The following is a 138,726-nucleotide window of genomic DNA, read 5'->3' as shown; positions in this document are numbered from 1 at the left end:
GCCGTCCCGGGACCGCCCCGCTCGCCGCCCAGGCTCCGCCGTGCCCCGGCCCCGGGGACAGCGCCAGGCCGGCCCGAGAGCGCAGCCTGGCGGCCCCGCGACGCCCCCGCAGCCGCCCGGGGCTGCGGCTCTCGCCTCCGAGCCGTGCCGAGCCGTGCCGAGCCGCCCGCAGAGCATCCCGCAGCCTCCCGGCTCCGCTCCGGACACCCACGGGTTTTGAGGACGCCACCTTCCCTGGGGGAGGGAACTGGGGGTGTTTGGTCTGGAGAAGGGGAGGCTCAGGGAAGACCTCATTGCTCTCTGCAACTACCTGGAAAGAAGGTGTGAGGAGCTGGGGGTTGGCTTCTTCTCGCAGGTAACTAGTGATAGGACTAGAGGGGATGGCCTCAAGTTGCACCGGGGGAGGTTCAGGTTGGAAATGAGGAGACATTTCTTCTCAGAAAGAGCAGTCAGGCACTGGAATGGGTTGCCCAGGGAGGTGGTGGAGTCACCATCCCTGTGGGTGTTCAAGGAAAGGTTGGACCTGGTGCTTAGGGACATGGTCTAGTGGGTGACATTGGTAGTAGTATTGGTGATGCTTGGAACAGATGATCTTGGAGGTGTCTTCCAACCTTAATGATTCTAAGGTCATTGGGCTTCTCCTCCCCAGGACCTATGTGGAAGAAAAGGGTGGCAGCATGCAGCTGATGATTTGTGATGGTCTGTGTAGGACCAGGCACTGCCACAACACCCAGCATGAACGCTGCTGGCTTGGTGTTTAAAGGTGTGGAGCACCCCAACTCTAGTGCTCAAGAGAGTGGGGGGGCACAAGCATCCAGGACCCCTAGAAATGGGACCAACGCATTTCCAAAGGGAATTAGACAGCTGTTGGAGTTGGAGCCAAGTATCACTGTGTAACACAAGAATCACCAAGAAGCTGTGTCATCCAGGGTCACGAGCTTAAGTAATTGCAGTCCTCGAGGCTACATGGAAAATCAGTCAATCAAAACCCAGCATCCAAGACATCAAGTGTGCACGTAGAGGGTGGGAAAGGAGGAAAGAAGCCCTTTACAAATTTATGGCAGTCATCCAGGGAAAGGATCAAGGCAAGAGAGCTTGCACAGATGAGCTCCTTGTGCATGCCCAGCTCCCTGTCCAAGTCTCACGATGTTAGTTTTGTTTTCTGAAAATAAGCATTGCGGCTAGGAAAATCCTCCAAGAATTCAGCAGCATATGACTGTTTCATTCCACTACCCCATCAAAGCATAATCCTGCAGCCTTTACATGCTGCAGGGATGCTAAGTCCACCTCGTGCAGCTTCTCTGTACTTCCTGGCCAGAGGCCCTGCAAGCAATCCCATGTCCAGCCTACCCTACTGTCCAGGTTTCTGTCTCCTCATTTGTCCCCAAAGCTGCATTGACTTTTTTTTTTTTTTTTTTTTTTTTTTTTGTGGCTGCACTCTGACCGAGAAAGTGGGAGCTGTACCTGGGAGCGAAGAAGACCAGCAAAAGCATCGAGGGGTAGTAAAGCAGAAATGACTTCAAGCAACAGGAAAAAGAGAAGTCGGGAATAAATGAGTGGAAAACTGGTTACCATCTAGCTAGTCTGGGTTAAGTTCTGCCTTGCCCAGCATCAAACTTTGGCATGCTTTCACCAGAGGACTATGTAAAAATGTCACTCTAGCAGCCCAGGTTTACTGGTTTTCTTGGTTCCAGGAGGAAAAACAGCAGTAGTTGACTGTCTGTCCTCACCAGACAGCAAAGCCCCTGCTGACTCCCATGTGTGCTGGGATTTCATGCAATGAGGGCTGGTACCATGCGTTGAGAAGGCACTGCGTGGTGACTCAGGAGATGGAGCCACTGCCTCTTTTCAGCTCTGCCAGGTGCCTGCTGTGTGTCCTCAGACATCAAACCTGACCATGTGGTCAGTCTCATAGGCTCAGCATCCTTGCAAAATGCCCACTGTGGCAGCCCTGCCATGGGCAGCAGGGCTGAGAGAGAGTTCTGCTCCATTAAGGCAGCAACGTAAAAGGCAGCTCTTGGCAAAGGTCAAGCAGCTGAGGCACAGCACTTGGGAAGAGCACCAAAGGGAGAGTTGTAGCCCAGGTGTTTCCCCTGCTCTCTGTCAATACTGGTCCTAAAGGTTCCCCAGAGTCCTTCAGACTAGTTTTCTTTCCTTAGCTGACCTATTTTTAACCTAGAAAGAGCATTTAGGAACACGTTGTTCTTATTGATCAGCAGTGGCACCAGGAGACTGCCATCCTCGTGGGTACATACAGCAACCACCTGGAGAAAGGCAAGGGGTATGTCTGTCCTCCTAACTGCAACGACAGCCCATTAGGGCTTCCTGTCAAACACAATCCTTCGACACATTCAAAAGAAAAAAGTGCACAGTGCATTGGGCACGGTGGCTTGCTGCTACTTACTCCTTCAGATAACTTCAACAGATTAAAAGATGCAAAGATAAATCAAGCAAAAAGAGGAAAAACTGCATACTCTCCCTAGGAGTGCCGCACTGCTTTCCTGATCTGCCAAGGCTTGGAAGCTTTCTTGACCTAATGGAAATAAGTGTGGTTTTGAGTATAAGGACACACTGCATTTGGCAAATGCCACCCCAGCTTGCCTTGGACTGCTCCTTGTACCCTGCTGTGCATCAGCTGGCAGGTAAACAGCCAAGATCAGTTCACCCTGCACAGTGGCTGAATTAATGTACTTCCTAAAGAGCACAGCGAACATAATGTTAATCAAGAGCCTGGTGCTCTGAGGAAGCTTTTCTGCCCAGAATGGACCCAAATGTCTCCCTTCTGATTCAAGCTGGTAGGAGCAGGGAGTATTTTCATCACCTTCAGGGGCTGGTCACTGCAACAGATACTATGTCATACCTGCAAAACACAGTGACACAGCAAGTGACTTCAGCTGCTTCTTGCTGCAACTGAGAGAACAATCTGCTGCAGAAGGATAGAGCAGCCCCAGGGAATAATACTCTTCAGATGCACCAGTCAGTCCTCTCACCCTGGGCCCCTCTCCACCTTGCCGATACTTCCAAAAATAGCCTGCAGTCTGTACAGAAAGGACGTGGGCAATGCGAAATTGTTCCTGGAACTCTGAATTTCTACTTGGGTTGCCCTTGAGTTTGCTCCAAAATATTAGTCTTACGCCAATCATTTATTTAGCGACTGCAGCATACCCCAGCTGGTTGGGCGCTAGAGCTATGAGTGGACATATTTGCTGCTCCAGCGGTCTGTTTTTCCATCAGTGAGTGTAGACCAGTCCCTTGGCATGATAGAACAGCACTTTGTGGGCAGAGGAGACAGGTTTGCAATATCCCAAGCATCAGATGCTGGCCAGTGACCACTACAAGGCTCAGTTGTTTCACATCACCCACGAGAAGAGACATGCGATCCTTACACTGAATGGCCAAGGTATTTGCCAAGGCTTTACATGCTAGGCTGGGCAAGGACACAGAGAGACAAATGAAACCACTCCCACCTGCCTTTTCTTTTGAAAGAATTATGATAAGTAATGCAATTCTCATGTCTCAAGGAAAATCATTGTCCTGACACAAATATGAAAAGAAGTTTTTTTCCAGGAAGTTTTTCTTTTTCTTTTCCCCTAACATGGCTCCACAAAATACCAGTGGAGATACAGTTAGGTTCAAGATCTGTTAGGTGCCAAGTCTTACATCACCTTTGCTGTCTCCAGGCTTGTTATTGGGTTACCTATTGTCAGATAGGAATTTATTGAAGGTGACATTGCTTATAAATTGATCAAAATCAGCTTCAGTGAAGTGTCCTTCCAAGCTATAAAGAGATGGATAAAATTTACTCAGTTGATCATTAATAACTTCAGTCTATGGAATTGGTTATCTCATTTTGACAGAGGAAATGGAGTTTGCAGATTGAACAGTTTTAATCCTATCTGAAAAGAAATATGACAGACCTTCAGAGATACACCCAATTAACTATCTCCATACTTTTCAATAAAAATAAAATAAAACAAAAACCTAGATTTATTTAGGTGAACACCTGTGTTTATACAAGACTGATGTCAGTAACCAGAAGAAAAATCAGAAACACTCTTGTCAACTCCTCTGTCCCTGCAGGTTTTGTTTCCCCTGGCCTCAGAGTTAGTTACATCGAAATACTACTGTCCCAAGTACAAAAATTGTTTCTCAGAAGCCTGTTCACTGGAATTAGCAGGAGTAGGAGGCTTGCCATTATTTGTCCTCTGCCTACAGTCAGGTACAGCCCAGTCCATTGCACCACCAACAAAGGCTTTCTGGCAAGAGCTGCCCATGTTTTCAGCCACGCAACAGTCAGGGTATCTTCATCCCTGCCTCAGTGATGACCTGATGATGTGTCAGCTGCCTAGCAAGACCCCGGTTATATCCGATTAAAACCAGCCCCAAAATAACAGACAAATTACCATGCTCCTTGACTGCCAGATGGTACAAGAAGATGTGTCCATGGAAACCTGGTGGGTTAGGCATACTTTCAAACTTCTTGGTGCTCTTCCTTAGTATCATGGCCAATAGGAGCATCTGCTTCCCCTCACCACTTAGGTTTCTAACCACCCTGCAGAATCCCAACGTGCTTTGAGTCAAGCCAGAACCTTTTCCGAACTCTGTCTTTTCTACATTTTCTGAGTTTTCCCTGGCTGCTCCCACAGCAAAAGCAAACCTCATCTGCAACATCATCTCCTCCCTCCCTGCCCAGAGACCCCCTGCATTTCAGCATACACCTACAAAGCTAAAGCTTGTCATTCAGCACACTGAAATCCTTCATTTCCCTCTCACCCCTCTGCTCCATACCTGGTCCATGCAGACATATTTGCAACAAATTGCTCCCCAAGGCTTCAATTAAATAATTTCTCTGGATGTGCTGCTTTTGCTATGGTTAACAACTGCCCGTTGTACCTTGTCAGAAACATTCTGCAACCCCTGTTAGCAAATGGTGGATTCTGCATCCTCATAAAAGCATTTCATAATACTGCCATTTACATAATAACTTTCTAAATTGTACATCGACAGACTTCCCCAAATCATTACAGTAGGTGAATTAAATCTTCCACTAAACACCAGCAAATGGTGGTAATGACAAGTCTTCTAAGTAGCACACCCCATAAAGCTCGGAAAATGAAAATCAATCACTCTTCCATTTTTATTTTTTTTCCAGAACTGCTGAAAGAATTTATTACACACAGCTGTGACGGAAAATAAATAGATGGCGAAACTGAGAAGAAATACACTAAAGTTAGGACTCATGTGGACATACTCCTGCTGTTGCGATACAAAGTGGGTCTCAGAGAATCTTGCAGAGTGGAAGTGCTGCTGTAGCTGTGATGGTCTCAAGATATGTGAGCCGCAATAACTTCTGCAGAGAAGCAATAACTTTTACTAGACTGGCTGATGTAGCTGGAAAATAGCAACACGCTTTTGGGCACATTGACCTGAAGAAGGGCTTGCATGCCTGACAACTCATCTGTTTTTCCCCTATTGCATCCACTGGTCTAATAAAAGATATTGCAGCTTCCTACAGTTCCTAACTGCTTGATGTTCGTTGGCAGCTAGTAACCATACAAAACTTATTTTCAGCCTCTTGCTTTTTCTTGCATGGGGAGTAAAAATGAATGAAGAGACCTGGGAAACAAGAGGCTGAAATGCCTGTGCCAATGAGCTTACAGCCACTTTTCTTAATCCTAGGGTTGCTAATGGGGCCTTTAGTAAACTGTAAGTTTAATAACATACTGGATTAGAAGTTACTTTTACAAGTCATCTAGAAAAGCCAGAGTTATGCAAGGAAATGGTAAAAACACAGGAATGTACAGGACTGTCTGGAGAGCACAGGGCAGACTTTCATGTCCTGCAAATGTTGATTTTGACAAGCCCGCAGAGCAATTAAGGTATCTCTGTAGCACCCTCACCACCTCTCCTGATTCAAGAGGGTTGCTTGGCTCAGGGAGTCCAATATTGCCTACACTACTCTGCAGCTGAGCAAAACATTCCTGCTGTACCGAGGTATGAGATAGCTCAGATATTTGGTATCCACGGTGCAAATTATCTGTAGATGAGAGAGGTGGTCCCTGCAGCAACAAGGGGTCAATCTGAGCAGGGTTCCCCTAGTTGGAGAGGTTTTCCATGTATAAAGCATAATGCTACTTATTAACATGATACCAAAGTCCCTGATAAATTTTGGGGAGCATGCACTTCACCCCTGTCTGTCATTGCTTCCCGGTGACAAGTGCTTAGAATCTTGATTGAGGGTCTGCCTCAATCCTTCAACACATCCTGAGGGCAACCCCTCCAAAATCCAGGGAAGCACATGGGAACAAATGAAATCTTCTGTTTAGAAGTGACATAAAAATAAAACAATGTAAGAATAAAACAGACACTTGCACTTCTGCACAACCTGTTAGCAAACATCTCTAGTTGCTTGTGCTCCACTGCAGACTAACGAAGCCTCTCCTTGTAGCAACGTTTGCTGTGGTGTGGGGAAGCTTCCCCGAAGCCATGCCAGCTAATCTTCCTTTCACCTGTTCTGGAAGGAGTCTAAGCCACCCTGTAAATCACTGCTGAGAGGAATGCAAATTTCCAAGCTATTATTGACAGCGTTGCCTGCCGTTGCTTAGTGTTAGCCACAGGCCACGTGGTATTTTCGGGAGTGCATGGTGCCTGAGGAGTAAAGAGTGTCTTAGATGCTGATGAATTTAGCTCTGTTGAACGTACTGCTTTGGCACAACAAACCTGTTATGCGGGGCAGGGTGTGCATAATTCACATTAGCCCAGGCCAGGAAGGGTTTGTTTCACAGCAAAGGGAGATCGAAAACAGAACCGTCTTTCCTTAGAGACCTTACTACACCCACAGCATAACAAGACTGCTGACAGGTGGTCCATCAGGACCAGAGTTTAGGACAGAGAAGGAAATGTCAGGGCTGACTTAAGGACAGTGGGAAGGAGTCAGCTCAGCCTTCAGCAGAACCTGGAGCCAGTCTCCTAAGGTCCCATACCAACAGCTGCTTTCAGTGAGGATAGCAATAGCTCCATCTCAAACACGACGCAGATTTTCATCTCCCAGCACAGCCACACAAAGATGAAAGGAGAATTTACAAAACCTGTTCACCAATGCTCTTTCAAATGTCAGTTTAGGGATTATAATGTCAGGGTCCACCTTGTTTAGCTACCACTGGAGAAAGCATTGCCTCCCCGTATTGCACTAGGGCTTTTAAACAAGTTGGTTTAAAGCAAGGTTTGTAAGCACCCTTTTCATGTTCAGATGGATGGCTCAGACACTTTAGTCCCAAGCAAAGAGAGTGTTAACTGCTGGGAGGTTTTGTTGCTGAATCTACTCCCAGCCAATTTTTGCTTCCCTTTATGTACATAGCGAGACGTTTTCTTCTCCCTCCATTGCACAAAACCATCATTATAGCTGGCAATTACAGCACCAACACTGAAAACTCAGCAGGCTCACAGAGTGTAGCGTCCTCTCCGTCTGAAGCACGTTTTCTCCAGGTCAGTGCAGGAATGCAGCTAAAGTCCTGCTATTATGCCTTCATCTGTGAACGTAGGACTTGGGTCTCCAGAGCGGAGGATGTCAGCCCAGCACCTTCCCTCACTGCTGCATTCATTTAGCGCTGTTTAAAAAATGTATGCTTAAAAAGCAAAGTTTGGTTGCCTAAGTGCAAGGGAAAGTCTCTTAATTAGCACTCAAGTCAAAAGAAGGGGAGAAACGAAGGAAAAGCGTAAAGTGATTTAACATTTTCAAGTGAATTTCCTGGCCCTTTCTGCCCCAGCCCCCCTCCATCTCCTTTTTTTTGCTGAAACTACCGAGACGACAGCCCCTTTGGACCAGTTTGGACTGAAGAGTGCTGTCTGTAAAGCACTACACGGGGACTGCCAGTTCATTTCATCCTGACTGCACTGATTTATACCAGTGCCCGGTCAAGGATTAAACCCTCCATCAAATTTTAACAGCCCCTTGTCCCTTTAACAGTCCGATTTTGAGCAGGAACCCTTCTTAGACCCTGGATGTCTCTATGGTAACACAACAAGATCGTTTTGTTCTATCTCACCGCATTGTGTGCATATTGAAAAGCACAGTTAAGATATTTTGAAGTGGAGAGTCCAGATCAGCCAATTCTGAAGCCTCGCAAGAAAAATGATTATGCAAATTAAACTCCTAAAGGTGAATGGAAATGAATGCTTTCAACAACAATACGGGTACAGTATGAGAAATGAGAGCAGCGGTCTCAGTGAGGTGCCTCACTCAGCAGCACAAAACCCACTACACCACTCGCCTCACTTTTTGCTTATCTTTGCAAAATGGTCTGAGACAGAATGGGTCACACTGGCAAAAGCATTTCTCGGTTTTGGCGCTGGCGTTCCAGCACAGCAGAGACTGAGCATAGCCACTGCATGCAGAAGGCAGGTCTTGGGGATCTTAACAGTGTTCCTCTCACATTAAAAAAAAAAAAAATAATAATAAATAAAAATAATAAAAAAAAAAAAATGGAAAAGGACAGATGCAGCAAGTAAAGCCCTGAGCTCAGGGCCAGAATAATAGAGACAGTAATTTAGAAGTTTGCTTGCCCCCACCTTTGGGGAAAACTGCATCCCACATACTTTCCTTGTGCCATCTGACCTGCAGTTGGCTGCTGTCTGTGGTATCTCTCACTTGCTGGTTTCCCCAGAAAAGATCCTAAAAGGATCTTGGTCTAGTGGGATACTGCACATTGGGAGGGCAGGAGAACAAGCTGCATGCTGGAAGGCACAAAGCAGAGCCAGAGGATGTTCTTACCCCTTCCAGTCATTGTTCCTTTTCCATTTTTTTCATAGTTATTATTCACCTGCTGACTGCCATTGTTGCATTCAAATTCTCATTACAGACAATATGGAAATGGGACTTATATATAAATCCAATGATTTATTGACAGTATAATTGAAATCTTAACAGTCTAATCAAATAAATATTATTTGCCCAGATCCCAATATTGGAGGAAAAAAAACAACAACAACAAAAAAATGTAAAGAAGGAATAATATTACCTGGAAAAAAGTCTAAGTGGTAATACATTTAAACTGACTTTACACAATATTCCTGGCAAACACCTTCTCTTTCTCTTTGCAGGGCAGAGTATGATGCTAGTACATTCTTTCCCCTCCATCTAAGGTCCATATGGAGATGTTTTCATACATTTTCTAGCAATGGTTTACACCTTACTCCTTCTTCCTTGGTCTGCAAGTCCACACTGCATCCAAATTTACTACACATGGAGAGTTTTACACATGTTGGGTTGTGTTCTGTTTTATTTTTGATAACCTTAAGACTGTTTTTGCCCAGCTCTGAGGTCCGCATTTCTTTGTCTCATCTCTGGTGAGTTGCCTACAGACCTGGGATGTCCAGTGTTATCCTGTACCCTCTATCTTATCACCCCTTTCTTGTTCTCCTCTGCTCTGCATTCTCTGCCCCCTCTTTCAAGGTCTGTGTTATCAAACCATGCCTGGATTTCTCTGTGCTGTATCAGGAGCAGGGCATACATGACCTCTAACAAAGCTATCCTTTTGAAAACTGGGAGCTCCCAAAAGATACGAGGTAGCAGCAGTTGGGTTCCGGTCAGGGATGGCATGTTCTTCTGGGGGAACACATAGTCCTTCATATAGGACTGGAGAACTAAGGAATTCTCCAGACTTTCTGGAAACAGATTGGAGTTTTCAGTTTGGTAGCACAGATTCAACTCTATGTAGCTAAATTAAGCCCTTAATAATAAATTCACTTTTTTCTTCATCTGTGTGTTCTTCAAAGGCATGCACTGGACCAGCCTATGGGGGAGCCTCATTACCAGTAGCCCCTTGGGGTGAAATTGGAAAATGAATATGAAATAAATCTGAGAAGTCCTAGTTACTGCTTCCAGTATCATTCGCTGTGTCCAAATATGTCTAAAACTGGAGCTTTTCATAGGACAGATGCAAGTGCTTCAGCTGAATTTTTAGCAAAAGTGTTTTTACTCATATTGCATCTTTTTGTGAGTGATTTTAGTCCTAGTGCTTCTCAAATAAAGAAGGGATTTGAAAGTGTTTTTTTTTTTTTTTTTTTTTTTTCTTAAAGATTTGAATTTTAAAAATGTTGTCTATAAGGTGACTAAGTTGAGGAAAAAAATAATAAAAAAGAGTAACTTTTCAAAAACACATCTTACTTCAAAAATAATTACCAATTTAACTATTTCAGCAAGGTCAACATTCACCTAAGACTAGATTGCTCAGGGGTTTGACCAATCAGTTCTTCAAAACCCCCAAGGACATAGACTTCACAACCTCTCTGGGAAACCTGTTCAAGACATTACCTGCAATAAGGAGCTTTCTTCACCTTCTTGATGACCTCCACGTATGCATGGAATGATGGCTCTTTGGTCCCCTGACCCAGTTCTTCTCCAGGCTGAAGAAGCCCAGGCCCCTCACCTTCTCCTTGTTTGTACATGGTAGCAAATCAAAACATTTACATCACTGCAACAGCACTTAAACTCAATCTGTTTTAGTCAACAGATGATCAGAGCAAGTACAGGGCATGCTAACCAACTAAAGTTGTCTCAGAGTGGTATATGAACTAACACAGTTTAAAAAAATAAAATGTACACAGGGCAGACAAGGTCTAAGTGACTTTCCTGGACATACACTGAAAGATGATGCAGGCCCTACTGCCTGTGTACTGGGTTTACACTTCTGCATCAGGTTGCGTTTGGACATCTCACATTGCCTCCTGAGCCTGCCTCTAGAGGCTCAGGGCAGCTTTTTATGAAGTATCCTCCCCCACCCATTCATCTCCCAGTTTAACATGCTACAAACTTCTTCTGAGTATAGAAATGTTATCAGCTCCAGTTACCAGGGATACTATGTTCTATAATGGTTTCAAGGCGGTGTTATCTCCAAGGATGAATCCTTCTCCTGAAGAAGAACAAGGCAGCTGGCTTTCTCTAGGAAGGCAAAGGCAAACAGGTACAAACCAGATTTTTCAGAAGTGTTTCATAAGTTGGACACTAATGTTGTGAAAAGACAGGAGCACAGTCCGTGTCTCAGCTGTACCAGAAGGGTCGCAGGGCCACAGAACAGACCTTGATCCTGTCACTCAAACAACACTGACTGTTAATTCTTTCCTTCATACCCCCATTCCTCATTGCTCGCATGTTCCTAGTAAAACCGGAGGACTGTGCAATGATGCATTCATGTCTTTGGAGTCAAACTTTCAGACCTTCCACAGTGAATTAAATAAAGGCAGCAAGTAACATGCAACCAAGGGCCAGAATATGCCTTGGCCTGCAGCCCAATAAATTAATCCTTAAGGAGCTGGCATCTCACTTCCACACAAATATAGCACTGCAGTCTTCTCTGCTCATTACCAATCCAGCCCGAAATACTGGGGAAGACTACAGGAAAACAGACACTTGGCAGAGACGTGAAGTTATTTCCCTGCATGATGATTTATGCAGCGATACTTCCTAAATCGCTAACACGGGGAGTACAAGCTGTGCAGTGAACAGTAACCCCGAGGCGTGACATAGAGGTGCACGGTGGAGCTCCCACAGCAGCCTTGCAAGTCCTACAGACAGACAGGTACAACAATGAGGTCTTCATTGCAGTGACAGCTTTGACTAAAATCCACTTAGCAATATTTATTTATTTTTTTGAGGGGGGGAAGATGTCCCTGCTCCCAAGTGTGAACGGAAGCAGTTTAGTTTAAGCCTGCTTTCCCTGCATGCTTTCATTAGGCTGCTAGATGTGGACACATGGCAAAGGTAGCTAATGCCCTCACAGGAGCCAGGAGCTCCAGCCTAGCTAGTTTTCCTCATCTCCTTGGTCATGCCTGTAATGAGGCACAGTGACCTGCTTCTGACTGGGACAAACTGCTTTGCATGCAAAATCACCTTTTCCATAGTCCTGCCTTACAGTTTCAGCCCACCGGAAGGCAGAAATACACACATTCCTCAAAGCAAAACTTCAACATTTGGTGACACTGGGACCCCAAAATCACATCATCTACAGCATTACCAGACATCAACCTTTGCAATTCTCCTCCAGCCCTCTTAAAAAGCCTTCCTCTGCTCATTTTTTCCTGGAAATAACTTGGCCTCCAAGAGGGGATGGAATGGCTACAAAGACAGAAACGGAGGCATTTCTGGAAACGAATGTCATGAATTTATTAAGCAATTTGTGTCATGAATTTATTAAGCATGAAAGCTTCAATAGTCCACTCTTTCACTAGTGAGCAGCACTGCTTTCCAGAATAGTCTTAACATTTTTCAGGTGCTCTCTCTCATTGTACCTTTATTTCTGATTGTGCAGCACCGAGCATGCTGGGCCTGAAATTCAGGTGTAGTATTCCTCAACTTTACAGCCACAGAAATAAAGAATGTGATATGCCTAATTGGAGGTGTTATCCAGGCTATAAATTATACAATCCTGTCAAAACTGAATTAATCACGTACCTTTCACCAGCTCAGCTGTACTCTACCCATTAATCCATCTTTACTGAGATGTATTCTAGTGTTACAAATAACTCATCAGTTTCAAAGGCATTTCTCTCCAAACCATCCCCACTCAGGACAGACGAGATTCAGATTCAGCCTTGGGTTAGTGATGCTTTTCTAGGCATTAAAACCCTGTACAACAAAAACTCTCTCATCTTTAATGCCTGATGGTCATGAAGGGATAGAAACAGGAGGTTAATGCTATTAGAGAAGGGCAATTCCCAGCCACACAAAGGGGAGACGTCCTGAAAAGACTCAAGATTTTAATGCTATGACATTTTTGTGCATAGAGATGCATTTGAGTCATTTTTAAATGGTTGCACAGCTATTTTGTCTTTGAGTTCTCCACAGCTGGATTCATTGAAATGGAGGCAACTGTGCTCACAGTGGTAGTATTGTAGTTCTGAAGGCTTTAGGCTGTAGATGAGACAAAGTTTGTAGAGAAAGGAATTATTTTTTATTAGATCAGCTAAGAGATGGAAAAATCACACAATCTTTTGGACAACAAAGCCTTCTTTAAGATTAAAAAAAAAAAAAAAATATGGATTTGAACACAAGGGAGCAAAGGAGTGGAGAATTGTTCCAATAAGCCTTTTAAGATCGCTAAAATATTCCTTTCTTTTTCTTCTTCCTGCAAAAACAGTTGGCATGTGATGGGGTAAAGAGTCATCAGGGCTACTTTAGGATGAGTCACATAAGTGAGTTACACTTCAGAACTCATGAGGAACAACTCCACCCCAACTCATTACAAAAAAAAGCTTATCTGGTGCACAACTTGCACGCATACATACATCAAAGTGCACAAATGACTTTCCCTCTCCAGCTGAAACCAAGTATCAGCAGGTCACTCTTGGCTAAGAGAACAAGTGGTTATTCCCAAAGGAAACCGTTTTTTTGTGTGTGTTTTTTTTTTTTTTCTCCTGGAATTCAGTTGACTTGGGCGTTTTTTTTAAGGAGGTTTGTTTCTAAAAAAATAAATCAATGCAACAACTGCAAACATGAAGAGAAGTGTTACACGTTTAGGAAGGTAGAAGAGAAGCTGAAGTAAAAGAATGTCACAGATCCAATTGGGAATAAGAATTGCCAGTCCTAATTTTTACAGTGATTGTGAAGTGTGTAACAGACATGGTTCCATGTTTCTCCAAAACAGGGTAAGCTCAGCTCTCCAGAACTCATTGTGAGAACAGGGTTGCTTCTTGAGAATAGTAATGGCAGGAAGAAGAACAAGACTAGTTACAGAAATCACATACCTTTAGGAGGGAAAAGCAAGAAGACTTAACTTGGGAAGATCATATATTAAATATATCCTCAGTCAACTTGAGACAAAAGTTTTTCAGCCTCTTCCACACATAAGGTACAAGCACTCCCTGCTAAATTGGCATTTCTTGGGCTCTACAGCATTCTTACACCCAGAAGAAGAGAGAAAAATCTCTCATTCAAGGTGACATTTAAGCTGCACTGAACACTAAGACACACAAAGGCACTGGCAGAAAGTCACTTACCTTTGTTCTCCAGGCACTGCACAGTATTTTCAGGCTGATTGAGAAAATGCTACCCCAGTCTGGAGCTCAGAAAGGTCTGCAGTTACCCACCAGTGAGTACCAAATGTGCACAGCGAAATGAGGCAGAGCAGAATACCCACAAGCTAACCCCAAAGGAAAGCCCTTGCCCACCTCTTCCCAAAGCAGACGGTGCTGGGTAGCTTCTCTGGGCTGGAGCTGCAGCAGGACCTTACCCCAGGAACAAAACTATATTTTTTTTTATTTTTTATTTTTTTCTGTTTTTTAAGCAGGTCCATTGACACTAGAGATGACCCAACCCAATTTCACAGTTGGCCCTGTTTTTATAATAGCAACCATTGGTAAAGCTGCAAAGGAAGACTTTCGAGGCTCTGTTGCCTGCCTCTATTAACAGCATTTCCTCATTTAGCTCTCACAAGTTTCCTAGCAACATCCTTGCATGTACATTAACACATACATTAGATCTTGTACAGACACCTGTGGAAGAGTCAACTATGGTGAAGTGCTGGAAAACTTTGCTTTTATGTTGACTTTGAGGGGAAATCAATTTGCTTCAAGAAGCAAAACTCTTCGAGGCAGCAAAGGCTACCCACACACTAACGAGACATTTGTAAAACCATGGAGCTCTCTTAGTGAAGGGGGAAGCTGTTGCATACAGTTTCATTATCGGCAGCTGCTAGGTAAGAAGGCAGTGGGTTATCCTTTCCCTGCAGCTTTCAAAGAAGGCAGCCGTCAATACACAGAATAAAGCTCTGAATAACACATAAAGAAGCCCAAGAAGGTAGATAGGCAGACACTGGACACAAGAGCAATAACTAATTTCTACAAAATCTGTGTCTATCTAATATCTGCCTGCTTGGGTAAGCTGGATGTTACCTCTATCTCTCACCATCCGAGGCAGTGTCTTTCTTGCCTAAACCACCTAGTGGATGGATTCACCATCCCCAGTACTGACTTGGTGAATCCACCATGGAAACAGGGCTCGTCCCAGTCTGCTGGGTGGGTTAAAACTTCACGCTTCATGCACCAACAGTGTCTGCAGATCAAGAAGATGAGGATTCACCATATGCCCAGGGCAAAATCTCAGTAACTGGCAGGAATGAGAAACTCCTCTTTCTTATATCTGACTTGCAGCAGTGACACACTTGGGCATGAATAACACCCCCAGCTGGGGCAGGGCAGAAATTGTGCCAAGTTCCTCATACCACTGAGGTATACCAGCACCTCCTAGGAGTAGGAGATAAACAGCATTTACCTACCACAATTGCCATGCAAATAACACAGAACTGAATAACTGGCTTGGACTGAAATCACTTGGAGGCTCCTCAGCAAGCAAGGAGCATTTTGGACCCCCCTTAAGATTATCAAAACAACCTTGAGGTCACAAAACTTCCAGTCCTTGAGGTCACAAAACTCCCAGGCTGCCTCACCCTGTGCTCCATTTACCTTCTCTAGAGGAGTAACATGAACTGTAATTTTTCACTTGGCTGGAAAATGAGTTGGAGCACACTGAGTACCAACCCCGTTTCCTGCCCTGCTGAAGCTTCGTGCAGCAGAGATGTGTACAGTGAAAGAAAATTGCCTTGAGCTGAAGCGAATGCTTTAGGGAGACACTTTGCTTTTGAGGCAAAGAGAGCATTGTCTTGTCTACTGCCTAAGAAAAGGTTTATGAGAAACATCTTGATTTTCTTCAGCCTTTCAGATGGGATATCCAGCCCTGGGATAGGCTGATGTCCATTGGCAGAACCCCTCCAAACTTGGTGGGGTAGCTGGTGCCTCACAGGTCTGTGCCCAGCAGTGATGACCTGGAGCAAAACCACTGCCAGGAAGCGTGCAAGTGTGCAACTCTCTAATTAATGCTCTCAGCCTGCCTGTTGACAAAAGCAGCGAGAGGATTTGTAATGCCTAAGCTTATCATCATCACACTTTGAGAAAATCCCTCTCCAAGACGCAGTGTAAATAAGTAAAGTTTTACAAGTTAACGGACTCTCCTAATTGAAGTAACCCTTGTAAATTAATAACATTGAAGCAAATGTGCAAAGACTCTGCTGGATTTCTGGAAGATGTCTAATAACATCGGCATTTACTAAAGGGCCCAAAGGAGCTGGTCCCCAAATCTTATCGTAATTTGTTGAGACACTAATGATAACTAAGTTCTAGAGCTTTATTCAAAGAGCTAATGGATATAGGGGAAGGAGAACCACCAGGAAATCTTCCCCCCTGACCCATCCAGGTCATTCCACTCCTACTCCCTTTCAGTCCCATGGCCTCTCTCCTTCTTCAAAGAGGTCCCCCAGCACAACAGTGAAAATACATCCTCAGAGCTCCCTTCAGAGCCAATGTAGAAAATCTCAGGGGTATATCTGCATGTTGCTGTTCCTGCCAGAGGCCTCCACACCTCACAAGGACCATGTCCTCCCACCCTGAGTGAAGACATTTGATAGTTAAGCAACAGTTGGTGAAACATGAAGTAATGCTTGGTTTCTATTGCCATGTCTGATGTACCTTTTGCTCTGCCTTCCCCCATTCCAGCTATTGCTAGCTAAGTCTGCCTGAGGAGAAGCTGCAGCTGTGTGAATAATCCAATGAACCATTTTTTGGACAAACTGCCTTTCTTTGCTCATGGACATTCACAGCAGTTCCTACTATTGCATTCACTGTTTGAATTTTTTAGGCCATCCACATTGTATTTATTTTGACTTTAAAAGCTGTGAATATTCACATGCTCCCAGTCACCTTGCTTGGAACTTGCCCATACATAAAATTCTCCTGGTGTTACACACATTTAGTGGAGCCCCCCCACCTTTTCTAGCACTCTATAAGGGTTGGAAACCACTTATGATGATCCAAGTTAAGTCTGCAAGGAAATTACGAATTAAAAGCAGATCTAAGCCACTTATAACTGACATGAGAGTGCTCAGGGAGGAAGAAGAGAAGGAGATTGTGCTGTTTTAACTAACCCAGGGCAGGGCTGTGTGTAAGAGCAGCCTCAGGCAATGGAGTGGTGACTTCTTTCAGACTCAGTCATGCCAGTGGAAAAGGAGATATACTTCACCTTGCTCTTGTTGCCCCTGCAGGAGCATAGGTATATGCAGGACTGATGGGAAAAAAAAAATAGTTGAAAGCATCAAAATGGTTGATATGAGATAAGCTGGATGGTTTTGCACACCTTGGGCTCAGGAACAAAAGCTTCCCTGGCAGAATGACAGGGCTGGTAAATCCCAACAAAGCAGCAGTGACCGCGTGTTGGAGCAGCTGTCTTTCCCACTGGCGCGGCAACCTCTGTTCACCTGTGGAGGCTTGGGGTGAAGGCACCTGGCATCAGTCCCAGATCAAAAGCTGTTTGGAAGCCAATGTACAGCACCCAGCTCTTGAGCAAAATAGGCTAGATCATGGGGTCTAGCAAAATATGAGACAAAGACCCCACCACCTGTTTCTTCTAAGCTAAATCATTAAGCCGGGCTGGCTGCTGTGCTCAAGCAGGTAGAGTACTTGCAGGACACATAGGAATGGACTTGTATACATGAAGGGCATGAGAAGATGAATGTTTCCAGTGGCCCACAAACTGTAGCTATTGCAGAGGGTCCTGGCCTAGTCCTTCGTCCCTGAAGCAGTCAGTCCTGCAGACATGGCTGAGAAGCCCTGAGATAGCTCTGAGAACGCACAAGGGCTCCTGAGCTCCATGGATTTCTGCATCTCACTTGTTCAGGTGGAAACTCATCATATACACAAGATGGAGCCCATCTCAAGAGCACCACAGCGCTCTGTGTGCACTTGCATTAAAATGCCCAGAACTTGCAGCTCTAGTTAGGCATAGATCCCATGTAGTCACGGAGAGTTTGGGTCAGTGAAACACATCTGATTTGTGACCCAGTTGGACTGAAAGGCTATAGCTGATAATATGCTATGCATTCATGCTGAACATGGATTCAAGCCACATGATCCTGACAAGGGCTTTAATGCTTTCATTTATAATTCTGATACAATTTCACTTACCACTTCAGTAAACTCAGTAAATCACCAAGTGAGATTCATGAGTAGAAGGAAGATGGGGTCTTTTCAAGATAAAACTGTTCTGAAGAAAAAACTTCCCCCATTCCATACCACAAACCCTGCAAGACACTTAGTGCCCTGGGTCCCCACTCCCCATCTCCCTCTCCAGGATCCATTGAGCAATGATGCCCATCTGATTTAGACCTCTTTCTGTAAATTCATTAGAAATTCATCACCCAGAGGACAGGCAGCTGTGCTGTGACCACAAGCAGGGGATTTCTGCAGCCTGATGACATTCAACAGAACAGCACCTCTGGAAGAGTGTAGGAGACAAATGAATGGATATGATATGTCCAGGTCATGGTTCTGATATCCTCCATATCCCATTCCCTTTGCCTTCTTACACACTGGATGTGGGCAGTAAAGTTCTGATCAAGGCCAAAGTAAGAGAAGGGACTTGCCACCAGTTGTCCAACAGCTCAGCAGAGTACCATGCTTTGCCCTGACCATTCTTGGCCAAAAATAGCCCAGTTTTCCTCTGCACACATATGTATAGCTGGCAGGAGACCATGACTGTCTAGCTGCCTCCAATAACCTCCTGCCATGGGTAGCCCTGTGCCTAGATCAGCCCCAAAGAAGCCCCAGGGCCTGGAGATCACTGGTACAAAGCAAAGAGGCCTGGCAGTGTAGAACAGCTACTGCAGTCACAGCTACCAAAGCCAGCAATTTTGCTGTAAACAGGCTCTCATCCCCTGTGAAGTGGCACGGCCCTCAAAAATCCATCTTTTTTTTCCTCCTCCTAGAGTTCCTGGTCTCTCTTCTGCTTCTGGGATGCATCGCAGCTCATGGTCCTCTCCCTCAACGAGTCTCAGTGAAGCACTCCTGCGCTGAGCCCAGTTCAGTTTGCAGGACAGAGACTTCAAAGTCCTGCAACAGTCTGTGGGTTCAAAACAGGGGACATACATTCCTTCTACATTTCTAAAAGCCAAACTTATTTCTGAGCTTGGCAAGCCAGAGATGCCGTGCCATGGCAAGGTCTTGTTCTTAACATTTAAATATGAGTAACATCCCTTTGGAAAGTAAGTGCCTGTCTGTGGTAGAACAAAGAAGCCGTTTTTTTTTTTTTTTTTCCATATTTTTTTTTTCCTTCCCAATGCATCAAGCAAAAGAGAACTTTTACTTGCTTGCATCCCCAAAACACCCAGCAGAAAATACACTGCTGAACTACGGGCAATCTTTAAGTGTCAAAATCAGTTCTCCATCAGTGCAATTCTACTCCAGGCTTATGGCATCTGCAGACTTACAAGCTGCATGTCCCACAGGAATGCACAGAGGAGGAGATGTTCATATAGGGGGAAATATGTATTTGCAATATAGCCATGTCGTGCAGCTGCACTGTGTATTATTATGCCACCTTATCGTAAAAATCAGATCATCACAGAGAGGAAAGAGCTCAAATTCAATGGTCTAATGGAACTTCAAAATATGAAGGTTGTTTGCTTAAAATAATAATAATAATAATAATAATAATAATAAAGTGTAGAAGCTGCTGCTGATAAATCCAGCAAAATTTATTGGTGTATGAAATCATTCAAGTCAATAGATACAAAGGTGAGGGAAGCAGTAAGAAACAGCAGCTAAAGGTGCTGATAGAATAAGAGAAGATAAAGGAGCAACTCAGCAGTGCTCTTCTCCTCTCAGAGGAACTGAGCTAAACCCCAGAGCTCCCTGCAGCCTTATGCTTCAGGGAAGGGGGACCCTAAGCCAAGCTGAATGCCAGGTCTGTCCTGGTTCTCACAACAGCCCAGCCTTGCCAGTTGCTGCTGGCCATATTCCCAGCCATACTTGTTTGGGAAATGGCTCCTTGATGTCTTCTCAATGGATTTCAGTGTGAGGGGACTGTGCCATGGCCAGCTGACACAGGTCACAGCGTTTCAGTCCCCTGATACCTCTGCTGGGAGGGCAAACCAAACTTCTCCAGGAAAGTGAGGTGCTGCTCAGCCCTGGCTTCCCCCATTTTCATGCTACCAGCTGGTCTAATTTCTCTTGACATTTCTTCCGTAATAGCAACAGCAACATGTCAGGGTTAATTAAGCTAAACAGTGGGCTAATCTCAAAGGAGAACATACATCTGCTGTGAGCTGCCACCACCTAAAAGGCAAAGAATCTTTCCTGGCATAGGGAGGGGAAAAGGAAGAAGGCAGTGGGAACAGCAAGGCATCTTCCAATGGAAGGAGCACAGTGAGCAGCTTTTAGCAGGTGAACACCAGCAAGGCTTCTGCACTTGACCTTGACATCAAGCACCCATGGCCCAAAGAGTGACCTGGAGCTGAGGAGCACTGCTATGCTCCCCACTGAAAGGATGGGAAGGAAAGAAGATCCCCTATACAACCAACAACCAATTTAAGATGTAAGCTACTTTTCATCAGGTCACCCTTCCCAACTGGGGCCAGGAGAGGGGTTTGCACAAGAGCATGTGCAGAACTAAAGGATGCTCATACCTCCTCATAGCTGGAACAGTCAAGCACTAGTCAAATATCCAGCTATCTCCCTGCTCAAAGAAAACGACTCAGGCCCCAGTTCCCATCTGGAAGCTGAGACTTGGATCATCCTCTCATCTTAGCAGGTCTTGGTGACACTGAATGCAGCTGCACCTGCAGAAACACAGGTTGAAACAGGAGAAAGGGCATTTGGTGATCTCACGCTATTTGGCCAGTGATGCAAAATAACCATTAGAAATGACCAGGATGTTCTGACTTCCACTTCTTCTCTCAGTTCCAGCTCTGCTGCCAACCCTTTTATCCTTCTGGAATTCAGGCAAGGAGCCATAGGTAGTCTCCTCTGTTCTTCCAGTTCTGTATTAATTCATACACGCTGAGCCCTGTCACTTTCACCAAGGCAGCATGTGGCTTAGTAATAAGAGAAATTCACACAATTGTCATAATGTTGTAAGGCAAGAAAGGTATATTTTAGTAATAAAAAGGAGCTGTCTCGGTAACCAGCAATACACGTAAGATAGACATGTCATAACATCCTGTACAGACATAATTACCTAAATACTAGTGCTGGCTGATTATCAAAAATCCTGAATTGTGAATCACAGCCTTCTTCTTGATACGCTCTGCATGATGTCATTGCATGTCAGAATCTGGATAACCATGGAAATGCTAGGCTGAATGAATTCTAATTTTAGCAAAGATTTACATTTGTCCAAAAGACTTCACCAATGGTATATTTATTATTGTGCTCTTACAATTAATCCTCTTGTCAGAGATCACAGAGAGAGTTTGCTGAATAATCAAGGAGGCCAACTACAGAAAGAATGACAAGGAATTCACTGCAAAACCTGTAAGTCATTAGTCAAAGTTGTTTATTAATAACTTTCAACACAATATTGAGAGAAAAACAGGATTGAAATGAAATTCATGTACAGAAAAAAAAAAAAAAAAAAGTGTTACATAAGCACTGAGTGATTGAGCCCACTTTGCTAGGTAGTAATACTGGAACAACAGTCTCTAAGCTGCATTGTACAGATGTTACAATACAGGGTGTTAAAGGGTTTGACCTTATTACAAAATTATTACAAAATACTCTGCATCCATCAAGCGCTAAGACAAAGCCTCAGATGAGATATTCAGTCATATTTCTGCTCCATTTCTATCAAAATAAGAATAGTTATTTGGAAGAAGATCCACCAACCAAACCAGGCTGGGTATAGAAGAGAATAGAGAGATTCTTACATGTCTGTGGGCTTTTTTTTTTTTTTTTCTATACATAATGTTATTGCAAACACCTAGAGCTGTGGATTTCCTCTCCTGGCATAATCGTGATGTATATTGGTCTATGTATTATGCATTTGGATACAACAGTGTATAAAACAAATCCCAGTAAATCTCTTGTGCTCAGACATCTCCAGATACACCAGGATCCCAAAATTCAAGCCTGACTACAAATCCAAGCCCATTCCATGCCCCACTGATGAAGAGCTTCACCTCTGTTAGGGTCCATAAAGAAGAGGCACTATATCTCCAGAGACGTGGCATACAACTCTCAAGGTCACTGTACATCCTTAGGCGTACTCCATCTGCATCCACACCCCCTAGCTTATTGCGCTTTAAGCCTGTCCACATGGTAAGTGGTTTTCTAATACTAGCCATAATTTTGCACCCAGTTGGCATGTGGAAGGCTATATTAAGCCCAGACGATTAATGCTATGTTTGCTGAGAAGCAAGAAAATAGTCTCTGTGCTATTATACTCTGTCAGCTTTCCCAAACACTTCAGGCAACTAATTCTGAGGACTTTTTGACTGAATTGACATAAAATGCATCCTTCCCCTCTTGTTGCTTTTTAAATGCGTTAGGCTATTTTTATACTGCTGTCTCAGAGGTCGTTGGCAAGAGCATGTTCTGCTTCCTACCAGGCACTCGAGGAAATTTATGAAGACAGTTAGGTCCCATTTGTTCTGGTCACCCTTGGTGGGTTTAAATGTCAGCATAACATGAATGAGCATCAAAATGTTGTTTGTTCTCAGAAGCCCCCTGGATCTGTACAGGGAGAGGTGTTTTGGAACAGTTACAGTGGATGCTGCTTTCAAGAGCTGCATGAAGAAAATATGGTCATCAGTAAATGTGAAACTGGAGAGAGGCCACCTGGAAAGAATTAAGAAATCTGTAAGAAATGCATCAGAATAAAACTTGACAAGCCATTTGTAAGAAAGGCAAGGTGGGTGAAAGGTTTAAGAGAAGGACTTATTTGCATATACTTAGCTTCTGGGACTGAGTTTTTGTTGTTGTTGTTGTTGTTTTTGTGAACACATTATTCAGAAGACATTACAGCTCAGGACTCGGTTTCCAGAAACTTTGTCCATCCTCCTGGTGTGAAACAAAGTGGAAAGACTGCTCTTAAATGTTTAACTGATGCTCCGAGAATCAGAGATTATGCTCTGGTAACTGTTTTTACAGGAGCTTGCTATCTGTTATTGACTGACAAGGAGCACACCAAGGTGAGGCTAGCAGCTCAGGAGCGAGTTAAACTGTGTACAGACACAGCCAGTGAGGGAGGTAAGTGCCTATACTATAGGTACTTGCACATGAACTAGGGGACAAATATCTCATTACAATCAATGAAAACCAGTCAATGCAGGTGGTGGAGTCTGGAGAGCCCCTGGGCTGACCAGTTGTGCCTATTTCAGCAAGAGCTTGCATAACTCCTCAGACTCCACCACCTGCATTTACTAGATATGTGCTGACTGCAACCTCATAACATTCCACAAACCCACATTGAGTGTTGGATTTTGGAGCTAACTCCTGAAGTTTTGGAAATTCTCTCACAGCCAGAGGCCAAGGTTAAACACTTCAGTTATTCTGAGTCCAGCTGTCCTTGCCTTACCCCTATGACCTGCATTCCTTGTGTGTTGCAATGATTAACATTAGGCATCTGCCTTCAAAGTGTTAATTGAAAACACAGCCTGACCTGGTATTAAATATGTAGGCTACTGCTTTGCAAACTCGGGTTGCTTTAAAAAATTATAATCAGTGAGAAATCTTTAATTTCTCTGACTCGTGTCATCCAGGCAATGGGGCTTCAGCAATTCTGAACAAAAATCAGTCTGAGGGCAATCAATCAGATCATTGATTTGTATGCATAAAATGAGGTATTGCTCAACTGCAAGATTTTGACATCCACTAAACATCAGATATAGTGGTACAGAAACAAGAACTACAGGTTTATACTCCCCACTACAGATTAATTGTCTCAGCAGCATTTTTCCTGTCCGCAGAGTTGCCACTTCTTAACCAATAAGTGTTTTCCATATGGATGCTGCATTTTGCTGGCTGTCTTCCCATGAGCTTTGTGAATAGGCAGTTCCAGTGGTGCAAGCTCCTCACTTGGAACAGAGAGGGTGTTGATGAAAGCTGCTTTCAAGTCAGATCAATCCCTCTTGGATCAAATGATGTTTGGGAGACAGAGGACCTTCTGTTGCAGCAGCGAGAACAGAGTTACTTGTTTTGCTGTAGTTTACGATGTCAGCACAGTCATGTGCGCAACACAACAGACAAAAGGGCTTACACCATGGCTGTTGTGCACCCCCATCTCAATGGGAATCCTAGAATATATACATATTGGCTGACCTTAATAAAAAAGACAAAGAATAGGGTGTTTAAATTTGATATCTCTGAACCTGCTCCTAAGACCTTTTACATTTTTTTTAATTTTTTTTTTATTTTTTATGGGGAGAGTTAGCAGCTCTTCAAATGGCCAAGAGGTTAAATTAGTCCTAGGTGATGTAATTTCTAATTAGGCAGAAAAGTGTGGTCAACAAGAAAAATGCAGTCAAGACATTCCTCTCTTGTCATCCAAGATGTCCTAATACCAGAAGTCATTGTGTACTCTGTCTTTCTCATCCCTGACAAATTCTTAATTGGTAAATAATTCCAGGGCCCTGTCCTCTCTTGCTAGATTGCCGGGCCAGCTTCTCAGCTCAAGAGCTTACTGGTGGAAGTTCTTGGAGGATCAGGTATTTTATGTCTGAAGACTGTCTATTGCCTTTAGCATTCTCATAAATAACACAATAGAAACTTCAGTATGATAGATTGCATCTTCTTTTTCAGATACAAGATCACACCCGGTGACGTGATTTATACAAATGCAAAGTAGCCATTTGCCATGTACGACAGATGAACACGATGGAGATCTTTTCATGCATGTTTTTGGGAAGCTGAAAGGCAGTCTATTACAAAATCAATACAAAGGCTTCGACAAAGAGGGAGGAAACAATCTGTCCCCCAAACTCTGGCTGGATAGGACAATACACTGACAAGCTGGATGATGTCAATGGAACACCGGAAGAGTTGCTCAGAGGTGCAGAGACTCCATCACATGGATGCTTTCAGAACAGGTTACACAGCTGGCAGGATGGACAGTGGTGAAGCAGACCCTGCTTTTTGGAAAAGGTTTGATTGGGATAACTTCTCAAAGTCTATTAAAGCTGTCAGGTCAGTAAACGTTCCAGGATCTGGTCAGGATCAAAGCCCTGTGAGCAAGCCAGTCAAGACAGGATCACGGATGCATTAGTGTGAGACCCACAGCCTGTGCTGCCCTTAATTCTGCATTCCCAAACATCTGCTGGAGACAGCAGGGGTTCAAATCTATGGGAAAAACAGGAGTGGTCCTTGATATTCAACTGCGAGAAGTGACCTGGTTTTGGGTAGATAAGAGCTCTCTGCCTCATGCAAAAGGATTGCAAAACCCTATATTTGAGTTACTTGATGCAAAATATCTCTGCTTGTTGGTGCTGGAGCTGCTAAATTAAGTGCATTACATTCTACAAATGCTTCCTATTGTCAGTGGGTTGCCTCTTACTTATGACCACTGTCCCTTCTGTTGCTACTGAGGAAAGAAACATAGAAGAGAGCTTTTGTTTAATGAGCCATCACATTTAAACATCATTTGTCTCATCTGTTTTCCTGTTCTCATCTACCTTTGCTCATTACACTCCACCCTGCCTGGCTGTTAACAGCATAATCATGGGGAGCAACATCATCACGAGCTTCCTTTTACCAGAGTGATGCTGCTACCTGCTGCTTTCCCCCAGTTCAACATCTCTGACGGGACTGAGGTTGCCTAGTATCAGGGCCAGGGTAGCAGCAGCTTCAGAGATTACTTCATCCAGAGGACAAACAGCTGGAACTGTGCTTCCCCATATGGAGTGGGGTTTTGGCTGGACTTTCTTGGTGCTGTCTGTGACGTTCACCTTGTCCTTTCACACATCTGTCACAGGAAGTCGCCAGCCCCTTGCCTCTGAAGAGTGCATGGGGTGAGGGAAAGAGCAAGCAGTCTGTTCTGTACAGATGGCACATAAGATGTGGTAATACTCAATGGGGATGGGGAAGAAAAACAGAAGCAGCAAGGTGGCAGACTGGTATTTACACTATCCTGCAGAGGTGCTGCAGGAGATTCCCCACCTTGAGGGTCCTCCTGTGTTTCCTTCCCTGGCCAGGAACTGCAGCAGTTCACAAGCAACACAGAAAGCAGCATCCTCAATAACAGCATGAGGATTAGGGGTAAGAGAGCTGCTTGAACCAGATCTGCAAAGACTGCAGATCCCAGTCAGAGTTAGTGGCTGTAATGATCTCCATAGTTCTCACCTTCATGTACATGCTAGAATCTGAGCCAATAAAAATTACCCTTGCATCTTCAAACCTCTTGCTGAGTCCATTTTGGGGGCAAAAGGTACTCCTATTGACTCTTACCATGATTTGGATCCATCATGTAGAACTACAATGAAATCTCAGAGTCAATGTTTGTTATTTACCTCCACAGCTTAGACTGCCCATACATTCTCGGCTGTCCAGCACCATGATGTTCAGATTCTGGTGGCACTTCTCATCTGTGAAGGCAGTAGCAGAACCAGAAAGCTGCAGCAGTAGCCAGTGGTACCTCTGGCTTGTCATGTTGTTTGCATGAAGGAGCATGTCTGTTGAGTTTGGTTTGCAGATCACTGTAAATGAGTATGTCAGGACTTCAGAGATGGGAGATGCCAGCTGTGGAGCCAATATTCTTCTGGCTTGTGTGTAAACAGCTGAGTCTGGAATAGCTGTGACTTGGTCAGTGACTTTACAGTGCTAATAAGAGGTCTTGTTAGTCCTGCTGTACAGGCAGGTCCTCAAAGGAAGTGTCCACATCTCCACCACTTCAGCTGGATCTTTATGTTCCTGGCTTATACCAGCCAGATTGAGTTTTTACATGGTATTTCATCACAGGATAAAGTGAAGAGCCTCAGTACAACAGAACAGGAAAAAACTGACTATGAGGAAGGCATATCTGAAAATATATGATAGACTCAAATCCCTGTGGAGACAGCCAAATTTCAGTTTTCTTCCCAGACCACTCAGAACACTCAGCAGACACTCTGACCCCCCACCAGTGGGAAGGTTAGCATCAACCTCAAATAAAGAGAGCTCAACCTCAGTATGTCAGAGCTGAGCAGTCCAGGGCAGCCCTATGAACCTGTCTAGTAGCTCTGAGAATGGGGGGTGTAGTATTGTTGGGGGTAACCCCATCTGCAGTGCTGTGCACATCCCAGGACCAACCTTCAGGACAGCAGTGGTTTCAATCTGCTTCAGTGCCACAGCACAGGATTCATAACAGTATGGCTGTTAAAAGACTTTGGATATTTATTGAAAAAGGGCCAGAGAGGAGCAAAACTGAAAGCCATGTACCTATAAACTCACCAGGCTATCTCAGGTGAAACATCTACTTCCCTGAGGTTTAACCCAGTGATCTCTACAACTGGGACTCGACCTACTCTATAGTGCAACCCTACTCCAGTCTTAGACGTAGAGGAGTTGCAACTCCCCAGTACTCACTAGGTGTTCCTGAACGCCCTCTCCTCTTCTTCATTCTGACCCAAGTTCTTCCAGCCTTGTTAATTATTCGGTGTACCTTTCTTTCAGAGGGAGGGAAGAGACTTTCAGGACACTGCATCCTACACCGGCACAACACAACTGATTTCTCTTTTATGAAGGGCTTGATCCAGAGCCAGGGAAGACTCTCTTGCTCCCATTTGGTTCTTGTCGTCCTCCAGATCCAATTTACTCTTTTAAAGCTACATCCTTCTTATGCAGCAATACCCTCTAGCTTTTGTCTATGCAGGAGAATTTTACCAGTGTAAGGTAGGCTATGAGACTGAAAACTATGTAATTTTACTAGTGAATATATGAATAAAAATTCCTTTCCTCCTTAGTCTTAGTGATGTTTTGTAAGAGGCTTAAATTAAACCAAAAAGTCATTTATTCTGACAGAATGCCTGCAGGGGACATAAACCACTGGTGCCTTAATTATGCTTGTATGTTCATTTTGATTGCTTTAATGTCTTTAATTACAGTGGTAACACTTTTCCAGTTTGACAAGCTGGGAAGACAATTTGGCTCAACCAAGGAAGCTGGAGCATGGGTTATGGGAGATGTACAACACCTTCCAAAATGGCTTGCTTCTGCCAGCTTGGAAATAAAGGATGCTCTCGTCATGCTGTTATTTCAGCATGTTCTTCCTTTGGGGCACTGATGATGTAGAATTTTCAATGGCAATGCAGTGACAATGAACATGCTGCTATTGCCACTTTTGGCCACTTTTTTCTTTTGGCAAGAAAACTTTGTGGGCATATACAGAATCATGGAAAATAAAATTGAAAGAAACGTCAAAGAACTATCGGTTCTCTCCCTCCAGAAGACAAGATCCTTTTGCCATTTTCATCCAAACTCCTCCAGAGGCAGAAGGCCCCAAGCCATTTATTCTTATCTATCATTACTGTACCATTAGTAAAGACTTCTCAATATCTAAACCAATCTTCCTTCTGTTTAAGCCAATTACGCATTGTACCATCCTGCAGGAGACACAGCAAAAATTATCACTTTGAAGCCTGTTAAGGCCGATACAAATTAAACAGCAAAGGCTAGACTGTGAGTGGTATATCTGACAACTGATATTTATGTACATCTCGAAGGAAGCCAAAGCCTGGACTATTTTTAAGGGTCTTCCATAGACTCTATAAAGTGCTAAAAAATCTTCACTGCGGACAATTTTAATCCAATTTGCTTAGATGGAAGAGAAGGATGGGAGCATTTTCCTAGTGCTTGCAAAGATGTGTTTGACTTACACCCAAAAGCATGTTAATTCAGATCCCTTAATAACACAGTCTGAAATAGAATTTAATTGATAAGCAATAGATGATATTTATATCTTAGCAAATTTAATCCTAAGTGTCTGACTCCATTTGAATGCTAGCAAGCTTTGAATTCAGTGCTATTTAGCATCCTCTAGAGGTATAATTGCTAACACAATGACCTCTGTTGGTGTTCTTTTCCAACAGATGCTATGAAATGATATCTCCAGTCTCCAAGGAAATGGTCATTTGGAAGAGGTCACTCCCAGAGCTAACAGCACACCAAGCTAAAACTTACACCAAATACAAGATTTGGGCTTGGACTAACAAACTAGAGTGTATTATTCCATGCCATTCATGGAGGAAGCAGCTGACATCTTCCAAACACTGACACATTTCCAAAACTCAGCCTCTGAAGAGCCACCATCCCCTCCAGCTGACAATCCTATTTCTCCCTCTGTCCTCTATGCCATCAACACTGCTCCTGTACATTTAAATTTGTGTATTCCCTATGCCCCTGCACGCATTGACTTTAATTCTATAGGAAGATCTGTTTTGTTCTACCTTAAACTGTTTATCATCTCACCTTTCAGGAATGTATCTTTGGTGAAGAGCAGAGCATGGCTGTACTGCACTCCTATGCCCTTCCAGACATCATCTATTTGTGAGGAACAGTCTGAATCAGTGCTAGCATTTTCATATTTGAAAAGACCTCAGTGGATTGTCTTCCAGGAACTGGATGCAGGAAGAGTTTCTAGTCTTTCAGTTCCAAAAAAGCAGTGTAGAGGGTCAGCAAACACTGGAGGCAGTATTACTATTGTTCTTTGAATACAAGTTCTCCCTTCCCAATTCAGAACCTTAAGGGCTTAAGAAATCCCACAAGAGCATTACTAAGGGCTTTACCACCAGCGGGAAGTTCTGCTTCACCCTTCCTGCCTTTGGTCTTTAATCCATGGAGCAGCTGAGGAGACAAAACATGGCTGATGGTTACCAGTTTATTCTCCCTGAGCAGGTCAGTGAGACACAGCACAAATTCACAAACAGTAACTCAAGCGCTGTCTGGAGATGTCAGCGAAAAACATGACTTTGTTCCTTGGCTCGGTTTCTGGAGGCACCGCCCCAAACTCCAGTGCCAAGGATAGGCAGTGTTGGGTTACCTACACAGTGTAGCCTACTGTACATCTCTACCCCATGACAAGTAGGGAAGTTGTCAAGTATCCACCTAAATTGTATTTTTATAGATGCAGTCAAAGCTGAATGTAGCATTGCTCAGCTCAGCTGGCACCTCTTACATCAACTAGTTCAGCTAGTTTCCAGCCTGGCCAAAAATAAAGGCTGTGTTAAAGCACATCATTAACAGTTGAGATAAGCCAACAATTAGCAGTCCATCACACAACATGTGCCAAGATTTGGATACATTCTCATGGCCCAAAAGGGTATTGTCACCATCATTCACTGCTGGGTCAAGACAGCCCAACTAGAACAGAAATAAGAGCATGGGACGGGGAAACAAAGTCAGAAATAAATGGAGTAATGCTTAGGATAAGCACATTACTCTGTTAGCAGTTCAACCCCATTTTCAGTCTTAGTCTCAGACCATACACATGCTCTGGTCTCTACACAGAAACCTCTTTATTTCCTATTCAAAATACTGAAGACATGTCTTTAAAGTCAGTGTTAAAGTCAGTCTTTGAGTCAGTGTTTTCTTTTCCTGGTTTATCATTTAATAATCTCTTTTATCATTTCCTGAGAAACTTACTGGTATCTACACTGCCCCTGTCCACCCATTATTTTGGAAGATCACTCCTTCCTAGCCATGAACTCCCTCTGCTCCCAGAAATCAGGTCTGATTTCTGTAGGCTCCAGACCACTCCTGTTTCTGCAAATAACAGGAGTTATTTAGAGCCAGGTGGAGCACACACTTTACCAGGCCCTGCAGGTTAGGACACTCGTGAAAGTTAAGGTAAATTAACCAAAGATGTGAAATGAATGCACATGAATTAAAGCATGTTAAGCCTTGTGTGGACATTCGGGGATAAAGTGACCTTGCTTTGCTTAGTTTAATTGTCACCATAGTGAACGGATGCTGTTTTCCTTCTATATTACAGCACCCACACAGGGGTTTAATGCACTTCAACTTCTGCGCATTAACTCACACCTCACACTAATTTGTCTTAACTCCCCATGTAAACAAGCCCTCAGAGTACTGTTTTTTCCCTCTCTCATGTGACAGTTCACTTTATCACAAAGTGAAATGTGTTGAAGAAAACTATTTGCAGTGAATTTTCCTTCAGTTGTGCCTGCAGTGACATCTTGGTTGTAATCTGCTGCAGAACTTCTCCCTCTGCCTAAGTTAGTCTGCTTTTTTCCTCCTTACAACAGCTAATTAGAACAGCTTATAATTAGGAAAGCACCATCCCTTTACCAGGCAGACAGGGAACTGTTGGCCTGGTCTAGAGGTGGGGTGTGGAGGGGATCCAGTGAGATTAAATTCCGAGCACTGGTTCACATAAAATATCTGCAGCTGAGCACAGAAACTATCTATATCCAGGCCTCTTTTGTGCCTGGAAACATCTTTTCTCCTCCATCAGTTGATTTTTTCCTCACTAGAAATAGTCAATGAGCTTCTGCAAACCTCAGTATCATGCTAGTTCTGTGGGAAAGAAAAAGAGAAAAAATACTGCCATCTCCATGACTCCTGTGTGGAGACAAATCCTTTCCTCTCACTCTCCCCCTTTTCCTCCATCCCCTTTTTTTACATGAGAGCTGCAGGAGAACTTCACATTAAGATACTGAAGCCTTCACAGTTGGAACAGACAAAGCCAGAGTGAGGAGGGAGGTGATGGAGGCTGAGACAATGTATTTTTAGTCATTTCGATGAATTATGGAGACGTGAAGTTGATAATTTATTGAAGAAGGGAAACGGGGGACTCTATGTAAATGTTTTCAGATGAATAATTAATGTGACTTTCTAGCATCAGGGGGTCTTTAATTAAAGCCTCTGTTAAACAAGGCAAGTCAGATGGGCCCAGATCCTTGCAGCAGCTAATTGCACCTTTCCCATGTAAAGCTACGATTCAGAGATGAAGCATCATTTGCATCCATAAAGAAGGACAGATCCCACCTGGGGTGAGTGGTGGGAGGCTGTGGAGACCAGCTCAATGGCCCCAGGGCTGCAGTGGTTTGCATCACATTTTAAAATAGTTTGGCATACAGGCCAAATGGTGGTGGGGTGGGGGGGAGAGGGGGAAGCTAGGAGAGGGGAACAGGCAGGTCAGAGGAGGGAGGGGGCACTTCATACGCACGGCTTTGAGGAGCACAAAAAGCCACTCACAGCTCTCCAGGGATTACAGGCTTTTCAAGACAGGGCTATCCACGGTCTTACTGTCACTGTGTGATATATTTGTCTTCCAAAAGCCTGCCCCATACCATGTCTGTCCCATACCATTGTGCCTCTTTACCCCATAGGGAAAGATAGGGTCACAGCACAGGAATATGCTCGTATTTGCCGGCAAACCTGTGCCTTCCCTCTGTCCTACTGCTGTCCTTATTCTCACCGTCCTCCACAAGCACCACTCCCTCAGTTGAACATTAAGCCTCGACTCTCCCTTTCTGCAGGGATTTCACAGCTGAGGTGGGATAAAGGTTCGCCATAAACATGGGTCAGAACAGAGCACCCTCTCCCTCTGGTGCCAGGTGATGCTGAGACAAAACTAAAGCCTTCTCTCTAACAAGCGTGTGTCATCTCAGAAGGTATATGATTATTTCCCATGGGGAAGTATAAAACCTTGACAGCTTTAGGCTTCAGAAGTTAAAAATGGGGCAATCACTGGATGACAGAAGCTGCCCCAGTTAATATCACTGAGGAACTTCCAGTATAATACCAAAGTTGGCTTCTTTAATTCCTCTAGGGAACAGGACGTGAGTTTCCAAACAGAGGGCCAAAGTCTTGTTTTTCTCGAGAATGATGTCTAAATTAGACACAGATTAATTAGTTTTGACACCTTGGCAAAGAAGCGGTGTCTCACATTTTTCATTCATTTTTATTGCCAATAACATTTGTGATAACTTTATAAAGTGAGGCGGGAACAAGGAGGATACAGACAAAAGTTTATTTTTAACAGAAAAGGTTAAATCTAAGGCATGGTAGACAGGTTTCCAAATAAATATTCCAAAACACAGAACATACAAACACATTTCTTTCCTGCCCTGCTGAAGATGGAGCTGAAGGAGACCTCAGGGTGTTAACTATTCCATGCCCATCAGCTGTGAAAGGGGTTTGCTTAACCTGCTACAGATACCTGTCTACTTTCTGAAGCCATACTTGAGGTATATCCCCTTTTGGCTATGGGTACAAAGGCAACCTGCAGAGCATACCCCAAGAAAGGTTCCTCTGTTCTCTGTGAACACCCAGATTTCCAGGAAAGCACCAAATTTTGGGGATTCCTGGCATGTGTTCTCTGTTTGTTCACACCGATGCTCTTGACAGGTCTGACGTGCCTGCGAGCTCAGTGCTTTACTGCTGCGTTCTGGGGAGGCAAGCAGTGCAGGAAATCTTGGAGGATGCACTCGGAGCTCCTGCAAGCGGCCACGAAGCTCTGCTGCTCTCTGCTGGGAAATGCAGGCAGAGCCCCAGCAAGAGCTGGATTCGCCAGCATGCTCTGGCTTGGTCCCCGCACACACGAACAGAGGCACTGCATGAAAACAGATACTTTGGTGCAATCTCTCTCGCAGCATCGCTATCAGCTCCAGGCCCACATCAAGGGCTGTTGGTGTAAGTCAGCACCGCCTGCCTGCCTCTCTCCCCCCTCACATCCCAGCCCTCCCCACCTCATTTGGGAGCTAGTTTTCTCCATGATGCTCTGCTGCACTTACAACCACTCTCCTCCCAGCTTGTAAATAACTTCTCAACAGCCCCCTGGACAGAGGGCTGAGCAATTACAAACGTGCAGGACAACTCTCAGGTCAGCGCGTGGGTAAGCACAGACTCCAGCCACCACCCCCTCCCTGTCTGCAGCCTGCTTGTCTTAATGATTGGTCCATGCCACAATGCTGCCCTTTGCTCTCCAAACCTTCCGGAAGGTTTTAGCTATGCCCAGCTACAACTGTGCAAAACCACAGGTCAGGGAGCCTCAGAGCCACAGTGGATGGGGAACCATGAGGCCATGGCCTCAGGTATCGGCTGGATTGCAACAACCTCATAGACAGCTTAGCAGGTGAGCTCGCTGCCCTGTCCAGCAACCTCTGTCTGCCAGAAAACAGCTCTCACACCCAGGAGGGGGATGGATCCAACAGCCTGGAACTGGCCAGGGTTCTCTGTGTCTTTAAGCAAAGCCATGTAATTTTCTGATGCGTTTCGTCTTGTGCATCCCATTATGATTGTCAAGTACCGGATAAAGTGGCAGGAGTTTAGGACATGCATTTTCAGTCTTTGGCTTATATATTTATTTATTTACAGCACAATAAAATAAGAAGAAATATTCAAAGTGAAGAGACTGTGAAAAGTGATTTGTTCCAACTCTTCACTGCAGACTTGCAAGAAACCAATCAAAGGGGCTCAGGAGTGGTTTGACTGTAATTTATTAACCCAAAAGGGGCCGCATTGTTAACCAACATTATTTATAGTGAACAGCTCAACCATCTCTACTGAACAACTGTGTGATACTGCAGGGACAAATGCAATGAGTTACTACACAGATAGGACAAAACCAGCAGCAGATCTTTGTTACAGCTGTTAGCAAAAGTGTCCCCAGGAGACAGACACTGAATCTCTAATGGCTATCTTATTTCTCTGACAATTTATTTAAGTTTTAACTTAACAGCAGGAATGATAGCCACAGTTACACAGTGACTCCCAATAAAAGAGCGTATTGCTGATCTGCAGCTGGTGTTTTCTTATTTATTTGAAAGTCTTTAAGTTCCAGACTTAGCATATGGTGCCATATAAATAATGATATAATAATACGGTTTTGCTTTCCATGTGCCGGGATATAAAAAAGCTGTGTGATTTATGTTACATGAGCATTGTATTTAAGGCTTTATTTTACTCAGAATTTTAATGTATTTAAAATGCATCTTCTGTTTTTTGTAATCTTTTGAAATAATAAGCAGAGCAGTGATGTTTATTTAATGGAGTCGTTCATCTTACTTCCTTGTACAAAATCCTAGCTTTCCACCCCCAGCAGCCAGTTCCCTGCAGTAGTCAGTGGGGTTGGAAATGGAAAGATATGCTGTTTACCAATGAGGCACAGATGAAAGGAAGACATGGGGCTTGAGATTTGCCCACAGCAGGACTCTATTTGAAGCCAGCAGGCAGCTGAGAACAGCTCAGTCCTGTCCAGCAAAGGATGGAGAGGAGAAACCCATGGGAGAAGTTCTACAGGGAGTCATGCTGTGGTGAAAACAGCACTGTGATGCTCAGCACACAACTGAAAGCAGGTGCCTACTTCAGCTCAAACTGCAATTGCAGTTACTACAGCAAACACTGCCCCCCTGAAGTATGACAGGGTTATAACAGTTTACAGCTTTCCTTTCAGATCCTCAATAAACTAGTTCTGTGAGCATTAGAGCACATATCTAGCTGCAGGACAGGGAAGATCACCTAACTCATGCCTCAGCTGGCCTTTTCTTTCTTGGACCAGTTGGCAAGAAGACCTTGTTTAGAAAAAAATCTTCACAGATGCAAGGTTTGCAAACACACACAGATCACTGCAGAAAACTACCTACCAACCAACCAGACTATTTCTTAAGGGTATAGATGACAAACCTGTGAATATCCTGCCTAGATACTTAAGCCTGCTCCATTGGCCCACATTTCCTGGAAGAAAAATGTCAGGGTCCACAGATCAAAGACTGACAATCCCTAACACCAGGCAGTATACAGTGCTTTCTCCCACCATGTGAAGAAAGGTAAAAAAAAAGTCAGTGGAGGTTGAAGAACTTGGACCCTGAAGTCTCACCAAAAGTCCATGCAACCAACTGCCTAAGACCCATCAACAATTTTATCCATCACCTTTCAAGATCTTTCTAAGCCAACACACAAAATAAAATAAAATAAAATAAAATAAAACAAAATAAAACTAAAATAATAAAACAAGAATCCATACTCAAAAATTTGGCAGTCCCATGTTGTCCAGTACTATAGGAATCGTGGGCAAGTGGGAAAGGCAAGACAGACTCAAAAGAGTTGAACAATGACCTGGCATCCCCTGAGAGCAGGCAGCAGTGTTCAGTGCAAGAGGATCTGAGCAGTCAGCATGCCAGCAGACATGGACAACAGTGTTATGAACCTAGTATGGGAGCAGTGGGGAAAGTGTTTCTTGTAAAAGGTCAACAGCTTAACCTGAAAAATATACACAAAGTGAGCTGCTCTGAATCTAAGTGACATCTGTTAGTTTAGCACAGTTTTTGAAGTCCTGTATTCCCCTTTCACACTCCCCGCCTCAATGCCCATGGCAGTTTCAGCCACTCGTGTTTCAATCCCAGCTCTTGTCACACTGGAGCATGAACCAGAGTATTTCAGAAGCTGGTTACTGTGGTAACCCAGCACTGCTTTTATCTTTTTTTTCCTTTCATCTCCTCTTTGGGGGAAACTGGCAATCTGTTTATTTGCTTTTTTTCTGAGGTAGTTCATCACACAGCACACTGCCAGGATTTGTGTAAAACCGAGAGGAGAAAGTACCTCTCAGTTGAATCCATACATAGAAATTTCTCTCACTGCTCTACTACCCTACCTCTTGCTTCTCCACTTCTAATTACAAGCTATTTGCCATATCCTTCTACGTTTGACTTTCTTTGTAGAGCTTGTCTCTGCCATGGTCTGCCTTTCCCTTCCAGACCCGCTCACTAGGGTAATACTTACTAGTAGGGCCAGCAAGACAAAACAGCTATCACATGCTTTGCTGCTTCCTTTAACAGACCTTGGTAAAGTAACGAGGCACTGTCAGGGCCTGTTTTGAAAAAATAGAAAAGCTAACGGCACTGAATTTGCAGTGAAGCCACAAAGCTCCCTATAAAACAAAATCCCACCTGCTCCGTGGCAGGCAGAGTGGTATGCAACCCCCTGCCATTCCCCCTCCCTCAGACAAGAGATGCCTGCTTCCACACTGCACCAGGGTCAGCACCAGGACCAGAACCAGGTCCAGGACCAGGACCAGGACAAGGGCCAGGGTCACCCCACCTCTCCCAGCTCTTCTGCCCGAACCTAAGATGGCCACGCAGCATCGCCTAGAGACCAGGGGGTGGGACCATAAGGCAGCACTTCCCTGGCAACCTCCCCAGCGACTTTCGCATTCTCTCCCATTCTCTCCCCACCATGGAGGGCCGGCAGCTGGTGAGCACAGGCGGTGGCAGCAGAAAGGCCTCAGGACCGGATCCCTGGATCCGCAACCTGACCATCCCGTGACCCCCACCATCCTCCCGACCCCCATCTGTCCCCTCTGGAGGGGCATCTCCCCCCAGCGCGGGGCAGAGCAGCCCTTTCCATCGGGGTGTTCGTGCTGTCGGTGTGATTTCATGGTTCCTGAGCTCGGTCACGGGGCTGTGAATGGGGATGTGAGGCACGGGCAGGGTGCGGTGCCCAGCCAGCTGCTGGGAGGTGGATGAAGCCCTTACAGGTTTCGTCTGTTTGCCGTCGGGGAGAAAGAGCAGCGCTGTGCTGAGCAGGATGAGTCTCGCTGTGCCAAGCCTTACCCTTAGCCAAGAGGGCACGGGTGCACAGCCCACGGGCAGGGTGCTGGTAACAGGGCTCACCAGCAGTGCCAGACAGGGAACGTAATGAGCTGCTCTGGGACCCATCCAGGGACTTCCACGCAGGAGACAGGGGCACAGACAAAACCACCTGCAACATACATCTGGAGTCCCCCGGGGAAAACCAGTCAGTAAGCAAGGACCAGGCACGGGAACTCCCACAACATATCACAGATGAGGACTGAAGGTTTGGATCTGAGCTTAAATGGTGTTCCTGGGCTCATGGACAGGGGCAGTGGGAGAGACCCATCACCGAAATTAAAGCCTAGTGTTTCTCTCAGAGCCCTAACATTTGCTCTAAGAGGGGCTGCAGCATATTTTTAGAAGCATGAAGTAATTTGATGTATCTGGTCTGAAGGGCTACCTATTTACAACATCCCTTGTTCTTTGTTAAATATTTTAGCAAGATGCCAGTGACCATTCAGAAACTGAAGTGAAGAAATGCATCATACCATCAGTTGCTGAACCATCAGAGGACCAGAGACCTATAGTTGAATTCCCACCATCACTGAACGACTTCCCACCAGTCGAGACATTCTTGCCTGAACCCTCACAGTCTGGGGGTAAAATATCTCAGGCTGGGCTGTCGGCACCTGTAGTCAAACCAACATGTGAAATATCAGAGCAGCCAATGGTGTATGAAGACCCCTATGAAGTCTCTGTTAAGTACATGGAGAAACATAATATTCTGCAGATATTTCAGGTGATATTTCTCTTTCCCTTCTCTGTCCAAAGACTTGCTTGTGAAGCTGGGCTTAAAGTTAGCTTGGATCAAATTGTTGCTTCCTCTGGATCCCTCCGGGTCCTGAGCTTTCTTCAGTGGAAACTTAAAAGCAGTAGAAAGGGACACTTGATCATCCTCAGGGATTGAAAGAGATGGTGGCTTTTTAAAATGCAGCTAGTGTTGGAGAAGAAAGTGCAACCACGTGTCTTCCCAAGGATCAATACTTCTTTCCTTCTGTCTGTCTCTGTCTTAGGAGATCACAGTAAAACTGATGTACGAGAAGCCTGATGACCCTTTGCAGTTCATGTTGCTGCAGGTATGGTGTCTTGTAGCTGCTCAGCAGGGACTGCCTGTTAGATCCACAACAGAAAGTCAGTTTGCTGAGCATGCTGGAAACATGGTGAACTCATGACTCTTTCTCTCACTTTGTGCCTGCTCAGATGGGAGGAGGAGGACAGGGCAGGAGCAGAATGCCCATGGTGCAAGCGCTCACATGTGCTCTTAAGGGAGAGGGAAGAGAGGTACAGGAGGGTGGGTGTGTGAGAGCATGTTGTGTGAGAGAGAATAGGGTGGATGTGCCCCAAAGAACCATTATCTGACAGGTAAGGGAAGGTTGGAGAGAAAGTTAGGGCTGATTTGTGTCCCTGTGATCTGCCTGTAGCTCCCTCTGTTCCTTACTGGGAGCAAACACTATCCCTGCCAGGTACCCCTATTCAGGTGAGCTATCTCTGCTGATCCTGGATGACTTTAAAACAGAAACTTCAGTCTGTTGAGAGAGTGATATACTGGGAGTGAATTAGAAGTTAGAGTTAGAAGCATTGGGAGCTCTTTGGAGTAAGGAGCAGCTCAGAGGAAAAGGAGCAGAAAGGGAGAGGGTTCTTTCCCTCCCCACCATCTAGTCAGTAAGGGGAAGCACCACTTTTGTGATTTGCTGCTGGGTTCATCCTGTATGGGATATGTGCAGAACCTGCAGAGGGGTGGTAAGATTGATTCTGGGCACTGCTGGCTGGAAATAGGTTCCTAAATGACTCTTTTCCTTTTCCTTTTGCCCAGGTGCAGTCTATGATAAATGCCCGGCAGGCAGAAATGGAGGGAGTATTGGATGAGAGCAAAGATAGAGAGGAGTTTCTGAAACAAGTCCTGTGCACTCCTTCTGGCCCTTACTGACCTTGCTATTGTGATGTTGCACATGGCCTTCGCAGCATCCTGCTTTTGCAACCAGTGGAAGTAAATTTGGAAATGTCTGCTGGTATCTCTCTTTCTTGATTTTTCATGTGATTCTGCTTCCCCTTTAATATAAATCCTGCAATCTAGTATCTTTATGGACACACAAAATCAAATCTAAAAGAGTGCATGAACCTGCATGCACATATGGCACATTTTAAAAGGCTGCTCTCCTGAAATCTTGTATGGTCCATACAAATCCACAACTCCCACATGTAGGCCACCACTAGATTCAACTTTTCTGTGCAGGGAAACCTCACAGCACAGACAATACAAGTGCAAAAGCAAGTAGAATTAAAAAAGCAGCCCTGGACAACCCACAGTCCTCACTTTTTCATGCTGCATTGGTGGCTGTCTTAAACTATGCAGTATCACCAATGCCCATCTAACACTTTGAAATCCATGCTGGGAGAGGCTCAGCCAGTGGTTTTTCTGACGCCCCAAAGCTCCTCTGGCACAAGGAGCCATCTCTTTGTTGCTTCCACACACCGTCAGTAGCTTTCTCACTCTTAACTATCCATGCCAGGTTCAGATCACTCTGTTTTTTGGTGCTGCCCTGCCTGTATCATTGCAAGTACAGTGTGTATTTTGATTAAAAGAACAGTAAAGCAACAGTTGCCTACACGCTCTATGGCTTCAGAAGGCACTGAGGCACTGCCACTCGGGAATGTGAGAGGTGAATAAAACTAAACAAACCCAAGACATGCACTGGTAGCACAGGAAATTCAGAGTTAAGATACACTTTGCAAACATGTCATCTGAACTGCTTTTAATTCTCAAAACACTTGCAATGCTCATTTTCATACTTTCCAAGTGTCTGTTTTCACCCTCCAAAGGACATTTGTATTTCTTGTCTCTTGTCTGAAGATTATTGAAAATGTGCAATAGACCATACTGTTATTTTGGCATCACTTCATGTGTATGTGCAGTAGGTGCCAGAAAGCTTTTTGTCACTACAGACTTTTCTCTTTTTTAGGCAAGTGCTCTAATTTCATGATGGATAGTAGCATGTTCCCAAATGTCTGTCTCTGGCTATGAAGAGAGCACCACAGAAACTTATCTTCCATCTATCTATTTGCAGCTAAAAGTCTGATGATTAGGTTGTGAGATACTCCACAACAGAGCCTGGGCCCAAAAAGTTTGGGAATAACAGAGGCAAGTATTTGGCATACAAATTCTGTGTCTGAGAAGAGATGCCTTTCTATCTAAGACTCAAAAAAGATGAGTTAACTCCTGTGTTTCCAGGGTAAAGGCAGGAAGCACTTCTGTCATTCACAGAGCATGCAGGTTTTCAAGTGATCCCAAAGATAGCTAAAGATTAGATAGCTCTTCATGGGTTTTGTAAGACTTATGATGTGGTCTTAGGTGTCTAGGTCCCACTGAAACACTGAAGTGCTTTTGAAAGTCCTGCTTATTTTCAGCAACTGGATGAATTGGACCCTTAAGGAAACAGAGTGTTTGTTTTTCAGGCTTGTATATATTTGATCAAGAATTTGTAAGGGAAATGCTAATGCACTTCTGTGAAACAGGAAATGCGTGGAAGATAATCAACATTACATGAAGATACTGGCTGAGGCTTTCTGATCTCTACATCATCACATTTTCTGAGAGAAAGAGGTGTTGGCATGTCTTTGAATTTTATTTTAGAACAGAAACAAGGTATTTTTGGGTACAACCATAGCTGTACATTTCCTAGTTTTCTATCATTTGTGTATTGTATTTTGTTATTCTGTTTTACTTAAGAAAAACTTGTGAGTTGTGATGTTATTAGGCTATAGGTGTGTGCCCTCAACTTTGTGTCAGCAACAAGAGAGTTATGCAAGGAAATTTCCTTAATTCTCTTCCAGACAAATTGAAAAGAGCTGGAAGTAGTCCTCCTACAGGTGCTAAAAGTTTTACAGGAAAGGCCCTACACAGTGTTCCTCAGCAATCCCAGGGCCAAAATTTTCCTTTGGTGGCCTGGCCACTTTATCTCATGCTACCAAAGTTGCTGCATGGTAGCAAGAAGTCCTCTCCAGTGCACATAAGAGAGAGAGAGCAGCTGTCTCTTATTTCTTGGGATAAAGGTCCCTCTCCTTTGAGGAGCAGCAATTGTGTAGAAATGTAGGTGGGTGCAGTCAGGACAGTTGTGTGGGCCTGCAATTGGCTTGCATAGAGGGCAATAGACTGTGGAAAGCAGCAGACCAAGAACAAACCTTCTGCTTTCACGGACTTGTGGAGACCGCTCATCAGCCCTGATCAAGGGCCTTGATAGGAAATCTTGGGGAACGTCATGAGGCATCTGAGGAGAAATGTCACTACCTTCTCCTCAAGCCTTTCAGATAACTGGATTGTACTTTGAACAGCAAGGAAAAAAAAAAAAATAGCCCAGGATCTTAAGCTTACGAAAACAAAAAGTATTCTCCCGAAGGTGTGCAGATTATTGTGTTTAGTCTGGTACAACAGATTCACTTCAAATATACATTAGCTCTAGCAGAATTCTACCTCACATAAAGGCAGTAATACACCACTGGTGCTTGAGTGTGTGGAGGCTTTTGCATGGAGAAGACAGGGAGAAAAGTTTGATTTAAAATGGAAACATTTATTGTAGCATTAATTCCAGAGTGACTGTCCTTTTTCATACATTCTTTCCCAAATCTTTGGATCCTTGTTTCTTCTTCATAAGTGGACATTTATCACCATGGCATTAAACTGTCATTAAATTTCTTGCCTTGGGTGCTCTGAAGGAATTAAGAGTTCATTGTGTGTAACCGAAACTATTCCATATAAGTCCTGGTGGCATGCTAGTCACTGTATATTTGAATGCCCTCCAGTAGTGTGCTAAGCAACGTGACTAACATCTGCTGTTTGTTTTCTCCTCTGCACAAGGGAGAATGAACTGACGTGCATTCTTTTAAAAAGGGTGTTTTGTGTTGTGTTGGTTTGTTGTTTTTTTTTTTACCCACACCTGCGCATTGTTTTGTGTTTCCAATGGATAAGGGTAAGTCACAGAGTGGAAGGTGGGGAGGCTGGAAATAGTTTCTAGTTCCCAAGGGTGCTTACTTGGTAGTTCAAGACAGACAGTGAGCAAGCACAGTATTTTCACGGGTGAGAATTGTTGTTGATCCATGAACTGACGCAGAAGCATGACATCCAGTTTGGCTTATGAATCACATGGTCTTGTGGTGCACAGAGCATTTCTGTTGTGAATCTCGGATGCCACAGGGCCAATCAGACAGAGATTGTAGTCACCTTGAGATAGGTGCCATGGATCAAAAGGGCAGATTCTTTTTCTGCCATCTCTGTATGGAACTTAAAAGAACTGAGGTGCCCAGGCAATAATAAAGTTGACAGTGTAGTGCCTCTAAGCAATTAAAAAAAAAAAAAAAAAAAAAAAAAAAAAAGTCTCATAACTGCTGATTAAAGGTCTTTTGAAAAGTTCACCCGGTCCCTGCTCTGCTTCTTAGGTGGAGGGCACAGGAATGATAGCTCTTCAATGGCGTGCCACTTATAGCATGAGACATTTCATTCTGACTCACTGGGTATGAATCATGGCTACATAACACCAATTTCAAGCTAGTTTAATGCCATTGATTTTCAAGTTTCACATAATTGTGAAACTTGAAGTAGGCAGCAGCAAATATTCAGAGAACTGCATGTCTGAAATGGAAGAAATTAACCTCTAGGTAAACTCTAATAAAGAGCTTAGCTCAGAAGAGAACTCAGTCTGAAGACTGGGGACCATGGGAGTGCTTTGGAAGGGAATATACCAGGGCAAACTGATCAAACCCTCTCTGACATGCCTTCAGGTTGTATTCAAGGGAAAGTTTCTCCTGACCGTTCTTATAGCCAGAAGAAATGCAGAAGAAAAAGAAGAAACATGCTGTTAAGGTGAGGCTTCAATGTCTATGGCTGCATTGCCTTTCGGGCACATTGCCTTCATGGACAACATTGATGTAGCAACATCATCTAAAGTTCTTGGCCATACCTCAACATATCACAAATGAAAAGGGAAACTGACTTGCTGAAGTGACATTGTCTGATGAACAGCCACCTACCATCCTCTCCTGAGGAAAGGTGATGGGCTGGAATGTCACTGCAGAACAGCAGAAGTTGAGCAAGGCAATCTCAGATTTCTATACTTATAATTCAAGATCAGAAGCTTACTGCAGACACTGCAGTGCTTGGTCTGTTTTAGAAATGTCTGGTGTGAACAAATGGAATGGATTTTTTTCCCTCAGGGATGTCATCCTAATTCCCTATGCAGCTCCTTTCCCTGGTGGGAAGAACTCACCCTTTTTTTTATTTTTATTTTTTATTTTTTTATTTTTATTTTTTTTCTACCACAGAACTAGCTGCTTTCCAGCTTTCAGAAGGCCATCTCCATGTCATATTCATCCAGGAGTCTGGGGTGAGCTTTCTGTCAGTGCAGAAGACGGGAGAAACTGCTGGAGTTATTTCATTAACTGCATGGAAGTAATGCCAGGGAAGAAACTAAAACTATAAGATGGAAACACTTGCTTTTTTGTGTGTGTGTTGTTATCTACTTTGAGACCAAAATTAACCTTGTGTTCATTGTCAGCCATTAAAGTGGCAAGAGATGGAGGAACACGGGACTACACTGAGCTAGTCTTATGAAGGTGGACAGGTACCTAGTACAGTTTGCAGGTGTGGAAATGTAGGTAATGTAGCTAAGGGAGTACTATATCCAGCTTACCATGGCTATGAAAACTTCACTAAAAACTGACAAGCCTTTAAGGGAAATGTCTTATTTGGAATCAACTGGTCCAACACTTAAAAATTCTTCTTATGAGCTAGGAGCTAGGCTCCATATGAGGGTTAGGGAGTTTGTGAGAACAAGATGTGACCTCTGTCCTTCCTCCTTCCCTTCACTCAGTGTATCTCCTGCTATAAAACAGGAAGTAGAGGTGAATAAGCACATAGAATAACACAATTACATGCTAATGGGAAAAACATGTGCTATACAAGCCATTGAAGAAAAACTGTTCCCACCTTAAAAAGCTATTGGTGTTTGGACATATGAGTAGACATCAGGGAAGAGGTTACATTAAAATGCAGGCAAGTGGGTGGTCAAAGGGCCATAAACTTTTAAAACGGACTTAACTTGCATAAACATTATAAAACACACAACAGGAGTCCCTCTGAAGAGCAGAGAGATGCCTGCTCTGTCCTGCTATTATTTAAGTATACCCTTGGGTCTAGCATAACATCCTGCCTCTTTGCAAGGAGATTCAGGGAAGGGAAGTATCACAAGTTTGCTGAAACCCCAGAGTATTGAAAGCAGTGGGAACTCTGCCCGGCAGAGAACCCATTTTTTGATCCTGAGATACCATGCACCAGCTCTGCCTATTGTTTGAACCTGTGGTAGCATAACTGAGCTCTTTTGAGAGACCCTTTGACTGTGGCATGATGCCATGATGATGATGACCTATGTTTGACAAGGTGCATGGAAGTGCATATGGGAGAAGCTCAGCCTGTTGTCTAGAGCAACAGCTACCCACCTTTTTCCTCGTTAGATATCTGAATGTTTCCAAATGAAAAGCAAAGCTTAAGTTCTTAAGAAACATAAGAGCTGGGAGGAGTCCAACACAACTATAAACAGAATTAATTTTCTGGTTATGTTTCAGAGCCCTCTTAGAAGCTGTTCATAAACCGTCCTGCCTTTTCAGAAATCGCGTGTTGAGAACTCTATCTTTAGTAGCTTTCGAAGCATCTTGTAGAAAACGAAAGGTGAAATTTAACCTTTCCTGTATGAGTCCATGAGAGGGCAGCACAGACCGGCAAGCCTTCGCTAAAGGCTTTCAAGAGGCAGGATGACTTTATTCAGTTGCTCACTAGCTCACTGTGATTTATGTCCAGCAGCTTCAAGTAGAGGAGAAAAAGTCCGTGTAAAAGGACTCGATGGTCCAAAGCACAGCTCCATCCTTCACCCACCTGAAACTAAAATTCAGTTTGTGATTAGCTGGGTACAGGTTTGACAAAGTCAAACCTCATGTGCATGACAGGATCTGCGTCTCACAGACCTGCCAGGGAAGTTCCCATTTAGTTACTGAAACATTAAAAGAGAGTTTCAGGGGAAGTGCTTTGGACAGTACCTACAGTTCTGTCAAAGCAATCAGTTGGTGTGAGATGCCAACCACTCCCTTGCCAAAGTAGAAGCTGTCAACCCAGGAACCCTTTAAATTCACCCAAGGCATGCACACTATTTGTTTCCAACCCAGCTCTCATAAGCACTGCACCAGCCAACACCCCTCTGCTATTAGTCCGTGTTCCTACTGCGGAGACTCTTGCAATGCAACTTTATCTCGGCTGTCCTCCCTCTTCATTTTGGGTGCTCGAACCCTCTGCCAAGGTGGGTTGTGGAGATGCTGAGATAAATCAGACATAGCCTTGAAGTACTTGGCTTACAGCAAGCATGTTGCAAACTGGATAGTGACAGGGAACTGTATGTAGGTGGCAGTGCTCCACTGTCAGCCCACTACAGCCTCCCAGATCAGAAGCAGCTAATGCAGAGGAGGTGAACAGGCTGGATATGGGAGGAATGAGGTAGCCCGAAACACCTTTCAATAATGAGCTGGAACAACTCATGTGAATAAATTTCTTTGTCCCCTTCCAAACAAGCAGTAAAAGTCTCCAAACAAGAGCTCTTCTTTCTACCATATTGCAGCTCCTGACTGACACACAGATTTTTGGAGGAGAGATTTTTAATCACCAGCAACAGCAGTGCAACCATTGGGTCCAGACAGAACAGCTTGTTCCCGGTCTGTTAGATGAAATACAAGTGAAATACCAGAACCAAAGGACTACCACAGTGCCAAGGCCATTCAGGACCTGAGACCACATGCTAGCAGATATATCAGCACTGACATCTGCATTCTTTCAGAGGCAGTAATCCAGAAAGCCCTCAAATTCACAACCAAGAGCAATATGGAGGCACTTTCCAGCAGACCTTCCCAGGACATTGCCAGCCTTTTAAAGGAGCTATCTAAAGCACGAGCAGAAGAATTCTGAGTTCTCAAAAGTCTTTTCTTCTCTCACTTTGCAAGGTCCCAGTGAAACATTTTCCAAGTACACCAAGATTTCTAGCCTCCTGTGAGGCCAGGCTCCTGTTCAGAGTGAGCTAGCCTGCCCTAGATTGTGCTCTCCCTTGGCCAGGTGCCTGTGAGCATATTCTGGTCATCATAGGGAAGACTCCCCTCTAAAACACCCTTAAACTCTTCCTGAGACTGACGTAGGAGAATGCTTGGAGGCAGAAGTAATAGCTTTTACCAGATCAACTAGTAGAGCCACAAAAAGTGTGCAAGAAGGGCACACAAATCCTTCTTCAGGTCTGCAATAAAACAGCAATCGTCAAAGTGAAATGCAAGTCGAAAACATTTGCTTTTAGCAGAGCTTCATATCCACAAGGATAGGCCACTGGAGGGAAAAGGTAGGTTGTAAATGGAGAGAAGAGAGAGTGTTAATAATGAAGAAAATGATAAAGTGACAGTCCACTACAGGAAAGAGGTAGACTTCAATCTGTGGGAACACAAGATCAGTGAGGAAAGGGGAGATCACACTTTATAAAACAGCTCTCCTTGTAGTGTTCTCAACATTTCCATCTAGCAGACTTAGGAGCATTGTTTCCTTTATGGATGTGCTTTTGTGCTGTCCTTCAGCATATGGGCTGAGAGGTTAGAGATGATGTGGCTGTACGATGAGAAGTGCTCCCTGCCTTGTGGTGCAGGGAGCTTGTGAGTCCCCAGGACAGCAGTTGCTTGCTGTATACTTTCCAAGGCTTTCCACTTTGGCCAGATCTACCCATGACTCATTCTTTTCCTCTTTTTAAAGTCATCAGGAGGGTCCGTAACATCCTCTGATGATTTATATGTACTTCACAGCCACTCTGCTGCTGAGGACAACAGCCCAGCCTAGTTAGTCCCTCATGACAGGAGGAGAGCAGAGATAATAACCACCGCTGTTTCCCCATGCCCTTCACTGCCTGGATAAATGCTCAGCCTGAAAGACCCAGCCAAGACAGCCAGTCCCACCAGAGGAAGATGAAGATGAGATTCAAGAGGAAGCCACATCCCTTTTATGTGGCCCATGATACCCCACCCCTGGCGGTCTTCTAGGACAGGCTGGATGGGGTTTTGGGCAACCTGATCTAATGTGTGGCATCCCTGCCCATGACAGGGGGGTTGGAACTAGATAATCTTTAAGGTCCTTTCCAACCCAAATGATTCTATGATTTACTTGCCCTTTTACACCATCATGGGTTTTGTCTGGGGAATGCCACTCTTGCAGGGTTCGGCTCCCCTTCCACATCAGCAGAAACTCCTGCTGGTAGGATGGGCCTGGGGCAGGTTTTGACCTCAGGACTCCTGCAGGCTCCTCTGTGCTTGTTTTATCTTTTGGTCTCTGTGTATAGCAAAAAGTGACATCCAGGTTGCTGAAAGACCTAGGTGGGACGAACAGATCTAAGATGTAGATATTTTGGTCCGGGTTTTTCTTTGCCGAAATTAGCCTCAGAGCTGTGATGAGGCTCTCCTACTAGTTTCCTTCATAGTCTGCAGAATAAAAGAGGCTTCTTTAGGGGACATTCAGATCCCAAATCTATCTCAAGGTACTCAGGAAAGCACCCTGAGGATCTTCCTTGCCAACAGTAATAGCAACTAACACAGATTACCTTTTATAAACCTTCACTGTTTTTCTAAGCTTTCTGGCCAAGACCACTGAGGAATAGAGCCAAAGCAGCTGACTAGGTTGTTAGCAGTAGAATACTGGAATTTAATTTGTTATCACCTATATCCAGATGAGCAAATTTCAATATAAGCTCTAGTCCAAAACTCCCTGGGGAAGCAGTTCCCAGCCTGAACCTAGTTCCTTAGCAGACAAAGCAGCTTCCTCCAACTTGTTTGTCCTTTCCAATTGCTCACTTATGAGAAGGACAAGAAATGATCTGTTTTGAAAGGCTGAAAGTACAGATTTTCATGCAATCACATGATTTTAATAGTTTAGATTCCAGGCAAACACTGAAAATTGCAAGTCATAAAACCAAAATACAGCCATGTATCATTAAAAAAAAAAAAAAAAAAAAAAAAGCTCATGAATAAAACTCTATCATACAAAATCAGAAGAATAAGGTGTAGCCCCCTCTTTTCATGAAATATTAAGAAAACCCAGTCGTTGAGAGTGTGCTTTATACCTCTCTTCTTAGGAATGAGGAGTGCAGTGCCATATTCATGGGTGGGTTGTGCACTGCCAAATGCAGAATACCAGAACTACCAGCATCACAAAGATGCCTGTATCTGGTTTTTCTGTAGCACTCTCCACCGAGGCATCTGAGGCTTTAGAAAGAAGTTACTTTCCACATTCCACCTCACACTAAATATATACATACAGTTCTGCTTTTCACTCTCTGTATTTCCAGGCCTAGATGGAGGGGCTAGCCCATCAACCCAGTGGTTTATCTGAGCCCACTATAATTAGCCCACGGTTGTTGCTAATGGTATGCCATTTGTCTCCCCGCACTCAGCACTGTTTGGTAAACATTTTCTGGGACAGAGCTGCTCTCCCCTGATCTCCCTAGGTGGTGTTCACTTATTTATTCCCCTCACCCTCTCTCAAGATGTATCAGAAGTGTCAGAAGAAAGGGCAAAACCTCGTAAAAGGTGGAAGCAGCTGCAGCACAAGCCATGGCCCGGCCGGCAGGGGAGCAGAGGCAGGAGGCAAGATGCAGACCCCAGGGGCACGGTGGACATCTGCCCCTCGCCCCCTGTGTGGAGGCAGCAGGAGGCAGCCGGCAGGAATTCCCTGCTCCTCCAGGGAGGGCCTGGCACTCGGCCACGGCACGTGGAGGGCTTGGGCGGCCAGATCCAGCCTCAGCCCCCATCCTGGCTGGGGAAGGAAGGTTGAACGGCGGAGTGGGAAGCAGCTGTTCACAGCCCTCCCGGGAATGCGAGAGCAAAGCCGGGTGGCAGGGGCTGGGGTCGGGGCTGTCGGAGTGGCACCCTCAGCAGGAGGTCACCAAGGTGGTGGCTCAGCTCATGGACAGCACCTTCTGCAGTGTGTCGTGGCAGGGATGCTTGGCCTTGCTCCAAGGGTGTCATGCACAGTGGAGGGACATTCACCAGGAATGTCCCCCTCCCTAAGACAAACAGAGTGTGCCTGTCAGATTGAACCTGTGCATGGGCATGGCTGACAGTGCAGCCACACTGTGAGGGATGTAAGTTTTCCTGAGCCCTCTTTGGGATTTCCCTTAAATGTGAGACCTGATCTTTGCATGCAACGTTGCAAATGCAGCTAGGAGCATCCTCAGCTATGGATAGGAGTGGTTTCTTCATGATGCTGGCATGAGGCAGGCACAGAAATGAATCCTGCCAGTGGGGCCACAATCTCCTTTTCCTTTCCGTGTGCTCTCTTCCTCCCCAGCTACCCCCTCTCACACTCTTTCAATCTTAAATCATTATTTCCATGCTATAAAGAAAAGACATTCAAAGGGTGCAGGAAGGTGAAAGGGTGTTCTTAGGGGTTGGGAGCAAGGTCAGTCCATTAGAATTGCCTACAGCATCTATTCAGCATTTATCAGCAGCTTTGTTCTTTCTTTGGGCATTCTCCATCTCCCTCCCAAGCCATATTTTGAAAAACTAAGGCACATTTAATGACAGGCACATTCTCACGTTGCCTTGTCTCCCATAGAGCTCACGGTCATAGTAATAATTCTCCCAAGGAATTTCATTTTCTACCTCTGTCTCATCAAGTGAAACCCCCAACTGCAGTGTCTTCACACACGATTCAGCACTCTGCTTTTAATCTACAGGCAGAAGAGATGTGCACGTACGTGGGTCTATGTGTGCATATGTGTGTAGAAACTACATGCACTTGTATTGTTTCTACACGTCCCTATACACTTGTGACATGACTTTTTGGGAGGGGTGCAGGCATTTGTGATCCTCTATCATTTGCAAATGCAACAGCTTTCAAAAATGTATGTATCTGTCTATACAGACCTGTTGGCATGTTCTCATTTGGACTATGCAAACACAGATGCAGATCTACAGGTAAGGCTGAAGCAGCTGTGGACAGCTTGCTGGGAGTGCCCATGGTGACACCTGGGTTCACATTGAGTGGTTTGTCAGCCACACCACCCTTTCTTGCTCAGGCCAGGTCTCATGTATTCTTTTGATGTTTGTTTTTGACTTGTGAAGGATGCTAAAAATGTGAAGCTCCCATCACCCATCCCGAGCTCACTGTTCAGTAGGTTGGGGTTTGCACCCAGAAATGAGTAACACCAAGCACAAGCAGCTGTCCTTTTGCCAAAGGATTTGATCAAGGCTCCAGTAATAGGAATGATGATTTTCACCAGATTTGGGCTGGAACGTGTGAGGAAAGTGAGAGAAGTGCCTTTCCTGTTGTGTTCCTCAGCCTCAGCCCCTCCTAGTTCATCACAGTCATTATATATGAGTTCTCAATTTTACTTACTCTTCAAAAGACTGAATGAGTTAAAAATCCATAGGGCTCAAGGCAATGCAATGGTCTCCCCGTTTTTCTTGTTGTCCTTAGTGTCTTGCACAATAGCCAACACCTATACTTTTGTTTCTAAAAACATCTTAGGCTAAAGAAAATCAAAATGGCTCCAACCCAAACCACTGTATTTTGCAAGTTTTCCCCATGCAACAAAATTCAATGAAAACACTGATACTCATTTACTCTCTATTCTAGTCAGCGCATTCTTCTTATACCACATTCAAACAACTGTCTGGCAATCCTAATATTTATATTTACTGCCTTAAAATTTGCCTATACTCTTTAAAGTTCAAGTATCTCACACAAGAGTGAGTCATTCATCCACCCTTTTAGAGTACAATGCTAGAAATTCTTTAAGCTTTCTGTTTTCAGCAGGACAACATTCCGATACAATCAGAGAATCGCGGAGACACCCTCTGGTCCCACAGGAGCCAGGGAACAGGTTTGGCTAGGAAAAAAAGAAAAAAAAAAAAAAAAAAAAGTTTTCCTCATGTGATGGGCACCCTACCAATCACACACGGCTCTTCTCAAGCAACCTGGGCTCTTTAAAGACCAGCCAAGGCAGGAGAAAGGGGGCTTTTTTTTTGGCTGGACAGGTGTGTCTGGTTTTCTGCTGGGAAACATCACCGGGAGAGAGGGGTGAGTACTTGGCTTTGGTCACCGTCTTCTTCTTCATGAGGCAAATCAACAAGAAGCATCTGATACAAGAAAACAGGCTTTTATGTTAAATGATTTTAATTTCAAACCCTGGGCTGTGTTTAGTATGTGGGAGGCTGGTACCTGGATGAGGTTAACTGCAGATGATTATTAAGCATTTTGTTTTTTTCTTCTACCGCAGGCTGTGTCTTCTATATGGCTGTTTTAATTTGTATCATATTTTTTTCTCCTAAAGACTAGGGAGGAGGAAATGGGAAAATTAGATCTGTTGCCAACATGTTTGAGTGTCAAAAAAAAAAAAAATCATCACAGAGAAAGACAAATCCTGTAATTCCCCCTCACTTGTGAAAATAGAAAAGTATATATATATAAAAAAAAACAACTCTTGTTTTGGCTCTGCTGAACTAATGAGGGAGAGAGGAAAAAACTACCTCCTAGCTCTATTTCCGAGGTAATTATGCCTGATGATGATTTAGCAGCCGCTTCACTGTTCACATAGGCTTCATTTCATAGCGATCTCTCTTGAAAGGAAACTTAATTAGTCTATGACCCCTGCTTGATGCTGAGCTTTGTTTTTGCTTTATATTTCTCCCCTGGTAGCATAAAATAACTGGCTGGCTCTTCATTTTCTCGGAGTGGCTGGATCCTGGCAAGCAAGCTGCTCTCTGCCAGGGGTGGCTGCCTTTCACTGGCAGGTGGAGTGACGGGAGAGGTTCAGTGGGGCAGGAGGATCGTGTGTGTGTGTGTGTGTGTGTGCTGTAAATCTTTGCCTCAAAATAAATAAATGACTAATCGACACTTGTAAAACATCCGCCTTTGCAGCAGCAGGGTCCAAAAGATTCATCAATAAAATATTTAATTGCCTCCTCTTAAAGACAGTATAACTCTGCAGATTTCCCAAACGCTTTGAAACTGCCTTTCTTTTTAAGTCCCTTGGGGGCTTATAAAAAGAAAAATTTCAGAAAATAATAATAACAACAGCAATCATGATAATTAATAATTATGAAGTTGGTTTATTCAAGCCTTGCTGCACGGGACACCCTAGTGGGTTGGGCAGGTTTACGCCTTGCCTGGGGCATCCTACAGCACCTGCACTGCTCCCCTGATGGCTCCCCCTCGCCAGCTTCCCTCGCTTGGCACCCCACCACGGGTGTTTTGCTCGTGCTTGTAGAGACAGGCCTGGGAAAGCCAGAGGGGTAGGACGAGGTGAAGGGCAGGGCAGGGCCCCCAGGCAAGGATGAGGTTTCAGCGGCTGAAAGGCTGGGTTTGTTTAGTTGTGCTCAAGTGCTTCCAAGCCTTTCGGCTGAGGCATCTGGAGGCTGCAGAATCCATGGGAAACAGTACAAACGCACCCCTTGTACAAGGGGAGAAGAATGCCACGTAGAGTGCAGGCATGATGAAACCCAGGGAGGTGGCAGAGGGTGAGGTGAAGTCCTGTGGGGCCCAGCTACAGTGCTCAGACACCATCCCCACTCCTCTTGCCACCCTCCAAGGGTGCTGCTTTGTGCCGGCCCCTGCGTTCCAGGCCAGGAGGGACACAGGGGTGTCATGGGTGTCATGCTCGTGATGGTGGGCAACAGTTTGAGCACCCCCAGCTGCTGCCCATGGTGTGAGGGGCTGGGGTTCATCTTGGCCAAGCTCCCTGCAGGCTTCCCAGGACCACGTCCAGCTGGTTTTTAAATATCTCCAAGGAGGGAAACTCCATAATTCTGTTTGCAAGGAGGACCTAGGGCTTCACAAGGTCTGGGGTGAGTCTGTTTGCTTCCACAAAGAGTGTTGGCTCTTTGTGGAAGCAAATGATGCTCACAGAAGAGGTTCTGGACATCCTTTTGGCTATGGTGCTGTGACTCCACCATGAGAATTGGCACAGAACACATGGCAAGCAGAACAGGACCCACTTCTACATGAAGCAATGCCAAACCAATTCTTACCCCTGGGCTTTTTTGGCTAAAGATGGAGTAGAAATAGTCTAAAGCAGAGGGCATTCATCTGTAAGGCTACTGAAATCCTGTCTCAGTCTGTAAAAATAGGGTGTAGAGGTTTCAAAAATTCAGTCAGAGCAATGCGTGTTAGTTGATCCATAACAGGCTGAGTCCTCCCTGTATCAAGGCACTGCTGCCAGCAGGAATTTGTTTGAAAGTCTGTATGGGATTAGTCATGGCAGAATCAATGGCAGAAGCCTGACTTTTCAGAAAGGAGCCTGGAGAGGATAAGGGAGAAGCTGCAGTCTGTGTTGTGGCCAGGTGTAGGAAGGGGAAGAATGAGGTGCTGCAGGAGGCCTGTGGGTTTTTGTGGTGCAATGGGAGCAACAGAAACCTTTCCAGAGCTCCTTGGAGCATGGAGCAAAGCCTATGGTAGTGATAACTGAAAAGCTGAGACCTTGAAGTGTCACAGCTAACCTGCAAGGTGGGATGGGATGTGATAAGGAACATCGGATCCGTGCAAGCTCACAGCTGAAATCGCAGGACCTTGCCCCCGTCTTGTGTCACAGGTAGAGGTTTTGGATATGTTTTGGAAAACAGTTGCAGCTGAAGCTCCTGTCTCTTTAGGGGTTTCTCTGGAGCACCAGGAAAGTGTCTCTGGGTTGTAAAGCTTTCCTTAGCCAGCCCACGCAGAAGGCTTCCCTTGTTCCGAAATTTCTGTCCGCAGGCACGAGCTGCTGGCGCCTGTCTCTCTGGGAGGTGGGAGGAGGACTGCCTGCCAGCATCACTCCCAGGGGATGGTGGCGAGTCATGCCTGCATGCAGCCTGCCTTGGGCAAGGCAGCACAGGTTTGTCTCATGCCTCTGCAGTCATGCACCTGACCCCAGTGCTGTGCTCTTGCTTAATGCTACTTAATTCTGAGGGACAAGGAACAGGCAGGGTGGGAAGTCACAGATCTCCTGCAGCTTCTTTTAGGTGACCAACCCCATACAGGGTTTGAAATGAAGTCCTAAGATTCTGGAAAGCCTTAGGTTGTCTAGATTTTTGGCACTTTCCAGTTGATATCTGTGTGGTAGTGATCATTCCCAGCTTTCCTCCCAGCTGCAGCATTCTAGGAGATGGGTTTACATCAGGAGAAGAGATCCTCTTTCTGGGGCTGGTGTGCCTGCAGTAATACCTGGCCAAAGTGAGGCAAGAGGAAGCCAGGTCCTATCTACAAGGAGAAATCCAGGTTGTAGGGAGGCAAGCGTGTGGACTGGGTGGAGAGTCCAAGTGCAAGGGTCTCCAAACAGGTGGCTAGTTAACAAAAACGAAGTAGCTGAGCTGTGCCCTTGGGCAGCCAAGAGCAAGACAGGTCTAGTTTTCTTCAGTCTGAGTGCTGTTGTTATGCTGCAGGAGTGTCTGTAGCAGAGAAGGGGAGGATAAAGACTTTTCTGTAGTGTTAAGGAAAGGGTTGTGACTTTGTTAACCACACTTGGTGTGATCTGTCATGCTAGCCACATGGCACACTCAACCCAGCTCTCTGCATGGCAGCTGGAGCAGACCTGCTTTTTCACATGTTAGTCAGAGTTCACGCACCTGCCTTCAAGCAGGGAAGATTTCCTTGCTTTTTGGACTGTGCCCTGACTTGTGATGTCTTTTAGCTGGCAATAACTAAAGGCTTTTCTAAAATCCCTGGAGTTTGATCAAGGATTAAGGCGGGGGTTTCTACAGCTTTCAGATATTTGGAGAACTAGTCTGTCTCGGGTTTGTCAGGGTCTGCAGTATTATACTGCAGACCACATGTGGCCAAGCATTGCCCAGACCTCTGAGGCAGTTGGTGTGACTCCTGGACACGCTGGCTGGCTAACAAATTTGCAAGTTTGGCAGCTTCAGGTTGATCTCATAAAACTGCCATTTTCAGATCCAGAGCTGTACAGCTTCAGATGTATTGTGCCAGCCTCCGACCAGCTGGCTGGGAATATAAGAATGACTTCTTACCTGGGAAAAAAATGGCTACTCATGCTATCTTGGGGAAACAGTTGGGGAATTCCTGGGGAATCCCAAAAGTTTTTTGAAGAATTGCAGATTTGGTCACCCCAGGAACAGAGGGCAGGAGTGCTGGTACTCCATCAGGGGAGGAGTTCAAGCTGCTTTTTCCTTTGCCAGCTTAAGTTGGGCCCACTTTAACCTTCCGTTCATGGCGTGTATTTTTCTAACCACCCAATAAAAGCAGCTGTCTTGGGGTTGGGGTTATTCTTCCTCCCCCTCGCCATGCACACACGCACTCTGTCTCTTTGAAACAAGGACTTCACCAGCACTGGAATTTGGGCTTGTTTCTCCCAGAGGCCTCACACCTCTGACTAGTGCCTTTACGCTGCTCTCTCTGGAGGGGGATGAATCCAAGGTGGGGCGCCTGGGCCCAGCCTGCAGGATGTAGCGCTCTCAGGAATTTGGTGGGAATGCTGCTTGGCCTGGCTCCCGTGAGCCAGCTGCAGCCTGAGCAGCTCCATCCCTCACACCTGACTGGGGACGGGGGCCCTGGCTTCACTTCCTGGCATGGGTGGGAGAGGGAACCACCCTTAGCAAGGTGCTGCCAAGCCCTGCGGTGCCAGCATGTGTGTGACAGAGCTATACCACTGCAGTTACCAGCATGGTCCCGTGCTGGTGCTGGCCGAGAGGATGGATGGCATGCCCTAGGATAAAGCTGGCTCCTTTGAAGGAGGAGCAACATGAGATCTCTGAACTCATCCCTTATCCACCCTGGTGGGTGCTGTTGTGTCTGTGAAAACCTATCCAAAAAGCGAGCTGAAGCCACTGGCTGTGCACAGAGTTACCCCAGTCTTGTATAGCTCAGCTGTCAGGGAGAGTACGAGTTACCAGCTTCACACCTAGGGAAGTTTTTCCTCTGGAGGGGGGCTACAGAAAGGCTGGCAGGTTCTGTCTATCCTTTTCCAAAGGGTAATTTCCATTTCTGAATGAATCTATTGTATCTGACTAATTGATGACTGTTTTTCTTTTTTATTTTTTTTTATTTTTTTTTATTTTTTTCTCAGGTTGCATGAAGAGCTAAAGATGGCAAAAACTGAAAATGGCGTCCGCATCTTTCAGGGTTTATTAATCCTGGGGAATGTGGTCATTGGGGTAAGTGAAGTGGGACAGGGGTGGGTGGGTGGTGGCTTCCTTCCAGTATGACACTTTTTGAAACAGCATTTTCCAGCCACGAAATCCCTCTTCCCATGTGAAGTCCACCTATAAACAGAGCAGTACAGTGTGAGAGGTAAAGAAGAGCTGCACTGGCTGGTCTTTTGGGTAGGGAGGGGACAACAAGGGACAGCAGAGGCTGATCCACAAGACCATCATAAGTTCTAGAGGAACAGCCCTTGCTGATGACCAACATCTTTCCAACCAGCTCCTTCTATATAGTGAGGGAAAATTTGTGTTAATTCTTTCTTAACATGCTCAAGTTCTAGGCCTAACATTTCAGGTCTAAGCAGGGTGAGTTCAACTTGCAATCCTTGTGTTAAGGCACAGTAAAAGAGGTTGTAGAGTTTGACAGAGGAGGAATTGAGGAGCTCCTGTTGGGCAGGAGGGTGAAAGAAACAAATGCAGTCTGCTTCATTTTGTGACTTTGTTATTTCTTTGGGGATGCTTAATTTAATGGATTTTCCCAACTTTTACTTCTCAGATGTGTGGTATTGCCCTGACAGCGGAGTGCATCTACTTTGTGTCCGATCCCCATGGTCTCTACCCTCTGCTGGAAGCCACAGAAAATGACGACATTTATGCTGCTGCCTGGATTGGCATCTTTGTTGGCTTTGCACTCCTTGCTCTGTCTATCCTTGGCATCGTAGGAGTTATTAAGTCCAACAGGACTTTGCTGCTGGTGGTAAGCGTAGCAAAGTTTGTCCATTGATTCCTGACAAACTGAAAAAAAATGCTGGTTTAGGTTCCCTGATCACCTTGATAATCACCCACCAAGCAAAGAAAGCTTTTATTAGTGAAGATGAGCCAAAGGTTCTTCTCCACCATGGCTGTGTTCTTCCACAAGGTAATACCTGTGAGGACACACACATGACAAACTCCCAAACCAGGATGAGGGAATTAAGAGTGATAGCCACAATGGGGGTTTAAACTCATGGGCTTGACCCTAACCTTGCCCTGAAGCCATGCAGAAACACTTGTGCAATCACATGCAGCTGAGATGTGGTTTAGAATCTTGTTTCTCCCCACCCCCTGCTGCCTTTCAGCTGTCATGTACCATTCAGTTTAGGAGCTGATAAGTAATGACTGCTTTACAAGGCATTAGTATGTGTTACTATACCAAATATGGGTGCAACTGACAACATTATACATCGGCAAGCAAGCAGGAATTACAAGGGTGAGGACAGAGAGCTTTGGATAATCCAAAGACAATGTTAAGACGAGAACAAAACTCTATATAATTTCTTACTTAGTCCTTCAGATTGACAGTGGTGAACTTAATTGGTGCTTGCATTATGGAAGGGTAGAGCTGAAAACTATGCAATCAGCTCTCTCTTGAATTAATGTAGGATGGCAGGGTGTCCATTTTAAACAGGAGACACTTAGAGATCTGAGCTCTTGTGCCAGAGAATTTGCTAAAAACAGCTGATGGAAGAGAATTTCTGAATTTTAGTGTCTTGGCTGAAACCCAAGGCTGTGGTATAAGAGACAACAGAGAGTACAAGGGGCAGAAGCTGGGGTAAGAAGAAAACCAACGCCTTGAATCTGAGAAAAAATAAATAAAAATAGAAAATGTGAGAGGAGAAATAGAGACATGAGAACTGCAAAGGGAATATGGAAAAGGCTGAAAGGAGTTGTGCTAAGAGAAGAGAAACAGGTGAGATTTTCTCTTGAAGATCAGTTTTCATGAAGGATCTTTGCTTACAGAGTAAGATTGCTGAGGAAATCTGATGATGCTGGGGAAATCCTGAGATCAGGAGGATCTGATCAACCCATTAAATTGCACCATCCATTTCCCTAAAGTACAGGCTCTCCTGCTAGAATTGAATGGCTTCTTGCTGAAAAGCTTTTAGCTTGCAAACGGAAGTGAAAGGAGGAGATGTGGCACAAACATAATTTGCCAATGAAATACAGCGATGAAAATGGCTAATGTTATCCTAGGGCATATCATCCAAAGTATTCTCCATAAAGACAGGGTGGCATTAATGTCATTCAATGAGGTTCTGATAAAATTACATCTGTGAGATGGAGTACAATTCTCATCGCTTACCTTCAGGAAAGCAGGTTGCAAACTGAAACAAGCACAGAGAAGGGTTACATGAATGTTTAGAGGAGAAGGCTGGGGAGACTAGGATAGTCTGGCTTCTTCTGGCTTGAACAGGAGTCAGGGCTTAATCTTGAAAAACACAGGACTGGAAGAAACTGCTTAACTAAGCCAATTCTGCTCTCTCTCTCCCACAGTATATTATTCTGATGCTGATCACTTTTGCATTTGAAATGGCTTCTTGCATCACGGCAGCAACTCACCGAGACTTTGTGAGTATTGCTTTCCTCATGTATTCATGCAGCCACATCAGAAAATGTTGCATTTCTACAGCACGCTGCCTCCTGTTCAGTAGAGTAAATGGCCTGTGTGGTGGTACACTGTAAGCTCAAAGGACTACTGCTGAGATACATTAAGACCCAACAAGGGAAGCCTTCAGCGTCATTATTCTAATGAAGGAAATGTCTTTGTTGTTTTTAACATAGTTTTGTTATTTTTTATACTTTAAAATGTTTATAACCTTGCATCTAATGAAATAATAGCGTGGGTTAGCTGAATCATCAATACAGTGTTTAGTCTTTCAGCTACAGGCTGATTAATCTATCATACATACAGAAGACACATCTTCATCACTGCCACAGGCAGTGTTACTAGTGAGGGAAAGATTACGTGGGTAACTGCAGATATTGGTGGGGGGAAATGACCTGTGGCACTTCAGCACCAAGCAGCATATCAAGTGTAAGCTATAGCTTCTGCACATCTCCTGTAATCTGACATCTGGAGGGACCTGCTCGAGAGTCATGCTCAAGATCTATGTTTTTGTTGCTCCTGCTCCTTCAGTCTGGCTCGTTACCCTCCTCTGTGTAAAACTGGGAGGGGGAAATCTTCATTCCTCTTCTCTATCAGGACACTGACATAAGCAAACAAACCCACCCCAAATAACCCCATATTTGCTTTACATGGCCACTTAATTACATAGTTCTTTCATTATTATTTTTTAATTATTTTTTTTTTCCTGCAGCTCACACCAAATCTCTTCCTGAAGCAGATGCTAGAGAGGTATAAGAAGCCAGATGCAGACAATAACAATGACAAATGGATGAGTGAAGGGGTCACAAAAACATGGGATAATCTCATGGTTCAGGTAATAATAACACTGAAAATGCTTGTTAATAACTAAATGCCCTGCAGCTCTGGAATTTCAAGTCCTCCTTGGGGCCACTCACTAATAAAGAGGACAGTATCTGACTTGAACCTTAGATGAAGTCCTGCCACACTCCCTATTTCACTCGTTTATCAGATGGCAGACTGTCAAAGGCAGTAACTTCAAGAATCTTTCCCATAAAATCATGGTTAATGACTAACCAGCCATGTGCAGGGTCCAGTCTTGTGCAGGGCCGTGATCTTGGCTGTTGAAGACTGTTCCCTTCTCTCCCCCCACAGAACCAGTGCTGCGGAGTGCAGGGGCCCTCCGACTGGCAGGAGTACACCTCTGCCTTCCGCTTGACACACAGTGATGCTGACTTCCCTTGGCCACACAATTGCTGCGTCTTGGATTCTCGAGGGTTTCCCATCAATCTTGATGGCTGCAAACTTGGAGTCCCTGGCTTCTATAACAGCAACGTAAGGTTTTCTCTGCTTTTCCAATTAACTTGTGTTGGTCAAAGGCGCCTTGATGGAAGGGAAGGAAACAAGAAATAGCCTTCCTCCTCTTCTGTAAGCTACAGGTGTTGAAAAGGTTTCTGGAGGAGAAGCAATGCCTGTAGGGTCCTCGTCATGTTGAACACAAGACAGATTGTGAAAAAGGCATTTCTGATAAAATATTATTTAGAAAACTCTTCCAGTGCCAACAATGGCATTTTCTACCTGCAGGTGGACAGCAGCTAAACCAAACTTAACCCAAAGATACAACATGAGTGAGCAAGTCAGCAGTTCTCCTCTTGAAGGCAGTTGCCATAACCAAGAGAGAACAGGTGTCAGGGGAGGATGAAGAGGCTGTCCTCTGGCATGGTGCCCCAGGAAATGAATAGTAGGGCATCTCTGAAAAGTGGAAGTTGTTTCCTGTGGGGAGATCCTGTTATTGAGTGCACCACATGCTGAGTTTTTCAGTAGACCAGCTTCTCCTGTTCGGACAGATTGCTGGGTCATGAGCTAACAGGCATTTCTATAGGGTGTTCAAGTTTCTAAATTTGCCTACACCTTCTTAATTATGGAGGCCATCTCTTTGCTGAATGTTTGGTTGCATATGTTTATTTGGCATGTGGATGGCACAGAGGATTGTCCTTGAAGTGTTTAGGATGGGTCTACTTTGTATTTGGAGCTAGAAACAGGTAGGCAGCCTGCAAGTTGTCAATATGCAGTTCAGTTCTGGCTTGTCTTCCTGAGTTACCCAAATTAAAATGGGAGAGGAGCATGCCACTTGACCCTCTCTTAGAGGTGGATGACCTTAGCAGTAAAAGCTCAAAGCTGGTGTTGATATAGGCATGGTTGTCTTACAGGGTTGTTATGCTGCTATTTCTGGGCCAATGAACAGACAAGCCTGGGGCGTTGCCTGGTTTGGTTTTGCCATCCTCTGCTGGACTGTGAGTACTTAATATCTGCTTTTATTTCCGCTTCTCTTTCCTTGCTATCCCACACCCAGTTGGGTGGAGGTAGATGATGGCTGACACATTTTTAAAAAATCTTTAGATGATGGTTATTTATTTGTCACCAATCTGCTTGTAGCCAGATCCACTAACAGGGCTACATTCAGAAGTTCCCCTCCATCCTGGCTCCCACACTCAAAGAGCTAAACAGCCTGCCAGCCTGCTGTGGCTTGCTGCCATCTCAGTAATACAGCGCAGCAAACACAATGTGCAGATACTTTTTTTAAAGGGCGTTGGATCATCTGAACTGCAATCACAACAGATAATCCAGTATCTGGTTCAAAGACTTTGCATTAGTGTTTCAGGTGCTCTGGGTTCATCAGCTTCACAACAGATAACCCCCAGTGAGCTGAGTGATGAAGTCAAATAGTTACATCTGCACATATCTTCTTTCTTTCTTTAAGCTTCTTGTGCCTGAATGGACTTTGTTTATCAAAGTCCATTGTTGCTCTCTTCTACCAGTAGGACTACATGGGACTCGGGGGAGAGGTGTGGATAAAGAAAGGGGAGTAGAGAGACTTAGTAGTCTTGTCTTTTCAGTTCTTTGTCCTCCTTGGTACCATGTTCTACTGGAGCAGAATCGAATACTGAAGGCCTGGTGTCCTCAGCGTTGTCCTGAAGCACTCCGTGAAACTGCATTCATTCATCTCCTGCTCCATGCTCCTTGTGCCACTGAGGATTTGAAGTTTCCCCATTACCTCTCCCATATTACTTTTGCCCATCCGAAAGCTTGACACACTGAGTTGATCCTTCCAGGAAAGAACCTTCTTGTTCCTTCTTTGCCCCTTGTTCTGCCTCCTGGCTGAGGTACAGTCCTTCTGCTGTTCAAGAAATCTTTGGAGCCTAAGATAATAAATGATATGATTTGTTCTGTGATGACATCAGAGAGGAAAATGCCCAGATATGCTTGCTCCAGAAAAGTCTCTCCCTAAAACTAGGCTGAGTGTAAATCATAATGCTAAAGGCTCTGGCAAGGACTGTGTGAGCAAAGCTGTAACCTCCCGTGACCAATAAAGACGGATGCTGCAAGGGAGAAGACTGCAGAACTCTCTAATATATTTCATCTTTCAACTTCTGTTCCTGGTCTCTGTCACCCCGTGCCTTCAAGTAAAGCAGATTTTCTTAGAGTTTAAGTGTGTCAGCAGTAAAGACGTATCACAGATAAAAAGTCTGTTGCTAGTCAGGCCCAACAAAAGGCTAGCTCACTCCTCTGCAATACGCTGCCTGTATTCAGGCCTACCTCCTGTCACTGATGAAACTGCTGCCTGTTCTCCTGCCTTCAGAAGTGCCAGTTCATGAAAAGCTCCTCTTGCTAGCGAGTGACTCCACCAAAATCTGCATGTACTTCACAGAAGATTTCACTAGAATTTGTGCAGAATACAAGGGGCCCTGTGCCATAGTTGGCTTTGTGAAAGTGGGAGTCCCACACCCCTAGATCACTGTGCTTCTTGTGTCAGCTACCTACGGGTACATGGTCATGTATCCTGTCTACTCCTCCTCCCACATCCCCAGACAAGGTAGGACAGGCATCAAATAATGCCAACAATCTTGAGAAAAATGCCAGCAAGGTCCTTACTGAGCCAAGTCCGGTTGCTGCATCAACAGTAACAAATCTCACTCAGTTCAATAGTGGCAGTTTACTTAGGCCCAGACTGACCTGGTGTCTTTCCTAGTGGATGCTTCAGTTACATGTGTTATGTAAACGTGCTCCCATGTAGAGCATTTTAAGGTGAAGCCTCTTCCCAAGGTGTTCTGGCTCAGGTTGTGACAGCTTGCCAGCTGCTGTGATGCCTTGTTTTTTGTATATGTGCCAAAATGCTAATTAAAAAGAAGAGGAAGTGAAATTTTCCTTTTGCTCGTGATTCTGTATTTGGGAAGGGGAAATGATGAAGGCCTGTATCTGGGACATCCTGGGCAGTGCAAGGTAAAGCCTTGTAGTCCTGTAAGCTCATCCTGAAGGTTTAAGTGTGCAGTGCCCTCATGTGCGGTGCTACAATAAGCCTGCAGTTCAATAGTCCCTCACTAGAGTACTGGGGGAGACAAAGAGGGTGAATAGCTTGAAGGAGAAACAAGTCCCTGTGGCACAGAAGGGTTTTTCTTTATGTGTGTGCCTTCAAAAAGGAAAATCCTCATGGATCAGCCACTCCAGTAGGGGAGACCATATGGAAAAGTCCCGTTTCAGTAGGGAGGTGATGGTTTTTGAGAGCCTGGACTCTCGGCAATTTCTCTAAGGACTGCCTTGTGTATCAGCACTTTTTTTGTGAGACTTGAGGACATGGCTAGTCTGTGTATGTCAGTGGTTGGGGTTTGTCTTATGAATGCCTTTTCTGTTTGTGTGTCTGTTGCTGAGAGCTACAATCATACATAGATCTAAATAAATCTAAAGAGAATTGATGTGTGCTTTTGTGTGTGGTTGTGGCTGGAGATATGGCCTCTATAAAACTTTAAGACCACAGTAATAACTAATTTCAAACATTATTTTCTCCTCTGGTCTTTTACTTCAGACCTAGAAGCCTCTTCCTTCCTTCACTGTTTAAATGTGTTGTAATTATAGCACTGCTCTCAATACAGAGAAAATGCTGTAGGATTTTACAGGAGAAGAGGAACCAAGAATAGCTTGAACAGACTATTGCAGTATTAACTGCTCTGACCAGTTGCAAATGATATTATTGCACTATGGCATAAATGGAAGTTTAAGCCAATAAAACTTGGGTTCATCAAGTTTACCTTTATCTTACTTGGTACATTTGAACTAAGGTGGGAGAAGAAGACTGGGCTGGTGGTAGAATGACGCTGAGCATGCTTTTGAAAAATCCTGCACAGCTTTTTCTGGTTTTTCAGCTTCTGAAGGTTGATTCCAATCTCTACAGGTTCCCTACCTGGGATGCCAGGGGAGGGTGAGGAAGGGATGGAGTCCATGACAGGAATGGTGGTAAACTGGTTCATGCGTTGGCTGGGGCTTGTAAAGAAATCCTAATCATTCTCAGCTGTTTGGATTTCTGCCAGAGGTTATGCTTGTAACTGGTCATCAGGGCAGGCAATGTCCATAGATGTATGAGACTGGACTAAGTTTACTGGACTAATACAAGATGAAGAAAAAAAATATACCAGGTGGAAGTTGGGTGGTATTTTTTGTTCATTTCATTTTGTTTTTGCAGATTTTCTCTGTGTATTTCTTCTTTGTAGGTGTGAATATTCACAGTTCTCTCCTGGCAAAAAGAAAAAAGTTTCAATTCTCCCACAGTTACCAACTGTATTTTTAGATTATTAATATATTGTAATGTTCTAATTCTGACAAATCAGAGTTTCACTGAGAAATATCCTTTGTTCATACCTGACTGAGCAGCTTGACCTCCAAGACAACAAGTATCCCAAATACCAGCTGCTCCCCTCCCATACACACACAAACATAACCCAAAGCCTTTCAAATTCTCAAATAATTGTAGCTGGCAATGCTGAAAGTCTTCGTTCCTTCAGGCCATGGGGCAACACAGGCCTTCTTTTGTCCCCATTTCTCCAACAGGTTCTCCTACCCCTTCCTTCTTTCCCCTCACTTGTTCTCCACCTGCATGAAATCTGTTTGCAGGCACTCTCTCAGGCCCTATTTCTCTTCACCTTGCTGGTTACATACAGAGTACAAAGCCTTGCTGCTTTGTGCTGTGTTTGCATCTAGCTACCCACCTCAGCGCATGAATGTGTGCTCAGATGATTTATTTCCCATCCTGCTCACCACCCTGGCATCTTCGTTTTTCACATTCCTTACAACAGGCAGTTGTGCCAAAAAAATATTTATTGGAACCAAGTATGACCTAAAACTAGCTCATAAATGAAGCCTCCTTCTTCTACCCCTTGGCAGCCCTACTCCCCCTGGCAACTGGGGAAAGCCTGTGCAACGTGTGGTATGCTGGGAACCTCCTGCAAGAACTCTCCCTGTAATCTCTGGCATCTATCTTTAGGAGAGCCTGCTGCGTGAGGAGCTGAGGATGACTGCTGAGGGTTTATCTGCAACAGAAAAAAAAATAAAATGGTGAGGGTGTTTCTGACAACATTAGCTTGCACGCGAGGTGAAATACCAGCATAGGCAAGGTCATCTACAGTTCTTACACATTCACTCGCTAAGATAAACTCTTCAAGAGAAACAGTGATGAGCAGTGAGCTATTTTGTCTGCTCGGGGCTCTTACTGAATGCGAGTGCAGGGCTGGAAACCTTTAATCTCTATCTTTTTCCTTAGGCAATGTACAGCAATGTACACCTTTAGAAAGACACTGTGGATAGCAACAAGCCTGGAGGAGGTAAAGCCACCACAGATAACCCCTGCAAATAAGCTGCCTAGTCTTTTTACATCTCTCTTCTACTTCCACTGTCTGGCAGATTGTGTTTAAAACAAATTATCTCACGATACAAGACAAAAAAAAAAAAAAAAAAAAGTGAGTAAAGCACTATGTGAGCACCTGTTTTTAATGATCTAAACTGAAACTGACATACATGAAGGAGGAGGGAAAGAAGTTACCTGATATTTTCCAGACTGGTTCAACTCTATCACATAGCTTATGGGCATTTTTTTTCTTCTTCCTTTTCAGGTTTTACTTATCTGGAAACTTTCCCTGCTTAATAACCATCATATGTGTTACTCCCTTTTCTCTAGCTCTGGTTGTTCTCATGTTCCTGTTCCTTGTGGTTCATTCTTAAGCAGCTACTGAATTTTCTTTGAAGTCATTTCCTCTCACAGAATTCAAATATTCCCTGGTCTTTTCAGATAAGGAAGTTGAATGATAGATACATGCTCCCTGTAGCAGATGTGCTATGAGAGAAAACAGGTCCGGTTTTAAGATGCATCTGGACCCAAAGTGCAGGACACAATTCCTATGAATTTTCTAGGTATACAAAACATAGTTCCTCAGTTTGCAAATAAGACATGAGAAAACAGCTACTCTTTTTTCTTAAGGAATGAACCAAACTCTCTTGTTTTAACCCTTATGTTTTACCTAACTTGTGGAGGCATCAGAACCTGGCCAGGTGTGAGCTTTGCAGCTCCCATTCATTTCTGATCTTTAACTCTGAATCTGTTCATTCACTACCTTTGTGGTGAGACGTTCTTGGAAGAGTTAATCCTGTTCAGCTAGAAAATGTAATCAAATATCTTACTGCCTTTCTCCATCTTGGCCATTATGATCATGTTCTCCTTGCTGTTGTTGCTGCCTTGTGCCAGCTTGACCTAAGTTTCCCCCACTGGGATGAATTTCCTTCCCTGCACTGCCTGCCTGCCAAGTGGGATAGCAGCTCGACATGTCCTGCTGCCCACAGCTGCTGGACTCCTGTGGGGCAAGGAGGTTGCATGAGACACAAGTATCGAGCTCCCTTGGTGCTGGGTTAGCTTTTCTCCTGGTTAACAGCCAGCTTGGGAACTTGCTTAGTCTGTTGACTTAGCTGACAGTATTGAAGATGGTATAACTGGTGTTTCTAATACAACCTACACAGATGTTTGTCCTGAGTCAGACTTTCAGACCTGTAGCGATGGGAAAGTAGGCAAAAGGAACTGGCTGAAATTGCACTGAAGCACAGTGCTGACAGGAGTATGGCCAGGTCTGTAGTGCCCTTTTGCTTGATATCTATAATGGAAATGCTGGGGGCAGTTTGAGAGTCTCCTCTTGTCTTATTGCCAAGTCATTGATGGACTCTGTGGCACAAAGAATACAAAAATACTGTTTCTCATACAGCACTAATGATTGGTTAGGGCTAACACAATTGCAGAGTTCAACAGACGTGGTTTTCTGTCCCACTGTGCATGCCAGTTGCCATGGAAAGCAGGAAGCACAATCCAGGCATTTTCCTAAAGGGAAATCGCAGTCATGAAGCTGGTAGGAAAAAGATTCAAGTTCTGAGTTCAGCTACTGAGTAGGAGAAAAAAGAAAAAAGAAAAAAAAAAAAAAAAAAAAAGTATTTAATTTACCCTAATGATTCCTCTATTGTTTGGGGGGAACAAGAGAGCAGGCTGGACTGCAGATATGCCCAAGGAGGCTATAAACACAAGAACACCTGCCTTTTTTTTCAGTCCTTTTTACCCCAGAGTAGAATAATGGACAGATAATATTTACATCCACACTACATCCCAGAGACTGAATCAATGAGGACTCTTCAAGAATCCAGAGAACCAGGAAACTTAACTCATAATTTTGTTAAGTTCTTACTTATCCTTTACATATAAACAAAAGCGCATACATGAGGCACCAAAGGCTTCATGGTAAACTATCTTGTTCAGCTTCTCTTGTTCGCTCTACAAGTGTTGGGATCCCAAAGTATTTCTGCTCCTTACTCTCTGCTGCTCTGCATTATTGTAGACAAGGCAGAATTCTTCAGGACTTGTACTAAAAGATAAGACATCCTCAGGCTGGAAATTGGGAGACATTTCTTCTCAGAAAGAGCAGTCAAGCATTGGAACGGGTTGCCCAGGGAGGTGGTGGTGTCACCATCCCTGGGGGTGTTTAAGGAGTTGGACATGGTGCTTAGGGATATGGTTTAGTGGGTGACATTGGTGGTAGGGGGATGGTTGGACCGGATGATCTTGGAAGTCTTTTCCAAGCTTAATGATTCTATGATCCAATGACATGACTATGCATCACTGAAACATCAGCCTGGTAGAGCTAGAAATACTAAGAAAAAAGATTAATTTTACCCTTGGAAATTTTAAAGCACTTCTGATAATGGTACTTCTATTGAAGTCTCCAAGTCCTCACCATTTTCAGAGCTGCAGAGCAGCTGTAGCCCTCATAAGTTCCAGACAGAAATACATGTGATCAAGTCCTCAACATTCACCCGCACAGTCAAAACCCAGACAAATGCAGCTTAGTGCCCTGGCCACTCACGCAACAACAGAAGGGCTCAAACTCCATGTCAGAGGAAGGCAATGCATTTACAGTGCATTCATAAAACATATCCAGGAGAAAGAAAATATTTCAAAACATCACTAGGGCACAGATCTGTTTTTATAAAAACTCCAGTTTAATCTCATGGCTGAGACCTGGCAAAACATCTTTTTTTTTATGTTGTTTTTCTTTTTTTCTTTTTTTCTTTCTTTTTTTAAGCAATAAGGCACAAAGACAGGCAAGTCCACACAGAGAACAAAGCTTAAAAAAATACAATCCATCAGGGCTAGCAGGAGAAATAATCAAAAACCAGAGCCAGCGGGATGGGGACAGTCCTTTTCACAGTGTCTGATTTCCAACCCTTCCCTTGATGTGGCAGCAAATAGTGTTTTGAAGGAGACCAGTGTCTGCAAGAACAGTATCTGAGGTCTGAGCTGCTGCATGGAGCCCTCAGGAAGCAGTTGCTTCCTGCCGTCCTTCTTTTCCAGGCCTGTGAAAGTCCTGCTCCATCTCCAGTTGAACTTAGTGGCAAGCTTTCCATTCCTTGCTTGGAGCACAAGTAGTTAACACCAAGCCTTTAGATTGATTAGGAGCAAGCAAAAGCTAAACTGAACTGGGATCAGCTACAGCTTCTCCCCCAGCCCTAGAGGTTATTTTCTAGAGATGGAGAGAAGCAAGAGAGACAACTGCAAAACCTGGGCATGCCCAAAAGGGACTATGTGTTCCAGCAGATTGCTTGTGTTTCCAGGGACTGGGGAGAAGCTTGTGGTAGGAAGCCAAGTCAGTCTTTGCACTCTGGTCTCCCCTGATGTCATCCTTCCTCCCCCAGGACACGATCCTGCTCAGGAAGGCCGATTCAGACGTTCTGCCCACCACAAAACAGTCAGAACTAATTAGCTTCTCTGTGGGCAGACAGCCAGTTGATCTCACAATTTCAGGGCTAGAAAAGTTGCAACATAAAACAGTTCCATGCATCAGCCCAAGTTTCACAGATATGCAGGATTCAATTTAGACAATTCCTTCATTTTAATTACATTTCCTTTTTAATATATTTATATAAAATGTTCTTTTATATATATATATATAAATTTAACACAATATTCACCACTACAGGCATTTCAGGATTCATTAGGAAAGAAAATAGACTTTGATTGCACCTTTTGGACTCCAGGTGAGGGAAAATATTGAAGGGCTTTATGAATGCCCTCTGACGCAGACCTAAGTTCCCCTGAAGCTCTAAAGGTGAAAACAAGAAGTGCTTCGGTCTTTCTGCAGTGATAGCATAGGATGGGCAGTCCAGAGGAATGTGGCTTATAAGGTGAGATAGCACACTCATTTTTGCTTACCCTCTCTTCAATAAGGCAGCTCCCACACAGACTAACGTTAACCACGTCCCTCTTTTCCATCAGGGGATCCACCTCTTTGCCAGCCCAACCATTTCACACTGAGTCTGTGCTCCTGCACTTAAAAGAAGCTGCACAAACCTACTGACTACATGCAAAAAATAAGTGAAATTAAGCCACCTCTCCTGTCTCCCACTGGTAGAAGCCCACAAGCAGCAAACGCTTGTGGCACAATATCATGATTGAGACTGAGTCCATCTGCAAGTTTAGGGGTGGCCTAAAGGGGACGGCCCTAAAGGGGATGTTTAAACATCCATAGTCCCGTGGAAATTGAATCTTTTTTTAGATCTTGGAAATGATCCTTGCAAAGCTGCAAATGATGTGATAGTCTGTTTAAGAAGATCCTTTCCATAGTGCCAAGAACAATTGACTTAGATCTCATACAAAACTTCAAAGACTGGGCCAGGCTCCACTCCCATAACACTGTTCTATCCCTCTCAATGCTTCACAGAAAAGCAAACAAACAAACAAAACCAAGGAACAATCAAAGAAACAATATCCTTTCTTAAAACCTTGCAGGATCATGCTGGAGGGCAGGAGCTTGGTACTACCCCGAGTACAACTGCAAACCCTGAACCTCAGAAAAACTTCTAGTCTCAGGTTCAGTCTGCTACTGCAGGGTGGCAGAGGACAGCCTTAGGACCCTAAAGTGACGATGACATCAGGTCTGATCCTGGGGCTGACCTCAGGAATGGCTTAGTAACGTGGGGTCTCAGGAAGGTCCAACCACACTCAGCACCACTCAATGGTTGACGGCTTCTGTTGCATGGCTGTGTCCCAGTCTCAAGCCTTGGTTGTTGAAGCTGACTGCAATTATAGTACCAACACAAACCCACTCTTGAGCATTAGAAAGTCTGCAGAAGTTTAGGTCTGGAGCTGGGCATAGTGATATTTGTGCAATAAAGAGATAAATCCCAGCTCTGCAGGATCTGGTGCTTTATCTCTGCTTTCATGATACAAGTCCGCTAAAACCATTAAGCTATCGTGATGGGCCTGCATTCTGTCCACCTTGTTAGGATCTTGAACGTTTGATAGAGCAGGTGCAAGTTGGATCTAAAAATGCAAATACAGCTGTGATCAAGCTACAAAATAGAGATCTTGTTATGGAATTATTCTGCTTAATTAAAATCCAGGACCTGGATCTGAGCTCAAATTCTGAAACACCTTTAAAAATTACAGTTTGGATACAGATTTTAGTTGAGGTCAATCTTTAATATTACATATCATTTTCTAATAATTTTCTCTTGCAGGAACTTCACCAATTATGCCAAAAGCACTATTACTAACTGGAACACTGCTAAGAGTTGAGGCAGTGTATTATATACAAATTGAGAGACCTCATTTCTTGTTCGTAGATCAGCTTATATGAGATCAAGGAGGAAAAGAAAGAATAGTTTTAAGGTGCCAAGGTTTCATCACATTTTCTTTTTCTTTGGACACATTACTTTATGAGTTTGGCTGGCTCCATTCCAGATGCCTTGGCAGTCGCAACCAGGAACTGAGAGAATATAAATCCCTGCCCAAAGTAAACTCTTTTATTGACGCCAAAAAATCTGGGCACCATTTCCATTACTTTTGCTCTCTGTAAAGCCTTACCACAATACCCCGTATCACACCTTCTTCCATAGTCATTTACCATTACTCCAGCCATGGTGTTTAAAAGCTTTCCTATGAGGCAGTAAGAAAAGCACTTGGGTGCCATCTAAATGCAACACAGAGCTGTACTATGAGGAATATGGAAAACTGGCAAACCCCTGGTTTTAATGGGAGGCTGCACAGGCGTTTTATGGTCCGGGAGGAGGCTAATAGAGTTGTCATGAAGCTGCATATGCTGAACTGGCCGTCCACAGCTTGCCCAGATAAAGCAGAGGCTGTCAGCTGTGAGACAACATGGACCCAAACAAGAACTTCAGGATTAATATTCTCCCTCAACCAAAATGACAGCATGGACATCGTCCTTTTCTCTGTTCCCTCCTACACTGCATTACACACAAGTGGGAAGTGCAATGGGGAGGATCAAATACAGCAACTTGTTACAGGGAAAGGCCCTCTTGTTTTTTCACTCTCCCTTTGGATATGGCAAGATAAAATTCTACTGAAGGTGTATTCCTTGCATCTGTGTGCATGGAGCTTCTCAAAAGCACTCTGGCATCTCTTCCCCTTAGCAAAAAAAACGTGTGCAGACAAAGCAGAGCATAGACCGGGCCCTCCAGACACAATGACACTAATTAAGTGACACATTCAGGACAGACCAAGAGCTCATGGGCCAAGCTTGCTAACAATTTTAAAATGCCAGTACATTATGAAAAAAACCCTAAACATACATCCACTGGGAAATTCTGACTGATACTCATTGTGGTGGCTATAGCACTTCCTACCAGATGCCCAGTTACTGCTCAAACTATAGCCCATAATACCCATCAGAGAGCCTACACACTCGTACACCTCCATGAATGATGGGCCCTGCAAGCACCATTACAGGGACAATCTCAGTGCTGGTAGCAACACCTGTGTTCCCATCTCCTCCTAGCCACTGGTGACATTTAAATCTCAGAAACAGCACGGGCTGTACCTGACTTTGCAATCGCCCACCGTCACATTCCAGGCAACAGATGAACCTGCGGTTAACTTGGAGTTAGAGGCTTTATAAAGGAAGCTTTAATTCTATTCCCACAGCAGCTATTGCTTATATGAACATGTATTTGCCTGTAATGATAACGGCCCTTCAGGAGAGAGTTTAATTCACTTCAAATCCCCCCCTCAAGATATTGTTTGCGATCTGTTCTACAGTCCCACAAAGCATCCTCATTACCATACCCTCAATCAATTTGAAAGCATTGAGGGGCAGGGAGGTGAAAGCCAGCCATGCTCTCAAAGAAACAACATAAAATCATGAGGAACAACAAATCTGAAGGAGGAAGAAGCACCTGGGGACATGCCACACAGTGGCAATGAAAGACCAAGGGTCAAAGATACGTCAGTCAGGGTGCAGGAGGGCAATAGCCCAAGGACATGCAGGTCAGAGAATCCTCTTGGTTTTCTCTGCTGTCAGCAGTATGGAGCACAGCTGGAGACAGTTACAGAGGTGTCACCTGGCTTTAAGCGATGATGAAAATTGTTGATATTGGCCTTTGTTATGACTGTATCTTCCCTTCCATTGATACTAGCCTGAGAAGTCTATCAATGGACACTCATTCCCCAGCCACACAAATCTTGCCTGCCAAAGAAAGGTGTGGCTGAGCACTAAAAAAACGTAATCAGGACTTGGAAGACTGAAAGAACAACTAGGCGTTTCCAGTCCAGCTTTAATTCCACCTTACACATGGTGGAAAGATTACATCTTTGATGCAAGAGAAAAGCTGGAGGCAGTGCCCTCAGGTTGCATGTTTGCCACTGGAACATCTTTGTGTAGCTCACACCCTTTGTAACTTGCTCATGCCAGCTTCACCTTCCTCTTCAGCTATCCCCGGCTTCCTATGCTGTTTACTTACACTCTCCAAACAAGACAGCAGAGACAGACAGCCATGGTCCTTCAGTGGCTGCTGGGAAAAGATAGAAGGAGGTTCCAAGCATCTGAACTTACCTCCTCAGCAGATGTTTTGCCCCTGCACCCTGGGCTGCAGTACTTTAGAACAGTTTCCCCCCACTCTATTTTTTCAGTTATTCCAAGATTTACTTTTCCTGTTCCTTTTTTTCTTTTTTTTTTTTCAGTAGAAAGGATGAGACTTCCACAGGGCTTGTTAGATAACAAGAACGAGGAAAGGCAAGTTCCTTGGGACTGGTTTACAAAAAAGCAAGACAGTGAGGGACTACAAAGGGTTGAGAAAGGGAAGGAAAAGCAAGACAAAAAGCCTATGACCTTCCATAGCAAAATGCTTTGCAGGAAATGGTAAAAGATTTGGTAAAAGATCCTTGCACAAAACAGTTAAACAACAGCAAAATGAAAACAGTTGGTCTTGGTGTAGACACTGCCATCCCATCCACCATGGACAAGGAGCAAGGGAGGCTGTTGCTATTCAATCTGCCTCCCACTTCGTCCATCCAGAATCACAGAGCGCCTCTGTGGCTGGTAAAAGCAGCTGGTAGAAGTCTCCAGTCTCTGGCCGTTCTTGGGGATGGTCATTTTGTTCCTCAGTGTCACCCCCTCGGGCGTTGTCCGCGACGTCTCAGACAGATCGCCACAGATGGGGCTTGAAGAGGTGGTCTGAGTGGGGCTCCTTATGGGTGATAACAGCACCCTGGAGTCTGCTGAAGAGGAGGGGTGGTCCATAATGGGGAAAGGGGGGCTGAAGAGAATCAGACTCTGGGGCCTTCCGGGCCTAGATCTATAGGAAGGCTTGGAGAACCCTGAAGGCCTCTCCATCTTCGAGGACTGTGGATTATCTTCAGCTGTCTCCCCCTCAGAAGTGCGCTTTCGGCGCAGAACGGGGGCATCCAGGCCAGGGTTATGATTGGATTGAGATGGCTCCAGCGGAGATCCCAGGCTGCTATGCCAAGGGCAGGCCGAGTCCTTTTGAGCTGGGTCACTGTTCTCTTTCTCTGCCTTGGCTTTCTTCTCAGTCTGTGGGCTCTTGGGGGGCTCCAGATGGCCCCATGCCACCCGTTGAGCCTGTCTGCCAGCCTGCTTAGCTTCTGCCTCCTTCTTCTCCACCGGGGGAGCAGCATTTTGAGCCTGCAGGGGCTGGGGGATCTGGGTGTACTGGATCTTAGGCGGTATCACAGGCACTGCTCTAGCCTGGCACATCTTAATCATGAAGGAGGTTCTGACCGCTGACACACTGACTGGGGCAGAGTTACGACGGCCGGTGGTGGCATGGGCCACTGCCAGGTAATCCAAGTCCAGATCCACGTGGGCACTGAAAGGAGATCCCCAGGGAACACCTTTACCTGCAGCAGGGCAGGCAGTTGGCAGGGACGGGACAGAGTCACTGCTTTTCACTTCCTTCTTCCCACAGAGGTGGTGCCCAGTGGCAGAGGGCATGGCCAGGCCCTCAAAAGTAAAGAAATCTGGGGCTGGAAGGAGTGTATCCAAGTTGAGGGATGATGGCCTAGTCTTCACTTTATGAGGTGTTTCTTCACCTTTATTACTTGGACCTGATTCAGTGGCAGCGCACAATGCTTTGGTAACAGCATCTCCTCCCAGGGCAGTGTCCTGAGATATGGGCAACTTCTCCTTTGTGTTCTTTGTCTCTAAAGAACAGTCTGGGGTATTTGGGTATGACAAAGACAGCTCGAGCTTTGAGCTCCAAGGATTTTCTTTGCTCACTTTTTTCTCCTCTGGTTCTGAAAGAGGGATTCTGGAGGGTTCTTCTTGCTTAGCTGGTGTTTCCTCCCTGTCATGGGGACACCTCAGCTCTTCAGGTTTCAGAAGTTCTTCAGGAAGACGTGTGCTATTCTCATCTTGCTTAGCTCTGCCCAAACTAGAGGGGGAGATGGGCTGTGTTTTGGGCAGCTCACAAGACGCTGGCAAGATGTCACTGCAAGGTTGCTGCTGTTCAGGGGCATCTATGAAGGAGAATGGGATAGTCCACAGACTCATCACCGTGTCTTTACTATCCAGGGAGAGGCTGCGACTGAATCGTGGTCTAAGAGAAAGGCCTGTCTCTGATCTCTGACTCTGTGGTTGAAACTCTGGTATTGTCTTCTCTTGAATGTCCTTAAAGGTGGGGGAGTGGAGGGGGCTCGTGACCCACTGATGATCCTCCCATGGCTCCACAAGTTCTAAGCTCTGCACGTTGTCTGTCCAGGTATCCTCGTCATCCTGCTCACCAGCATCATGAGTTCTGCTAACAGCATTACCCTCCTTCAGCTCCTGGATTCCAGCTCCACTCAGCTCCTTGGAGGAGAATTTGTCCCTTCCATCAGCAGGCATTATTTCAGGCTTCTCCCTCTGAGTATGGACTCTGGTATGACCCTCACTTTCCTTCTGCAGCTTGCAAGTGCTATTTTTTTCTTTCTCTGGCTCTGAGCAGGCTCCTTTGGAAAGAGAAAATGTATCTATTGGGGGAACTTCATTAATTTCTGGTTGACTATGAAGCTTCCAGTCCAGGGGAGGAGTGAGACATTCACTCATGCTGTCCTCCACCACTGGGTGGTGGTTCTTCGGGGCGGCTGCGCCAGTCGGGACAGTACCCGGTTTGGGTAGGGCTGTAGCAGCGCTCTGCTGTGCAGCCACATCAGACTGGCAGCTGTGGTGGCTGTCTGGTCGTTCCACGTTGGTGGCACCAAATAAAGGCACCTGAGCTGTGGTCTGTGGTGTCCCACTTGCAGATTTCTGCTCAGACAGGGTTGGGCTTTGCCCTGGGCCAGAGGAAAGACTATTTGTTTGTGCTGAAGAAGATTCAGAAATTGGGCCTGTCTTGGGGACAGCTGCTGGCAAGATCAAGAGCTCCTCTTCAGGTTCAATGATTTTCAGTTCATGCTGTATCTCTGGCCACAGCGGTTCTAGAAGGGCATTCACAGGGTCCTCCTCAGTCTGAAAAACAGAAGAAACACCATGACAAGGCAGCTCACAAATTACCAGTAAATACACCTCTGTTTTCCTCGTACAGAGTGGCTTCTGGACAAGTATCTTCATGAGTACAGACACACACACACTGCCACCAATCCAACAAATGAAATACTTCTACAAACAAGTAGGTTTTATGAAGAAGATCTGTGACAGACAGTATGAGGCCTGGGAAGACGCACTTGGAAGAGCGAGGTGAATGAAGAGCTGGAATGTCTCAGCTCTTCCCATTCACTTGTCCTCGCCAGAGGTTCTACATTCCCAAGTTGCACTGTAACTGGAATGAGTAATCTGTTTAAGGATATAGGTCAACAGATCTTTGAATAGATGTCCAGAGAGGAGTATTGCTGTAAGGAAACTTAGTTAAAAAGCTCTAGTAGAGATACAGGGGAGGTAGGGGAAAAATAAAGTGTCTAGAGAACGGAAAAAAAAATTAAATATTCAGGCTGTACAGATCAACAGAATGGGACAGCAAAAACAGAAGAGGATTTCAGAGACCCTGGGTCAAAATGATCAGACACCTGGCCAGTTTCACATTTGGAGAGTCTCACAGGAGACAGATTGTACTGACTACAGTTATAGTTACAGAAAGAGAAAACGAAGAAGAGTCAGTACGTAGTTGCATAAAGCTAAATCACCAAATGCTCATGGGAGCAGAACGGAAACTAATACATGGTCAATTCTTGACCCTGCTTAACCTAGGTCATAGAATGAATTTTCATGTCTATGGATGGATACACAATGAAATGTTGAACATCCTCTCAGTCACCACCATGACATTGCCCTCCATCCTTTTTCTCACAGATTCTTCCTTACCGCATCCCTTAAGCGTGGCACCTCCTCTGGCTTAGCCTTCTGGATATCCTGCTGGCCACAGCAGCCTTCTGGGGAGACGTCCTTCATCTTGAGCTGCCCTTGCTCTGCTTTGTCTGCAGGGAGCAGCCCTGTATGAACCTCTGAGGCTGGAGTTTGCTCCAAGGTGGGACTTTGCTCTGAGGATTGCCGGAGGCTGCTGTTGCTGCTGGTGCTGCTGCTCTGCCCACATAACATCTCCTGATTTTCTGCTGCGGGCTGTGCAGTTTCTAATGTCTCAGGTTTCCTAGCTGCCACCAGCTCCTCGAGGTGAGAGCCTGGATCAGAAACACAAATGAACTTTGTAACGACTTGTGACTGAAAGCATGTGCCTGGCAGTGCTCCCTGAAATGAAGCAGTGCAATTTTGGCCCAGTGAAAACAAAGAAAGCTGCAGAGCTTCCTCCAGGAAGAACAGGGCATTGCAGTAAGGACACCCACCTCCCCAGCCCCAGTACTGCAGCAAGGGCCAACGCGATCTGCAGCTGCCAACACCAGCCGTGGCACTGCTTGGTTTCTTTCCTGCCATGAGAGCAGGCTGGAGCCACCTCCACGTTACTGCAGTCAAGCATCAGGGTACCTCCACTAGACCAGCATGGGCTCCACACAGCTCTTCGCAACACGCCTTTACCTCGGGCTGCTCCCGTTGGCAGGAGAGATCCCGGTGACTTCTCCTTCCTCTCTGGGGCCAGCTCCATCCTCGTGTGGCTCCCTGCTTCCAGGGCCGAGGGGCTGGGGCTCTCAGGCACCAGGGCAGACAGTTCCTCCAGGCTGGAGAGGGAAGGCTTGTCCTTGGCGGGCACGCGGCACGGGGTGCTGTTGGCGCTGATGACTGCAGACACCCGCAGCGGGACAGAGACAGCGAAGGGCTCTGAGATGTTCAGGGCTTTCCTCTGGTGCCGAGGGGAGGCCTCCAAGGGGAAGAGGCTGCTGGGAAAGCCCGACTTGGCAGCTGTTTCAGAGGTGTAGAACATGCGACTGCCTTTAGGGGAAGTCTGCTCGTTTTCGGCCTCCTCTGCTGCTCGGAAGACCTTCATCTGCTCGGGGGGTGATTTTGCCTGTGGTGTCCAGCAAGGAGCTTTGTCCCCACTCAGCTCTGAGCTTCCTTTTGCCCCCATGGCAGATCCTTCCCGCTCCCACTCATTCTCCTTGCTGAGGTCGTATGAGCTGCCTGTGCCTCCGGTCCGCATTTTCATCACCGGGACAAAAAACCCTCCAGTAGTCACTGCCCGTTTGAATCTGCTCTTTTCATCCTCCCCTAGAGGAGGGAAGATACAAGGCAGTCAGTGGGAAACAGAGCACTAGCAGCAGCCATCCTCCGCAAGGATCCCATATTCATCCCCCCAGGAATGGCTCCTGCCCTTGGTGAACACCCACATTTCCTCAGAGGGATGGGGACTGTAGCCCTGGGCCTCCTTCAAACTGGGCAGGGCTGAATAGGATGCCCTCCACTCAAAATCATCCAGGACTTTTATTAGAGGCTACTCTCAATCAGATGTAGCCAAGGCTAGGGCTAACACAAATTGCCAACGGAGATCATATCTCAGAGCATTATTGGTTTGTTGCAAGTATTTTTAATTGCTTTATACTTTTCCTTGTAAAAGGGAAATTTGTGCCCACCAGAATAACCAAGAATGAAATCAAAGCAATCCCACTGCTAATAAAGATGCAGCTAGGCACCATGATAACTCTCAGGTGCATGCACAAACACAAAAGATGCAGTTGAAGGTCAAAAATGCATGCACAGAAGGGTGAGGGCACTTAGCAGATGTGGCATAAGCATAAGGATATACAACATGGTGAGATAAGGAAAGACACAGACCACAGCTTATATGCAAGCATGGGAGAGAGCTGAGAGGGCAGAGGTGAAGCATAGGCGGTTGATGTCTCACCTTCCACTGGCAGGGAACACAGTGAGTCCATGCTCTTTGCAGGCCGAATGGTGGCTTTTTCTGTGGAAAATGAGTTTTAGAAACAGGCTTCAGATCACACAGCTTTTCAGACTTCAGCCCATAAAGAACAAAGACTGAATATAGACAGACATGCCCAACAGACATCAAAGTTATTTTCCATTTCTGAGCGTTTCCCCTCTGCATCCACACCATGCAGCTTATTACCCACAACACTTGTCCACACAGCTGGGGATCCACTAGTGCTAACAACAACAGCTTTGCACCTGCCAGACATGTGGAGAGCTATACTTAACCCAGCCAGTCAATGCCATCTTCACTCTGCAGCAGTCTGACATCCCCAAAGCCATCTTGTGCCACTGCCCTCCCTGATCATACCAGGTGATTGCTTGTGGGGACTTTTTAACTAAACTGGCATAAATGCCTTCCCAATTCTAATTCCTTATAGTAAATGTCAGGTTATTTTCATGTTCTATCCCCAGATTCTTGCTGGTGTGAGCGTGCTCAGCCTTTTCGTGGCAGCAAAATTATGTGGTCAGTAAGCAACTTATTCCCTGGTCATCCTCACTGGACTTATTTGTCCAAAAATGATCTGCCATTTGTCACCAGACACTCTACAGGTCTGCTCCCAAGAGTTTTTGGAAGCATGTGACTGTTACTGCTCTGAAAGGGGAGATGGAGGGGAAAGTAGCTGGCAAGAGCAGCAAGTTAGTTTCTGGCAGTCCAAAAAGGATCCTGGGAGCTCTGGAAAACGTCTGGGAGCAAACTTTGTTGTTTACGATGGTGCACAAAGTAGGTAAGGCAGAAAGTGAGTGGGCTTGTTGGACTTTATTTGTTTATATAATTAAGGCTTCTGGGACTTTCACATGAGCACAGGAGAAACTCCAGCTACCTTTCGCATTTATATGGAGTCCTGGCTACCTTTCACGTTCATATGGCATGATGTCTTGAGCACTGGTTCTGCATTCCCAGAGGAACAGAATTCAAGCTGCAGAGCTCACATTTTATGTGACTTGCAGACTTGTGTGCATGGACACAAACCGTGCTAAAGCATGTGCCGAGTTTGAACAGCAAGTTCATCTGTTTCCCCACATTATGCTGTAAGCAGAGTACACAAAAATACAACATGGCACCGCTAAAGCATTGCTTCTCCAAAGTGCTGCTCTGATGCCTAAATCTCTGCATGATTCTGCATTTTTATGTCCTGCTGGTGAAAATGTGCAACCTCCTGTCACTCGGTACTGTGCTTGGAACAAAGGCTCAGCCCTGACAATCACTGGGCTCCAAACATTCCCAGGCAACCCTGGGCTAGTACTATTTTGGGACAGAGTATTCCTTATCAAAGTGAGAAGGTGATCCCATGATCAAAATAGGATGGAGAGCTATTTTGAGGTCTGCCATGGACACTCTGTGTGAGGCCATCTGTACATGTAAAACACAGGGGAAGGCAGGTGTCCAAAGAAAAATGGATCCAGCATTTGGCTTCACACTTATCTTTGATCCAAAGACTGCCTCTCTTATATGTGGTTGGCAACATTATATAATGTTGGCAACACTAACCATTTTAAGTCTTGCGATGTTTGGTAGCATTCCTTCAAACATCAACTCCTAGAATCATGAGGTTATCTTAAAAATCACAAGTTCATCTTCTTTTTAATAAGCAAATCATGATTAAAGTTATCTCTATGATTTTTAGGACTTGAGTCATCATTTCTGAACACTTGGAATTGGCACTCCTAGGTAATTTTCTAGGAAGCAAAGAGCTTAAGATATTGCAGCTCAGGAGAATCTAGAATTTAGGATTACAGTCAGGAGAAAAGACATCTCCCTTGTAAATGTTGCAAAAGTAATCACTTCCCTCAATGTGCTGAGAGCCAGGAGCCATAGGAACTCCTTGTTTTTCAGACACTGAACACAGTTGGTTCTTTAATGCCCTTTGGTAGGACAGCCGCTCTCCCAGTGCTGTGTAAGGAATGTAAGGAGTTGGCTGGGTTGGAAGAGTGGACTAATCCAACCCAATATGCCACATAGCATTTCCTAGTCCCTAGGCTCGACAGCTGGGCAGTGGGAGCCTGTTTATCACATACCAAAGTGGAATATTTGCTGTAGCTGCCTGGCATATCATCCTTAAGGGTGCTTCTTGCCATCATATGAAAATAAGATGTCCATGAAACCAGGCAACAAACATGACTCCATTAAACTATCTCAAGTCTAATGGCATTAGCGTCACATGGATACAGGTTGCCTCATGCTATCAGTGCTGCAGGAGAAGCCGTGGAGAGAAATATGTCACTGAAAAGTGGTTCTTACCAGAGAGTTTCTGTGCCCTTACGAAGACACTCCCATTTCGACTCAATTTAGACTTTGATTCTGAGCCAGAACGGCCCAAGTTAAATATCGACTTCCATTTCTTGGACTTGGTAGATAATTTTCTCCTGGAACAATGAAAAAAAAAAGAGCTCAGGAGATTACCAAAACTTACCCTTTCGTTTTTTTTTCAGAATCCCGTAAAATCCTCTGAACTCTTTCCCCTGAACACTTCCCTTCTTTTCCTCTCACTTCTCTTTTAATTCTAGTATATGCAAGGCATTGCTACACAAACACTTCTCCCTTACCTGCAAGTGATTTATCTGTACTGCTGATTTAACCATGTCAAGGATGAAAAGACACCTGAGCCAGCTCTTCACAGAGTTGGCTTTGGCATCATTCTACAGCAACTGTGATTGACTGAGTGATCAACCACGCCTGCTTCCAGAAAGCAGACATTTCTGGGGCTAGAACTGTCTTGTAACACAGTAAAGAAATAATTGCCTTTCAGACAGGTTTTAATGACAGTATGCAAGATAAATTCCAGAGAACTGATGGAATGTGTGCTATTGCCTGGTGCACAAAGCTATCCTTTAAAGTCCTCATGATTAATAGTTTTTATGAATTTGCAAAAATAAAAGGATCTGTTAATACAAATGGCTATTAATGCTTCTCAGGTCAATCTGAATTTAATCGTGAGTGTTGATCATATGTTAGTATAATGTAATAACTGAAAGGAGGAGGCTGAAGGGAATTAAATCAATTTCTTGTAAATGTCAGAGGAAGTGGGATGCCAGTTCCCTGTGTCTTTTCAGAAAGCCAGGCTTTAAGCAGAAAGAAGCTGCTGTTCCTGAAGCCAATTTTCTTCTATGAATATTATTGCACGAAGCTCTGTTTCAGTTCCTTCACATACCCATTCTGACTCCTCCTTCAGTCTTCAAGAGCAAGAACCATTTTACCTCCCTGTCTCACTCTCCAAAATGTGTTTCCTACCCATTCTCATAGTTCTGCTTTTCTTTCAGATCAGTACTCAGAAGAGCACAAATCAGTCCTATGAAGAGGATTAACATCTTAGTGATAGGACTGTTCTCTTCAAGTGAGAAAGGAAAAGGCACTGTAGACAGGCAATACACCCTTTTGTTTAAAACTGGTTATCTTCTTGCCAGTATTCTATTAGACAGCTCATTTTTCCTTTAATATATCAAGTGTGAAGAAATATCTTTGCTACAGTGCTTTATGGGTCAGTAGATTAATGAGTCTCCTGCTGCAGAGGCTATAATCTCTCAGAACCAGGCAGTCAAGCAGCCATATATTAGCAGATAGATAGACCAATAGATAAATAATTAGGCTGGGCACCAGTGCCAACAACTGCAGCAACGTAAGCTGAAATTGGACTCTTGTCAGCATAGGCGTCACTATGTAAATATCTCGTCGTGCTGGAGAAATTTTGCTGTGCTTCTTGGCTGTGAGCACAGAGGAAGGTGGAGAAGGATGAAGCTGAGCAGGTCAGTACCACCAGGCGCGCTATGGACAAGCCACCAGCAGGTGGAACTCGTAGGAGAGCAGTGTCTGGACCTGCTCCTTGCCCAGCCCTCATTTAGCCAAACCTTGAACTCACACAAGGTCGCAAAGACAATTAATTCCTCCTGCAGGATGTTCTGCCCTAACGGAGGGATGAGGGCTGGTGGAGCTAGGAATCCAGCAAATGAAACGCTTCTCAGGAGCAGCTGTGCCTCTTGAGAAGAATATGCAATTTTCTCTCAATGGTGGCTGTAAATTCATGTGTGCAGGTGTGCGGCTTTCTCACTAAGAGAAGTCTCATTCCTAATCATGCTGGGGAACCTGCTCTTTTTGCTCACACTTTACACTCTTCTTGGCACTTACTTGCTGTCAGGGAGGTCAACAACTGTGTGGAAGAGGGAGCCGGTTACAGGGACAATCTCAGGCAAGCTGTTCTCTCTCCTCTCCTTCCGAGCAGGGTGGGAGGCCGACAGACTCCGTGCCTGCGCTTCTTCCAGGCTCACCAGCTTCATCGGCAGGGAGGCCGAGGGGAGTGACAGATTTCTCACAACTGGTGCGTTCTCTGAAAAGCAAGAAAGTACATTCCAGCCCCGGGGTGAGGAGAGACGAGAGCAAGAGCTTTGTGTCTTTATTTGACTGGAACAACTCCTGCGGAGGGGGAAAAGGAGCAGCACGTGCAGAGAGAGAGGCTTTTGTCAGATAAGCCTTCCATCTCCCCAGCAACCTTATCCATCTGAGCGCATTCCCAGCAAGGGCCACACTTGCCAGCCAAAGGCTGCTTTGCACAGGCTTGCTGCCCCTGCTGTGGATGCGTTGGTGTTAAAGAGGCATCCCTGAAAAACACCAGGATGCATACGTTCTCCTCCCTCCCCAGGTTTTGGAGCAGCTGAGTCCCCATCCAAGCCTGGTGTCTAATTCTCCCTCTCACTTCCACATCTCTCTCCTTCTTTTGTTCTAGGAAGGGGGACTGCTCCAAACACCACCATTACTATACCTACCCTTCAGGGCTACTGGGAGTACCTGCAGTACAACCAGAAGGCTTGGAATTCACAAATTGATGTCTTTCTGTACTGCTGGTGACAGTAAGGACACAGTTCCTCTCTCCCTGCCTTCTGCCAGGGCAGAAACGTGGCACCTGCACCAGCACAGCACTGGTGCTGTAGGTCGAGCAGGGAACCGCACTGGAACCACGGGCTCCAGGGACAACCAGCAGGAAAAGGTGGATGGGATGAGCTGACACAGGGCTGGAGAGCAGAAGCAGGGTTACTCCGTCATTTCTGCAGGTGTCTTCCCACTGGGTATAACAGGAAGACACATACTGCTGAAATGATGTGAGATCATTGTGGTTCCAAGCCCTCTCACTTCTCTGCCTTAAAATAATTTTGACAGCAAATCTGTCACTAAATTAAAAAAATCATCATCTCCCAAGTCTGTTGATGTCCCAGTAAAAATAAATAAATTTATTTTTGTAGAACACCTCCAAGAACAAGACAGAAGTTTTTAAAACAAAATCATAAGTTTTATCTTCAGAGTGTGGCCTCCGAGTTGGATGGATACAATGGCTGCAGGGCAGGTATCACTGATATGATAAATTATATCTGGGGAAGCCTGACAGAACCACGAGTGTGGCTGATGGGCTTAGAGAGAAAACTTAGGCCCAAAGTGAGAAGCTAGTTGTGTGGTCTTCCTTCTGAAGAAGGGGTTATGGCAGGTGAGATCATGTGAAGTATGAGCCTCAGGGCAATCTGTGAGCACACTGGAGGAGGCTAGTACCCAGAAGTGCTGGAGATGAGGAGGACTAGGGTAGTAAGGGATTGCGATCGAGGTGTATTTGGGGGAGTGTGTAAGCACGTTTTAAAAGTGTTGATGCTTTTGAAATATTGGTTGAAGAGTATATAGTCAGAGCTGTAGTACAGGGCAAGTGACACACAGGGTGGTTTGGGGAGGTTGTTACCAATGTTCTCTGCAGAGCTGGCTTTTCTGTTTTTGCTGAAGATCTGATCCACGTGATTCAGGATGAACTCTATCACCAGCTGCTGGACTCGCACCTCCAGGAAAGCTGCATCCCCATTGCAGCCAACAGCCTCTATCTCCTTTGACCTGCACCAGGAAAGAGGTTTACTAGTAGCCAGAATTATTGTCACATGAGGCCTTTGGGAATGAGGAACTGGCTTTCTTCCTGCAAGACTTGGAACAGGGATGTTTTGGCCTCCCTTGCTGCATCTCTTGCTTTCCTTTGATCACCAAGACCTCACCTTCTCTCTGCCTTTTCACTCTTCTAAAAATCTGTTTCCATTTTCTCTCTCACCTTTGTTATTCCTTTCCTGCCTGTTATTTTCACTCCTTCCCTTTCACATTCTTCAGCAGTAAATAAAACTGACTCTCAAAGTGCTCTCTTTTCTCCCTCTTTGGTCCTCCTTTAGCTCTTTCAAAGTTGGGCCTGAAAGACAACACAGGAGCCTTCAAGCACTGTTTCCAGATCCCTATGCAATGCTTCAATCATCTCTCCAAGGAGAGGTTGAATGAAATCCCTCAGAAACCTGCTCATGTTCTCCCCATGCCAGTTTTGCCAATGTTCTGCTGCGTGTCCCAGTAGGCTCTTCACTGCCCCCCTGCACTCTCACATTCTCACTCTTGCTCTCAGCAAAGAAACATTCCTTATCTTGACATGCCAAAGTGTTGCTGAAGAAATTATCTCTGGGCAATGGATCCTTTGTAAAGTTAATGACTGGTGTGTTAGATAATAGCTTGGGGCATTGCCAAGAGGATAACCATGTAAGGAGACTGCAATTGCATTGCTTGCTCCTTTCTTATCCTCCCTGGGACTTGCACTTACAATAGATTGCAAGAGGAAACAGACTTCAGTTTTTTTTGACAAGGACAGATGCTGGCATGAAAACATCTCAGTAGTAAAGGCCCACTTTGTGATGTTCAGTAGAGTAAACATCTGAATCATTTTCAGAATCTGCTCTGCCTTTGTTGTGATTTGCCTGTAGCTCTCTTGCCAATGTCCCTCCGGCCTGCCCTGCAGTCTCCTCTCAGCCCTCCCACCTCTTGGTTCCCTGCACCAGCTCTGCCAATGTCCCTCTCCTGCCCAGCAGGCCTTATCTAGACTGCCCCTGCATAGCTCAATCCTCTTAACACACGGGTATGGGATAGGTGGGGAAGGCAACTTCACCAAAATACAAAACATTTAAATACAAAATTTTCAGATAAAAGGTTCTCTTGTTCTGCTCGGCTCTACAATATATCAGACAAACTTCTGCCTGCACCTTATCTGGGCCTTTTCCCAGAAAAATGCCTGGCAAAGCAACCAAAATCTACCTGGTGGTCTTGTGATCTGACACTAGCTGTCATCCTAAATCCATTGAGATCATTTCACGTATGCTGTAGCAGACCGAGACACAGGCCTGTGATATTATTACTCTGTTTTCCTCCCTTCCAAGCCCTGCTGTCTCTCACCGCATCACTGCAGAAGCACTGGCACTGTCAGAAATGTCATTTCCATTCCACAGTGATGAGCTTACTCGTCATTTTTAAATCAATGTGCTCAACTTACAAATAACAGCTTTATTTTTGAAGAAAAGAAAAAAAAAAGAAAAAAAAAAAAAAAGAAGATGCAAAGAAGCAAAACCACAAGTTTCCTTGGATGCCGGCATTAAAACCTCAGATTATTCAACCTGGAAGAATTTTTTCTCATTTTAAAAGCTGCTTGCTCTGCTCTAGCACTCCCATTAGTTGCTCTGTTTTTTTCCTGCCTTTGCTTTTCCCTCAGTGGATGTGTCTTTAGGCTCAGGTGCTGATGCTCCCTGTGGAGCTCAACATGGTGCTCTGGCCGAGAGGACTCTACTGTACCTGAGGAGATTGGGAGCCCACACCAAGGCCAGGTTTCTGGTGTGCATGTTGGTCATGTTGCTGAAGGAGGCCAGGTGAGTCAGGTGCTTGATCAGGTATTCCAGCGTTCTGCAGTGGATTCACATGAATAGAGAGAAAATTGTCAGGTCCCTCATCGTGCACATGGTTGGTTATGTCTCCTCTGAGGGCTGCTCATTGCGGCCTGAAGTGTGAGACCCACAAGTTGTCTCTCCCTTCCACTCGGGTGACCAATGCTTGTCTACAGGGACAGCAGGTCTCAGGCTCAGCCTGGAGTTCAGAGTTGTCCCCTCCTCAAGGAGGGCAGTGTCTACACAACAGGCCCCATTGAAATGAGGATTTACAGAGCCAGTATTTTGATGGGATGGCAGTGAATCCCTGAACATCCTTGCTCTGGGGTGGCCAAGGATGCGACAAAAACCAATCAATCCTTAGTGTGATGGGTGCAAGGCATCTGGGTAGGAGAAAGGGTTGGACCCTGCAAAGGCTGAGGGCTTAGCTCTTGCTGAAGTGCCTCCAGCAGGTCATCTGCTTCTCACCACACCCAGTACATTCGCCAAGGGTGCCATGGTGGTCATACCCCGGGAGAAGGAGGATAGACCGAGGCAGGGAGAGCCTGTTTAATGATGGCTTGTTCAATGGCATTCAAATGCCAGATAAATTTTTGCCAGATTCGGAAACAGTGAGTCAGATTTTGGGAATTAACTTCTGGAAATGAACTCTGTTGCTGTTTCGAGCAACGTTCCCTGATGGTGGCAGCCACCATCCTGTTCCTCAGAGCCTCGGTGGACACATTCTCACCTGTAATGCGACGGTGGGAGCTCCTGGATGACATTTTGTATTCGTGCCAACTGCTCGTCCTCAGGGAAGCGTGATACTGCTTCCTGCGGAGATACAAGGAAACAGTCCACCCTGGCGACGGACTTAGGGGAAAAGGAAGAGGGATAAGGAAGGTCACACGAGACAGCCTGTCTCTGAGGGAATGCTCTCTTGTTACCTTGCAGAGCTATTGGTAGGAGAAGTTACTCTGTGTTCCCAGCACATCAGAGATTTGTCGTGCTGTTATTTCATGTATTGCTACATCTTCCCCACACCTTGCAACAGGGTGGTCAATGTTTTGAGGGGAGTGGGGGTTGAAAACTGAGAGCTTCAATTAGGAATTATGTTTCTTGCCTTTTTTCTCTCTTTTTCGCTTTGTTTAACAAGGATAGTGATGGGTAAAATAGAAATAGAGGGAAAGAGAAAAGTGAAAATAATGAAAATGAAAAAGATGAATGAATGTCCCTTCCCCAAAACTGTGTTAAAATAAAATAGGTCTTTCAAGCCCAGTGTTATAAAAATGGCTTGGATATGCATACTCTATATTCATAAAAATAAGCCATATTTGTGTCTGTCATATGAAGATAACTAGAAGTAGTCTGTGTGAGCTTATGGTGGGAGAAGCCTTAACAAAATTACTGTCCTGGTAGGTTAATAAGTTCCTATACTCAAGGTTAGACTAGGTTAGACAGAACTGAGGTTATACATCTTGGTCTTGATCAAGTGTCTCTGGAGCAAAAGCTTAAAAAGCCGTGATAAGCTTTTGTCTGCATTCCTAGGAGTTTACTGCATTGGTATCCATCTGTTCAGCTATTCCCTTTCAGTTTTTGTGCTGGGGGAGGGCAAACCACCAGCGACTTCAAACAATGCATGACTGTCTGGGAACCTCCTGCCTACCCTGCTGCCACTGGAGTTTGGAGTGAGTTCAAAGAAAGATGCTGGGACCCACGCTGCCAGCAGCAGCTTTGCCTACAGACAGACGTCAGCACTGCTAGGAAAGTAGAGGAAGGAAATAACCCGTCCCAAACCACCCGCCGCTTAAACATCATCAACCTGGAATTACAAGTTACAACTACAGAAGCATCTTCTCATCCTTGCAGTCTCTACGACATCCCCACTAATGATGCTGCCATCTCTGTTCAGGTCACTGTCCTTTTCCCTGCAGACCATTTCTCATGTACAACCAACGGTAAGCCAAATCTAGCTAGTTTCAAGGTCAGAGATGAATACGAATATATTTTATTCCCTAAGCCTGGGAATTAAGATCTATGCCCTCTAGTTTGAACTTGGTGTCATTGGTGTCATGGCAAAGAAAAATGAGTGAGTGCACCAGTTTGGTATATGCGAGATGTGGATGCATTTCTTTTGCCCAAATTAAAGGTAGGTTAACATCTTGTACTACATTTTACCCATAACATCAGCAGTGGGCCAACTGATTATCTTTGTCACAAGCCCACACTCATACAAATGCCCGGCCTTGCCATCTCCAGAGGCCAGGAATCAAGCCTTGCAGTGCCACAGACGAGCCATGTCACAACACCGCCAACACCAGTACAACTCCTCCATGACCTGCATTGCCCCCACAGGCAGCTGCACATGTGCATGAATCAGGTCTCTGCCAAGGAGAGCGATCCACAGCAGCAGTGTGCCAGGCCGCCTGTTGCAAAACACCTGAATTGCAAATGACAAGCCCTTGTGAATTGAACGGAGCTGGCTGTACACTTCATTTCCAACCGTAAGCAGTAAACAAGAATGTTACGAGATTTGAGAAAGTGATGCTAACTTTCTCCTTGTTTTCATTGCTATTCTGCTGAAACAATGCTTTGGTGAGGAGAAAGGACCAAGCAGAGGACCCCTTCTGAGGCATGTGACTCATCAGGAGGTTTAGGGGCAGCTCTTTCACTGCAACAGATAGGAATATTTAAAAGTTTGAAATCACTCCTTTACAAACAAACAAACCAACAAACAAAAAACACTGTTACAGTCAGCCTAGAAATCCTGAGAACAAGAATTCTCACAATCTTCATACAAGGTTTCCATCTGAATGGCCTTACCCAAAGACAGAGAAAGAGAGGAATGTAAATTTTAACTGGTGCATCTAAAACATTATATTTCAACTAGATTGTACACAGAATTTTCTCTCCTGATTTGTGCTGATTTTCATTCCTACATTTAACTTCCAGTTCTCCAAGACCTAATGCTTAGACAGCAAGTGAATACCAGACTTTCTGAGGTCGTGACCCATTCAAACCTCCAAGTCACATTTCTGACCCACACGTGATGTGCATTTGAAATCCGAGGACCTCTCCAAGCTCAGGATTAGAACAGCAGAATACAGAATTCAAGGAAGAACCAATAACTCCATTTATGAAAAGTCCATTAATCACAGCATGAATTCCAGATGTTTATATTTTCATCTCACAAACAGGAAAAGAGCACTCTGAGGATGGTAGAAGGTATCTAAAACAATTTAAAATCCTGGATTTTTTTTTTTATTATTTTTTTTTTTTAGCTCTGATGGTGATTCTAGGAATGCACAATTCACAAAAGCCTCGAATAACAACTGGAACTGAGACCAGAGAGAGAAGGTAGGCTTGGCCTCCTACACCTGATTTGTCCTGAGGGAGCGTCCACCTCTATGCCCAGGTTGGAAGGAGACAAGTAGAGTCAACTTATATATTCCAGGAAACAAGCAGCCAGCACCAGAATACTAGATGAAAAATTGGGGAGCGTGAGAGGGCACCATTTTGCAAAGGTTGATGGCCTATGAGGCTGTGACTGGGATATTACATCCATGAATGATGACCAAAAGGCCAATCCCTCTCTAGTCATTAAGAATTTGACTTTCCTTAGCCACAAATGTCTGAATCACTCTGGTGACTCAATGTGGAGCCTACCCCATCTCAGAAGCAACTCTGAGTGAGTCAGACAGTCTGGGATTAGCATGCATCCTTTACTCCTACTAGTGCTCTTCTGCCTAGGCACAGCTGACACCATTCCCTGTTCAGACACCCCACGCACACGCACACTCCTATAGCGCTTTTTCTGCTCCTTGGGGATTTGGTCTTTTTTATTTCTTTCCTCCCTGTATCTGACTGTGTTTCCTGTCAGCTGGGTTACCCATTACAAATCTCCACTGAGCAGAATTATGTGAATAACGGATTTTGTGGCAGAGCAAACTAAGACAGAGTTTTTTTAAAAAAAATCCCTTTTAGGTCTATCTAAAGTGATAACATTTGGGGGAGCTGGCACAAGATTTTTAAAACAATTGTTCAAGGTTGACCAAGGATCACATTTCAACCAAAAGTGAAAGAAAAACTCATTTAAATTTTGGGCTATTTAACCCTTTTCTGAAAGATGTTTTATTTAAGAGCTGGATGTGTTGATTTAAAAGTTGAAACATTTCCTTTAGAAAGTATTTTTAAAAGAAACATTTGGATAGTTACAGAAGTGTTTTCCCTTTTGTTTTTGAATAAAACTATTTACCAAATGTATCTGACCAAAATCTGCAAGTCATCATCTCAAAACTGCACTTTTCAGCAAACATTCTTTCCTAAAAAAGTTTCCATCTAAATCTTCATGTTTCCTTCATAACATTTTTCTTTCATAAATCAGTAATGATAGCCAGAAAGACACCAGCCAAATATCTACAACAAGAATGAGGCTCATCAGTTACTATGAATGGTTCAATTATACCCTGTATTTTCAAGGTCCTATCCACCCTGACTGTCTCCATTTTGGAGATCCTATTCTATATCTTAAGGATCCCTATATCTTGAGGGTATAGGACAATTTTTCACATCTGCTCAGAGTTGTGACTGAGGTTTTGACTATCCACCACTTCAAAACACAGCCCAGTCTTACTTAAAAATTGGCACTGAAATAGCAAGACACCTAGCACTGTTGAATATCTGTCAGGCAGCACAGCAAGGCTAGCAAGTTCTTTTTCCCCACATCAGTTATAGTCCCAAGCAGCTACCTGACTTCGTATAGCAAGCTGCCATTTGACTGGTCTCTTTTGGCTCTGCCCTACAGTAAAGCCCCTCACACAAGGAGTCTTTGGAGAATGTCTTCTTGTGTGGACCCCACGTGTTTTTCTCAGGACCTCCTTAGCCATAGCAGTGCTGTTTGGAAGTACTTGACTCAGGGTGGATAGCAGCACCTGAAGTGGCTTACTTGACACTTCCCATTTCATCTGGACATGATTTTGCAAAATTTCTTCTCAGCAACATCCAATATTTTTTGGCGATGCGTGTCCTCTCCACCCCCCAGCAAATGAGAAAGAGTAGAATGATAGAAATTCTTAAAAAAGGACGGATGTTCCTAACACTGAGAAAGTAATCTTTCCCATCCCCCCACCCCTGTTGTTTGAAGAAGCTGGTAAATGCTTTTAATCTGAAAATCCACACCTCTAACATGGACAATTTCAGCCTGAATGTCTAGATTTAAATTTGTTGGTGTCATAGACAGCTAAAAGTGGATTTAGAAGGGTAAGAAACAGGCAGCCTTTGCAACAAGTATAGCTTGTGCTGCCACCTTTTAATAAAATATTATCTGTCACCAATATTAGCCAACTCTCTTAAAAATTCAGGCTTCACAGTCATATTTTCCAGCTCCCTGCCATCTTTTCTTACTGTATCCATGTATAATCTATGGTTGTTTTGCAGAATCGATTTACTACTCTTTGAATTACAATCCATTTAAACTAGGTTGGAGATTTCTGCTTGGCCAGCTGCCACTTTCCTCTGCTGTTTGTATTTATGATATGATCATGACAGACCTGATATGTCATAGCTGGCATAACCTGTGTCATCATTTGCTCTCTGACAAACTGTGTAAAAATGCTACAGATGCAAAAAAAAAAGTCGATACTTTACACATGGGTTGAGCAATCCATTTGTTCAGGTGTCAAGGACTGTGGAAGGAACAGGGAAGAGGAAACCACTCCCCTGTGATTATGATCAGAGGCCCCAGGTGACCCCAGAGGCTCTCAGTGATGGACAGTAATGAGGAAAACAAAGAGAATTAGCCATTCTGGAAAGAGGTACACAGTGGGGAGAAAGAGTAACACCAGGGAAGCAGTGCAGTGAATAAAATGAGCAAAGGGAAGGAAACAACAGAGAAAACAAGAGAAACAAACATGCAAGGGGGGAAAGAAACAAGGACAGGGAAAGACAGCCAGTGCAAGATGAGAAAGGAAGAGCACTGGGAAGTGTTTATACAGATTCATGCACCAGAATCCAGGACAGCAGACTGAAACCCAAACAGTTGTCACGGGGGAACCTGCGGCATGTCCACACTGCTGGTTAGGAATGAGGGCAGCAAGAAGGCTCACCGTGAATTTCTTGTAGAGCTCATAAGTGAGGAGAGGGTTGGGCAGCTCCCTGAAGTACAGCTTGCAGAGAGACCCCACACAGTGGATGTCCTGGAGGTAAACTTCCCTTGTCAGGTCCGGGCATTGGTCAGAAACAAACTCTTGTCTGAAACAACACAGAGACACAGCAACCTCAATGAATAAGAGCTCTAGCACCCCTAAACTCCACTCTGCATGCTCTTTTACAGCTGGAGGACAAAACAAACTGGAAAGCAGAGATGACTGTATTATCTGCGGCCTGGCCCAGCCCGGCTCCTGGGACCAGGCCTCAAGGTTTCAGCTAGTCTCTGGCTGCCCTAGCACAATCCCATGAGGGGCCCCCAAATTGATATGAAGAGATCTCTTTGTCTTGAAATGAGAAAGAACAACTCAGTATTTGTGCTGAACCCTCCAGGCCCTTCCCATTAATAGACACAGAGGGAGACTTTTTTTTTTTTGTCATGGACTAATCCCCCAAATACTGTATTTCCCTGCTACCAGCTTCAGAGACAGTTCCCATTCTGCATCAGTGCAGAGCTCTGTTGGCCCCAATATGTACCTGAGGGGCTAACAGCTCAAAGATGCTGAGCAATGCCACCAAATACCTCTGGTGCTCAGACCAGTTACCCTTACCTCAGCTTTTGAATGTTGGACGTCACTCCTGAGAGGCGGTAGATCCCATCCACAATGCCATGAGTCTCAATGAACTCCGCACAGCTCTTCAGCACATAGGGGACTAGGAGAGGAAAACAAGGCAAGACACCAGTGAATACACATCAAGAGCTTCCACAAGTCACCACAGAGGAGACAGTTTCATCAGACAGTAGTGGAGGCTCTCTACAGACACAGGGAAGGGTCCAGTAACAGCAGAAATATAGGGCAAACAAACAAACAAAAAAAATTACCCCCCCAAAGTAGCCGTGGCTAATTTGCAGAGTAAGGATATGCAGTGGTTCTGCCATGCCATGCTCATTGCCATGTGACAATTACTGAGCCTGAAGTCGCAGAAGCACTGTGGGAAGAAAGGTAGGGTTTCTTTTTTTTTTTTTTTTTCATTTTTCCTTTCCAAAAAAAAAAAAGAGGCATTTTCACTCTAATTGAAAGCATGAGGTAAAGCATGTGGTCCCAAGAACCTCCCCCCTCCCCAGGATAGAGCTCCAGCCTCGCTGAATCAAGCCAAAAGGTCTGATTGGCTTGGATAAAACTCAGAGAAGCATTCACACTTCCATATAAGCCTACATACCCACAGTTTAGTGCTCATAAACTCCCACAGAGGGGGTATAAAGTTCAAATATTGACTAGATCTGCACACTGGCAAAATCTGACATTGGCTTCAAAAGAACTCCATCAACGCAACCAGCCAAGGACTTAATCAGCCTTAAAGCTGAGAGGAACCTGAGGCACAGCATTTACATCCAGACCTGGACCCAAAGCTTGTGTTTATTTTTTTCCATTATATAGGTAGAAGAAACCCTCATCCCCTTGGTCAGACCAAGCCTCTCTGTCCCCAGTACTATAACAACCCTAGCTATAACAATAACAGTAAGAGAGTCCTTCCTTATTAGGTGCTAGAAACTACTGTGTATTTAATGCAATGCTTCACACAGCCATAAGCACAGAAGCCAGTAAATGCAGAAGCTGAAGTTCCTCGCTGTAATGCTGACTCTGCTGCACTGCACATTCGGAAAGCTGTGCGGAAGAAAACAGGCTAAGCCACACATTTTACTGGAAAGCCAGGCATAGCAATTACTGCATCTCTGTGACACCACAGAGATAATGCCTCTGGCTGGACCTTCCCTGAGTTTTTCTGCCTGAGTTCAGGGCCATAATGACATATTAACACATGCTTCATCACACAGGATCCAAAGACAGCACCCCAAGGACGGCCTGAAAAACAAAGAGCTGGTACGTTGTTGTTTTTCTCCTAGGTGCCGCTGAGGCCAGAGCCAGCTCATGGTTTCTCAGAAGCGTGGGCTTGCTCCTACCACACAGACCAGGGCCTTGGCTCTGGTGAGGAGGGCTCCCAGGCTGGATCCTACATCACTGATACACTCTTGCTGAGCCCAGAGAGCAAGGGAAGTGCTGCCCTTCTGCCTCTCAGCTGGCACCAGGGGAGGTAAAGAGGCCCTTCTTGTGCATCCCTTCTCTTCTCAGCATGACCAACCCAAATGGAGGGGTAGGGGCAGTGATTTATTGGAAACCTGAATGATCCAAACAGGCTAATTCTCTTTGAAAGAGGCCAAAGGAGCCTCCTCAGAACAACGGAGAAAATTATTTTACTTTTTTTTCTTTGTTTTTTTTTTTTTTGTATCAAGAACTCATAATGCAGGTAAAATAGCCATGTTAGGTCATGCTTGAAGTCATTAGGCTGATTTTAAAGACCTTCAAATTGCTAGGACTAAGTACCAGCTGAACCTCTTGCAGGGGCCCTAGCCTACCACAACAACAATGTTCACGGGAAACCAGTCAAGACTACATGATAAAGGATTTCTCCACAGCAGTCATGGACTTTTTCACATCAGTGCCTTCCAGAAGGAACATGGGAAGCATTCTTTTCAGCACCTACAGCACCCACTTCTTAAGAGGACTAGGTAACATGGAAGATACAGAGCAAAATAAAAGTGCAACATTTCCTAAATATCCTACCCAAGTAACGCACCAAGAAAGAGGACCTTCCTTTCTCTAAATAAAACTTGGTTATCTGTAACCACAGCAGAGAACTCAGATCATATGATGATGAGCATGCTAGAAATAAAGACAAGGAAAGTAAATAACTTCAGGCCTCTTCATTTTCGTCTGGTTAGGCTGTAGTGTCTTTGAGGCAGGAGCTATGGGTACACAGCATATTAAGACTGCCCTCTTGGTTGGGGTCTCTGGAAATAAATGTGAAGTAAGCAGTAAAAATGAAAGCGAGGCAGATCCATGCTCACTTCAGACCCACAGGGGTGGGAAAACAGGTGAACCACTCCATGCCTTCTAGAAAAAGAAGACTGAATTGAAGAGAAAACCTATCTGAGCAGGAAATCCACTTGCCAAGGTCTGTCAGAAAACTGAACAGCCTTTCATATAGACAAACTGCATGTGATGGTGTCTAGCTGACACACGAATGTGGTCTGTACCAGCAGTGACCTTTGTTAGACACTTTTTAAAACCTCAGTGTTAAGAACAAGGACACCAAATAAAAATGCATACACTGATATTTGTTGTGACTAATTTGACCTCTCACAAGGAAGACCTATTAAATCACACTTTTCTTCTGTTCGTTTTTTGTTTGTTTGTTTGTTTGATTGATTGATTTTGTTTTGCTGAGATTTAAATTTCCTTGGGATAAATTAGGTCAAGAGGCCTCAGGCATGTAAGCAAACCTCTTATACATAGACTGGAGAAGGAGAGCTCCATCTGTTGAGGACGGAAAGCAAAAAAAAAGGGGGGGGGCCTGAGGGGAATAATTTGCAGCAAACATAAAAAAATGCAACTAATTTCTAAAAGCAGGTGAAGACTGCACAGTAGAGACAACCTTACAGACCGCAGATGGACAATATGCACCAAGCTCTGCCAATATCTCTTACACCAGCCCTGCAACCTTAACTGCTTTTCCAGCCCTGGGCTTCTCACATATTTCTGCCAATGCCCTTCACTCATCATGAACATAACTTCCTGCCATACCAGGTCTTTGACTCTAATGAAGAGAAACAGCTAGTCATGCCAAAATGTGTGGCGGTTCTGTGATGTCAATAAAATCCCACATAGGGCACATTTCACTTGCAACCAAAAATTACAGACTTTGACCTCAGATCCCTAGAGGTGAAAGTACTGCATCGGCTTCCTGCAAAGCAAGCCCCTAAATGCAGCACTTGTACGAAACCAGAGCACAATAAGTGTTTTCTTTGAGCAGAACCTGCAGCTCTGAAATTCCTGAGCAGCTCTGATCTCCTACAAAGCTGGGTCTTTAGGGCACTTGGGGGAGGTGAGCTTAGAGAGGCAGTGAGCGGCTCCCTCCCACTTCCAGCCATCTCTGAGGTGGTTGGGTTGTTTTGGGTATGGCTACTGATGTGCACAAACCAAGACACCGGCTGTGATCAACCTTGGATTCAGGGAGATGCAGCCCGAGACTCTATTAGCTTTACAAGAAACAAATAAATCAGAGACGTGGGTGTCTCCTGAAGAAAGATTAGATGGGGATGGGGATTTGTAGTGAGGGCTGTGCGTGCATGCAGACACAGAACATGGGGGGGGGGGGGGGGGGTCCAATCTTAACACTTCTATAATTAAAACTGTGCTGGAGGCTTAGAAGTTGGAAGAGGCAGCTGGTGTCACACAGACCCTGCTTGTTCTGCCAGACAGCCAAACTGTCCTCATTTAAAACTACAATAGAAACCAGATGGAAGAGGAGAGGAGAGTGTGGAGCGAGGCATCAGTCAGAAGGGAAATTGAGTTATAAACATACAGCGCACAAAAAAACAATACTTCTCTTCCCCTAGACAAAAATAAACCAGAAGGGCAGTCACAGTAACTCGTTCCACTCTCACTGGATATCACCTCCGAGCTCAGCATACGCAGACCCTCACCTTCACCAGGATCTTTTCCATGAACACAGCTCATGCCAACACCATTCGGTCTCTCCCATCCTGCCCCTTCCAAGCCATGGTGCAGCATCCACCAAACTGCCCATCAGCAGGCAAGGAACTCGCTATTTGTCAGCCAGACCGAGGCTTCATCTGGCACAGGGCTGAGCATTTTGGATCAAAACCAGCAAGACCTTTACGTGTGTAGGTGTGTAGGCAACTAAATCACTCAGCAGCCCTAAGAGGAAGGGTCATTAGGAGGGAGGGAGTTACTCCATTTAGCTAACAAAGCCAGCAACGAGGGAGAAAGATACTCCAGCAGGAGCAGCAAGCAACCACCTGTGGTCCTCAGTTGTGCCTTCTAGAAGAAACTCTGGATCTTTATGGACTACAGAAGGACCCTAGGGAGGAAGATGCTAAGCCACCCAAACTAGTCAGTATGAACACCATTCAGTAAGACTGTGCTTAAAGTTAGCTAACCTGGACTGGGTCATCTTGCCCAGAGCACACTGTACCAAACTGGTCTGAATAGCGGCAGGCTTCATTTTTCCCTTTATCCTTTTGCTGTTTTCTCAGAAAGCTCCTTCCAAGGGTAAAAGTTAGTGACAGAGCTACTCAGATCCTCCTTAGTGCTTGGTTTAAGCTAGACGGAGGTGGTTTCACATCCTTTTTCATTTTATTTTATTTTTAGTTCAAGTAACTGGGGGCATAAATGTAGACATTTCATTTCATGTGAAATATCAACCATTTGACTTTGTAGGAAACAGAGTTGTTGTGGTGGTGTTTTTTTTCAAAAAATGTCCCCAGATAATTAATCCCGTGCCATAAAAAAAGAGATGTGGGCATTTGTGTTTCACTATTTTGTCTTTGATATGTACCAGTATTTTCTTAAGTCTTCTTTTCTTTATTGCGTTTAACTGTAATGTATGCTTCCTATAATACCATGTGAAATCATGAGACAATAAAGGTTTAAACACTCTCTTGTTTCAATTTAAATTACTAAATTAGGAGATATTTCTCCCTAGAAAATGAGTGTCTCATTCTGTGCTAAGCAAGAGCTGTACTTTACATGCACAAAAATAACAAAACAGTACACATTTTAGAATATACTAATATATTAACTTGGCCTCTTAATCACAGGAAAGAAACAGCATTGTATAAATGGCAATAAGCTTGAGAGTTAGTATCTCAGATGTGACATTTTTCTGCATTTCCTGATGATTCCTATTTTAAATCACAAGCTTTAACGCTGATTCACTTTTTTTTCATTTATTTATTTATTTACTCACTGCTGATCTTGTCTGACTTTTACTAGGCATAAGGCTGGCTAAGAAGCAGATTCTAGTGTAGATCAAACCACTCTCCTCTCTGTGGCTCACTTAAGCCCTTGTTCAACTCAGCAGTCAGGATTTGAAACCGCATCCCAGTTTGTGCTCCCAACCCGCAGCAGCCAGGAATAAATCCTGCCTTGCCCCCAAGCATCACCTCCTTTGCCTTTCACAGTCCCCTTGTCATCAGTGGACGGGGATGGCAGGGACCACAGTGTCTGAAATCCCTGCAGAGGATGTCCCCTGCTCAGAGGCGAGGTGCATTGGCAGAGCTGGGGATGGAGAAGCTTTCGTCTGCCTACCAGGACAAACAGAGGGCTTCATCCCGCAGGATGTCTGTGCGTACTTTTCACCATCAATAAATTAATTTTACAGCTGAAGAAAAAACAAAACTGTTTCATCATCACCTTCCAGTGTTTAGTTAGGCTGTGAGGGCCGAGCTACCAGAACCACCCACACCCACCTGTGTTTGAACAGCACGAGATATCTAAACAACACCAAACAGGCTGAAAAACAAATCACCTTGTTGGAGCCCTCCTCGCCGCTTCCCCCCTAGCTGCCATAAACACAGTTAAAAAAAGATGAATAGCTGGCGCCGAGGTGACCCTGTCTGCTTGGCCAGCACAACTGAATCACCACCTCAGTCACACACTTCGTATTTTTTTTCCTCTGCTTCTGTGGGAAACCTCTCTGCATCGTCACGAAGGTCAGCACCACAATGCTGTTCCGTGCGATGAAAGCACCGTCCTGAACGCACTCGTGATTTTGGTGGGCTCAGACATGCAAAAAAAAAAAAAAAAGTGTGATCTCAGATCTGCCAGATGCTGCGAGCCCTCCCCCTTCATGGTCAGAGCGGGAAGTGGGAACACCGAGCACTGGTCAGGATGGGGCAGGTGGATTTCAAGCAAATGCACCTAAACACAGACTATGGGCCCAGCGTGAGATTGAATACCACAAGCCAGTTTTTTCCTATTGGCATTATACACAGCTTACATCTCAAAATACACATCTAAATAAGACATGTAGGAACATCTGACTTTCCAGAGCAGATCTGACGATCATGGTGCTACAGAAATGAAAGAGCCTGAAGCAGACCTGACCAGCACACTAAAGGAAACCAAGAACAAAGCACTGTGCAAAGAGACTTTGAGTGCTGACTCTCAAACCTAGAAGTCACCATGCCCCTCTGAAATGTGGCTACTACCTTGACATAGCTGGCAAATTCTGTCGTGCAGGCACTTTTGAAAAGAGATTGTACAAGAATAGTTTTGTTAGGGAAACATCCTGCTGTGGGTTTCCTGCTAAAAAGGACCAGATAACCGAACAGGATGTCTCCAGTCCTAACTTTTATGGCTTTGTGGCTTAGATTCTGCGGGGCAGGTCAGTGAGCTGTGCACAGCCTCAGCTACCACTGAAATCCTAGCAGCTCTGATCCACAGAGTGGACATTGTGCGGGGTTTTGTTCACCACAGCAAAGGCAATTGGGGTACTGAATTCTGGACCTAGGTGAGACAGGACAGTTTGTGCTGTCTCGAAAGGGCCAAGTATAGGAAAAATCAGAATAGCTGTGGAGCTGCATGCAGTGAATTGACCTTGGTGAAAGCCCAGGCACAGTGAGAATAAGCAGGCTGTGAGGCAGGGGCTCTGCTGCTAACCTCGTTTCTGACAACACATACTGAACACAATGCCAAATTTGCAGGCGGTGTCAGAGGCTGAGGGAATGCAGGAGTGAGTGGGGCAATACTGATGTTGCAGCTCAGGGGAGCCGGGAGAAGCAGCCTGCAAGAAAAGAGCGCCAGGATGGATGGACAGTGATGTAGGCTCCAATTGAAACCTCTGGAGTGCTTACTGTCTTTCATCCAAATCAATAAACAAGTTTATGGACTACAGCTGTCTCATTGTATCATGTTTTTCTTCCTTTCTTCTCTCTCTACTTAAGCATGGAAAGCAAAGTAAGCCACGCTAAGCTACTTTACTGCTGGTAACAAAGCAAAGAAAATATATGGATTTCATAAGTTTTTTTCCTCCTCTCAACAGCTTTTAGACTATATGCTTTCATTTACAAGGCCTTCATCAGCAAGTTAGGTAATAAATAGTCCACAGCCTCCATATTCTACTTGAGCATGTTTAGCTGATGCAGGTTTGCTCAGTTTCTTACAGCCCCCATATGATGCTAGGAGTGATTGTAAGCTATTACAACCATTTTTTAAACTGTAAAAAGTGTAGAAACCAACAACTCCATTGATGCATGGGAAGTCCTGTGCAGGATTCTTAGGATCCCAGAACCTGGAGAATGGTAATTCAAGGGGACCAGTTCATACTCCATAGCTGGCTCTCAGTTAGTTTGTTCCTTGGTCCTTTCTGACTTAGACTTTAGTGTGCCAGGATATCTACAGTTCGCCATGTGGTTCTTTCCCAGCAAAACACTGTTGTCCCTTTGAGCATGCAAGGGTAGGACGGACCATCAGCACTCGTGGTTCTCTTTCCAAGCTTTCTGCAGAATGGATCACTTGCATGCATACGTGACAGCCGTTCCTCAGCTTCACAGCACACATCCAGAGGTGCCAGCTCATGCAGAATGGCACTGTCTGTAAGCTCAGGTGTTTGGAAGGGAAACAAGAGGCCAGTTACTCCTCTGAGAGCCCAGGATAATGTTTGGTAACAAGCTACAAAGTAACTGAGAAGGAGGCATTGGACCATGTTTTCATATGGATTTAAAACTGTATAGCTAAATCTCACAGTACACATTTATAACTGATGCTGTGATTTTCTCTTCTTTTTATTTTGCCCTCTGTCACCCTGACAGACTGATGCAGACTGACACTAGGCTATGCAGCAATGTTCTTTCACTCAGGCTCTTCACTGAGCTTGCCTCTAGGGCTCTCCTGGTGAAGAGTGGATACAGCAATTTCCAGAGGTTACTCCAAGTGGGCTGTTTTACAGATAGTCAACAACTTAGGGCAAAGAGCAGGGAACATTGTTGAGAATCATTATATATCACAGACAGACAGATGAGGAGCCCAAATAACAAACCCTTACAGGCTGCAGATGAGAAGTGAAAAGCAAATGAAAACAGACTTTTGAGAAAAAGTAAATAAGGCTTTATGATGTCAATGTGATTGAAAACAAACATGTGAAGGCACTAGCAATAATCAGTCATTACAGTTTAAAGCCAAGCAGTATAAAATCCATTCCATCTTTGCACAGTTGTTGAGGCATATATTTAGACTGAATGTTTTCACTGCAAGGCTGGCTGGGCCTGACCCAAGGAACTTCACTCATACAAAAAAATCCCATTGAGTTCAGCAACATTTTCCACAAGAGGAAAAAAACTCTATATCCAGCTCTGTCCGACCTCTTACTGGAACATTCAAATGCTATCAAACTATGGATAGGACTGATAGGAGCATTTGCACCAGCTTTTCAAGAACATAAAATGATGGTGTGAGGTTTCAACACTGAACAGAGGACCAAGACTGCTGCTGACAGTGGGAGGTCACCCAGAAATGCTTCTCGCAGGCCTGCTCAGAGAAGGATGAAGACAAGTTAGTCTTTATTTCAAGAGGATTAAGTTGTGGGTGACTTGGATCGCAGATGTCTGTCTGGTGAAAAGAAGTGCTGTTCTACCCATCTTAAGTAACACTGCCCAGGGTGTACAATCACCACAGCCTCTTGGCTCAGTTTCTGTGTCCAAGCAGGATGGAGAAAATTCTGCCAGAAGAAACATCTGGTCAGACACACATACCTATATATATAAATAAATATGTACATATAAAGTGACACATATATTTAAGCATGTGTGCGTATACACACATATATACAAACACATGTATTTTTACATATACATACAGATATATTCATGTATGTGCATGTATATGTGTGTGTGAGAGAGGTTTCCCATGTATTACCAGGAAATTCTTCATAGATAAATAGATTTTTCTCAATAAGGTGTCAACTGAAATCCTAAGACCCACAGGTGATATTTTGAGCCAGAAGCCGCAAAAATCCCTCTAGGCTGATGTCATAGGTCTGGGGGTGCATCACTACAAGCCGGTGCTCTTGCTTGCAGCTTGCTCAGCCAACCAGAGAGTAAGCCATTGCCACAGACATTTCCTACTCTCTCCCTTCCCAGACAAAGTTCATTTAGCTGGTGCATTGCCCTGCGTATTGTTACTGTATGCTGAAGGCCTTTCTGGGTGAAGTACTTGCTGTTGGTCAAGGAAAGCTGTTGGTTTGGGGGTGAATTCCTCAAGCATGCATGTATTTCTACATGAGGAAGTTCAGAACCTGTCTCTCTGGGTTGGTTTCGCTTAGCAGCTTAGTTAAGAGTACTCCACTTGATAAGGGTCATTTTTTCTATACCTCTTGACCTCTGCAAGCTGCACTTGCCCAAGCTGTACCTTACAGCCTTGGTCTCAGGGATCAAGTTTTCCTTTCCATACACCAAGGAGTGTAAAGAGCTCTAAAAAGAGCAGCTAAGCCACCTGGTTCCAACATCTGGATGTGGTGCTGCACCTTCGGGACTGCTTGCAGAGGCAGCAGGGAATACAGCACTGCTCCATCTGCCAGCCTTGTGGCAGTTCTTGTGCAGCTGGAGGGCAGCTCTCCCTCTCTGACCTCCACAAGAGTCATCAAGGACAGCACAGGATGCAGGACATCCTTTGCAGATGGTGTCACACAGCCTCCAAGCCTTCTGGAGGCTGATGCTGGGCTGGGATGGTTTAGAAGAACAAAATTCCTGCCATGCTCTTTGTGGCTACCTCCACCCCACAACATCAGCTCGTAACTGCTGAGATGCAGCCCAGCCATGAGCTGTGGTTTCTCCAAAGCTGACCTGCAGGGCCTGTACCTCTGCAGCTTCCTTGCAGAGGGGGCAAGGACATCAGAACCAGAAACTGGTGCTCTCAGAAAGCCAATGAAGAAAGGAGGCCCGATACGGCTTTTACAGGCCCTAATAGAAAGGGCGAAGAAAGAAAGCTGAATTAGCTGTTACAGCATAATCCTGTCTTCTTATTGCCCAAACAGGCTTTGATTTCCTCACCTAGTAGGGACAAGGCAGGAGAGGTTTATATCTTTAGGCTGCTATAGGCCCCAGCAGGAAGAGTTGTCCCCATCCATGGCTTTTCTCCCCCTCTTTCCACATGGGATACAGCCTCCACCCCCCTTCATCTCTCAATAAATAAGCATGGCAGCGGTTATCAAGCTGAGGGTCATTCTCAGTGCTAACAATGGAAAAAAATGGCAATATCCAGCTGTTACCAAAGTAGTAAATCTAGTCACTTCGCAACTGCTCTCCTCAGATCCCAAGCCCCCCAACGGACTCCTGATACATTCCATATTTTGCTCTTTATTTTGTTTTCCATTTGGCGAAGGACGGGCTCCAAACCAGTGTGAGGAAAAACAACCTTTCTTTTTTTTTCTCTCTCTCTCTCTCTTTTTTTTTTCTTTTTTTTTTTCTCTCCGCTATCTCTGCTCCAAGTCAGACCAGGTAGTGCTTATCATTTCCTCTGCACTGCAAACACCAGCGTGCATTCATTTCCTGCTGGCGAGCCCTGAACCTCGGGCCGACATTGTTTTCAAGGCCCCTCTCGCTTGGACGTGGCAGCCGTCCGGCTGCACAGCTCTTCCTGTTGATGTCAGGCCCCTCTTCCTCCCAAAGCAAATGGCCTTCCTGCCAGCACATGTATCCTTTTCCATGAGGACCAGCAGGAGCCATTTTCCTACGCTGCGGCTGAGAGAAAAATAAATAAAGAATAAATAAAAGAGACAGGGATGTAATGGGGAGGAGCAGAGGGGGGACTCCTTTCCTCGCGGTGTTGGAGGACATCAGGATGTATCTGGAGCCCCTCTCCAAGAGGAGGAGTGGGATCAGAGGTCACAACAACAGAGCTGTGTCTCAGGGATGCCTGTACTTGCAAGTACCAGAGAAATCGCTTATTAGCAGAGAACATCAGAGACCAATTACAGCTGACAATTTCCCACTGCTAAGGAATGAAGGCTCACAAAAGAAAAGCTACAGCCTTGGCCCCTGTGCTCCAGCAGTGCTGTCACAAGCTGAGGGAGATGCCAAGACCTTTAGGCTAGACCACTGCCTTCATTTTCATTCTTTTACATGGAGGAACCTCTTCTGCTGCCAGCACTGTTTCATCAGCAGTGGAGAAACTGGACAGAGATTGCAGAACATGGCTTAAACCAAGCTGGAGTGCTTCTTCACAACCTGCCATTGCACCAGTTGACTCCCCAGCAGGGAAGGGTGAACCTAACCCAGCACCATTTTGGACCTCCCCTTGTCCATGGCATTCAAGGCTTGCACTTGTTCCACTGCGAGAAGCTGATGGGCTTCCCCCAGCTCCCACCAGCAGGTTATCAAGGACAAGGTCACCCAGATGAGCAGGAATTCCCTTAGTGCTATCTTGGCACTGTAGCGTACACAGGGAAGGATGCAGAAGAGCCCACGTGTGTATTTACACCACCTTTAGCACAACAGGACTCACGGTCTGCATTTCTGCAGCGTGTACAGCACCAATGTCACCCATCTCAGACCATAACACACCCTGGGTGATAGGAGGGTGTGCACTGTGTAAGGAGCAGCCTGGGAACGCGTGTTTGCAGGCTCCACCATAGCTTGGGCACGCAAGCGGGCAGAGCAGGAGGAGCACAGCCAACACTTGCAATGGTATTTCCTGCCCTCCAGAGCATCCCAGCTACTCGGCTGCCACAGCCTCCAGCGCTGGGCGAGGAGCTGGCTTGCATTAGGACATGTTCCCCTGCAAAATGAAGTTTCCCCTATGTAAGGAATGACCAGGGAAAAGGTCCCCCAGCATTTTCTACACCACACCTAAAACTACTGCCAAAAGAGGGGGAGTGAGGAGGGGATTTACTATAGGGTCCCAGTGCCTAGCAATAGCAAAAACAGGACCAGATTTCTTGATTCATGGTCCTCTGGGGGTGTGTGATGTATACTTCAATAAAATACACTGTTCCAACATGATTTTCTCCTTCCTTTCCTATCTATTGCCTGGCCACCTTCTTGTGTCACTGTAGAAGCTAAACAAAGGGTTACTCTTCCAGTCCCTGTGTGTAAGTTGCCACGGAGGTTGGCAAAATTTCTCAAGCTTTATGCAACAGGCGCGGCCCCAAGCCTGGCAGAGCCAACAGAGTTGCAAGAGAGTGAGCTGGAGCTCCGTTTTCCTCACAAGCAGAACTTCTTACTCAAGGTATGATTGCAAAATCTTTGTTGGTAAGAGTGCAAGAGGCACAGGCAAAAAGCCCACCTAGATCCTCGCAGCAGAAGCTGGCCGGAGCAGCAGAGGCTTGCCACTTGGAGCCCAGCCCTGCACAGCTAAACCCATCTGGAGGTGAATCCCTCGAGCGCTGAGGACACTAAGCACGCTGCAGGATCAGACCCTGCTTGCAAAGCTGCCCCGTGAGCAAAGCCTTGCTTCAAGGAAGGACCGCGACTCGAGATCCCACTGAGCTCACATTTTCCCTCCACGCTCTCCCTCTGTCTCTCAGTACAGCTTCGCTGTTCGTGAATGAATTACCTCAATCACTCTTAAGCAATGTACCGACCAGGAAAAGGGTGTGGGGTTTATTAATGGAAAAATCCTTGAATCTTTTAGCCCCGCGCATGGCTACAGTTACAAGGAAAACAGGATACCACACTGCATATGGGGAGGAGGAAGAGAAAAGGAGCAGAAACTAATGATCTACAGGGACTGACTCGCGAGGAAGAACAAAGTGACGGTGGTAAACAGGCACAGCTGGCCCAAATTAGGAGGAGAGAGGCGAATGCACAATAGCGGTCTGCAGAGGGAAACACCACAGAGGGAAAGGGTTCGTTCTGGATGATCGAGGGGGCTGTAACTGGGAGTGACTGAATGAAATTACGAGGGGAAATTTAGGTTGAGTGGTAGGAAAAAGGGCCTAAGAGCGAGACGTAGTATCATGCTGCAGAATTGCCTCCTCAGGGGAAGGGGCGTGAGCCACGATGCCTGGATATTCAAAATTAGGCAGGAGATTGCTCTGAAGGGAACAGTCCTGCATGGGCCTCTGCAAGCAAGACAAAATAATCTCACTGTCCTTCCCATGTTGTTATCAGGTAATGCTTTCTAAGCCACAGCAAGATCCCCTGGAAGAGTGCAGTGTGTAAATTATAAAGGAAAGCATGTAGTGCCAGCACTTGCTACAAGAAGGGACAACCACAACCAGCAGCTGGAGTTTAAATTGGATACTAAAGCATGAGGGAAGAAAGGCTACTTGAAAACCTTCCAGCAGAATGATTTTCCAGTGGGAAAGTGTGCATTTCACAGAATCAAAATGGTTCATGGGAATGCAGGGATTCGATTCATTTTTTTGACCAAAGAACCATCCAGACATATCGTTTCCAGAAGGTGAAATACATCTGCTTCAATATCATTGTTTTCAATGTAATATCACCTTTGCGACAATTTTTATTTATGGGGAGTTTCTGCTTTTTTATTCTGAGTGTGGATGAAGGTAATCTTGCAGCAGAGTGGAATGCAGTGCGAAACAGAAGCCAGCTCTAGTGGATGCCTAGTGATATCAACGGAGGCTGGCTAGCGCCTGCTCCTCTCTGCACACTTAAAGGATGGCAGCATTATTCCTTGCAAGCCAAAGTGCAGACTATTGTGTGTGTTTCATGTCAGCGAATGAGAGAAAAAGGAGGCGAGTGTCCTAGGGTTTGCTTTTCAGCCCTCGGGTTACAACAAACCCTCATTTGAAATCTTATTTGTATCTCACATCCCCCATTGTGAGGATAAAGCCCCAGCATGGCCTTACCGAACGCGCTTCGCTTCCATCAGCAAAAATCCAGCCCCTCGGCAAGGAGCCGTGAATTCACACAGGATAAGTATCATTCTCATCCCGTAGGTGCAAAAAATGAGAAACAGAAATGAGCCGGCAGCCTGAGGTCGTGCAGTGAGTTAGTGGAAGAACTAAGGTTAGAGCTCGCTTCTTTGACTCCCACTCTGTAACTAAACTGCACATCCAGCTTCCCTGCATCCAAACTCCAAGTAAATAGGAGCTTGCCTCCAAAAGTTCAGAAGCTGGTAAAGCACACACAGATTGCAACAGGCTTATCAGAATCACTGACCCCAAAAGTCAGGCTGAAAATCTCACACAGATGTGCTTTTCTGGGAGAGGCTCAACTCTTCCCAGGTCCGTACCGAACCCAGAGACCTTCCTTATCCAAACCTCCAGCCAAAATCTGGACACACAGTCTGAAACCCAAGGAGACTTGGGTCAGAGAGTGCCAATCAGATTATTGGAGCTGTGTTTTGGTTGCCATAAAAGTTAGTCTTGTACCAAAAGGCCAGATGGCAGTACCCCTGTGCCTGGGAATTTTGGAATGGGATCCACGCTTGTGGTTTGGTCTCACTTCTAATCCCCATTTTTTAATTTTTTTTTTCCATGTGAATGGTTCTCTCATAACTAAATACCACAATAATGGCAAGAAGCTAACCAGAGGCTATCTGGGGGGAAACTGCATTATTTCTGATCATTTCAGGGAAGGGAGGTTGGTGGGGGAGGGAGGGGAGGCCTGAATTCAATGGAAACGATGTGCTGTCCTGTCTGTCCACAGATCGGTTATCCCAAACTTCTTGCACTCTGTCCTCTGACCTCTTTCATCTCCTCAACTGACCGCTGCTTTCCCTTCTTTACCTCTCATCTCTGTTTCACAGCACAGTTTTCTGCATGGCTTTTTTTTCCCCTTCGAGGCCAAACTGAAGGGACCTGAGTAGAGGTTTAAAATGCTTCCCCTGCAAAAAGGGAAATTTGTGTCTGGTGTTTACAACTCAGTCCTGTATCTTCCAACTGCAGCTCTGAGCTGGATCAAAGGCTTCTGTTCCCAGCTTTTGTTCCCTCCTCTGTTCCCTTGAAATGTCAGCAAACACGATGGCTCTGTCGATGCCACCAGGGTGGTCTGACTGCTTCCCACGCTGGGCACGCAGACTGGGCAGCCGTGGAGCAGTCAGCAATTCGCTGGGTGTCTCCTCTACCACGTTGTTGTTCCTCACACCACGACAGCGGCCTGAAGCAGCAATGCTGCCATGAAATCAACAGAAAACAAATCCACCTCCAGCTGCCCCGGCTCGCAAAGGGACACGCAGGCCCTTTGTTCTGAGACAGCAGCTGCCGATGCTGCCGGGAGGACAGGGAACTGCTCTGGGAACTTGGGGCTCTCCTAGGACGTGGGCATGGATGCCATTCCCCACTTTGGAGGCCTCTGGGGGTGCTCTGAGATGAGCCGGGACTTGCTCAGTGCTGGCTGCAAAGCAGGACACGGGCAGACAGCACTGCTGGCCATGCTGGCCCTACAAGGATACGGGAGGGCCTGTGCAGAGCCCAGCAGGCTCTGCCTGAGCCGTGGGGAGTACCCACAAAACGTGTCCGCCTGTTGTCACAGCATCGCAGGGTGGCTCTTGGGAGAGATGGGGAGGAAGATATGCTGTGAGTCAGCTGTCAGCCCCAGGCCATATTTCTCTGCCCCATCACAGGATCCACTTTTAGCCTGCGCTGCAGTGCTTGCCTTAGCATCACCCTCCTGCCCACATGAAGTATTTCTACCACAGGGGATCCTCATGGGGCTCCCAGGACATACATGCTGCTCTTTCTCTGCTTTGCCTTCCAATATGCTGAAAATACCAACTCTGGCCTCTCAGCCTTTCTGAAATTACACGTTTGGCTTCTGTCTGAAGAGCCCGAGTGGTGTGGATGTAATGCACTTCCCTGGAAGTCGTCATGTTATGGATGTGATCATGTTTACAAATGAGCCGAGGCTCTTTGTGCTCTCTGCTCTGCATCTCTCTCAGGTTTAATCGATCTTCTTCTACCACAATGCTTTTTTTTTTTTTTTCTTTTTTCTTTTTTCCTTTTTTTTTTTTTTTCCCTGCTGTTTATAACCAATTCATTTTCCCCAATTACAGCAGAGAAGGCCCTGGTCAAAGGGGAATTTTGCAGCAAGTCTCACATAAGATCATATTTGTCTGCAGTTTGGCTTTGTTTAATGTCATTTTGTGGTCAGGCTCCCTGAAAACAGACAATGCCTCATCTCCAGGTGTCCAGTATGTCCCATCCAGGCGCTGTCATCGAAGCTTTCTGATATGTATCCAACCTCACCAGTAATTTCTCAGCACTCCGTCCCACAAGAGATTCAGGCCGACACAATCTACTTCTCTTGGAGTTGACAGTACCACCATTTTCAATAACAACTGCAGTAAATCAGAGCAATGTTACCTGATGTTGGCAAATTCACCTAAAATCTGTGGTTGTTTTTATTGCTCCTGGTGTGTTTGTTCTGGTGCATTCCTTGGAGCTCCCTGGAGCTAATTCCTGGCTCAGCCTGGTGATAGCAGGACAAGTGTGGGTGTCCCAGGAGCACTTTGTCCCCTTTGAAGGGGGTCACGGTCACGTAGATGTTGCTTTTGTTCTGCTGTTTTGCTAGCTGAAATCGTAACCCCCTTTACAACTGAAAACACTTGCTGTATATGCAGATTTGAAGCACTTCCACACCAGTTGGCTGCAGCATCCCAGATTCATGCTAGTGTCACTGAGGTCAGGAGCTGGCCCAGCGCCACACAGCCTGTGCTTCTGGAGGAGCTCAATGCTAAAAGACAGTATGCTGAAATGCAGGCGTGGTGTCAGAGTGCCGCAAGGTGCTGGAAAAACTTTTCCGAGCCACAGAAAAAATACATAAATAAAAACGAAGACACCCTTTCTCTGCCAGCACACAAATCCCTTACACTCCTGGTGTCCCAGTGTGAGAGATGCAACTTGCTGGAGCTCTAGAAAGGACACACTGGGTCCTGGGCATGTGTAGGTTGCTGTGAAGCAACGTGCAGCCAAGGAGCACCCTCCTTATTGCCCACCCTGGCTTGTACAGCCCTAAGCCATCCAATTTTGCCAAACAGCTCTGCACCTTCCCTTCTACACTACAGCTTTACACCAGAAGAGAGCTGAGCCCCTAGGGGACAAACATCAGGCCACCTGTGCCTCAAGCCCACCCAAGCAGAGCAGGGAGGAGGCTGCATGGAGGAACATCAGTGCAAATGTAAGAAGTGCACACGTAGGTGTTACGGGGTCCAGACCAATGCCCAGGTCTCCTGCGCGCATATGGTCCTTGGTCTCATGCAGAGTTAGACATACACACAATGTTCAGACCATCCCGGTATTTAGGATGGCTCTGGGGAGGGCATGAGATGGCAGTCAGTTGTATGGATCCCACATGTAACACGCTACACTCGATGTGAAATGCTGGCCGTATTGCCATGATTTAACTGCAGAGCTTGGTTTATAACTGTCCCCTTGGTTTTACAGTAAACATTTGGGTGGACAATGTCCTGCTGGACTCAGGATGGAAGAGGAGGTTGCAAAGCTCATGGAAGTCAAAGGTACGTATCAGCAAGCTTGTCCTGCTCAGAAGAAATAAAGGAAATGATACAAAAGACGGTGATGTTTCCAGGGAAATCCGAGGAACTTTTGAATCCATCTTGCCTGGCCATGACCTGAGACTACTTTATAAATCGCATCAGGAAGGCAGCATTGGCCAACTAAACACAACAGCTAGTCATAAAATCCAAAGAACATCCATTATATGCACAGCTAGTGACATTTTAAAGCCTTTAATTTTTTGCATCTGTAGGCTCCTGGCCCGTAGCGTTCACTCTACCTTCCCTTGGAGCCAAGCTAGAGACAGGCTCAGATAAAAACCCTGCAGCTGAATGCCCCAGGTTTCAGGGAAATTGATCTCAGGAGCCCTTACTTCAAATTCAACCCTGATCAGAGAAACCTGAGAAGAACCGGTTCCAAATGAACAGGGCTCCAGACAAGCATCCTCATCTCCTGCTTCGGGCAAGAGACAGCAGAGAGGCCAGTGCCAGACCTCTAGAGCATAATCCACACAGGCTCTTGAGCTTGACAACACTGAGATATGAAAACCTCAAGGGCAACTCAAGTTGCAGACCCATAGACCTTTGTAGGCAACAGACACGAGGTCTTATTCCTCTGACTTCGGGATTTGTAAGGGAAATTTCTTAACTTTGATTTGGTAGCACTTGGGTAACCTCAGTCCTCTTTTACACAATAGCCTGGGCACTCTTGTCAGGAAGCTTTATAAAGGGTTTGAAAGAGAGAATTGAAAAAATATGATTTCGGGGAAAAGGAATGTTATAACCTTGCTAGTACAAAGGCAAAAGCCATCACACACACACACAAGTTTTGAAGCAGCAACAGCAAAACCCTTTGAAGGAAAACAGCAGTGATTTTTATTATTGCCTTATATGAGTTCAGAATGCTGCAAAGTTAAACAAAGCAATTATAAAGCTGGGTATTTAAAAATACTTAATGTTTCACAGTCTCCTTTGAGATGAATCAGGTATCCAAACATCTGGGGACTGCAAAATCCATCAGGAAACACAGACAGATGAGACGTATCAAGGCAGGAAGGTTCAGGGCTGCCATCGGAGAGACAAGGAACAGCAGGAGATTCCCGCAGCTCCTTTTGGGCAAGAAATGTTAGTACTACATGGATGTGTATGCTAAACAAAAAGAGGAAGAAAAAGAGAGAGCTAAAAAAGGTTTCTGCATGTCTCCTGCTGTTCTGTGTCTTTCTCGCCTCGCTCTGATCTCTCTGTACATGTCACTGGCTGGCAGGATGACTGCTTCCTGCTCCATGATTTCGTATTTAATTCCTCCTATACAAAAGGAATTTAAAGGAAATGATTACAAACAGTTTGGCCACACTGCATCAAATCATTGGAAACTATTTTATTACCCTTGCCATTTTCCTTTTTTCTTTTTTTTTTTTTCACCCTTCTTTTCTCCTTTAAGAAGAAAAGTTAGACGCTTTCCTAAATGCTTTCCAGACTTGAGCTATTCACAGATTGCATGCGGACAGCAAACACAGCCCAGGCCTGGAAGAAAGAGGCTCTCACACTGGACATCCCAGTAGCTTGGGGCGTTGCAGGCGGTGTTCTCGGCAGCGTTTCATTTCGGAGAGCCGTTGCAGCATGGAAATGCTTTGGGTGTAGCAATCCCGGGCTCATCCCACAGGCGCTTCATGAAAGAGGCAACTGTTCCGTGTTGGGAACCCAGAGAAACCTCTGGCCAGCGGCGGCTGCTGGAGGCACCCGGATTAAAGCCCCATTGTTTTGCCCTCTCCAGCAGCAGGGCTAGACCGCTCCCTGACGGAGCCCCCGTCTGTCCAGCGGTTTGGGAAGAAGCAAATAAATAAATGCAGTCGTCACCGGGAATAACAAAGATTGGGGGAAGCAAGGAAAGAGGAAGTAAGAAAAAAAAAAATCCTTTAATGCTCCATGTTTCTTCAAAGGCAAATGCCAAGGAGTTGCTGTTCTGGGCTGTGTTTCTTTTGTCTTTCTGACTGCTGGATCTTGCTGTACTAAGGGCTTTGAGGCACTAACAAACACATTGCAAACACAAGAAGGGGTGTTGCAGGAAAAGGGCGTTGAGATCATACTTAATCAAACTTCCTTACATTTTGATAGCTCTGGTACTGCCGTATAAGTCAATCATCTCGTTGCCTTTGCAGCTCTCTGCTGAGGCAGAGGCTTCGGGCCAAGACCTGTATCCTGATGTTTGTATAAGGCTGGAGGGTTTCAGAACTGAAAAAAACACTAGGCTGCGTTCGTCTCCCTGCACAAGCAGCCTGTCATCTCAGAGGGGGACAGACCGCACGATCTAAAAGCAGGAACTTGTCGAAGACTGTGAAACTGGAGAAGTTTTGATTCAGAGCACCGTAGCACAGGCTTCCAAAGCGAAGGAAGCTGATGTGACAAAGCTGAGCACGTTTAAACGTTCAGTATTGCAGGCTCACCCAAGCGAGACAAAGCTGCTGCTGCTCACACCCATAGACTCTGGAACCGTTCAGAGAATGAAGCTCATTTTAAAATCAATTAGGCACCGAAGGGAGAATGAAAAAAAAAAAAATGTAGTTAGCTGATGAAAAACTGCATCCCTGGCAAAGCAGGAACTCAATGGCAACTTCTCACACTTTCCAAAACCAAGCTTGTTTCGAGGGTTGGAAGGAGCCAGAAATAATTCCCTCATCTCTCACACTGGCTCGGTTTTGGGTAAGAAGCTGGAAGAGGAGTGTGGGATAAGAAGAGCTGTTGGTGCTGTGAGCATTTTCCTTCACTGACCACTGCTGCTGATGAACGCTATTCCTGGCTGCCTGTTCTCAGAAAAGCCTCTCCTCATCTGTTCTACTCCTACTACAGAGGTGCCAGGACTTTGAATCTTGCACCCACTTACAGTTCCCTCTCTTCTCCTGTTCGCTGGCAGTCTCTAGTTGCTCTGATATGGTTGGTTTTGTTCCCAGGCTAGTTTTTCCAACCTTGCCCTTCTTCAGCGTAAGCATAATGGGATTTCCTCACATGTTTTCTCCATTCTGACTTTGCCCATTTTCCCTTTCCATGTTCATTACCTCCAATCAATTTTTCATTCCTCTGCCACAATTCCCCCCTCCCAGCTGTTTCTCTGGATGCATCATCATTAGTTTCTATCCATAACCTAAGGTTGGGCCTGGCCCCAAAACCAGAATCGATCGAAATTGCTGCCAGTGACTTCTAGGGCAGTCCTTTCCACGAGCCAGTAATGAGCCACGTCCCACAACATGCAGAGAAAGCTGTGTTGTTGCATAGACTCTCTCCTAAACTGGTGTCTATAAAATGAAGGTTGCAGTCTTGCAGAAAGTTTTTGTAGCACTTTTTATTTTTTTTTCCTTTTTTTTTTTTTTTCTTTTTTTCAAGATTAGCAGAAACAAAGACAGCATCCTGGCTAAATTCCAGTTTAGGTAATCCCTACTGCTAGTTCAGATAGATGCTGGATTGTTTTTCCATCTCTTAGCAGCAGAGATCAGTTGGCAAATGGCTGTCATGTTCTCCTTAAAGCCAAAACGCCGTGTATCAGGGCAGAGCTCTGCCTCTGACTCAGAAGAAAGCACCGGCAACCTTCATCTTTGGGCATGCAGTACCATCATGATGTTCCTCGCATCTCCCCCTGAGGTGCCTGGTATGGGAGCTGCTTGAGATGGGAGAGTGGGCGAGTGCCACCCTTTTCAGCTCTGCCTGCCCTCCAGAATGGCACTTCCCATTGGTTCCCTTTTCAGTGTCGGGTGATGAAAACAGCTGAGACCCTTCACATTTAATAATAGTGAAAATCATAATAACACTGAGAACTTAGCATAATAAAAAGATGACACCAGTGTCATTTAACCCCTGTTGGGAGCAAGGTGTAGAAGGAGAAGGAGTGGCCTCAAGGTGTCTCTGCGGGAGCAGAACTTGCCATGGCCTGTGGCATGTCACCGGTGGGGGTCCTACCACCGCCTCCCTTGCTCCACGCAGCTCCATCTCAGATCTGAGCAACTCAGCCTTCATTCACACAGAGCCAGGGACCGGCCCTGTGCTCCCGGGATGGGATAATCGGACATTGTTTGGCCACTGAATCGCGGCTCTGTCGGGCTGTAGGCTCGTCTCGTTTGGATGGGCTAATTAACATGCAAGCTGCCCTGGGAAGGAGGGCGTCGGAGATGGCCCTCACCCCCGTGATGGACAGAAGAGTTTCTTATTCTGCAAACATTCTCTGGAAAGGGGGCAGGAACACATTTACCTTATTTTTCCCATTCTCCCAAAGCAAACACATGCATGTCATAGAATCATGGAATGGTTTGGGTCGCAAAGGACCTCAAAGCCTTTATAATTCCAACCCCCCTGCCATGGGCAGGGACACCTTCCACCAGACCAGGTTCCTCACAACCCCATCCAACCTGGTTTTGAACACTTCCAGGGCTTTGAGCAACCTGGTCTAGTGCCTCTTCTTCCTTTTTTTTTTTTTTTTTTAACCTATTCTTACTTAAATTTACTTCATAGGTACATAATTTTATGAAGAAAATCATAAAATGTCACCCATTGTTAACCTGCTAGATCCTTCCACCATCCTGCAGCGCGTTCAGATCTGTCATAAGAGAAGCACGAAAAATCCAAAGTAGCAAAACATTGTTAGTTAGGGCAAGGATAAGCCTCGAAAGCCTCTGGGATCCAGAGCTGCAGTTCAGGTCTGTCTTTAATGGCCAAGAGCTAACATCAATAATTTAATGAGCGCCTTACATCCTGAAATATTTCACAAACTGCAAAAACAAGATTCACTCCACCCAACTCTAGGCTGGGAGGTGGCAGCTGCTGAACTGGGCAGAGCAGCACTACGTGACAGTGTGGGACACTGAGTAAAAACAAGCCACAGCTCCAGCTGAAATTGCTTTTGGAAAGGGAAAGACGTGGCACAGCATGTACGTATGTGACAAGGTCCCTATCCCTTAGAAACTAGAACTTTTTAAAAAGCATCGAAAGGGATGGTGCCCTTGTTCTACCCTGCACCCAAAGGGCACCATTTCCCTAAAAGATGCCAGGGCAACAACTTGACTGGCTGATGCTGAGCTTGCCATCTCCTGAATCACCCAGCCCTTGCTGGCAGCAGGCTTTTTTGGGTAACTCCCATGCAAGCGCTAGCCAGACATGAGCCTGCTTAGGCTGTGGTTGCTGCAAGCAGGTCTTAGGGCTGAGCAGCAGCACGCTCATTCAGCTGCCGTGTTTAGGAGCCTGAGCAGTATCCAGTTAATCTTCTCAAATCTCATTATTGCAGCAGAGTGACAGATGGGTATTTTAGCCGGCTAGAAATGAGGACTAATTAGAAGTCCTAACCCTGCTTTGTATTTATTACACTGGTTTCTTCCCTCCCCTGAAGCAGGTTTGTTAGCAGTGCCAGGGAGCTGCCGGCCAGCCTGGGTCACCCGTGCCTGGTTGATCTGGGGACGGAGCCACAGAAGGGTCTCATCCAGGTCCCTACAAGTCCAAGATGGGACCCCAGATCCAAGTTTTGTTGGGATCTGGGACTGAATTTCCTGGCTCAGATCCCTTTTGTGGCTTCACACAGCAGACCTCGGGCAGCAGTATGTGACTGACGCTCGTGATGGAGCCAGGAAGGAAGAATAATGGAGTCAATAGATCAAAAACAGCTCTTCCCATTTACTGCTCTTAAGCCCGCCTTAGGCACAGACGCTTGATGTATTGACTTTGGCAACATATGCATATTGCCATCCTGGCAATGAAGTTATTGAAATTGAAGGAGAAAAAAAATGAAAAGCAAGCAGCTACGTAAGGGGAACCAAAAGCACTAGCGACAAGGGAGAATCCCCTTGCCTGTGACCTGGAGCCATCACCCCAGGCCAAGCCCCACGGTCTCTTCAGAGGTCCCAGACCATTTGTTTTAACTTTTCTTTGCTGCATTCCTCTACCTTGTTGTACTTCTGGTTTCCAGCAGGGACAGGAAGGGAGAGAGCAGGATTATATAAGGAAGGCTGTTGCTCTATTTTTCTGGCTTGATTAGAAGCAGAAGGTGCAATAAATCTCACAGGAGAGCTTGTTCTCATTTAGCCTCTCACGGATCTGAAACTACCTGACCAGAGCAAGGGCAAGACGAATGCAATACCAAGTGGAGAACACTAGGAGGATAAAAAGAGCAAGATGGTGAAGCTGTTTCCCTCTCCAATTCCGCGTAAGAAAGCAATTCAGCCCTGCTGACAGCTTATTTATTTCACACAAATTGTGTTGCAGACACCGGGGTCCAGAAGGAGGGCTCATCCTGCCCAATCACACCTCTGAACCTCCCGGGGTGTGACTGCAGCACCATAATGAAGGATGAATGGAAAAACAAGCACAAGGTGCACACGGAGCAAGTGTTTTTCCACGTGCTGGTTGGCCCTGTTGTGCTGCCAAGCTGCCTGTCTGCAACAGGACAGACAGTCACATTCACTGCTAGAGACGGCAAATGCAGAATACTAACAGCAGCAAGAATATCCCATCCGAAATATTCATGGTTCAGATAAACAAACCCCTCCCTTTCTTCCCAATGTTCTGGGTTTGCCAAATCAGCGTTTTTGATGAGGCGGTGAGCTTTGCACGGCTCTGGCCTGGATCTCACCCTGCCTTCTTAGCCCTGCATCCCACATTTAGAGAAAGTTTGCAAGCATGTCAGCACCCTTCAGGGAAAAAAAGGCAGCACCGATGCCGCTGTGTCTGGTGAAAACCACAGTGATATTATCTAAATGAAGGTGGTACTGGGGAATCTGAACCACTCTCTTGTCTACAATCTGCAGGAAGTAAATTACACAGCTTAATTATAGCAAGGGTGTCTCCTGGCCCTTTGGCTGTTCAGTCCCTGTTTTAGAGATGTAGGTACATCTCTTCTAACCATTTAGCCATGTATTTAATCACATTACAAAACCAAATGTACACACCGCCACAGATGGGAGAGAGCAAAGAAAGGACATGAAATGTAAAGGGAGTTTTGCATTTGGTTTGGGGTTTGGATTTTATTCTTTCTTTAACTGTTCTGTGCTTTACAGAACTAAACAAAGCCTCCTGTTCCAGATGATAAATCTTCAAGCTGCTCCTGGCCCCAGAGAGCACAGGAGATAATAGCATTTCCAAAGGCATTTAGTTAGCTGAGCCTTGAGTGTAGAAGAGGGCAGAGAGGAGGTGGAGACAAATGGCTGTGAACCCAGCTCAGCTGCTCAGGGCATATTTTGGAGAGCAGCAGCCACAGCTGAGCATCCTGCATGGGGATGCACATGTCCCCCTGCCTTGCCCAGTCCCGGTGCTGGAGGAGGGCATGTAACACGCCCAACAGCAAAGGAAGAAGTCAGGCCACAAGTCCTCAGCTTGGTGCCTGCAGCACTACACTGCTAAGCACCTAAGAATGGTGTGTTGCCTTGCAGCATTATTTTTAGGCCTTTATTAAGCCAAGGTGCCGCACAGCTTTCATGAGATGCAGCGTATCAGCGTATTATATAAAGCATACATTAAGTTGCTTGAGCTGGCCAGCAGCAAGACTGCAGAAACCATTAAAGAACAGGGGCCCGTTATGAAAATATAATTCATTTTCAGCATTAGCCAGGGCAGAAAGGATGCTCAACGCTGTCTCAATTGCATGTTAGTTACTTACTGAAATTGCCAGCCTTGGTTGCTGAGGCCAATTTCTGACAGAAACTATACATTACTGGGAATGCTAGAAGAACCGGGAAGAGCATTACCAGTGGGTCGAGGGAGGTGATCCTTCCCCTCTACTCAGCACTGGTGAGATCATGTCTGGAGTGCTGTGTCCAGCTCTGGGCTCCCCAGGAGAGGACATGGACTTAATAGAGTGAGTCCGGCTCAGCACTGCAGGGATGATTAAGGAAGAGGAGCATCTCCCACGTGAGGAAAGGCTGAAAGAGCTGGCACTGTTCAGCATAGAGAAGTGAAGGCTCCAGAGGGATCTTATCAATTCTAACAAATGCCTGATGGGAGGGAGGGAATGAGGAAAAGGGAGACAGGCTGTTCTTAGTGGTGCCCACTGGGATGACAAGAGGCAATGGGCACAAATTAAAAAAAAATAAAAAAAAAAAAAAAGAGATTCCATCTGAACACAAGGAAATACTTAACTGTGCCAAATTCAAAGGATGGCACAGGTTGGCCAGAGGGGTTGTGGAATCTCCACCTGTGGAGATATTCAAAACTCAGCTGGACATGGTCCTGGGCAGCCATCTCGAGGAGGCAGAAGAGGACTGGGACTTCCCTCTCCACTTAAGTGGTGTATGCCAGAAGGCTCGTAGTCTTAGGGACTGAACTCCTCACTTCCACACACAATAACTGCATTGATTTTACACTCTAGTGAGTGTAAATTTTAGTACCTGTGTCTTTAACTTCATTATATACAAGTGTCTATACATCTGACAGCAAAGTAGGTCTCAAGGCCCATGTTAATTCTTTACTATCTTCAGTCATTCTGCTGCAGAAGACCAGAAAGTCTGCTTGCAGTTTTAGATAAATACAGAAAACAAAGGGTTACATTATTGCATTAAGTAGGAAAGTTAATAATACAGTCAGCACAGTTGCCCCACATTATTTGATTTAACACTAAATTAAATTTATGTTACTCTGTTCTGTCTGTGTCCATTGTAAACATGCTGCAGAATTTTTTGTTGACAATGCAAAACATGTCCGCTGAAGTTATCAGAGGAGAAACTGAAGGCTCTGGCATCCGAACAAAGGATAATTGGGTCTTGAGGCTCTGGGAATTGATGGAAAATAGATGGACACTTTAGTTGCCCTTAAAACAACCATCAGTGGAGCCAGTCAGCAGCCTTGATGTTGTAATAAGTCCCTAGAATCATAGAATCATTTAGGTTGGAAAAGACACTTAAAATCAAGCCCAACCATCAACCTAACACTACTGTGTCATCCACCACTAAACCCTAAGCACCATGTCCACACGTAGGTTTCCTTGTCAAAGCCCTGCATGCCCTTAGGCCCCTGATGGTAGTTCAGGACTGGAGGTAGCTGCTGGTAGCTCTCCATCCTTTAGTCACCTTACATTCATATTTCACACTTAGGAAAACCACATCTAGTGCAAATCAGAGATACAGTCCAAGAAGTGACACAGGGGTCAATCCGACATCCACGCGACCCCATGCCCTGCAGAGCAGGTCTGCGTAAGCCATTAGTGATGGGCTGTTTTCATTTCCCCTAATACCAGTAAAGGAGAAACACCCAAACATATATTTTTGGCACAGCCCTGACTGCGAGCAAATGCTGCTGCTGTAGAACTGCATCATACATGCAAAGCCTGAATCATGGAAGCAACCTTTCTAGTATTGCTTTTGTGTCACAAGCTCTCCAAAGCAGAATCAGGCCTGCACCAAACCTCTGGATCTGAGCACTGAGACACTCAACCTACTTGTTCGCCACATCCACACCAGCCTATGCTGTACATCCACCTTATGCAGTGCCAGCATTTCATCCGTTGCAGGTATTTTATTTGCGTGAGCCTTTGTGAGTTGTCAAATCACAGGCACTGAAGTCCCTAGTCCTTGGTGCCCCATGTCCAGATGAAATCAGCTATTCCCCACAAAGAGAAAACATTTGCTAAATCAAAATACATTTTCTAATCTAGGATCTGCAGGCAAGACGTGATTCATGCTGTTCTTCACCGGGGATGGGGGAGAAGGCAGGATCAAAGTGGGGCTTAGTGCATGCAGAGGACACGTGTGCCTCCTGCAGTGCTTGGTAAGGGAAACATAATGCAGGAGGCAGCGTGGAAGAGCTCCCCGCTAATCACACGGTGCTAGCAATGAAAAGTCAATACAGAACAAGGAGCCACAACATGAATTTTCAACTGCAGCAACACTGTGCCACAGAGACAAAAAAAAAATAAAAAATAAAAATCTCCCAGGAACCAGAAACAGATTGAGGAAGTAACACAAACCTCGTCCAAAGCAAGGAGTAACAGCGGAGCAGCAGAAGCAGACAGATGGCTCCTGCTCCCGTTGTTCCCAGTGTCTTGTTGCTCTCACTTTGTTGCCATAGAGGTATCTGGGACCCAAAACGTGACACTCCACTTCTGAGAACAGGGGGAGAAAAGGCAACCTCTGCGTTATTAAAAATTTTCCCCCTCTGCTACCCATCTTGGCAGCGCTCTACCTCACCCCTTTGTCCCCTGCACGTGCCTTGGCAGACCCTGAAATAACCCCAGCGCAGCCCCTCCATTTCACGTACTCAGCTCTTGGGACCCCTCTGCCACAGCTCTCCTTCACTGTATAACAATGCAGCCCCCCTTCTTTTGCCCCAAACTTGAGAGCCCAGCTGTCCCTCTGGCTCCTGCCACAAAGATGAGGGCTCACAGCCTTAAGCATCCCCACAGGCCACGGGTCTCCCACCAGGAACAGACCCCACAGAGCACAAGTCATGGGGCTGCTTGGTACATCAGCAATGGAAATCCAGAGCAGACTGCAACAGCATGTCCAAGGAAAGAAGAGGACTACTGCCTTTCAAGCCAGCCCAAGAGGCTTTGCTTGTCCCTTTCCTCCCAGTCCCTGCCCCTTCCTCCTGTGCAGGTCTACAAGTTCTTGCCTAGCCCCGGTGTGAGGTAGGTCAGGGAACTGATGTGGATTGAAAGCAAACTGGCCACAAAAAGAGAAGAAGGTTTCCTTTCAGATCAGTTATTGAGAGAGAAATCCCCCGTGCCACAGTTTCTAATTTTGAGAGCGGGATGAAGGCAGCTCTTCATTCTGCAGCAGATTAAATGAGCATGTGGCATTTTCATTTTTCCAAGGAGACTTAAAAAAAAAAAAAAAAAAAAAAGGGCTCCTCTTTTTCTCTTTCTCTTCCATGCTGCCATTAATGATCCTCCAGCAGCTTTCCCAGGACTTTCTGCATGCATCACAAACCAAAATCACCTAACCAAAAGCAAGGGCATGCATTCACTTCAATACGTCAACACAGGAAGAACAGCTTAAGGAGAAAATAAAGTAATCTCAAATGCTTATTTTTTCGTGGTGTAAGTTTGCAGCATCTAATTCCACTGAGGAGCCTAGAAACACACGCAGCAGCATTGGGTAATTCTTTGATGTTCAGCTATGTTAGGCGAAAGCACACGCTGGTTGCTACACGCTTACATGTGCTCTGGGCTTGTGCACGCCCCCACGCTCATCCCTGCATGCTCTTATCCCAGACGCACTCAGCTGCACGTGCAAGTGTGAGGAAAGAAAGCCCCACGACCCAGGAAAGCTGCTTCACATCTGGGCAGCAGGTTTAAGGATTGGCTCCGATGGGAGGCGTCAAAGCAAACTTTCTTCCTGAGTGGCAGGTCTCATCTGCCTGAGCACAGAAGAGCGCGGCTTCGTGATGAAGTACGGAGCTTCAAAACTAGGCACTAGGCAGCACGCTGAAGGGCTGTCCCAAACCAGCCCAAGAGTATCCAGGGCCACCTTTCCTTTGGACAAAGCCTATTATCATTGAATTATTGCTACTCTTTTCCCTCAGAAATCCTTGACAATCCTTGACCTACTGCATCAGTTAAGATTTTGTTGGGGAAACTAGTGCCAGCCAGAACCACCACGCTTCTATGAGATCACTAGCACTAAATGAAAACTTTTCTTACTCTTTCATTCAAATGCAGTTGTGAGAAGGCAGAAGCAGTCACTACAAAGGCTGATAACGTCTCCCTGTGCTACGTATGCAGAACACCAATCTCTTTCCCTCCACGGCCTCCAGAGAGTGATGGTGGCCAGCCCTGAGCTCTGCCATGGCAAGAAGGAGAGCACAAGAGAGCTCCTGTAGCAAAGCAGCCCTATTTCAACAACAAATAACCAATAAAGACAATAACCAGCCTTGGAAAAAGAGACCGAAAGTGCTTAGGGTGCTACAGGCTCAGGATGAGAATCACCGAGGGAGCTGTGGGGAGTGTGGGAGGGGGTAAAGGGGAAAAGCTGAGCTCATTGCATCCCAACCAGACAACATCAGGCAGGAAACAGATGTGCAACAAACCACAGAGGGGTACAGCAACTGCAGAATTAATTCTGTGGCAAAGGGGGGAAGCTACGACATGCAGAGCTGACCTGCAGCTTGAGAAGAAGGTGTCTAATCTGAGATTTGGACTTCTGCCATCCTGGTATCATCTCCTTGCCCTGCACCTAGACACCATCATAATAAAAATGAAGAAAATAACCCAGCCTTTCTCTAAGTCCTAGCTGGCTTTAAGCAAATGAGGCAAAGGTAGATCTGAATCAGCAGTGGTTCCTAAGCAAGAGGCTGGATTATCTTTCACCAGCATAATCCAAGTTTCGTAGATGCTGTGGCCATTTCCATTTTAAAAGCATGGAAGTTGTACATGGTTGTATACCCTATACCCCAGTCTGAATCTCCCACAACTAGGAATACTGAAAATGTTAAGCTCCATTTTGACTTAGTTCCTCTCATTTTAACAGCTTTGACTTTTTCAACCCCCCTCTTACAGCAATTATTTGATATGACCAGAAGCAAGGCTACTCTTTCTGAGTGTTCCCTTAAGCACAGCAGACTGTCTTGCCTCAATTAAGGTTCGTGCACAGCCTTGCGACTTGTCTTTTCTGCTGGCCCACCCATCACTATAAATTTATATTGTTGTTATAACAGGAACTGGGGGCCCGACATGCAGCTCTCATTAACTTCAGCAGAAGCACTATCTGCTTTTCTCCGCTGGACACCTGGCTGATTATCAAGAGGCCAAAATATAATTCTAATATTAACCATTCAGGGTTAATACCCACTAGCTCCGTTGCACTGCTATAACATTTTAAGACACTCCAGCCACAATAAAATGTTTTAGTGAGGGCATTAGTGCAAACCTCCACCTGCGTGGGTGCCTACCCATGCCCCAAACCTGCTTTCTAGTGAAGGTTTCATAGTCCAGAAGACCATTTGTCTCCATGTGTGAATTCGATGCTGGCAGAGACAGAAGAGGGACCATGTGAAATCAGAAGCTTTTTACTCATTGGTGTTTCGGTCACCAGTCTTTTATGGCCTATGGGACCTTTTCCTCAAATCCACTGCTATCCAAGACATTGTTTGGGAATGTCTGTGGGGAGGAGGAGCTGCTAGTTCTTCCCCAAGTTTCTAGCCAGCAAAAAGACCTGAAAACATAACTCAGATGCACACTGACCTGTCAGAAACAGAACGCAGTAAAAGAACCCAGCACCGTTTTTTATTTTATCTCATGATTTTTTGTGGCCTGACTCATGACTTCAAATGCTTGGGAGCACTGATAACAGTCTGCCTCTGTAAGGAGCATAACCAGCCTCTGTGTCGAGACTGCCAGCAGGAAAAGGCCAAGTAGGGTCAAACGCGGCAATGACAGGAGCTGACTTGAAATATGGTAAATCCAACACGGCCAAGCTTCAAACCAACCACCAGACAGCAACATCTATCTGTCCATCACCACTGATTTTAAATCTCTTGAGGCACCCCGCTATACCTGCTGAAGTCTTTATATCTACACCGCTCTTAAATATTTTGTAATTCTGCCACAGCTTTTATTGCATTATATAAAGCTTATGACAACTGAGCCCTGGGTACATCCATCTGATAAGGGAGACTGAGAGATCTTTCCACCTTTCATTGAAACTTGGCCATTTCTGACACAGACTGTAGCAAGTTATTAAACAGTTAACATGACAGGAGAGGAAATGCTGATACCTTAAGCAGGACATAATTCTCTCCACTGGAATTTGGCAAGGACACGGGGACTAAGGCCCGTACAGAGCGCATAAGCTGCTCTTTGACGACCGCAAGCATGTAAGGACCCAACTCATGTATTGCCTCCACGAAGCATTGCACGAGTAGTGCAGCACCCCCTAACTGTAATGGCTGTGCATTAATCCAGACTGGGAGAAAAAAAGGCAAATTGAATCGTCTATGCTAGACTCATCCTTTGTCATCTCAGTTTGTCTTCATCTGTAAGTGCACAGGACCTGTGTCACACAAAGCAGCACTTTGGGGCGGCACAAAGCAGACCTGAGCACAGATGCAGAACCAATCTGACCATCCCGACAGATGCATCTTTTCCCAGTTAACGCTTCTGGGTGCGTTTTAGAACCTGCTTTCCGCAGCAAACCGTTTCCTGGACAGCAGCCAAAGCACTCTACCCCTCCTCAGCACTGCCAGCTACCATGAACGGTCTTGTATCGTCGCTGCTTCCAAGTAGGGAACAGCCAGAGCCAGCATCCCACCAGTTAAACACAGAGCACAATCTAAAGCAGTGAGAAGGTTATTGCCTTACGTCTCTGACACAGCCTCTGCTTGCAGGAGCACTGGCTTGTCAATGAGAACTCTTCTTATCAGAACAATTTAACCTCAAACCAGCCATCTCTCACCCCCTAGTTGTTCTTCTGATTTTGTTTCACAGTTACAGGCTGCATATTTACAAAGTCCTGGTGACATCTGAACACTCATTTCTTCTCAAGAGGCCACCTTGGCATACTTGGTCACATTCCTACTGATCCTGAGAGCCCTACTACTAGCAGAGAAACAAGTATCTCCAGTTCTCTGATTTCTTCTCCCACTATCCCAACAGTTTGAATTGTACTAATACAACTTACACTCTTCCCAATAAACCTATAACAATTGAGCCTTTCATTTCAGGATCCCACAGCACTGGGCAACGGGATGTGCTATTCAGCGAACAGCAGTACTCTATAAAGGGAAAGGGACTTCATGTCCTCCCCCGGCGCTCCTCAGCGCAGAGAGTTAAGTAGGTTGGAACTGTGAACCATCCCACAGATGAGACTTGAGACAATGTCCTTCTTTCTTGTGCCCCAAAAACAATTTTAAAGGAATATAGGAGTTCTGGTAATAAATTCTGCTGGTTTTGCATAATTTTGGCTGCAGTACTTATATTTCTCTTAAAAATCTCCTCAATGCTTCAACTTAATATACTCTCTGTACCTGCCTTCCCTGCTATGTTTTTTAGTGTCCCTGTAAACAGCTGTAAGCTGTTCCTCTGCTGTGGTAGCTTGCGTGAGCAATGAATGGAATTTATCTAACTGCATCTTGTGCTGGCAAAGTGATATCAGTTCATTAAGTCTGTTACTTCGGCTGTTTCGACTCAGTTGCCATTAAGGGCTATATAAGTTAAACAATCCAGTAATTGTTACTGTCGTCTCACAATGAAATTGAATGTCTATTTTTTCCACCATACCTAAATAAATGCACATATATAACGTTTTATCTTAGTGACATATGCACTGTCCTCCTCCCCGTGCAGTGGAAAGGGCTGCTGCTACGCAGCCCATCCCTCTGCCACTGTACTTCCACACTGCACTTCATCAGGCATGCTCATCAGCATGAAAATGAAAGACCTGATTGTACAGCCCTCCCAGTACAAAGCTGACATTGCTGCTGGAAGCTTTTTTCGCTTTGAGTAGCCCGACTTTGGTAAAAGTTAGTTAACTCCGACTGGCACACAGTGCTAACAGCAGGGATGGGAACAGGCACATAGTTATTTTTCGTCTTTCTAAACTGCCAGTCTTTCTGTAAGCCAAACTCTCAGCTGCTTCTCTTATCCCCCAACCCTCTTTCAGAAAAAGAAAAAAAAAAAATGTGCTCCTTTGTGCACCCACGACTGATTACTTCAAGCCTGGGACCCTCTGATCTTATCACCGTTACCTCTTGGATGAGCTACCGTGTTCCCATCCGATATCTGGGGGCATGGAGGTCAGGGGGAGGAGGCAAGGAGGGAAAGATAACAGGCAGAGTACTGAAAATATTAGCTCAGCTGCCCCCAACATCTCACACCCATCCGTTCTCCATCCCCAGCCTCCATCCTGCCTCAGTCCGGCAGCGAAAGGGCAATATGGGACCTGGAGTCAAGGAGGGGTGGATAGGACATCCCCAGCTTCCCTCTACAGGCCCTGCTGTGCTCTGTTCCCATGGGCTTCGTGAGGATTTGGGGGTCTGGGAGGAGACAACGCTCTGCTTTCCAGGTCTAGCTCACTAAAAGCCTGCTACCCCCACTCCCAAGGCCAAGGGGATGGGAGAGGGCTGCACAACATACGCCTGGCCATCTCTGTCCCCGCTCACACAGCCCTGTCCCCATCCTTTTCCCACACACTGTGCTACTCATGCAAGGGCCATGCAGGCGCGTCACCAAAGCAATCCTCGGCTCGTTCATTCATTGCGAGTGCCTGGGCAGTGACTCCACTTCCCACAGATAAAACAGCTCCAGGTTGCTTAGCCCTCACCCTTGGGAAAGGTTCGGGTTCCAGTCAAACAAACCCAAAAACAGGACGCGCGCTCTGCTCCTCCGCAACCAGAGTGAGAATAAAGAGGCATTTACCATCCTGCCCAGAGCTCTCCAGATGCTCCGTCAGGTCGCAGCCGAACGCGCTCGCGGCTCCCTTCCTCTTGAGTTTCTGCTTGGCTCCCTTGTTCTTCATGAGGTTAGTCCCGAAAGAGGTTTGCCCCCCTCCTGCCTTGCCCCCCTCCCCCCGGCCTCACGCTGGGAGGCAAAAAGCTGTCTCTTCTCCTCAGACCACCGCCCGTGTCCCGCTTCCAGGGGGTAGCATCGGGGGTCCCACGCGGCGTCCAGCTGGAGAAATCAACATTAATCCCCACCAGATGTTGGGCTGCTCCGGCAGCAGGGGAAGGTCAGGGCGCGAGGAGGCTCCCCAGCCGGCAGCAGCAGCGATCATAGCCCGAGCCCGGAAGGCTTCGCATCGAGGGGAAGCCTGTGGTGGACGGGTGCCCGCATCCGAGCTGTCGAGATGGTGGAGGTGGTGGTGGGGACGCCTGTTCCTCAGGGCTGTCCCGGGACCCTTCACAGACACCCTTCTGGGTTTCGTCAGCTGGGCTGTCGCCGCTGCCAGCCGCAGGCGTCCCGCTCTGGTCTTCCTTCTCCCAGCTTTCGGAGGAGAGTGGGAGCTCCAGCGGGCTAATGGAAAGGGACTGGGGAAGAGCCTATGCAAGGCTCCTCGCTGGCTCCCCCCCTTCCCCTCCTCCTGCCGTCGTCGGACAGCGAGAGGAATGAGAAACCAGCTTCCTGTCCTGACTCCCTCGCCCGCTCTCCCTCCTTTCCCCCCTTTGACAAATCCTAGGATTATCCAGCTCAAAAAAATGCTGAAAGGAAGTTAGCCGAGGAGGAGCTGTGTGTGTGTGTGTGGAGGGGGGGGGGGGGGGGGGGGGGGAGCAGGTTTTTTTGGCAGTAAAGTGCATTTGTGTGCAAGAGGCTGAGGGGAGGCGGAGAGAGGAGTTGGGGTTGGGGAGGGGGGGGAAGAGGGAAAGCCTTCCCTGCCCGTGGGCAGATAACGGGCCGCCAGAGGAAATCACGGCTCTCCCAGCCCTGCCGTGGCCTGCGGTCGGGCGCTTCCTGCACTACCAGGGCTCAGCCCTGGAAAGGCCCAAGGAAGGGCCAAAGAAGGAGGAGGGAGGCCAGGAGCTGCTCCAGGAGGTCTCTGCCTCTGCTGGCTGGTTCCTCCATCCCAAGGCATCCCTTCACTGTGGCTCTGTCCCTTCAGGGGCATGGGCTGGGGCTGGCAAAGCGTGAAACGGGGGCAGAAAGTTGGGAAGCTGAAGAGGGGGGAGGCGGGAAGCCCTCAGCTCCCTCCTCCCCGGCTCCCCGCCCAGCAAGCAGAAACAGATGCCATCTGGGCACTGAAGTTCCCATGCTGCAGAGCCAGATCCCAGAAAAGGCTGCCCTCTGCCAAAGAAGGGGTTAGGAGGCATGGGACAGCAGTCCCCCGGTGGTGGCAAGAAAGAAAATTGGATGGGCTTTCCCGCAGTCTCGATACCTGCCCCCCTCCAGAAACTCTCTACCCTACCCTACACACATCGCTGCTCATGAGGGCAGTCCCTTGCCCCTTCTCACATTTTTTATTCCAGAAACTCAGACCTCCTTCCAGAGCTGGGAATGCCTGTGGGCTACATGCTTCTTCGCAGGAGGCAAGCCTAGCTCTGCCAACGCTTCACTGCCGCCCCCTCTTGCCACACACCACTTGTCAGTCTGTGGGTCTCAGTGAAAAATAAACAAACAAGCAAAAACAGGACCTTGCAGCTTTTCACCAAAAATGAGTCATATTCTGACCGAAGAGCTTTGGTTTGGAGGAAAATTGGCCAGGAAATGGGGCAAAGGACTCCCTCAACCTCTGTCCTGCCGCGGCTCCTACAAGCACAGAAAACCTGCCTCCTCCCACAGACCCATACTCCTTTATTTTGACAAAGATTTTCAGATAAATCAAGCCTCGTTGTGATCTTTCTGCTGTCAAAAGCCATTCGGGTTCTGTCACCTTGGTAGGGCGACTTTTTTTTTTTTCTTTTTCCTGAAAATGGTTGAATGTTATCAAATCACATACGAGAAAAAACACCACGAGCCCTAGTGAAGGACCTTGAGCAATTATAACTCCTATTGTGCAGCTTATCACTGCAATTATTGCCATTATCCTCCTTTTATAGCACGATGGCTGATGGGAAGATGGTTTGCAGAAGGGTATCAGAGAGATGTCTGGTCTGTTGGCCCCCAGCCTCCTGTTCCTTCTCCCAGGCTAAGAGGGAAGACGGAGCTCTTTTGACCAGACTGACAGCTGTTCTCAGGAACCCTCTGTGTCCATACAACAATTAAAACTGACTTTATCCTCGGCTTCTCACAGCACCTCAGTGTTGGCTTGGGATCCTTCCCCATAATGGCACTGTGCTAAACCCATCGCTTGCCACAGCGCATCCTCCCTTCCTGCCAAGGGGCAGACTTCAAACGGGTTGGATGGACAACAGGACGCTCAGCTCCACGTGTCCCACCAGGCTGTCCCTCTACCACCCAGGTCGCTGGTCGCCCTCTGTAGGAAGAGAAACCCATCCCATTGCCCCTTTGGGTGGGAAGCATGTCCTCCTGCTCACATCAGCCCGCTCCGTGATTCTCAGCCCCAGCACCACTCCAGCTAGCAGGGGCAGCTTCACCACAGTACCACCGTGAGCCACCACGCCTTCTTCTTCGAAGTCCAAAACAGCATGATGGGTGGGGTGAAAGAGGCACTGTGAGGAGTGAGGAGCTTCAGAAGAGGCCAGGCTGCAGGGGTGGCTTGTGCTGCACTATGACAAGGTTCAGCATGAGGACACAGAGGATTGCCCGGGGAGCCCGGGCTGAGAGAAGGAGGAGGAGGAGAAGGAGGAGGAGGAGAAGGTCAGGCAAGGTGAGCGGGAACCAAACAAGAGAGGCTTTACAAACAAAGCACTACATATCACAGCCTGAAATCAGTGCTGAGCCAGGGGATTTTTCTGAGGGAAAGGGGCGATATTCTCCTCCACAGAGTTAAAAATAAGAAGTCTGGATTTGCATGGCCTGGAAGCAGGAAAGTCTCTGCAATAGCAGGGTTGAGCCGTGGGGTTAAGATGTAAACCAGTGTCCCTCCTGGAAAAGTTTTCTCTGATGAGGACATGCAAAGCCAGAGAGGAAAAGTGCTTGGGCCAGATGTATGGAAAGGAAAAAGTAGTTTAAAGCTGAAGCAATTGGAAAAGAAGGGGGAATTTTTTATTCCACCAAAAAGAGAAGAGAAGAGAAGAGAAGAGAAGAGAAGAGAAGAGAAGAGAAGAGAAGAGAAGAGAAGAGAAGAGAAGAGAAGAGAAGAGAATGAAAGGAGTATGGGTAATGACCACGCAGTCCTCCTTGTTCTCACAGGTGGGGTGTCCATGGCCCCAGAAGCAGATGAAGAGCCTGGGGAATAGCCTTGGCCATGAGGCTTCCCCTCCTGTGGGCCCGGGGCTGCAGCAGAGGTGTCATGCAGGCTATTTCTGGGCACCCACCTCTCCCCTCCTGGCTGCGTTTCCGTCGTTGTGTGGAGCTCTTCCCTGCCCATGGCTTTGAAATCTCCACCGACCTGCCAGGCGCCACTCGGCACAAAGGATCGGCTGGGGGCGGGGGGGGGATGGAAGAACTGGTGGGGGGTGGGTTCCCCTAAAAATAGCTCTGCCGAGTAGGACTGTTTTCCTGACACAGACGGGTCATTGTTAGACCCTGACACGCCAGTTCAACCTCCTTCCCCGCCCCTCCGCATACTCTCTTTCCTCCCCTGCCCCTCTCCGTCCTTGTTTCCTGCCTACTCCCATCGTATTGTGAAGCCTAAAGCCTGGCGTGGAGGCTTTTGTTTCTCTGAGTACCCATCAGACCACAAATCTGGTGCTCCTCTCGTCACAGGGCACCCACCAAACACCCCCTGCTCCCAATCACAAGTCCTGTTTCCCCCAGTTCCCACCTCCCAAGGGACCCTCTTGCTCCACAAAGTGACCCACCTCCTTCTGTGTTTCCGTCTGCCCAATGCAATGGGTCTCCCATCACTTTGTTGGCTACTAGGAAGGTGCTAGCACTTCAGCTACAAATGAAGGAGACACCTCACACTCACATGCTACCGATCCCCTGATTTAGCCTAATACCTCAATATTCAGTTACCGACTATGCTACTACATGCTACTAAATTTTTAGCCAGACTGCCTTCTCCCAGTGTTCGCAGTCATGTCAGAGGTGTCTTGTGCACAGAAAAAGAGGTGAAGAACGTATGTCTTCCCTTGCTCAGACCATAAACTTGTCTGAATAGTGATGGTTGTTTAATTCTATGTTTGTACAGCATCTAGCACAGAGGAATTCTAATTCTTGACAGGGGATTCTAATTATTCTTTGTTTAAACAATATAAAAACCATTCTAGAAAGACGTTATGTTTCCCAGTGTAAAACTCCATTGATAGTGCAATAATATGCAATAGTATTATAGAGCAAACATTCAGAGAAAACCTCTTCCAGACCAGCTGTACAGCTAGCAAAGGCTTCCTTCATCTCAGAGTCATGCTCTGAGCCCTCTCTATCCATCTAACCAATGAGATGACCCATTTGGTGAGGCAGCAAGGCCACAAACCTCACACCATGGAGCCGTTCCAAACTCACACAGGCCCTTTCATGAGCATCTTGCCAGCAGCCTTTTGGATAGCATGGAAGAGGCAGCTGGCATCTCTGTGCTGAGTACGAGCAAGACAGCACATCGTAGAGAGAGGTGATTCTTCAACACATTGCCTCAGTGCAACTAGCAGGAATAAGCAGTCCCACCAAACTGGGAAATTTTTTGGTCCCACTTTTTCCCTCAACCAGGTAACCAAAGAGGCCTACAGGAATTAAACAACTTGCTTAAAACATTTTTTAAAAAAAAACTACACCAAAGCAAAAAGCCAATCAACAACACCTATGAATGTGGGAAATACTTCAGACTGTAATCTCTTTGCTGCTCAGGTCTTTACCAGCCTGTGAACACAGGTGATAACCAGGATTCTCAAGCACAGTCAGCATCTACAGGAGCTGAGAAAACTTAACAGGGGAAGAAAATCCTGAGGAGATTTATCACTTCAGACGCCCTTTGCTTAGTCACTATGTCCAGCTGCTATACTACCACAGCCTAAAGCAGAACAGAAGATTTTCAGTATCTGTTCCTCCACATTTGCACCCCACCGGTTTTGCTGGAGTTTCCCTGACCCTTTATCCTATAGTCATTGTTCTAGCAGAAATGAGAAATCTGTTGAACCAGAGGCCTAAATCACTAAAAGAGAAACTATTTAGTCTCTCCTACTTCCAGTTCTACCAACCAACAGCATTACTATTGTGCTATAAAGGCCCCCAAGCGTGTAACTTCTGATTAGCCCAGCTCCCAGCCTCTCAGAGGACAGATACACCACCACCCTCTCCATTGAGAATATCTCCACTTTGAAATGCCCATCTCTTATTAATAGGTCTGCCAATCACGTGGCCCTGGGAGAAAGAAGTTGTGGGTTAACCACAAAAACAGCAGCCTGTTACAGTTGCTTTATTTTAATGGTGATGATAAGCTAAGGACTGTGAAAGAGTCTCGGTTATGAGGACTAAGCTGGAAGGGGGGAAAGAAATGAGTTTATCTAGGTGTTTGCTCAAGCAGTAATCTCTTTTGATCACTTTCTGGAGAAGATAAGGACTGTTCTGTAATACCTTATTTGTTGAAATAAAATATAGCTGAGGATGTTCACTATTTTAGGGATAAAAGCTAGCCTGTTATGCGCTATTTTTAGAAGCCACTTAAAACCTGACTTTTATTCTGGGGTCTTCTCTTATCACTTGAGAGAAATAAATTTTCCCTGAGAGAGTTAAGTCTTGTTTTAGCACAAGCTTTCAATTAGGACTCCTTGTATTTTTTCTGAATGTCCAGCATTCCAAGGAAGAGTTCCTACGAAGAACTGTCAGCTATGATGATGGTCTCCAGCTAGGATAGACTGCTACCTCTCTTCCTTCTGTCTTCAGCAAGGCAAAACAGGGTCTGAGGCAGGAAGCGGGGAGGGAGGAAACACAAGTTTTGAAAAGCCATGTGTCCCCCCTGCAAACACCTCTGCAAGAGGGCTGTCAGCTGTGATGGGTAGAGTGCTAGCAGCTGTGGCAGGCAAAGCCAGGTGTTCTTGCAAGTGGCAGGCTCCAGCGCAGTTGTTGTTTCTTATTTCTACGCTCTGGTCTAAGTCCCTGTAGGGAACATACTGGTGGGTCTGTACAAATGATCTCCTATTGTTCTCTCTGCAAGGCTGACCATATCCTCTCTCCCTTCTAGGCTTTCTCTTCCTGCCTTGCACCACATCCCTCTTCACGGTCAGGCATGCGTCTCGGCTAAGTAGAAAAACAACTTACAAGTCTGTGGTGCTCTCAGATGCTGACAGTACTGAGTGGGGAAATCAGCTAAGTGGGGAGATTGCTCCTGCCTGAGATCTGAGTGCCCCCTCTCTCAGGATGTATGTAATATTAAAGGTCCCCATATTCTCAATTAGGGAAAGCCATGACTCTACTTTAACATTTCCTTACCTGGGCCTTGGCTGTTTTATCAGGAGCTGTTTTCTGGGGGGATGTGCCAGGTTTTGCTGGATTTATTGAACTTCTTTGGCACACTTGCTTTTTTCTTTTCGTCTGCTGTTGGAAACGTCACCAGTCCTGCAGTGCTGTCAACAATGTTATTTAGCTTGAAACCTACTGAGTCTCAACGCCTCCATCCAAAGGTGGCACAAAGTTATCTTCTTTCCATCACAGGCTGAAAGGTCTTGGCTTGCCTTGGCTCTGACACCTCATTGTCTAAACCTGTGGTTCAGATTATTTCCTGACTCAATCCAAAATTGTGTTGGGTGTGAATTATAGCAGAAAGTGCTCAGAAGACTTCAGGCTGGAACCAATGATTTTCTCTCAGTGCTTTGCAAATACTTACACAGCTTAACCATCTGCTTTCAACTTTTATGGCTAGTTGAGCATAGTTGTAGCAGGCCAATATGGTCAGGACATCTGGGGAGCCCTCTCCTGCATAACTGAGGTAGCCATGTCTTTTCTACAGGCCAGCAGAGGGGTTTTGTTATCTTTAGAGTAAGCTTTGGCTAAGAAGCCTGGCTCCCTAATGCTGCCCTGCTATTTTTAGACCCTCTTCTGGTGTGCCCACCCAGTGCTGTTCCCCTTGTTTGTTTCCTACCAAACAATGAGACCTGAAAGAATTGCTTGGAAAGGGGCCAGCGCTCTTGCAAATGAAATTGTCAGGCGGCCAAGCTTTGCAACAGCCCTTTGTAACATACTGTACTGGGAAATGGGAAGCAATTGTCCCTCCAGCTCCAACCTCCAGCACGGGCTTCTTCCCCTTGCTAAGAGCTCTGTGGTATGATCCAGCCCCAGGGACTACCTCTGGGGAGGTGTCGGAAGACCTGGGAGGAGGAAGGCGAAGAGGCAACAAATTAGGGTGGCAAGGAGCGATGTGAGATCTGCTCTCTGTTCTCCCTCACCCCCTAATCCTGTATTGCTGCCAATGTGTGTTTTAGCGGCAGGTTGTTCCTGGAAAGACTTTGCTATCTTTCCTGATTGTAGCAGAAGCTGCTTATGTGCATATAGGGTTAGAGGTGTGGTCAGATGCCCTTCTCACCCACCCCGTGTTTCTTTTCTGAGCTCTTGTGGTGCTTGGCTACCATTTTCTGCAACCTAAGCACTAAGGAAAAAAAGCAGCCCCAAACCCACTGGTAAGCAGAGCAAGAAACATGTTAAGACTCCTCCTGCTTGTTTTAAAGAAATGGAGCTAAAGTGGGGGGAAAAAATAAAAAAATAATAATAATTAAAAAAAAAAAAAAAAAGAGAGAGAATAGAGAATCAGCAGAGATTTCTTTAAGACAAGCGGTCTGTCTGATCCCCCAAAGCCTAAAGGTTGAGAGCCTGGAAATAGCACTTTTGCATCCAAAATGGATTTTGTTCCATTATCTTAGGTTCTAAATTTGTTGCTTCTTTTGGTCTCCTGAGCCAAACTCTCTCTAGCCAGAAAAGGACGTGTATCCCAAAGGGAGATTCCAGGAACATCCTTCAGTTGAATCTGTTCTGGGTTTTTCTTTAGGCTCATAAAGCCTAAATGAGAGGTCAGAACTTGCAAAAAAAAAAAAAAAAAAAATAGATGCCAACAAGAATCAACATTTCCAGAAGGAGAATAAAGATGCTGAATACCAGAGCAAAATTTAGGGCAAGAGAATGATCAGCTGAAAAGGTATCTGCCCAGACCATGCAGGCATCTGGTGCTCCTGCCTGAGAAGAGGGATTGAGGGTGCCTGTGTGTCCCGAGTGCCAGAATGTCATACTATTGCTCCACCAGTCACCACGTATGCACTCTTCTTTGGCAAATTTAAGAGATGCTGGGACAATTCCAATGGTTTCAGTTATAGTTACGTAGCATCTTTTTTTTTTTTTTTTTTTTTGGCAATGATGCCAAATGTTCGCAAGTTGAAAATAGAACCAATGTTAAGAACGACTCAGGAGAAGGCATGCTGGCAGCAAAAGCACTGCTGGGGGAGAAATAAGTAGATAATAGTATTTCGACACCATGGGTACGCAGCACCAGCTGACAGGCATTGTAGGACAGCAGTCTTAGGCAGAAATTTTGTAGATGAGTGGAAAGTACAGGGAGTAATTCGAGCGTTGCAGCAGGCAAATCAGGTAAGAGGGAGAAATTAATGCAGCAAGGAAAGGCTGAATTTCAGACTGACCCTTAACAGACAGGGTTTATAGGATAGAGTAAGCAGGATCTGGCAATGCTGCACTTCAACATATTGCAGAAGGCCACTTGAATAATTCAAACATAACTAATAAAATTGACTGAAGGAAACTTCTGGGAATGGCCCTTGTCATAGGGAAATAAGGCAGTTTCATATACATCAGGTATTCTGAGTTGTAATTTTATTGTCATACATAGTGACTGTCTTAAAGGCCCAGCTCCTGGAGTCAAGGGACTTCTTGTAAGAATCTCAGCTTTCCATAAAAACCAGAACTAAAAGACAAATCTACAGCCTTCACTAGTGCACAGGGAAATTTTAAAGATACAAACTCTAAAAGCTCAGAAAATTTTGGATAGTGAGCTAAAAAACAAAGGCCTGTCTCTATAGCAGCTCCTTATTTGGTACACACAGTTTGGCCGAGAAATCTGGGATCCTCTTGGTTCATGTTGCAATAATAAAGGGGTTTATTTCATACTTGCTATTTATTGCAGAACACAGATCCACTGTGCTCAGTGACTAAAGATCATTTGTGGAGCCTTAATAGTCAACAGGAAATTATATTCTCATTTTGCCAAATCACTTTATCATGATGCCATTATGAAAAGACTGTTCATCTATTTTAGTGGTTGCTTAGGAGATGCGAGAAGGATTGGCCTGCAGCCACTTCCCTCTTCTGATCTCCCCAAGATAGCGCTGCAGCTCCTTACCTACAAGCAAACCAGTGGACAATTGCTTGAAATCAAGGAGATTTCACACTCAGGTCCCTATTGTGACCTTCTGTGACAGCAAGGCCAGGTGGAGGAACTCCTAAACTCCAACTGGACAGGAAACAGAGAAACTTACTGGCCAGGAGGATCAGGGGAAGAAGGTGTATTAATGAAACACTGAGGAGCTCAAGGATGGCAAAAAAAAAAAGGGCTGCTGAGGTGGCACTAACTCTCTCGGGGACCCTCAGCAAAAACCTTCATTGAGTTGTTGTGTGATGGACCCTGTCCTGGGAGGAGCCTCTTGGAGGAAACCCTGTTTAGATGAGAAATGGAGTAGGAGCAACAGGAGGACAGGTAGTTAGGAATCATAGCTGCCTAACTTTTCTTTTAATTGTGAAGTAGTAATTCTAAAATTAATAATTTTAAAAAAAAAGGTGCTTTTTTTAAAAATTTTAATTGTGAAGTAATCTTCTTTTAATTGTGAATCTTTAAATGAAGTAGATATTCCTTTTAGAAAGTAAAGATGTTTGAAAAATGAATGTGAAATGTTGATGCATTGTTTTAATGTCTGATCCCACATCACTGAACAGAAGCAAGTCATCAGTACAAAGTCTACGAGATCTTTGCTGAAATCAAAAAACTGTTTTCTCTACAATTTGTAGCCTTTTCTTGAAGTTCTAGAGGAGACTTCCTTAAAATTTATATATATGTGTATATATTTGATTCAATCGTTAATGTTCTGATCAGCACTAAGAAATACATAGCATGTTGGAAAAACAAGGAAGACTAGGTTTTCTTTTTCGGTCTCAGTACAAATGAGATGTGAGGTGCTGAGATCTATTAGCTCTAAAACCTTGTGGGACATATTGACCAAAACAAAATAATTGAATTCACTACCTACTGATAACATGTTTTTCTCTTACTTAATCAGTTTTAATCAATTTGTCTTGCATATCCTGCGCAGTTACTGTACAGCTTTATTATCCTAATAAAAGGCAGAATTAAAATGCTGGCTTTCAGAGTCTCAATTGAATTTCAATTCTCATCCAGAAATAGCTTGACACAAATCAAAAGTAAAAAAATAATTATCATGTAAATAAGCAAGGCCATTCACTATTTTCTAACATAACTAAATGCAAATTATGTATCTGAATAAATGTAAGCGATTAAATTGTTCTATCTGAATGTGCAGAGAGCTCAGGCTAGCAAAAAGTTACCAGATTTAGTGGAAAGGCTATATTTAGTTTCAAATCAGGATGCTTTAATTATCAGCTAACAGGAAGCAACCTTTTTAGTTTTGTTTTGTTTTGTTTTCTGGTAATTTTTATGTGTTTTGGAAATAACTACAAATCTGAAACGTAATTAAAATAGATTGCTCCAATCATCTTATTTTGCTATCTGATATTTTTACATCACACCATCTTGAACAGACATTATCACATATCAGTCTTCTGGAAATTTTACAAAGGTTTTTCCAAGTTCATGCCAACTTACTTTCGTTACCCTTTTAAACTGTCTGGGCTACCCACAAATGAGTGTGAGCTGTATCATCTCCTCTTTTCAAATGAACTTTTGCAATAAGTAACACAGTGTCTCATGTGTTTGCTGTTTTCCCCATCTCTTTGTGGCCAGAAGCAAAAAACAGTGGAGACCCAGAACTCTTTGTATGTGCCCAGGAGCATGAAAGAGAAAGAAAGAGAGAAGAAAGAGAAAAAAAAGAGAAAGAGAAAGAGAGAGAGAGAGAAAGAGAGAAAGAGAGAGAGAGAAAGAAAGAGAGAGAGAAAGAAAGGAAGGAAGGAAGGAAGGAAGGAAGGAAGGAAGGAAGGAAGGAAGGAAGGAAGGAAGAACGAAAGAAAGAACGAAAGAAAGAACGAAAGAACGAAGGAAGGAAGGAAGGAAGGAAGGAAGGAAGGAAGGAAGGAAGAAAGAAAGAAAGAAAGAAAGAAAGAAAGAAAGAAAGAAAGAAAG

The 138,726-nt window shown here is 45.5% G+C and overlaps 3 protein-coding genes and 2 long non-coding RNA genes across 7 annotated transcripts; 3 read left to right on the top strand and 2 right to left on the bottom strand.

The window, feature by feature from the left end:
* Nucleotides 1-6,322: 6,322 nt before the first annotated feature.
* On the bottom strand, nt 6,323-10,450 carry LOC118160263. The gene is made up of 3 exons (XR_004747382.1): nt 10,313-10,450; nt 8,569-8,733; nt 6,323-7,607 (listed from the first exon to the last, which is right to left on the bottom strand). It is a non-coding gene; the product is annotated as an uncharacterized LOC118160263 (long non-coding RNA).
* Nucleotides 10,451-24,696: 14,246 nt separating this feature from the next.
* LOC118160977 lies at nt 24,697-42,266 on the top strand. The gene is made up of 3 exons (XR_004747794.1): nt 24,697-24,710; nt 24,928-24,929; nt 41,908-42,266. It is a non-coding gene; the product is annotated as an uncharacterized LOC118160977 (long non-coding RNA).
* On the top strand, nt 36,885-40,067 carry TEX55 (testis expressed 55). Of its 2 annotated transcripts, none has more exons than XM_035316074.1 (4): nt 36,885-36,999; nt 37,819-38,118; nt 38,393-38,455; nt 39,193-40,067. In XM_035316074.1, the coding sequence occupies exons 1-4, from the start codon at nt 36,982-36,984 to the stop codon at nt 39,304-39,306; spliced, it is 495 nt and encodes a 164-aa protein (XP_035171965.1). In that variant the 5' UTR covers nt 36,885-36,981; the 3' UTR covers nt 39,307-40,067. The 2 variants fall into 2 exon arrangements, with proteins under 2 accessions (XP_035171965.1, XP_035171966.1); XM_035316075.1 differs by lacking the exon at nt 36,885-36,999 and adding an exon at nt 37,049-37,184.
* Nucleotides 42,267-56,493: 14,227 nt separating the features above from the next.
* On the top strand, nt 56,494-63,277 carry UPK1B (uroplakin 1B). The gene is made up of 7 exons (XM_035316046.1): nt 56,494-56,573; nt 57,118-57,318; nt 58,875-58,949; nt 59,699-59,821; nt 60,121-60,300; nt 61,176-61,259; nt 61,863-63,277. Exons 1-7 carry the CDS (start codon nt 56,505-56,507, stop codon nt 61,911-61,913), a joined length of 783 nt encoding a protein of 260 aa, XP_035171937.1. The 5' UTR covers nt 56,494-56,504; the 3' UTR covers nt 61,914-63,277.
* A 5,024-nt stretch (nt 63,278-68,301) lies between these two features.
* ARHGAP31 (Rho GTPase activating protein 31) lies at nt 68,302-128,156 on the bottom strand. 2 transcript variants are annotated; one of them, XM_035314819.1, is made up of 12 exons: nt 127,347-128,156; nt 93,365-93,467; nt 92,714-92,858; nt 87,361-87,443; nt 86,542-86,649; nt 84,641-84,786; nt 83,050-83,248; nt 81,169-81,293; nt 78,841-78,900; nt 77,574-78,206; nt 76,914-77,227; nt 68,302-76,064 (listed from the first exon to the last, which is right to left on the bottom strand). In XM_035314819.1, the coding sequence occupies exons 1-12, from the start codon at nt 127,444-127,446 to the stop codon at nt 73,602-73,604; spliced, it is 4,479 nt and encodes a 1,492-aa protein (XP_035170710.1). In that variant the 5' UTR covers nt 127,447-128,156; the 3' UTR covers nt 68,302-73,601. The 2 variants fall into 2 exon arrangements, with proteins under 2 accessions (XP_035170710.1, XP_035170711.1); XM_035314820.1 differs by having other exon boundaries at nt 77,580-78,206.
* Between the last annotated feature and the right edge of the window lie 10,570 nt (nt 128,157-138,726).

Source organism: Oxyura jamaicensis, chromosome 1 (assembly GCF_011077185.1).
Source record: "Oxyura jamaicensis isolate SHBP4307 breed ruddy duck chromosome 1, BPBGC_Ojam_1.0, whole genome shotgun sequence".
Taxonomy (NCBI): Eukaryota; Metazoa; Chordata; class Aves; order Anseriformes; family Anatidae; genus Oxyura; species Oxyura jamaicensis.
The sequence above is the reverse complement of the archived record's forward strand: the minus strand, read 5'-3'. Positions and strand labels throughout refer to the sequence as shown.

Coding starts and splice junctions, on each gene's coding strand:
- TEX55 (XM_035316074.1), top strand. Junction 38,119..38,392: donor ATATTCTGCAGATATTTCAG/GTGATATTTCTC, acceptor TCTCTGTCTTAG/GAGATCACAGTAAAACTGAT. Junction 38,456..39,192: donor TGCAGTTCATGTTGCTGCAG/GTATGGTGTCTT, acceptor CCTTTTGCCCAG/GTGCAGTCTATGATAAATGC.
- UPK1B (XM_035316046.1), top strand. CDS start 56,505: ATGGCAAAAACTGAAAATGGCGTCCGCATCTTTCAGGGTTTATTAATC. Junction 58,950..59,698: donor CAGCAACTCACCGAGACTTT/GTGAGTATTGCT, acceptor TTTTTCCTGCAG/CTCACACCAAATCTCTTCCT. Junction 60,301..61,175: donor CTGGCTTCTATAACAGCAAC/GTAAGGTTTTCT, acceptor GTTGTCTTACAG/GGTTGTTATGCTGCTATTTC.
- ARHGAP31 (XM_035314819.1), bottom strand. CDS start 127,446: ATGAAGAACAAGGGAGCCAAGCAGAAACTCAAGAGGAAGGGAGCCGCG. Junction 78,901..81,168: donor AAGGGCACAGAAACTCTCTG/GTAAGAACCACT, acceptor CATTTTCCACAG/AAAAAGCCACCATTCGGCCT. Junction 78,207..78,840: donor GTGTTCCCTGCCAGTGGAAG/GTGAGACATCAA, acceptor TCCCTCCTCTAG/GGGAGGATGAAAAGAGCAGA.